The sequence below is a fragment of the Pezoporus flaviventris genome, unplaced genomic scaffold (assembly GCF_033815535.1).
Source record: "Pezoporus flaviventris isolate CSIRO_AGI_PZ_B2104156 unplaced genomic scaffold, CSIRO_AGI_Pfla_v1 ptg000005l, whole genome shotgun sequence".
Classification (NCBI taxonomy): Eukaryota; Metazoa; Chordata; class Aves; order Psittaciformes; family Psittacidae; genus Pezoporus; species Pezoporus flaviventris.
The window spans coordinates 2,412,759-2,549,712 of record NW_026892553.1 but is presented as its reverse complement, the minus strand read 5'-3'; the positions used below and the strand labels follow the sequence as shown (position 1 = coordinate 2,549,712).

At 48.1% G+C, this 136,954-nt stretch overlaps 10 protein-coding genes across 21 annotated transcripts in view; 5 read left to right on the top strand and 5 right to left on the bottom strand.

Moving 5' to 3' along the window:
* Positions 1-35,815, top strand: part of LOC133265296 (fibronectin type-III domain-containing protein 3a-like) — a 46,216-nt gene extending 10,401 nt beyond the window's left edge. The window contains exons 3-27 of the mRNA XM_061445663.1: positions 7,109-7,239; positions 11,569-11,644; positions 12,849-12,925; positions 16,647-16,881; positions 18,084-18,353; positions 19,720-19,775; positions 20,989-21,143; positions 21,417-21,476; positions 22,722-22,860; positions 23,922-23,975; positions 24,609-24,730; positions 24,820-24,994; positions 25,207-25,293; positions 25,632-25,770; positions 26,330-26,398; positions 26,648-26,766; positions 26,869-26,974; positions 27,567-27,742; positions 28,537-28,650; positions 28,850-28,999; positions 29,340-29,620; positions 30,284-30,496; positions 31,137-31,303; positions 32,387-32,508; positions 33,242-35,815. Coding sequence (XP_061301647.1) covers positions 7,144-7,239; positions 11,569-11,644; positions 12,849-12,925; positions 16,647-16,881; positions 18,084-18,353; positions 19,720-19,775; positions 20,989-21,143; positions 21,417-21,476; positions 22,722-22,860; positions 23,922-23,975; positions 24,609-24,730; positions 24,820-24,994; positions 25,207-25,293; positions 25,632-25,770; positions 26,330-26,398; positions 26,648-26,766; positions 26,869-26,974; positions 27,567-27,742; positions 28,537-28,650; positions 28,850-28,999; positions 29,340-29,620; positions 30,284-30,496; positions 31,137-31,303; positions 32,387-32,508; positions 33,242-33,559 — 3,576 coding nt within the window. The 5' untranslated portion in view covers positions 7,109-7,143 and the 3' untranslated portion in view covers positions 33,560-35,815. The remainder of the gene's footprint in view (positions 1-7,108; positions 7,240-11,568; positions 11,645-12,848; positions 12,926-16,646; positions 16,882-18,083; positions 18,354-19,719; positions 19,776-20,988; positions 21,144-21,416; positions 21,477-22,721; positions 22,861-23,921; positions 23,976-24,608; positions 24,731-24,819; positions 24,995-25,206; positions 25,294-25,631; positions 25,771-26,329; positions 26,399-26,647; positions 26,767-26,868; positions 26,975-27,566; positions 27,743-28,536; positions 28,651-28,849; positions 29,000-29,339; positions 29,621-30,283; positions 30,497-31,136; positions 31,304-32,386; positions 32,509-33,241) is intronic.
* Positions 35,816-40,786: 4,971 nt separating this feature from the next.
* TAF9B (TATA-box binding protein associated factor 9b) lies at positions 40,787-44,113 on the top strand. The gene is made up of 7 exons (XM_061445662.1): positions 40,787-40,893; positions 40,976-41,057; positions 41,463-41,599; positions 41,674-41,808; positions 42,588-42,669; positions 43,243-43,356; positions 43,583-44,113. Exons 1-7 carry the CDS (start codon positions 40,843-40,845, stop codon positions 43,750-43,752), a joined length of 771 nt encoding a protein of 256 aa, XP_061301646.1. The 5' UTR covers positions 40,787-40,842; the 3' UTR covers positions 43,753-44,113.
* A 4,427-nt stretch (positions 44,114-48,540) lies between these two features.
* Positions 48,541-68,141, bottom strand: KIF4A (kinesin family member 4A). Of its 3 annotated transcripts, none has more exons than XM_061445658.1 (31): positions 68,117-68,141; positions 67,755-67,897; positions 67,535-67,649; positions 66,701-66,891; positions 66,341-66,433; positions 65,043-65,209; positions 64,704-64,798; positions 64,379-64,498; positions 63,152-63,327; positions 62,065-62,126; positions 61,247-61,382; positions 60,683-60,741; positions 60,369-60,474; positions 59,594-59,659; positions 59,105-59,290; positions 58,408-58,511; positions 57,835-57,979; positions 57,243-57,353; positions 56,445-56,528; positions 55,741-55,854; positions 55,339-55,494; positions 54,657-54,751; positions 54,176-54,305; positions 53,251-53,421; positions 52,756-52,863; positions 51,922-51,999; positions 51,725-51,826; positions 50,928-51,089; positions 50,422-50,541; positions 49,593-49,715; positions 48,541-49,202 (listed from the first exon to the last, which is right to left on the bottom strand). In XM_061445658.1, the coding sequence occupies exons 2-31, from the start codon at positions 67,875-67,877 to the stop codon at positions 49,017-49,019; spliced, it is 3,684 nt and encodes a 1,227-aa protein (XP_061301642.1). In that variant the 5' UTR covers positions 67,878-67,897; positions 68,117-68,141; the 3' UTR covers positions 48,541-49,016. The 3 variants fall into 3 exon arrangements, with proteins under 3 accessions (XP_061301642.1, XP_061301643.1, XP_061301645.1); XM_061445659.1 differs by having other exon boundaries at positions 61,247-61,379; XM_061445661.1 differs by lacking the exon at positions 49,593-49,715.
* A 123-nt stretch (positions 68,142-68,264) lies between these two features.
* PDZD11 (PDZ domain containing 11) lies at positions 68,265-70,980 on the top strand. Its single transcript, XM_061445657.1, has 6 exons — positions 68,265-68,383; positions 68,505-68,588; positions 68,962-69,018; positions 69,325-69,423; positions 69,601-69,661; positions 70,072-70,980. Exons 1-6 carry the CDS (start codon positions 68,297-68,299, stop codon positions 70,104-70,106), a joined length of 423 nt encoding a protein of 140 aa, XP_061301641.1. The 5' UTR covers positions 68,265-68,296; the 3' UTR covers positions 70,107-70,980.
* Positions 70,981-73,402: 2,422 nt separating this feature from the next.
* On the bottom strand, positions 73,403-89,845 carry LOC133265292 (ras-related protein Rab-6A-like). Of its 7 annotated transcripts, none has more exons than XM_061445654.1 (9): positions 89,639-89,792; positions 87,982-88,040; positions 86,231-86,284; positions 83,993-84,098; positions 80,284-80,392; positions 79,898-80,009; positions 76,646-76,739; positions 75,193-75,259; positions 73,403-74,659 (listed from the first exon to the last, which is right to left on the bottom strand). In XM_061445654.1, exons 2-9 carry the CDS (start codon positions 88,005-88,007, stop codon positions 74,595-74,597), a joined length of 633 nt encoding a protein of 210 aa, XP_061301638.1. In that variant the 5' UTR covers positions 88,008-88,040; positions 89,639-89,792; the 3' UTR covers positions 73,403-74,594. The 7 variants fall into 7 exon arrangements, 5 of the variants coding, with proteins under 5 accessions (XP_061301638.1, XP_061301639.1, XP_061301640.1 ...); XM_061445655.1 differs by having other exon boundaries at positions 80,284-80,389; XM_061445656.1 differs by lacking the exons at positions 76,646-76,739; positions 83,993-84,098 and adding an exon at positions 77,236-77,329 and having other exon boundaries at positions 80,284-80,389; positions 89,639-89,839.
* Positions 89,846-90,256: 411 nt separating this feature from the next.
* Positions 90,257-98,752, bottom strand: ARR3 (arrestin 3). The gene is made up of 16 exons (XM_061445650.1): positions 98,640-98,752; positions 97,222-97,267; positions 96,671-96,701; positions 96,242-96,302; positions 96,036-96,080; positions 95,401-95,600; positions 95,226-95,285; positions 94,928-94,995; positions 94,478-94,613; positions 94,293-94,377; positions 94,114-94,186; positions 93,482-93,619; positions 92,892-92,975; positions 92,580-92,603; positions 92,443-92,500; positions 90,257-90,495 (listed from the first exon to the last, which is right to left on the bottom strand). Exons 2-16 carry the CDS (start codon positions 97,236-97,238, stop codon positions 90,388-90,390), a joined length of 1,188 nt encoding a protein of 395 aa, XP_061301634.1. The 5' UTR covers positions 97,239-97,267; positions 98,640-98,752; the 3' UTR covers positions 90,257-90,387.
* Positions 98,753-102,891: 4,139 nt separating this feature from the next.
* On the top strand, positions 102,892-113,352 carry LOC133265290 (phosphatidylinositol 3,4,5-trisphosphate 5-phosphatase 2-like). Its single transcript, XM_061445649.1, is given in 28 exon segments — positions 102,892-103,339; positions 104,415-104,478; positions 105,229-105,367; positions 105,449-105,599; positions 106,208-106,352; positions 106,458-106,595; positions 106,927-107,013; positions 107,258-107,365; positions 107,456-107,570; positions 107,748-107,854; positions 108,061-108,163; positions 108,590-108,786; positions 109,112-109,229; positions 109,333-109,429; positions 109,603-109,741; positions 109,852-109,951; positions 110,263-110,351; positions 110,539-110,620; positions 110,723-110,812; positions 110,895-111,011; positions 111,106-111,194; positions 111,369-111,456; positions 111,568-111,723; positions 111,883-111,964; positions 112,043-112,580; positions 112,864-112,959; positions 112,961-112,983; positions 113,202-113,352. Coding segments are annotated over 28 exon segments (3,528 nt in total). The 5' UTR covers positions 102,892-103,202; the 3' UTR covers positions 113,335-113,352.
* A 1,518-nt stretch (positions 113,353-114,870) lies between these two features.
* On the top strand, positions 114,871-120,552 carry P2RY4 (pyrimidinergic receptor P2Y4). 3 transcript variants are annotated; one of them, XM_061445645.1, is made up of 3 exons: positions 116,676-117,168; positions 117,202-117,556; positions 118,852-120,552. In XM_061445645.1, exon 3 carries the CDS (start codon positions 118,868-118,870, stop codon positions 119,990-119,992), a length of 1,125 nt encoding a protein of 374 aa, XP_061301629.1. In that variant the 5' UTR covers positions 116,676-117,168; positions 117,202-117,556; positions 118,852-118,867; the 3' UTR covers positions 119,993-120,552. The 3 variants fall into 3 exon arrangements, with proteins under 3 accessions (XP_061301628.1, XP_061301630.1, XP_061301629.1); XM_061445644.1 differs by lacking the exons at positions 116,676-117,168; positions 117,202-117,556 and adding an exon at positions 114,871-115,007; XM_061445646.1 differs by lacking the exons at positions 116,676-117,168; positions 117,202-117,556 and adding an exon at positions 116,440-116,590.
* A 520-nt stretch (positions 120,553-121,072) lies between these two features.
* On the bottom strand, positions 121,073-126,374 carry LOC133265289 (diacylglycerol O-acyltransferase 2-like). Of its 2 annotated transcripts, XM_061445648.1 has the most exons (9): positions 125,638-126,373; positions 125,205-125,405; positions 123,904-124,032; positions 123,723-123,830; positions 123,399-123,469; positions 123,082-123,286; positions 122,520-122,694; positions 122,240-122,442; positions 121,073-122,082 (listed from the first exon to the last, which is right to left on the bottom strand). In XM_061445648.1, the coding sequence occupies exons 4-9, from the start codon at positions 123,814-123,816 to the stop codon at positions 121,928-121,930; spliced, it is 903 nt and encodes a 300-aa protein (XP_061301632.1). In that variant the 5' UTR covers positions 123,817-123,830; positions 123,904-124,032; positions 125,205-125,405; positions 125,638-126,373; the 3' UTR covers positions 121,073-121,927. The 2 variants fall into 2 exon arrangements, with proteins under 2 accessions (XP_061301632.1, XP_061301631.1); XM_061445647.1 differs by lacking the exon at positions 125,205-125,405 and having other exon boundaries at positions 125,638-126,374.
* A 3,491-nt stretch (positions 126,375-129,865) lies between these two features.
* IGBP1 (immunoglobulin binding protein 1) lies at positions 129,866-135,658 on the bottom strand. The gene is given in 7 exon segments (XM_061445642.1): positions 129,866-130,311; positions 130,573-130,676; positions 131,667-131,752; positions 132,646-132,841; positions 134,900-135,208; positions 135,339-135,592; positions 135,595-135,658. Coding segments are annotated over 7 exon segments (1,128 nt in total). The 5' UTR covers positions 135,631-135,658; the 3' UTR covers positions 129,866-130,168.
* Between the last annotated feature and the right edge of the window lie 1,296 nt (positions 135,659-136,954).

The following is a 136,954-nucleotide window of genomic DNA, read 5'->3' as shown; positions in this document are numbered from 1 at the left end:
TTGTCCCCATGGAATAGAACACTCCAATCTGGAGGGATGTAGTTTCAAGCTAGAAAAGAATTCTTCAGTGCTATGGGCGGTTGCTGCTGTAGTTTCTATTTGAGGGTGGAGAGGAGCAATTCTCTTTTTTATTGCTTTTCTGGCACAATCACATCAGGAACCTCATCCACGTTGCTAAGGGAGGATAAAAGTTGATGTTATCACTTGGGTCAGAGTTCCCAAGTACCTTAGTATGTTGTATCTGCTGTTTCTCTGCATTTTTAGCAGTGTTTTGGTGATACGAGGGCTTTCCATCTCACTCTTTTTTCTCCTTCAGGGAGAATTTCTATGAGCAGTCAAGTCTCACAGTACCCTGAGAGATGAGCTTTAATACTTAATTAAATGGTCTTTAGAAAAAATATATCCTTCTGTAATTTGCTAGTTGCTTCTACATCCTGTCCCTGCTCTCCTGTAGAGCATTTACACTTCACCCCTGCCCCAGGTCATTCCTCTGTGTTCCAACTTTCTGCAGCCTTCAGGAAGGTACTAGAGGTCCTTCTGGTGCCTGGCCTGATGTATTTGATCCACAGGTGGTCTTTGTGAGGGCAGAAGGTCTGTCTGGGCAGTGATAAAAGGCTTGTGGTCACTTATATTTTACCTTGGAAACTATTAGCACTGCTTTAGAATAAGTATTTAAGTAACAGAAAACACAGAGAAATGTTTTTGGAATTGTTGCTTTTTAGATGTCAGAAGAATATTTTAAAAGAATTTCCAAAAGAAAACACTTGGTGCAGAGTGTGGAAACCTTGAACTGTGTTTCTGGGAGTTGAGTGGGTGGTTTGTTGAGTTTCTTTGTGCTGGGGCTGCAGACCTCACCTAGGTGAAAATTGCAAGGTCCTTGCAAGATCTAGATCAAAATGACATCAGGCTTTACAGCTGTAAGTGTAAAAAATGTTAGAGCACATTTGTTGGATAAGTCATGAAGAATGTTTTCAGTATCAAAGTTTTGGTGCCCTTCTGGCTGGAAGCCTAACTTCCTGCAAGATGGTGCAGACAGATTCACTTGGGTGTCATAAATTAATCCCAACATTTTAATCAAAACATGTATTTAGTTTTGAACAGATGGCTGTTACGGAGCAGTGGTGGTCTCTCTGCAGAGCTGAACTTGTAACTGAGGTTCTGTTATATCTGATAAAGTCTCTTGTTCCTTAATCTTGCTAAAGGTAAACTAGTCCACCTAGAATGTCTCATGTGTGGTCTTGTGGAACTATTTTAGGATCGGGATGATATCTTAAACACCTTGTTAATACTGTTTATTTGAAAAACTTGGGTGGTAGAGGGTAACTTGTATCATTTTTCCAAAATCTTTCCTACCTCAAAATTGTGTGGGGCATAAATGCCAGATCAGAGGGGTGAGGGGTTTTCAGAATTCCTTAAAAAGGTTTCATCTTCATGATGAGGCTATTCCTTAGTCTGAGGTTGGGGATGACTTTTGTTTGGGTTTGCTGATGTTCTTTTTAACAACCTCCAGAGAATACCGATGCCAGTGTAACTTGTTAGCTTAGAGTGTGTGTAAAGTAATTCTGTAATATAAAAATTTATTATTAAAGCTTTAGGGTTTTCTACAACACCGCTTTTAATAAATAGCAGTATAGTACTAGTTTACTTCCTCCAGTAAATGTAAACTTCTGATCAGGCTGGAAGGTTGCATAAGGCACTGAACCTAGAAATCAGGAAGTCTGAGCTATATTTCTAACTCTCCATCAGACTTCCTCTCAGGTCCTGGACACATTGTTCTTTCCAACTCAGGCATGCTCTATTTAAAAATAAAGTCTCCACTTAAGCTCCTTGGAATAGGAGCTTTCCCATATTAAATCCAGCACTTACTATAATGAAGATAGTCTTTGTGGTAGCTTCTGTGTGGGTTTATGAACTTTTTTTTTTCCTACCATTTGTGAAACCAGTTTAGCTTCTAGTCTGGCCAGTGAAATGAAGCTAATCCATTTCTGTTCCCCCCATTAGATTCTGTGTCATGTATTTCTGGAGAGAGATTTTTAATGTACTTGGAAAACATTTTAATATGAGATAACAGGATTTTCAGACCTTGCTAAACAGATGAAATTAGTACACATTTGCACAATAGATTATCTCATATTCTATTAATATGATTAAAGGTTATAGTTCCAATGACATCCTGGAGATGTCCAGGAAGACCTTAGAGCAGCTAACAGTGTCTAAATAGGCTGACAAGAAATCTGGAAAGGGGATTTTGGCAAGGGCATGTAGGGACAGGCAAGGGGGGGAATGGCTTTACTCTGACAGAGCGGAGATTGAGATCAGGTATTAGGAAGAAATCCTTCACCGTGAAGGTGGTGAGACAATGGAACCAGTTGCCCAGAGAAGCTGTGGAACCCTGGCAGTGTTCAGTGCCAGGTTGGATGGGACTTGGAGCAAGCTGTTCTAGTGGAAGGTGGTCCTGCCTCTGGCAGGGGTTGGAACTGAATGAGCTTTAAGGTCCCTTCTAACCCAAACCGTTCTGTGAATCTATGGAATGGTTAAAGGAGGCTTTCTAATGGGGTAAGCTTTGTTTACTGAAGCCACTAGAAACATTTGTTAGTAACTCCCCCTGTGTACTAGAATTGTTTATGTCACTTTGGATTGAAACTATTTCACTATTTTAGATTTTAATTTTAAAATCATGAAAATCCATGATATTTTCCAGCCTTAAAGTACGATGATCTTAGTGTCAGAGACTCTTCAGTTACCTGCCTTTGCTTCTCTAGTTCTGTCTAGGAGCATAATAGCCCAGCTTTCTCTTCAGCAGGGAATAGGCATGAATCAATGAACACTGAGCTCAGTGCGGATCCTCTGGAGCTGGCCGGGGTCCAGGATGACTGCAGCACTGGTTGAGAAGAATTTGGGCTGAAGAAAAGGGAAGGCCAATGTTTCAGTCTTCCAGAGTCTCGGCATTTTTTACTATGTCAGGAAGTGAGGTCAGGCACAGCCGCTGTGTGCTGTAATTGTTTTCTGGAAGGCTAGTCATTAAAATTTTCTGTTTTCCTTAGAAGCCTTTGTAGTGCGAGACTGTCAGTGGAAAATATTGCCTTTCTTTTAATATGGTTAACATGATTAACCATATTACACTGGCACAGTGTTGAATTACTCAGAAACACTTCTCGGGCTATATTTTTCAAATACAGACTGGTTTTATTTAGTTTAAATTTTTGTTTTGTGTTGTGAAATACGTGACAGACTGTTTCAGCTGTTTAGATGTGTGTGTCTTGAACAAATAATCTTAGAAGGCCAAAGCTCAAGCTGTTTCCCTTGTTGATTTCTGTTAAATTGGAAATGTGATACCTGCCATTACTTCTTCCGGCTTTGCTAAAAGAGTGCTTCAGAATGTTTGTTTCCAAGATGGGTAGTCCCAGTTCTTTTTTTCTTTTTTTTTAATGTCTACATGGGCTGAGTTCATCTTTCAGCTCAAACAAGGTTTGGGAATGACCTTTAGCTGCTGTCTAATAGAAACCATTGCAAAGGAATGAATCAGGCCAGAAGTTTCCTTGCAAAATGTAACCTTTCTAAAGCTTAATCTATTTAATTCCGTACTCAAAACCCTCCAGTGCATGGTAACAAAGCTCTAGAAGCTATGTCTGCAAATTCTGCTATTAATTCATGTACAGTGATTCACTAATTCTCATTATATTCCTTTGCAACTCTGAAAACGGACCACTTGGATAGTTGGTAGTGATGATAAGCTTACAACACCTACCTGCTGAGAATGGACTGTGGAATATAGTAGTCTTAGCCTCTGTTACAAAGCATGTGATAGAGCAAAGTAGCTTTAGGGGACCTGAGAAGCCTTTTGAGGCAGTTCTGCCTGTAGGTAGGCTGTTCCTTTTCGGTCCACGTACAACTCACCAGCTGGATTTGTCTGTCCAAGCTAATGTTGTTTATGGTGAACCGAAGGGTTGAGGTCAGTGACAGCATTTGAGGGGAGCTGTGAGAACTGGTAGGACTTGTATGGTGGGAGCTGTGGGTGGAGGTGGGTTTAAGACCCTTAAGTCTCCTCTCTGACCATGCAGCTGTTGCCCTCTACCTTTGCTTTGGAATCAGCTGGCTGACTTCTAGACTAGCAGTAAGAGGGTGTGGGTAATGGCTTTTCAAGATAGATCTCTCTTTGTTTTGTTTTTCAGGAAATTGTGTTGAGTATGTAATAACTTTTCAGGAATTCTCTTTTTATTTACCCAAATACCATCTCCTTCCTTGAATGAATGGAGACTTTTGCAGCGCGAACCTGTTGATAACATGCTCAGCAGGAGTGCTTTTTTTCCTCTTGAAAAGTTTTATGTATTAAACTTGGGAGGAGTTGAGACCAATGCTTCTTTACCAGCAGAGGTGCTACATTTGAGAGCAGAAGTGTCTTTTGCTGCTCTTTTATCTGTGTTTTCAAGGAATGAAGCTGTGCTCTAAAGCCAGAAGAACCTGGTTTTTGCAAATCTATTGGTGTGCAGTGGGATTTTCCTCTTCATTGTTGGTGTTCTGCCACTTGCAGCCATCTGAGCCCAGCTGTGCAGTAAAATGTGAGCAGTCTAAGTGAGGTGAAACTGCCCAAGAGTTATTAAAATGGTTTCATTTACATGAGTACTTCTATTTTCTCTGACCAGATGAAGATTCCTGCTAAGACATGAAACTGTATTTGCTATTTTTGGAGGTTGTCGTCAACTGAATAAAAACACTTGTTTCCTGATGCTTCAAGTATAAAGTTCTTCCTCTGAAAAATAGGGAGTTACAACACCAAGCAAGTAGAACATATGTGTGTAGGTGTAAATGTGAATACTACCTGTGTCATTAGGCAGTAGGTGAAGGAGTCTAAAAACCACATGGATGTTGGTGCTGTGCTCTGCAGTTTGTCCTGGCTGCACTGCTGCTCAGCAGCATAGATGAAGCCTCAGAGAATTATATTCAGCCAATGTGGGATATGAGGACAGAAACTTTGACTGTTTATTTAAAATTGCAGGTGGTATTTGGCTTGTTTCAGAACACGTCTTTCTACAGCTGGTTATTTTGGTGAGTTGAGCATTTGAATGCAGATATATTTGCTTTTTGGTAAAGGGTTTTCCCCTTTTTATTAAGTGCTAATTTCTGTTGTCTTTGAGGTTCTTAGATGAAAGAAATTGAGACTGTGCACATATATAAAGTATTTTCAGTCTGCCTGTGTATACTGGGTTGCTGTTACAGCTCTTAAAACTTAGATCTAACCTCTAAACCTCTAGAAATAGGAGAGGTGTAGTGAAAGAAACTTCTGCCCTAATGTTAACATCCTGACTGGCAGGTTTACCATGCAGTTATTTTTAAATGGAATCGTTATATACAATCAGATGAATTTGTTTCTTTGGCACAGGTAATTCAAAATCTGACAAATAGGATGGAAGATTACTCAGGAAACAAATTAACATGCTAAGGTAGTTAAGTATATTTAGGATAAACCTGGTATAAATTTAAACTTTGGAGGTCGTTTCTAGCCCTTGATCTGTTGCAGTCATATTTGGCCTCTTAAAATTGCAACTGGAGCAGACCCAGAGAACAATTGGTATGCAAAATGAGCTGGTTTCTTTGGCAGTCTTGGGTATTTTGTTGTGCTGCATTTTGTGGCTGTGTGATTTGTATCAGTTATTTTGAGATGCTTTTGCAAACAAGAAGGAATGTGGTTTTTACCGGTGGATGCTGCTAGCCTCTCCCTTGTAATGGAAGCACAGGAGAAATCATTGTGAAGGCAGTTTTCATTACAGACCCTTCAAGAACAACATGAGTTAAACCAGAAGAAACTATAACAGTTGGGCTGTGATATTTATACCACTGTTGCTAATCTGCTGAAGATTCAGCCCTATAAGCACAAAATTAATCAGGAGTTTTCCTGTCTCCCCTGCTCCCCCAGACATTGTCATTTCCATCCTGGCTGTAGAGAACTGAAATGGGATTTGGCAGTTGTGTGCAGACTGACTTGATTCATGCACAGATTTGAGTGGAGGGAATGATTTTTATTTTTATGAAATGAACTATACTAACTGCATTTTGTCTTCTGTATGGGTTTTTAGGAGGTAATGGGAAGGGAGAAGGAAGTGTCAGCATTTCCTGTATCCTGTTATCTTGTGCTTTTTATGGATGCTGAATTAACTATACCCTGAAAATTCACTAACATTTGGGTTGTATTTTGACATTTGGATTGTATTTTGACTTGTATAGTTACACATTATTCACTAGAAGCCCAAAGCTGTGCAGCACTTTTCCATGTGCAGTTCTGCATTTAGTCAAAGACGCTTGTACAAAGTACTCTACTCTTGTGTTGCCTTGAGCTTCGTTTCCACTGTGTCAGACTTTTGTATTGACATGTTGCAACATTAAGGAAATTGCATGGTTTGGGGGCTTTTTTGATCATCACAGACACTGAAATGTGTGTGCAGTGTGTGTATTATTTGGCCTGAACCTTGGGTTCTGGAGTACAGGCAATTTTGAAATTGTAACTACAAAATTAGGAAGAAAGTGCTGTATAAGTGTGAGTTATGCTACTGTGTAATTACTTCACTTACATACCCGTTTCATCACTCGTGGCATGTCAAGTTGTACATGCATGATGCATATTTGAAGAGCATTATTTTTTAAAGGAGGATACGTGTTGCTTTGATTCACTGCTTGAAAAGTAGGATAATGTATCAGACTACATGGGTAGACTCCATTGTGAAGAACTTGGATTGATGACGTGATCCCCTCCATGCTTTTAAGACTGTCAGTTTGCACAAGTTTTTCAGAGTGGGCATTTTATAGTAAGTATTGCCTACAGTTAAAATCAGTTTATTTGAACATTTTGGGGGGAGAGTTGTAGAATGTTGAATTCTGATTATATTTTCCTACTGAGTTTTCAAATGTTCTTCTCTCATTAAAGGATTTGATTAATATCAGTGGGCAAGTGTTTGACTTTGTTTTGTGGAAGAAGGAAGAAAAAACACAAAAATCTGAAGGCACTGCTTTGTTTTTCTTCTGAAATATTGTTGCCAAGTTAGGCAAAATAGAGAATTAATTACTCGGTGGAGGGCAAAGACATAACCGACACTGGCACTCTCTGTTTTGGCAGGTGGTTAAGCAGTTGTCAATGAATGCTTTTCAGACATGATGGCCGACCAGCCGCCTCCATTAGAAGCTACACCTATACTGAATGAAGTGCCACTTCTACCTCATATGGTTAATGGAGACAGCATACAACAGGCAAGTAAATCCAGAGCATTTTCATATAAGTCATGTAATACTGTGATAGCGGTGGTAGTAGAGGGGTTGACATTCAGGTATACAGTAGAAAACAGAACAGATGAAAAACTGTTGCACAGCATGTATGATGGCTAAAAGAGGCTTGAATTAAAGGATCTATGATACTGAAGTTAGAAAAGCAGGTGGTTCTCAGCATTGATATGATCAGTAAAATAGAAGTGCAGATATAGAGAAGAAAATAATTCCTCGTGAATATAGTGGAAATGTTGCAGATTAAAAGGACTGCTTATTACATACATGTAAGTGTTTTAAAATTAAACTACAAAATCAAAGAGTAGAAGGAATATATAATATATGGCTTTAATACAGTGCTACAGTTTCGAAAGCTCTTAAAGCTCTTGTAAAATAATAAAGATTAGCAAGTGGTTGCTGTGCTCTAAACTAATTAGTCTGTTGCAGGGAAATGAAAGACCTTGGCTTCCTGATACTAAGTATCTTCATTAATAATTTAATTAATTAATAATTAAACTGAAATAAGGTAGGTTTAGATTAGCTATTAGGAGGAAGTTTTTCACTGTGAGGATGGTGAGACACTGACACAGGTTGCCCAGAGAAGCTCTGGCTGCCCCATCCCTGGCAGTGTTCAAGGCCAGGTTGGATGGGGCTTGGAGCAACCTACTTTAGTGGAAGGTGTCCCTGCCTGTGGCAGGGATTGGAGCTGGAGGAGCTTTAAGTTCCCTTCCAACCCAAACCATTCTGTGATTCTGACAGTGAAGACCTTGGCATGTTTGAATATAGAGTGGATAAACAGAGTACAACAAAATCATGAATTGTTAAGGGTCAGATAGACCATGAATACTGGGAAGTTTTAAATGAGATACCCTTTACTTTGTAATTATTACAGATGGAGAGGGAGGAGAGGTGTGCATTGTTTCAGTTGTAGTATACTTGGAAAAATGAGCTTTGTTTAAAAAAATTTACTCTGCATTTGTTCCTCAGGTTCTGGAGATGAAAGCACAATAACTGCATTTTGAAATAAGTAAAGCTATAGAGTCTTGAAGCTATTTCTGAAGTTCTAGCATTAGCAACGTGAAATACTAGACACTGACCAGCTGTGTGGTTATTCATTAGGGAACGTTTCATGTTACATGAGGAAAAGGGATCAAATAGATCTAATTGGGCACTATCTCTGTGGCTGTATTTGTATAGCATGTCGTGTTATAGATCAGTGTGTAGAGAACGAGTGTGTATTGAGTGATCCAGGAGAAGGTGACAGCATTGGAATTTTCAGAACCTAGTGGAGACTGTTTGCAGTTGGGTGAGGTAAGTGGGAAAATGGCATTTGGAGAGTAGATCTGAAGACTGATAGACTCCAAGACTTTTAATTATATTGGAAATTATGAATTAGACTGTCTAGTGAAAAGTCTTCATGGGACCAAGAACATGATTTTATGTTAATGTGCCAACATTTCTCATTCTAATGTGTCTGTATATAAACAATGATGTGATGTTGTCATCTATGTCGCTCTGCCATCCTTCAGTTGCCCAGCACACTTGCTGCTGTCATTTGTGGCACTTTCCTCTAGACAGGCTTGTGAGCCACAGTCTCACATTTTCAAGCTTGCTTTTAAATAGGGAATTGGTTTAGCAGCTTTATTAATGCAGATGATTTTTAGTTATTTTGCTGCCAGTGCTGTAGAGGATAGGCTGATTACAGAGTATTGTACAGTGAGTTTGTTTTCAGATGTAAAACTGCTTCATCTGTGTTGATCCTCCTGGTTCTGAACTGGATGCACAGGACACTTGAAGGTGTTGGCAGGTCTGACTCCCAGCACTATTGTCGTCTGACTTGGCTTAGACTGACTTGTTAGAAACACTCAAGCTTCCTGGAAATTTTCCTTGGAGGAAGGTAGATGGAACTCCATTTGCTTCATTAATTGGAGTGAGTCATTCCTCCTAAGACATTGCCCCATGCATTCCTGAAATTCCAGTCTTTGAACTGCTCTCTGATTACACCAGTTGCTTACAGTCCTTTTCACTGGTCCTTTTCAATTAATAGTTTCCTGAACTGTTTGTGAGAATTTCAGTTAATTGAAATCCATTCTGAAGATCTGACACATGCAGAGGCTCTGAATTTTTAAAAGGATCCCTCTCCTACCTCTGAATTTTCTTGCCTTGGAAGATGAGACTTGCTGTGGGTTTAATACCTGCCTGTGGAGCCCTATCCCCAGCAGCTGCTGTTCACAGCAGACCTCATCTGTCCTGGTTCTTTGTGCTCTGGCAAAGCCCCACCCCGTTATTGTCAGTGTTCTGTAAATGATTATCATTGCTTCTCTCTTTACTTACACAAGTTCAGTAGCATTGAAGTAATACATTTACTTACATACTGAAACGACAGATCTGCTTAAGTTTCAGTCTCTTAATTGTGTCATTTAAAAAAGCATTACCTGTCATCTGGCCTTCTGATGTGATAAGGCCAGTGATAAGTATTGCTTACTGGCTAGGTGTTTTTTTGGTGTTCTAGTTATGTCCAGAACTCATCTACCTAAGTAAAATTCTCCTGTACTGTGAACTCACTGGCACAGGGTCTGTGTTCGTACGTGCTTCTGCATCCCCTGTTAAAAAATAAAAGCTAAGATATTAAAATAAAAGCAACATGCAGGAGCTGCAAAATCGGTGTTAAATGGTGTTTATCAGTCTGCCTCTTTCAGTCCCGCTTTACATACAAGAGTTTAACAGATCTGTGCAAACCTCAGTCTCTTTCTGTGTGGAAGTTGCACCCTCAAGAGTAGAGGGAGAGAAAAGTGGGAGGTGTCAGCCGTAACTTCAGGAAACTGGTGTGTGTGCACTTACTCCATTACTTCTCCATTAGCTGGAGAAGAGTGCTTTGGTTAATGCCAGCATTAAGTGACTTGGCAAACTCTCTGGAAAAGAGTAGTCAGTGGAGTTTGTCAGAAAGCAGAGGTTGAGTGAGGGACCACAAGATCTTTTTGTCTCATTCTTTTCAGTGGTCTTTTTAGTAATGACCACTGTAATAGAATTGAGGCGTACTTAACAAATTCGCAGCTGATAGGAAATAGGGGGAATGGCAAGTATCTTGTAAGACTAAAATTATTTTGGTTACTGAAAGATAATCTAGAAAATTGGCAGCAAGTGCAAAATACTGTGTTTAGGTAGCCAGCTTAACATGAGGAACAGTGGGTTTCGCAGTGGTCCTTTAGGAAAAGGTCTGCAGGGGGATGGATAAAGACTGCAAGTGGAAGTCATCAGTGTTGCATGGTTTCCAAAAAAAGGCAGGTAAAAATCCCCAAAGGATTCATATACAGGGTATGGCATCTAAATCACAGAAAGCAATCTTTTATTGGTGTTTTATTCTTTATTTTGTTGATGGTTAAGACATAGAGTAAGGTTTCAGGTTGAATCAGGGAATGTTGAAGTTAGATAATAAAAACTGTGATGATGGTGACGGTGAAACCATGGTGCAGATGCCTGGGGAATTTACAGAGCTCCATCACTGGAGATGTAGAAGCACTTGTGGCAGATGTGTGCATGGATTAGGGTGAAAGTGAATGCAGGTGTGTCCACACTGACCTGCAGAATCTCACTGTTAGTTGTGTTTCTTCAGTGACAGGGTTACACAAACGTGAGAAAATTCTCCTGATTTTTCAGGAGCAGTTGAGCAGAGATGATAGGCATGACGCGCTTCATCACCTCTTCTGCCCTCCTTCCACCCTCAAGTTACTTCATAGCATCAGAGAATATGTTGTCAAAATACATACCTGAATGATTTCGGTGAAAAAACATGGCTGAGTTTTGAGCAAAGCATCTTTTTTCTTTGTGGCTTGTTTTGTTTCTGTTTGTTTGATTCTGTATTTATTTGTTTTTCTTTGGGTTCTGTTTTTTTTTTAATATGCATAGAGTCATGACTGCCAGTTTAGCCCTGAAACTGAAATAATCTCACAGGCAAAGCTTGGGAAGTGAGGTGAGTCTTAGGTAATTTATTGCTTCAGTAGAAGAAGAAAAAGCAGTGTGAAAATACTGAAAACAGAACCTAAGTCAATGATTTCAAGTGTATCAAGAGAAGCACTTCTGGTTGTAATCAGAGAAAAATCCTGATTCAGCAAAGCCAATGATTTTATGTCAAAGTATTACGAAATTTCAATTCTACCCATCAGTGTTTCTCATCTTGCTTTTTTACCCTCTAAGGTAGCCAAAGCTGTATTGTTTTAATCTAACATGTGGGCATAACGAAGAGTTGTTTTTTTTTCCCATGTAGGTAATTTCTAGAATAAAAAAGAAAAACCAAAACACCTCTTTTGTTTCCTACAGGTTATTCTTGTGCAGGTGAACCCAGGTGAAACATTTACAATTACAACTGAAGATGGACACATTCAATGTATTCAAGGTAAACGAAAAACTGAAGTTCTGACTCCAAATATTTTGATTCACAGAATCACTGCAGGTGTTTGTTACTGTAACGTCAGGTGTGGTTTTATATGTTCTGCAGTGTAATAAATCAGATTTTTCAGTTTGTACTTAAAGCACAAAGGAGACATTGCTGAGATTCCCTGCATCTCTGCACACTTTGCTACTGGTTTACAAAAGGCTGGCATTTCAACTGGTTTTGTGATGATCCTTGAATAAGTGTCTTCCCAGAATATTAACACCTGAATTTACATGGGATTTAGTCCACACTAATCTAAACAACTTGAACAGCTGCTCTGTGACCTCCCTTTACTGTAAGGTAGCGGCATTAGCAGTCTGCTGCTGTTGTGGGAAGCACTGCTACCCCTCTGTGTGTGGCTGCAACCTACTTCTTACCTTCTGGGTAAGTGACAGAACTCCAGATCTCAGTTGGGTCAAAATACTTCTTGTAAGTCAAATTGAATTTATCAATACTTCAATTTTTTTAATACTTGTTTATCATTTCAAATAATATTATATAAAGTGTGTCTGTTCTGCTTACATCAAATCCCAGACAGGAATGCTTTCTTTCAGCTTGATGTGAAAAATAAGCTATTCTTACTTAAAAGAAAAAAGTTGGTAGACCAGCTGTCAGCATCCCTGTGGTGCCAGTGTTGTTTATGCAGACTTTTAACTCTTGTCACAAAACAAGAACTAAAATTTATCTAAGCTGATTTCTGTACAGTTAAATAGATGCTGTTGGCTGTATAAGTGCCATGGTTGGGATAAGTATAACCTGTGCTTTTTGTAGAATAAAGGTACATCCATACTTGCAGTCAGCAATATTATCTAAAATTCTGAAAGTTATTAAGTGGTAGTTCATCTATATCTTGAATGTGAAAATGAAGTATCCTCAGTGACATAAATTGCATTATTTTTCTTGATGGAAACTTGGTACAGTCACTTTTTAATTTTTTTTGAACTCTCAATCCCAATTATTTAAGTTTCTCTCCAAACTGACCTTTTAATAGGATAGTTTAAACCTGGCTTCTAAACCTGCCTGTCTAAAATTAGCTCCGTAAATACAGTTGGATGCAGTTGCCGGCTTTTCAGGCACCAAAGTGAGACAGCACCTTGGGGAAAAAAGGTGCCTTGAGTTGGTAAAAGCCTCATTTGTTAAAAAGTGGCACCTTGTTACTTCTCAGGTCCAGCACACGTTCCTATGATGTCACCAAATGGTTCTATGCCGCCTATATTTGTGCCTCCCGGTTACGTATCTCAGGTAAACTTTAATTTCTTCTCCTGTTTCAGTATGTTTGTGGGTGTAGCTTTTTAACAATAAGGCTGTTGATTATTTTATTTGGAACGGCTGTTAAAAGCATTTCTCATATTTTTTTCCGTTGAATTTACCAGCTTTTTCACTTCAGTGTAGGCTCTCTCGCCTTCTGTTCACATAGTAAAATTTGGTCTAGCTTTCAGGATTTGTTTATAATAGTGCCACTAGGCAGTACAAGATGACTTTCAGTAAGATAGCAGATGGCTCTGAGTTGGCTGTCTGTTCGCTCCATTAACAGGATCCACATCTTGATTTTTTTCTTCAGTCCTGTTTTCAAGGTGAAAGTAGGTGCCTGGGTCATATGAACAGTCCCAGCTGACAGCAACCTGCCAGTGTCAGAGGAGTGATGAGTGTAGCTAAGCACATCCTGTGCTTAGCTCTGCTAGAAACAGTGTGGTGGGAGCATAGCTGGTGGCAGCATCGCAGTTGAACATGTCTCGTGCATACTGTGGGTTGGAGATTCATGCTTCTTACATGGAGTTTATAAGGGTCGTACACCAGTATCATTCTCTCTTTCATCCTTAGGTCATTTTTTTTTTCCTGGACTGCAAAAGATGTTTCTCTAACATCTTCTCATAATTCAGTTTTTTTCTATTCAGAGTTTTCAATGTGCCTTTCTTTACTAGCTCTGATCTGCTTAACATTGAGCAAAACACCCTGCTATTAGAGCAGAAGTGTGAAGAGGAGTGGTAATGCCACTGACATGTGCCTGTGAAATGAGCAGGACTCTGGGCTTCTCTCCCAGCTTTACTTTTCCATCCTCGCTGGTTTTCCACTCCTCTGTGAAGTCATAGCAGGTCAGACCTGCCTGTGGTATTTGAACTGTTATTAGAGACACTTGAAGTTACCAGTTCAGTTTACATTTTAATTGATGCCTTTTTAAAGGAAAGTAATTAAAAACAAAGGTTTAAACAGAACAAGTTGGGGTCTTATTTTTTAGTGATGTTCAAAATGTGGGGTTTTCTGAGGAAGCTTGAAAACCTCGTAACTGTATATTCTTGAGCTCCCAGGCAGTTGTCTTTTTGCATACAACTGTCTGCATTTTGTGCTTCTATTATAAGAAGGTACTTCCATGAAGACCCTGAAGAAAGGTCTGCCAGATAATTTATACATCAGTATGAAATTGAGTTTTCCATGTAAATAGTATTCAAAGCCCTGGCAAATGCTGAGGTGTACAAACTGAAAAATATATTTGTTATGTGTTTGCTGTCACATGAAACTAGGGGGGTTGTTTTATTGTCCCTTGGTCATTATGACAGGGACAGACAAGTTTGAAACAAACTGTACATCAGAGCTTGAGGTACTTACGCTGTTCTTGTCAGTAGATGAGACTTCAACTTTCTGCTCCCAGATCTGTCTGGAGGAGCCTGAAGATAAATACCTTGGCTTCTGCCAAAGCAGAACGAAGCAGTTTGGTAGTGGATGATGGGGGCATAGCAGCTTTGGACTGAAAAAACCACTATGTTAATGTATCCCTTCTACCTGAATTTGTGCCATGTGTCCTGTTTAATATCTATACATAAAATTGAGTTAACATAGCCATCAGAATTTGCTATGACTTTGGTTTGTGTGTATTATAGCATGTGGTATATTACAGAATGTGATGTACTTCAAGTGGTGCATTTAGTTCTGTTGATGAAGCAAAAAGCCCCCCATGTTGTTTCTAAAACAGTGTATTCAGTGTAAGCTTAGTTTTAAATGACCTCTTGTAATTTTTTTCTTCCATTTAAAGTCTGTTGAGAATTGCTAACAAATCAGCCGACTCTGAGGTCATCTCACAGCTGAACTTTGTCATAGCAGTTTGTGAGTGGACACATTCCATTTCCCTTCAGAAGAATAATTTCTCATTAGTTTGCTCTATCTTTTGCTGAGGAGCTTTTCAACATGCACTGTTGGCATAAGCAGTGTTTCAACATCCGTAATGCCTTCTTGGCCAACTCGGAAACACTACAGTGATCTCTTATAGCCAAACTAAATATGCTGTAAGAGGGGATCTCAAAGGAGCTAACAGGACAAACATTTTGCCTGCTTCCTTTAAACGGATTTACTTCATGGATTACATTTTAATAAAATCACTTTTTTGCATCTCAATTGTGTACACCCACCTGCAGCTGGGAAGCATCCCCCCACTTGCATCCACAGATAGTATTTTCTGCTGGCTGCATGATCCATCTCTGTTAATCCTAAAGCACTGTAAGGCCCTGATTAATAGCATTTTGGATTTGCATTTTGAAATGCAACTAGGAGGAGATGGCTGGTGTAGAAGGGAGGAGGTATAAAGCTGCAGACTGATTTTAAGCCAATCTAAGAAAAATGCCTGATTTTCCTACTGGGCCTTGATTAATTTTTAAGTGTCAGTTTGCCTTTAATGATGAACATTTTTCTGTTATTGATTTATTTTTATTTTTCAAATTGCATTGCTCATACCTCTTTAATCTCTTGTGTAAGGGAGAAAACAATTTGTTGTCTGTCTTTAAATAGGATTTAATAGAGTCTAGTTTGCTTCCGAGTCAGACTTCTCATTAGGTACAGTCTGAATCTTCTGCCAGTGGGCTTCTGTGTTGTGGCAGAAGAAACAAACTGGAATACGACCTGGTGATTTTTCTTTCTGGTCAGCTCAGAAGCCTTTGGCCCTGTCAGAACTGTAGGTGCTGAAAACTTAATCCCTCAGTTACACAAAACGAGCTGTAACTGCAGAGTGACAACAAGGCATTGCAGATGTCCTCTCTCTGTACTATGAACCTACCTGGAGAAAGGACCCTGTAAACCTCAGTCTGCTCGTCTGCACCACGAGTACTAAAGATAAGACTAAAATTGTTGTACTTCAGTGTCATCGTTGTTCAGTGTGTTGGCTTGTGAATCCTGCTCTGGTGTTACTCTTTGACCTTGTCTTCTAAAACTTGTGTTCTGTGCAAAGTCTCTTCTCAGTTTTAAGATTTAGAGAAGCGTTATTGTGTTAAACCTTAACCTACTTTTAATGTACTGTAGGGGAAGCAATACATTGAGATAATGTATTTCATGCTGGCAGTTAGGTTACAGAAGGAGCCTATAAATTTAGGACACATCTTTAGAAGCGTGCATGTGCATACATACACATGTGCTGTCTTAGCGTCTCTATCCTAGAGTTCAGACGCACAGACAGGTTCCTCATCTGAATTCTCTTAGCCTGGGGCAAACATGAAATACTTTGACATTTGAGTTGGGTTGGATCATAGTACAAGACAGCAGAGCTGACTTGTAGCACTTTGTACTTGCCACAGGCGAAGAATGTGTATGCAGACGTGTACCTCAAATCTGACGACATGCAGCGACTTGTACACATGATAGCGCTGTCGGTCTGAAGCACTTCATCTGACTGCAATTACAAGTGGACTGGGAATTACAGCCTGATCAATTCACATTACTTGTTTAAAAAATATATACGTACATTATTCATACGTTACAGATTGCTTAGCACTTTGGTGTGTGAGGCTCAGTTTCCTAAAACCGATTGCCTCAAACTCCAGTTTTTTGCAGTAACATGTGCTGGGTTCCCACTGGAATTCATTTCATTGTGTGTATCCCTGACAGACAGGTTGTGGGTATAAACTGTAGAGATTCTTCATCAGATGTGCAATATTTAAAAGATCGTTACTGTACTAACTTAATTTCATGTGTTGCATGACAGGTGGTGGAAGAAAATGGAGTTCGTAAAGTGGTGGTGTTGCCGCACTCGGCCGAATTCCATCCTTCCATGCATCCTCCTCCTCCTCCTCCTCCCCATGTGCCACATTACATGCATCACCACCATGCTCTGCTCCCTCACCCCCCTCACCCAGTGTACCCTGCGGTTCCAGGGACAGGAGAGCTGCCACCACAGTTCATTCACCAGCATCCACCACCACACGTGTTTCAAGAACAAGGTGAGAGCGCAGGTCACGTTTAAATACACGAGAAGGCCTTTCACTTGGTGCATCTCGATTGAGACAGTCGAGTTCTGTCAGCAGCTGTCTTACACGTTTCTGTGATTTTGGGGCTAGTTGTCAGACTCGCTGACACTTACCTGTGTTGTTAAAATCCTCCGTTCTGTTCTAAGACTTTAACTTAGAAGTGTTCTAATACTGTGTATGTTCTTCATGGATCTTTACTTTTGTTACTATAAATGCCCCAATGATTTCTTCTGCCTTTCTCTAAAGTTGTGCTGTTCAAAGCTGCTGTGTTTGGTCACAGCCTTGACATGAAGTTCTTTTGAAAATGCATTTAATTTGGTGCTTGAATGCATTCTTTTGACTGAACAGAGATCAGATATGACTGGAAAGAAAAAACATACATAAGCAAAAAAAATACAGTAAGCCATGTTGGAGGATGAAGTGTAAGTCCACTCTATATTCAGATACTGAATGAAGCAATACTTAAGTGGAGGAATGGGGGCACCACTGAATTAAGTCAAGCTGTAAGCCTTATTATATGTAAACAAGCATTTAACACAAATTGGACTACATAAGACCATTCATTATCTCCCTCTCAAGCTTAAGTTGATAATTAAGCTATTTTGGCTCATGTCTAGGGTAAAAATATTCAGTAGCTCCCAAGCTATGTTTTAAAAAGTTAGTTTGGGTCCTAAATTTGCTTACACTTTTTGAAAAGGTGACTGAATATGAATATGGGTTAAATAGGAAAAATGGAAATTTGCCTGCAGATATTTTGTATATTTTGCTGTAGAATGAAACCTCCAGGTATGGTGTTCTCCTACTACCTGATCTTTATGCTCTTACACTGATTTGAGCCCAGTCCAAAACCTCTTTATCTGGTGAGGTTCCTGAAGTCTGGTGGACTGTGGCCAGGGAGCAGGGCAATATGTGCAGGTTTCCTGTCTGTTGCTCTGCTGCCCAGAGACTCCCAAGCATCAGCTGTGAAACTCCTCAGGACATCCCATGTGCACCAAGCCCAGGTTGCATGAGCCATGGAGCTCCACACATCTACAGACTGACAGCAAGCACAGTGAAGTCCCAGAGGTGTTCAAGTTCTCGTTCTCCTTAGCTACTTCTCTGATAACTTACAGAGAGTTTCTCAGCTGTTTAACAAATTGTACTGAATGATTAAGTAAGTTCTCCTTTCTTTGTAGAACCTCGTTCTCATGGAAGGACCAACTTCATTCAGCGTGATGAAAGGAGTCTCAAAATGCAAGAACACTTGAAGAAGAGACTAAAAGACAGACAAGCCAGTGGTCATACTAACAATAAACTTAACAGTCCTCCATCTTCACCACATAAAGTTAATTCTTCCAATGCAACACTTCAGAATGGAAATGGAAAGGGACAGCAAGGGGCAGGAGGACCACCAAAGCAGAAGCAGATAGGAAAAACAAAGGGCAGTCCAGACACAGATATGGGAGGTAGGTTGCATTGAAAGGGTAAAAAGAAAAAAATTAAAATCTAGATTCTTCTGTAACAGAAAATAATATAAATTCATTGTAAAATAGTTTCTGAAAAAGGAATTTGTCAATTTCTTTGATTATTCAGGATTAGGGAAAGCCTGAAATACTTTCCATTATGTTTAGATTTCTTTTATTACCTCTAGAAATCATAGTAATGTCAGGTTTCTTCATTTGAGATTTATCAGATAAGGTCTTCAGGAAGATCAAGAATTTTAAGCCTTTTGGTTACTTCTGTGCCTTTTCTGACGCAGGACTGATCAGTGTTCCGAGCGAGGGTGAACCTGTGGGTACTTTTATAAAAGACTTCTGGTGTCCTCCTGTGTGGTATTTTTCAGATAACTAGGAGTTATTTAACATTCTGAGAAGTGGAAGGTTTGAGCAACTTGTCAAGTTGCAGGTTACTGTTCGATCAGTTGTAATTTCCGGTCAGTGCATTGTTTTGCTTGAATGAACTTTTTAATAGCTTGCGGCTGTTTGTGTATACTGGAATACTTGGTGTACGGTATCTTTCCTATTGGTTTGAAACAGTGTCACTGAAGTGCAGTTTCTTATCATGATGCCATAAATGATCTGAGCATCTTTTAGAGTTTCATGTATGTCTTAAACTAAGTGGTCTTGTTAGGCTGCAAGGTCTAGTCTTCATTTGTGTCGCTGTTGTATTTATCTCTTCAGTGAGAGAAATAAAAGATAAACCTGACTTTGTAACTTGGGAAGGAAGTAGAGGTGGAAGTTTTCATCCAACTTGTTTCAAGGGTGAAGAATATACTTGATTATAAAGACTTGTCTTAATACACATTTGTGGGGGAAGAGTTTTTTGTTTGCAGAATAATATCCTGAATTGTTCGACATAGGCAATTGTCAAGATAGGATTCAGTTTACAGATGTAGCCCTTTTGGTATCTGTAGCTATCTTTAGTGTGCAGTTTTGATCAGGCTTCTTTCACATTATGCCTAGACCAAGTGTTTTGCAAGAGAAATTCAAGGAAAGCATGTTCAATAGATAAGATCTTATTGTCATTTTTTTAGCACCTTTCGTTTTTGGAAGAATGTTTCTGCGTTGTCAAAGAAAACCTATTTATGCTCGGATTAGGAAAATACACCCTTTGTGCAGGATGTACTAAAAGGGTTTTTGTAACACTGTTAGTTTTGGATAGTTCATGTTTCTACCCTTCACACAGCCAAAACAAACAGGGGAAATGAACTTTGCACAATAATACTATTGTTAAACTTTTATTAAGGCAAACTCCATCTTGTGGTGGCTTTTTTGTAACAGACTGGTTTACTCTTGGGGTTTTGGGTAATCTGTTTTGTATTTGAAATTGCAGAATCTGACACAGAGTCCAAGAAATGTGATACTCACTTGAGCATTGGCAAGCCAGTTGTAAGTATTATCCTTAAAATACCATTATCTTCTGTGCATATACTTCCTGTAAAATGTCTTTTTGATCTTTCTTTTTTCTTAATGGTTTATTTTTTTGATAGAGAAAATGTATTTTAGTTATCAGAATTTATAGCTGGGAAAGGGCAACCATGCTACGGAAACTCACTATTTCTCAACTTTCTGAAACAGTTTGTCTGCCTCAGTTTCCCAGTCTGTAAGCCAAGTTGTCAAGTGTATGTGAGGGCTTTAGTACCAAGCATACCCAGGGCCTACTAACCTAATGGAAGTCTGTCCACTCTTGGAACCATTCTTCATTCAGCATAGAGGATTTAAGAATATTGGGAATAGAGTTTACAAAAATAGATCATCTTTTTACGCGATGCTTAGAGATTGGAGCAAATACTTAAGTATTTACATACTTATTGAGGAAGCTGGAGTCTGGTGATGTGAATTTAAATGCCTAAAGGCTAAAACTGCACTGATATTTTTGATCTTGAGCATGCTTAATGAAATTCTTCTTTGCGTTATCTATACAGTAAGCACAGGTTGTTCTTTTCCTTCAGCTTTCTAGCTTTGTTTACAGTTTTATTGTAATAAATAAATAGAAAAATAAATAAAATTAAAAAATAGAAAAAAAAAAAAGCTGTTTACAGCTTTATGGCTATTTCTGACATCTGTACTTAATGCTAACAGAAGGCTGTGCTGACCTTGTCAGAGAAAATTTGAAGTGAGCAGTAAGAAATTTAGATCAAAAGCTTTAGTTGTGAACATTGAAATCAGAGCCTCTTGCAATCCTCTAGCTTAGTGGTTAAATACGTGATGGAGTTGTCACAGAGTAGGGAAGTTAGGCCATCTGACTGCCTAGGTATGTAGATCTGGTGTCAGTGTTCAAGACTCCTAAATCTGACAGTTTTGCTCCAAATGAGTGATGAAAACAGTGCAGTTGAAACAAAGTTTCTCTTCTTGCACTGAGATAATGTCATGTGTTTGTGCATTTGTTGAGTGTTTGAAGGGAAATCCTTTAATATGATTATTTTAGAAATTAAAAGAGGAAATAATTTACATTCGAATAATGACTCAGTATTTCTGCTACAAAGGTAAAGAATTCCTCCAGCGAGGAACTTCATAGGCGAACTAGCGACACCATGTTATTGACTAATATACCTTTTATTGCAGAAAGCAAACTTACTTGCATTATTTATGCTTTTAATAGGTTTCTGATATACAAGCAAGATCAGCCGTTCTGTCCTGGAATCTCCCAGTTAGTTCACAGAATGGAGAGAGCCATAGTCATAGTCCAGCAGCATTTACATTTGAAGTAGCAATATCCAACAGTGGTAAAAATGGAAAATTTAAATCTGTCTATGTGTAAGTTTAGTTTCTTCATTTAAGCACAATACCGATGTTTAAAACCATTAACCCATCAGCAATCTCTCTATCAGGAGCTGTTTGTTGACTTGCAGACCTACCTACTTCACGTGAAATAAATTTTAAGTAATATCACTAAGAGTTACATGGACAATGGGAAACGTGCAAATTAAATGTGCGCTACATGGTTTTGCTTTTCAATAAGCTTTTATCCTTTGAAGTATAAGAAAGAGCTGTAACTCTTCTCTTTTTTCTTTTCTCCCCTTTTCACAGTGGGGAAGAATTAACAATTACACTTCCCGATCTCAGACCAGCAACTGATTATCATGCCAGGTACGTTATGTGGAGTTAACTACTTCATGCTTTGGTTTAGTATGTTAAATACCAAATTACTGTGGCTTCACGAAGAAAGGGTGATCACAAAGAACTTGAGGAACATTCGGCAAAAATGCCATAGCTATGGACACTACTGTTGCTATCGAAATTCCCACTTACCTTCTACTTTCATGGAAGTGTCACCTCATTTTCTTCCCTACTCTCTCTTTGACAGTAGGGAAGACTTTTCTGTCTCTTTGTGTTTCTCAAATACAAACTTTAAGTTATCCTCTGTTGGTATTTTTTTTAGAACAAGATTGAACTCGGTGAAAGAGATTTGTTGTAGGCTGAAGGGAGCAGTAAATAAAATAAGCTAGCCTTGAATATGGATTTGTAAGTCTGACTTACCAGCTTGATTTATAAAACTGCTTCTCTAAACTGCAGGCTTCTGTAGCAGTGCGAGAAAGGAAGTGGAAGCTGGTTGAAACAGGCTGTGTTACAAGGGAACAAGACGTGACATTCAAGAAATGCCACACAGAGCAAATAAGTGTTACTGGAGAGGTGTTCAACTGGTTGAGAGAAAGACAAGCTTGTTAAACAAGCGGAACACTGTGATCCAGCAGCAGAAATGAGCCTCAGTGTTTGGGCACAGGAAGAAAACAGTTTTAAGACTTACTGAAGCCAACTCCTGTTAAACTGCAGAAATTTTCTGAGTGTGTTAAATACTCAGCACAGCTCCACTTGCACAGCGTAGCGTAGTGTGGGTTTAGTTCATGGTGTTGCTTTCCATAGTGGCCAACTTTCTTCTACCTTTAGTTCATTTGATCAGACAGACAGTATTTCTGAAGTTAGTCAAGTCATTGCTTTTCAAAACCAACCATAAATGAGCACAACTGTTCTAGAAATTCTGTACCATTTAAACAGTCAAACACTGGTAAACATGAGTTCATTGCCTGAATAGCTGATTGAATCTGTTTTAGTATCCATACTCTTGCACAAGTGTTAATTTGAATCTCTAGGTCTTTTTTAGCGAAAGATTCATTTCAACTCAGGTATTCTGTTACTGTCTGGTTACACTTGCTTATAGTTTTCATCATGCCTCCACATGTATTTCTTCACTCACATATCTCCAATGAAAGAGCAGGCTGGTCTTTGTGGCTGTAACCACTGCTGGAATTAAACGTGTTTCTAAAGCTGACAATTCTTTCCTTAAGCTGTCAGGTGCTGATGCAACAGCAACATAATTAATTGTCCTTTGTTCAGAGTTTCAGCAACCAGCAGTTCCATAAAAGAATCCATTTCAGAATTAGTGAGTTTCACTACAGAAAGTTGTGAGCCAGACTGTCCAGCTGCACCGAAGCTCATCAACAGAACCAAAAACAGCCTGAGCTTGCAGTGGAAGGTAAGAAGTCAGATGTAGTCACCCATGGTATGTTTAAATTAGCTTGGTCAATGATTTAGTGTGTACTTTAGGTGTTGGCTTTTAAGTTGTGCAGTGAAGACTGATAACAAACCATGTTTCTTCCTCTTTCTTTCAATGTTTAGTTTCTTGCATGCCTCTAATGTGATGCAGTTGGTAGTAGGTCTTTCCCAGTATGCACTGTTCAGTAGGAAAGTTCTCTTCTGAACCAGCAGCAGAGGAAAGAACAGAGCATTTATTTCTTTCCTTGGGGTTCCTGGACAATAAATAGGTACAAATTAATGTTTGTACATTAGTTAGGGTCAGAGTAACATTCTTTGGCTCGCTTGTGGATTGAAGTTTAATAATCTGACTTTTGGATCTGTACAGTTCCTTTGAAGACTTGTTGACAACTGTTTTCTTGTCTTTTTGTGTTTTTCTTATAACTGTATTGGAAAATGGCTTATACGTAAACGACTTTAACTAGTTAAATCATTTGTATAACCTGTACTTACAAAGTGAAGGAAGTTCCCAATTCATATGTCATATCAAGCACAAATGTCGCTTGCCTGAATGCTTACGTTGCTCAGGCAGCTGGTGAGCATGCAGTGCAAGGACACAAGGAAAAATTTATAAGAATCTCATTCATGTTGTTCATAAAACTATTCATGAGTTTAATATTAAATATCAAATTAATTAATAAACTATCAGAATTAACAGAAGTAGTATAGCAGCCTGGAAAGCCATCAGGAGCAAGGAATTAAACTACTTAAAATAGCAGCTAGTTTTTGTCCATTCTAGCTTACTTTATGGAATAGATGTGCCTGTGCCCCCAGTAGAGTTTCAGATTATCACAAGTGGGTGTGAAGAGGAGGGCTGTTCTCTGGGCCTGCTGCAGATTCCTTTCAGCTCTATGTTAAATGTTTTGTTTTAAAAGGCAATTGGAGTATGTTATGTTACATTGTTGAAATGTTTTGGTTTGAGTTTTTTTAACGTGAAATAATATTTGTAAAAGTACAACCATTTGATTTTAACTTTTGTCATTGTTTCTTTTTTTTTTATAGTCTTCAAATGACAATGGTTCCAAAATAACTAATTTTCTTTTAGAATGGGATGAGGTAAGATCTTTTCTAGTACCAAAAAAAAAATCATAATGACATCTGTCGACCAATTATACTTAAAAATACTTTTTGCTTAGGTGCATCAGCTATTTTCAGTGCAACTGTCCAGACAGTTTTAAAGGGACAAACCAATTAAAAAACTTGAATCAAATTACTAGTGTGGCAGCATTCCATTCAGATCCTCTAGGAAGACAGTGTAAAGATCCCTCATTTGATTCCTGTCAGTCAGAGCATCATTAATTCCTGTGCTCTGTTGAAATGGATGAGCATCTGGCTTGTTGCTGTCACAAATATTACTCAGCTTTCAAAGTTCTTATTGAAATGCATTACAAGATAACTGAAAGCAAAACACATTTCTGATTTTATTTATTACCATTTTGTCAAATTACAATGCCAAAAAATCAACAGAGATCTCAATCAAAATGTGGGTTTATTATGGAGAATGCTTAGGATTATGAGGAGCATAATCTGTACGACCATGACGTGATCTTTGGATGTTCTTAGGCTTACTCATTTTTAACTATTAGTGAAAGGAAGTTCAGGACAGTTTAGAGTGAAGAAGTTGACCTCAGCAGGCAGCATGCAGTCCTCATGCAGAAACTGACTTGGGTTGTTCTCACTTCTTTAAAGGGGAAGAATGGACCCTTCAAAGAATGCTACTATGGCCACCTGAAGCAGTATAAACTTACCAAACTCTCTCCTTCCACAAAATACTCGCTCAGATTAGCTGCTAAAAATGATATCGGAATGAGGTAATGAACACAACGTAGCAAATAAATTATTTTCTCCTCAATTTGGTGTGCTGTTATTAACATTTTCATTTTATTTTGCATTTTTGCAGTGGGTTCAGCGAGACAGTGACATACTATACAGCGGGGATTGTCCCACCAGCCCCAGCAGCCCCGGTGCTTGTTGAGGCAGGAGTGACCTGGCTGTCAGTGAGGTGGAGCCCGCCTGGCGGGGTGTCTTCAGATGACTCCCTCACTTACAGTTTAGACATGGAAGAGGAAGGTTCTGTAAGTGCTGGGGTTTGTTGTATGTGTAAAAGGTTCACATGCAGTAGTGCTTAAATAAGCTTTTTTACTTTCTAATAACATGCTGCAAAATAACTGCAGCCATTTGCATGTACTTACAAAACAAAGATAGAAATGTGATTGACCTGATCTAGTTCTTGTTTTATTGTGGAAGATTTGTGACTCTGTGTGGTGTTATTTTCCCTCCTTTTCAGGGTTATGGTTTCCAGCCACAGTACAATGGAGATGAGCTCTCATGCACTTTAAGAAATCTTAGGAGGAGTACATCTTATAAATTTAGGGTTTGTACTAAATTTTATTTCTCATTTAATTATGGCTGTGTGCTTTTCTGGAGTTTAGCAGCTGGAGTATACAGCTAAGACACTTTTGTAGAGACAGCAGAAAACTACCTGCAGTTCCTTTATAATAGGTATTATTATCATAGGCTGTTATAATAGGTTTTGCTGCAATTCTAGTACAAATCAAATTTTTTGCACTAGCTAATTTTTTCTTTTAAATTGTTGTCTTTTCCTTGGATGGTGGCTTTGTTATTTCTCATAGAATACTTTTGTAAATCAGCAGGCTATTACTTGTCATGTAATAAAGCATTTACCATATTTTCTGATCATTCCTGAAACAGCTGTTCGCCTACAACAGCGAAGGAAAAAGTAATCCCAGTGAGGTGGTAGAACACAGCACCAACCCTGACAAGCCAGGACCACCGAGTAAACCCACTGTAAAGGGCAAGATCCATTCGCACAGCGTGAAGGTTACATGGGGTAGGTTACCTTTTGTACATGTTGTCTTTTGAGTGCTGCTTACCTATGTACAGTCAGCAGATTTAAAGTGAGAGGCAAACTCAGGGTAATCATTTGTCTCTGCAGATAGCATTGCTGCAGGAGAACACTTTGCATTACCAAAAACATTGCAGCTTGGTTTGGTTTGGGGCTATAGGACAAAAGCAGCGCTTTTCTTTATTCGGTTTAAAGGAGCAGTCAATGCTGTCATAACATCCTCAGGTGTAATGGCATCTGGATTTACAGCGATGCATAAATAATACCTCTGTGCTCTTAAAAAAAATGAAACAATACCTGAAACTGGCAGTATTTTCCTAGTTACTCTTCTTCCTGGCATAATCATAATTAATAATAGAAAAACCTTATTGTTCTGGAAAATGCATTGTGAATATATAAGGATGCTGTTCTCTGCTTCTGTTTGAATTGAGTTCTCAATGTGAATATATTCTGCAGTGAATGAATGTTCTCTGAAAAAGCTGATGAGATAATGCATTGGTTTTAAATCTTCTATAATTTATTGTAAGGTGGTGATTTCTTTCAGAACCACCCAAAGATAATGGAGGATCAGACATTTCTAAATACTTCTTGGAAATCTCGGAACCATCAGTTGGTAAGCAATCATCTTTAGGTGCTAATTCAGCTTGCGTGCCAATTCAGTGTGCTGATTCATTGCTCTGGCTGTCACTGTTGCATTTTCACATGTGTATTGGCCTGTACATGTTCTCTGCATAACTGATCATTCAAATCTGACTATCTTAGTAGCTGAGTGAGAGAATTTCCACATGTTTGTTGTTTTGGGGTTTGTTTTTTTTTTTTTGCACAAGTTTTGTAGTGGAAAGCATTTTCTATCTTTCCTCAGGGACCAAATGGGACACCATATACAGCGGTTCCCAGCGAGAACACGTGTGTGATCATCTCAGGCCTGGCACCTCGTACAGAATGAGAGTGTACTGTGCCAGTAAAGGTGGTGAAAGCCAGGTGAGAAGAAAGAGAATTAATTTGCTTCTGCAAACCATTTCTCTTCATGTTGTAGTGAAATGTTTTGTGTTTCCACTCTAAAACACTGTGCATTACTGCCAGGCTTCTGATGTTACGACTGTCACAACGTCAGCTATTCCTCCTGGACCTTGTCACGCTCCATGCCTGGCAGGCAAAGCTAAGCCCAAGGAAATCACTTTACAGTGGGGTAAGCTCCAGTGTTCTGAGCAAAATACTGTTCTGATTTTAAAAGTCATGGCACAATGAAAAATCGAGGGGGTGGGGGAGCTGTTTAAAATAAAACCGTATGAATGTAATCCATGTACTTACTTGTGTGGAGGTTTTAGGGGCTTTTGGGCTTTTTTAAGACCACCAGAGCACGCTAACCACCTCTGATTTGGGGGGGATGCATCTGTGTGCAACAATACGGTGAGACTTAAGCAGACGTAAAGGTCTTCCAGTGAGAACACTTTGACTTTCTCATTACTGAGACCTGCTCAGCAATTTAAAAACCAACCCTCTTTGTCTTACTTCTGTCTCGGTAAAGGAGATAATCAAAAATTAATGAAGATATACTGGGGTTTGAAGGAAACATGATCAGTCTTAAACTGATCTGTCAGTATCCGGGGGGAAGAAGGCAAGCTTCATGAAGTGTTTGTGCTCAGATACACAATACAAGCCTCTACTCTAAGGTCTAGAATTCACCTGGCTCAGCTTTTAGCTTGAGAGGGCTGATCAGAAACAATTTAAAAGTGCTTTGTGTTATTAATAGGGAAAAAAAAAATCTTTTTATTTTGTAGGCCCACCATCTGTAGATGGAGGTTCCGACATTACAGAATATATTGTGGAGATGGCAAACTCTGAACGAGATGAACACAGACAAGTGTATCAGGGTCCAGCATCTGAATGTGTAGTAAACAATCTGCTTCCAGGGAGAACCTACTGCTTCTGGATCCGAGCAGCAAACAAAGTTGGGGTAACCACTGTGCTAACAAACTCAAATGGGTATTTTACACAAGAGATAGTAATGATACTATTGTCTTACAGGCCTGATGATATTTTGTAGCTTCTGTTGAAGGTGCAAAATTTCTTGCAGCATAAAAAGTAAGATTGAAAGAAGATTCAATAAATGAGGGCTGAAGGAAGGACTGAATGTCCCTGGCTATGGGGACATTCACTGTGTTGTGTTTCTGTTGTTGTTCACTGGATTACTGTTGGAACCAAAGGTAACTAGTCCAAAGTTAGAGCTAGATGTTCTCTTACTACTTTTAGTCATTCCTTTGACTGCAGTGTACGCCCTACACTTCTGGCTGCAAATAACCACTTCATGTTTGTGCCTTAAGAAATTGCCCTGTTTTACAATTAGCGTTGGCTCTGCAGGTTGGTGGTGTGGGAAGAGCATTGTGTGGAGAGGGGTGTGTTCAAATAATACCAGGTTTGAAAAGAGGTTGGGACAAATGTTGGGTGCATAAAAGTCTTTCTGAAACAGTACCCAGCTGCTTCTGGAAATCAGATCCTGACTACAGGGGAAGGAGGAGTTACAAAACCGTAGCAGTGAGAGGATTACAGATATCCTGTAGGCACAGGGCCAGTTTATAGAGTAAACTAATTGAAAGGAGTTTTAAACAGTGCTGTGAAACCGAACACTGAGCACTTCTATTTATTTCCCTATTAAGTTAAAAATAATTTGTTTTCTCCAGCTCCTACACTTGCACATCGGTTTTTGCTCTACTGCTGTTGCTGTATTCATGCAGTTGTATTTCCCTGCAGTTTGGCCCTCACTCTGACAAAGCAGAGATCTGTACTGCTCCAGGACCTCCTGATCAGTGTTGCAAACCCCTGATAACTTGTAAAAGTGCGACCTGTGCTGTAGTTTCATGGGAGGTAGGTGTTAAAGAGTTTTAGTAATACACAAATTAAGATTTGGCTTTTAGAATTGTACTGGCAATTCTAGTTGAAGCTCAGGTGTCAACCCCAGAGCTTCTCTTCCAGTGTCTCTGTTCAGCATACCAGAGATCACACTTACCAGGTGAACATGTGTACATGCAGTAGGTGAAAGGAAATTTATTGCTTGAACTCACAGAGCCCTGTGTGCAATGGTGCAGAAATCAGTGAATACCGACTGGAGTGGGGACAAGTGGAAGGGTCCATGCACATCCTCTACATTGGCCCTGGCCAGAGCTATGAAGTAAAAGGTCTCACACCTGCAACCACGTATTACTGCAGAGTACAGGTATGAAAAGCCTTCTGTTACGTGTTGCTAAGCAAACAAACAAGTACAGTCAGTTTGAAGAAAAACTTAACGTGAATAAAATCATGTCACCTACTAATGCAGCATATAAGGTAATTGGTAAAAACACTTCCCCTTCTCTCTCAGTCCCTCCTGACTACGCATGCCTAGAGAAGAGGTTTAGATCTAGTGTTGCATCAATGACCAGCCATTTTGCAGTGTTTACATTTTATCTGGGAGATTTTCCATTCTCTTCCAAATTACTGTTAACACATACAAAGGGAAACACCGTATCTGTTAGAAAAATGTAGGCTCACTAACCAACAGGCGCTCTCCCTTCCAGGCTGTGAATGCTGCTGGAGTAGGGTTGTTTGGCGAGACCGGTGTGGTGACAACCCCTGCATCGGTGCCTGCAGTAGTGTCAGTGCTGCACTTACTTGAAGAAGATCAAATGGAAATTTCTCTTCCTTTATCAACGTGCCTTGCAATTCATTGGGAAGAACCGTGTTGTCACGGGTCGGAGATCACTGGATATAATATAGAATATGGGGAGAAGCAGCTTGTAACTGTGGGAAGAAACACAAGCCATGTTCTTGAGAACCTGCTGCCTGACACTCTGTACAGGTAATGATTGTTTTATTCAGAAACTGCGCTTGTAGGGTTTTCAGTCAACGGCTTCGAGGACAGTGTTTTAATTTTTTAGAGCAAGTTTTCATTTGCTTTTTAGACCATTTGCTTAACTCACTCTGCAACTTGGGGAGGGGAGTTCTCATATCCAGACTCAGAGCGTGGTGGTTTAGTGGCAAGAGTTAAGATTGCTGCATTAAAATGAACATTCTATCTCAAAGCCAAGGCTTTCTTCTAAATCTTCTGGGTTTAGAATTCATAATTCTGAAGCAATGTGTACAGCGGGAGCTCACCAGAAGAAGATGAGCATGTGGGTAAGAGCCAATTAGCTGTTTCTATGTTACATGCTCAGGTCAGGTTGTGGCTCTTCAGTGTCAGTAGGAGGCAAAGAGCTCAAGTTAACAGGGAGGACTTGGGTGCTTGCTTGATGAGCAGAGTAAATCTGAACAATGCTGAGAAACACTGAAGCTTCATTATGCTGAAAACAATGTTGACTTGTTTGGAAGTAGATTATTTGTACAGCTATTTTCTACTTGCATTTTACTTGTGTTATTGTTTGAAGTTACATTCTTCACAAATTCTAACTCTGGCTTTATTACCTGGCATTTTTTTCAGGACCTCAGTAAATTAACCATATAGCTGCTTTTCTCACGTTTCTAGAATCAGAATACAGGCCATAAACAGCTTTGGAGTTGGCCCTTTCAGTCATTCCATTAAAGCCAAAACAAAACCACTACCTCCTGACCCTCCTCACCTGGAATGTGTGGTCTTCAGCTACCAGAGCCTTAAACTGAAATGGGGTGAAGGTCCTAGCAGAGCTTTAATTACCAACCCTACCCAATTCAACTTGCAGATGGAGGACAGGTTTGGCAGGTAAGATAAATGGAGCTTCACGCCTGTTGCTTTACAGCTTCAGATCAAGTTTATAAGACGTTTTAAGTATTCTCCTTTCTCTTTGTGCTAGGAAGTCATTTGGGCTCAGTTTTCCCCTCAGTTTGCCTTTCTGCATCCCACCTTTCCACCAGAAATGCTGTTAATAGCTGTTGCACTGTTATTTACTTGTGAACAGCAAATACAGTTCCTGTTTAAATAGTAATATCTTACCATCTTCCTGTGTTGCCAGGGTTTTTTATTCTTTGGAGATTCTACAATGAAGTCCAGTTTGTGCATGAGGAACCTGGGCTTGACGGCTGTTCTTTAACTTGAGATTCTAATTTATCTAGTATACCAAGGGTTATTCTCTTGATTCAAATGCACAGTTTGGTCACGTAGCTCCAGTGGTAGCCTGTGTAGCTCAGTGTCTTGAAAGGCTGTGACTGCTTCGTGACTGAAAATTAAGACTTCCACCAGTACAAATGGTGAGCAGTGCTGATGTAATGCACAGTGTGAGCTGTTGATGACAGCAGCAGAGGTCAGTGCCTGATGTTCATCGTGAGCATGGGCACCCAGAATGTGTTGTCACAAATCTGATTACAGAATAATGCTGATTTTTTTAATTGTGTTTTTCTTGCAGGTTTGTCACTGTTTATAATGGCCCTTGTCATACATACAAGGTACAGCGACTCAGTGAATCCACTACGTACTATTTTAAAATCCAGGCATATAATGATGCTGGAGAGGGAGGGTTTTCTGAAGTTTACGCTTTCACTACAACTAAGTCTCCACCTGCATCTCTTAAAGGTGAGCTTACACTGCACTAGGAACTTCCACAAGCTGTTTGAGTGCAAATTGAGCTGCAACAGTTTGCAGCTGCAGACTCTCTTCCCAGCTCAGTGTCTTTCCAGGGCCTTTGTGGGGCAGGGAACAGAAGTTAGTTGTCATAGGCTTTGTCTTTGCTGTCTCCCAGTGTGGGCTGTGGCTCTTGCACCCCAGCAGTGAGGATTTCTTCTACCCTTTCGCAATTGGAAAGTCATTTTTCGGGGATGGCTATCATTTGATATAAGTTACAACAGCATGTTGGCAAATGAGAACTCCCGATCTTCACTTTCTAATGTGAGCATTAAAGATTATCATTAGAGAAAATCACTCTGAAGATCAGAATGACAGTTACCTGCAGGAAAGTTAGTTGACTCAGCCGTACTTATAACATGGAGCTTCAGCTCTGGACATACCCAGGCCATATACATGCTGATTTCTCTGGTGACCTGAAAGTGCTTGTTTATCTGTTCAAGTGGTAGATATCAGCAGCTCAAAAAGACAGACAGGTTTAACCTGCAGATGTTACAATGATCTTTTTTTAAGCTTGTCATGAAATACAGCAAAGAAAAAGAATGAAATCTTAAGTGCTTACAATTATTTGAATGACAGTTCCCTCTGCATTGTTAACAAGTATATTGGAAAAACCTCAAGCTTTTACATTTCACAGAATCACAGAATGGTTTGGGTTGGAAAGGACCTTAAAGATCATCCAGTTCCAACCTCTCTGCTACAGGCAAGGACACCTTCCATTAGACCAGGTTGCTCAAAGCCCATCCAGCCTGGCCTTGAATACTGCCAGGCATGGGCATTTTACCGGGCACTTGCCTTAGAACTGACACAGTTTCAATGGAAAATATACACAAGCAAAGTGTTCTTTAAGCTGGAGCAAGAAAACTTCCTTGTCAGTACTGAAACCAGTGCTCATTGCTACATCAACTGTGAAAATGAGTCACGGTGATAATTGGTGATTTTAGACCTTTTCTTCTGCTGGAAAAAACTCGAACATCTGCAGAGACCATTGTTTTCTCTTTCTGAAATACCAACAAATCACTGTTTTTTTTCTAGCACCCAAAGCAAATCAGCTGGAAGAAAACACATATGAAATCACATGGGAACCTTTACAGCCGATGAAAGGAGATTCCATTGTTTACATCCTTCAGCTCGCTGCTGGGAGAGAGTTTGATCAGGTACCTTTCGTTTCACAGAATGAACTTCCTTTACTTTGAAAAAGTATTGGAAAAGAAGATGTCTGTATTCCAAGGTTGAATTTCTGTTTGTTAATGGTGGCGGCAGGGATACTTCTCATTTCAGCAGGGGACTCATCTCACAGTCCTGCTGTCAGGGTGCTTGTTTCATGTGTTGGTCAGTTCCTCTTGGTGAGACACTTAAGTTCAGGATGGGTCCGAACAGCTTTCAGCATCAGGTCCTGCTGTTCCACTTCTTTGTGGCATTGAAGGTTGCCCCCCATTAAAGATCACAGAGTTCTGTTTCTGTGTTGACCCTTTCTTTGCAGTGTAAAAGCAAGTGGCTGCAAAGGCAGGTAAGGGAGGTCCTGGGAGGGCTGGTGGTCTAGAAGTGGGCTAACTCCAGGTTATCCTCTTCTCCCAGCAGTTCTCCTGGTGTTTTTGATTCTTAGATCTGTGGCATTGCTGCCTCTGCCGGTCATAGATAGCACTCAGGAGAGCTGAGAACAATCCTGTGCAGAACACCTTTTTTCTGAGCACCGCTATCCAGGTGTGTCAGTGTTGGGCACAAGGAAGCTTTGGATTGTTCACAAGGAAACAACTCTCACATTCAAGCTGTCTCGAAGAGAACAACTTCCAGCAGTGTCCAGCACCGCATGTGCCTGTGAAGTGGAATAGAAGGTATTGTTTGTAAGATGGACCCGTGTAATGCAGTTCTCCCTCTTCTTCTGACCAGGTGTACAAGGGACCAGAGACCTCCTTCCGTCTCACAAACTTGCAGACAAACTGTGAATATCGGATCAGAGTCTGCGCCGGCCGCCAGTCCCAAGACTCTACCGGCTCTCAAGAACTGTATGGACCTTACAGCCCCAGTACGGTGTTCTCATCTCAGAAACAGGAGCTGGTTCCACAGGGTGCTGACCTGATGACGGAGTTGGCAGAGACTAAGAAGACATTACGTGAAGAGCGCTTCATCGCCATCGTTCTTCTCTGCGGATTCGCAGTGGTTGCTATTTTATTCGCTGTTGTTATTCAGTACTTTGTAATCAAGTAGACGAGAGCCTATGCAGTACTCAGCTTTTGTACAGAAGCTATTTCGGGTATTTATGGTTAGTTCTAATTAAAATCCTAGCTGGAAATGTATCGTTATATGCGTTTCCACTTTTGCTGCTGGCTAACAGTGAGGCTGGGTTGGCAGATCCTTTCCGAATACTGAACGCAGATTTCTTGTAGAAAGGGTAATCCTGGGTCCTCTGTAATCAGGGTGAGCTGTTGATAAAACAGCAAAACAAACTGCCTTACTGCACACACCAGTGTGCGCACACTCTCTTCCTCTCCCCCAGTTCAAAGTGGGGCCCTCTGGCCAGTGGGAGAGCAGGTGGCGTTGGTAGAACCAGTCCTTTTCCAGTACAACCAGAGCAGCGGCAGTCGATCCGCAGTGTTTAATCGGGTATTGTCGTAGTTTGGTATACATGAAATACAGCAGCACAAATGCTTAAGCTTAGAGCAGTTCTGTATTGCAGATCATTACTAGAGCATACCACATTTAATATACCGTAGAAGGAAAGCAGAATATTGACTTAGTGATATTACTACTTTACAGTTATTTTAATATTTTGGATTCTGTAATAATCATTTCAAGTGTTCACGTAGAGGGTGCCAGCATTTTTAAGAGTTTTAATCCAACTGCTAGACAAAAGGTTAGCAGGACGTGATGTACGTTTTCAGGTGCAGCATTGCAGAAGAGGCCCCTTTTGTATCGTACATTTCGGAACGAAATGCTTTCTGCTGTTGGTGAAGCAGCTCTTGGCCCAATCCACATTTCACTCTCAGTGCCTGAGAGAAGAGTAATTTCCTGTGCTTCTGATTAAATCTCTACAGTGGTTTCAGAAAAGCACAGGTGTTGTCTTTAAGGAGAAAGAGTGCATTTATGATAAATGTAACACTATTTGGCTCAAACTGAGCAAATGTTTTTGTACTATTATTAACCTAAAAATAAAAAGTTCAAACTGCTTTTGGATGCCCTTCTAACTTAATCTGGATGATCAAATTGTACCTGAAAGAACTCTTTTTAGATAACATTTCTATGATGTTTTAAAGGACTTGCTATCCCAGGGGTAGCAGCTTCACATTCCATGGTTTTCTAGATGGGAATGTTCAGCCTGCCGTGAGCTTTTCGGAAACTCGTCCTGGTTGTCTGGGGGATATGTATTTTGTGGACACTGTGCACTACAAATGACTGCTGTCAAATCTGCTCACGAATACCTACAGCTGCCGTCTTGATGTTGGGTGTTCGGAAAGCTGGAACTCAACAGATTTCGAGTGGGGTTCAAAATGGGTCTTCCCAGCAGCATTTGGAGTGTGCCATGGAAAGGTAGATGTAGTGTATTTTGCAAAGATGTGGCTACACTTTATATCCATCAGAGCGATGCACTTGTACGTGGAGTGTTGGATGCGATAGTGCTACAGGCGAAGTGTTTCCAGTGATTAATCAGTTTAAGGGTCTTTCTCCTATAGCAGTTGAGGAATAATGTTGCGTTGTAGTTTGAGGCATTGTGTTGTATTTCGGATGTGGAAAACCTAAATTATGACATAGTATCGCTTAATACTCTTCAAAGTAGATTTATGGTGCAATCTGAAATTAATCTTTTCAAAATGTACTCTTCATTTTGTACTCTATTTATTTTGATTAAAAGTCCTGGAAAATGTATGTTTGAATGTATTGTTCTACTTGTAGCAGAACTTTAAGTTAATCATTTATTATATCATAGAAATCTCTCCCTCCAGTGTTGGAAAGAGTTTTATACAGATATTAGTCTAGTTTGCAGAAGAGTTTACAATCTGTCTTTATTTCTCTTCATAATCTACTTTTAGCAAATAAGACGGCCTTCAGCAAATCTCTGTTGCCAAAGGGTTATTTCTTTAACTCTTAGAACGAAGTTTGTAGAGGTTTATTTGGCAATAATAGTTCTGATCGTTTTAAAAGGTAAATTAGGATTGCAGAGTAAATACTAACAAGTCATGACCGTGAAAAGGTGAAACAAAGTCCTTTTGTTATTGCCACAAAACACTCGTGTTTCTTGCGGGAAAGCCAACCGCAACACAGCTTTCCCGTCAGCCGTTCCCATTCCAGAACAACAGACCCTCGTGGCGTTCATGTATTAGGTATCTTCAGTCTTCTTGTATTGTAATTTTGAGGTATCTCAAACTTATGTTAAAGCTGCCATGCATTGTATTACTAAATTGTAACTATCAAATAGATAATATATTTAATACAGCCAATAAATAATACAAATGTATTCAAATTTGACTACAGGGTGGTTGTGTGGTTTTGTGGGTTTTAATCTTGCTCAGGAGCAGTCATTTGTGTAGTACCTCATTTAGGTAAAGAAACACATTCAGCGTTGTTACTAAGGGTCTTAAACCCATAGTCAAAAAGTTACTTGTGGGAGCCTTAGCACAGCACCATCCTCATCCGTTCCAAGAGCCCTGCAGCCACGCAGTGCCGGTTCTTGAATCCCTTCATGTGAGGCTGGGAGGCCATAGGGGCAGCCTGGGAGCTGGTGAGCTGTTCTCACTTGGGTTGTGAGAGTTGAAGTCACTGCTGAACATTGACGTGAAAGAATCGAGTTCTGTACCTTCAAGAGAAACCTTCTCCCTCCCGGTCAGCAGCATCAAGTTCACTTGTGGTGCAGGATTTTGCTCGTCACTTTCCTGTATTCGTATGACATGGTGGAAGCCCCGATGTAGAAGCACGCGATGAGGCTGAAGTACTGTGTGAGGTCACTCGGGGTGACTTCACTCTGGCTGAAGAGGATTTAGCCAATATGGAAACTGAGCCAACCCAGCACAAAGGCAAAGACTGCAAAAGCTGAAGAGGAAAAGAGCACACTCCAGTCATCCCTATGCTGTCCCTATTCAAACTATCTAAGCATTGAGACAGGAGCTTGTAAAGTTTAACCCAGCAAGGATGAGACCTCCTGCCTTGCCCAGTGGCTTTTGTGCTAATGTCAAGCAACAAGGACAAAATTAATTGGTTGCAATTAAAAGAGGGCTCTCTCCACCCGTGTGGTCCAGCAGAGAGAACGGAATCAAATCCAGCCTGCACTTCAGTTAATGCCTGCTGCCCACTTGGCCTGAGACTCTGAGTCAGCCCTGACATCCCACAATGGGTGTTAGAAGGGGAGGACCCCTTTAGGTGATGCAGGGGCAGAAAAGGGGAGCCAGCTGGCCCAGAAGCACTGAGGAAGAGGATGGGAAAGCAGAGCATGCAGGAGCAGACAGCAGATAGAGGTGGTACATTGTACTGATGGCATCTCCAAGTGTGGGTGCTGCCGCCTCCCTGCTGAGATGCACTGAGCAAGCACAAACAGGTCACTAAGCTTGAGGAATTTTACAGGGGCAATTGTTTTAAGCTCTTTCCTTGCCGCAACAGGGAAGTACCTGCTCTGTATGGAAGTTACAGCATTTTCCAGTTTCTTTAAATTGGATATTTAAGGGTCAGAAATGGGGGGGGGAGACGGGACGGGACGGACACAATGAAGAATGTGATCTCCAAACACCCAAAAGCCCCACCATGCAGTAAGATCCCCAGCCTGAATGCTGTGTAGCCAGGGACCCAAATTAGGTGTAAATCCATTAATTTCAAATCCTTGCATTCCTTTGTGTTTTGTATCTCCATCGCACCAGGCCAAGGGAAATCAGTGTCTGACAGCACCATGCTGGGTAGATACATGTTCACTGTTTTCCTCTTCTGGAAGTTCCCAGAGTTCCCAGACTCAAAGGAAAAACTGGATAATGGAAATTATAGTCACAGGCACCAGAATACAGAATAAAAATAATAGATACAAGGAATATTAGATTCACACACGCAGTATTTGCCAGTCAATCTTTTAAAAACTATTGGCCATTATAAACCAGTTTAAATACCATGCTGGTATTTATCCTTAGCTCCACTGTGTTTGAAAAGGGGCCATTTTCAGCATTCCCTTTCAAGTCCTGTGAATCCCACCAAGTGCATAGAGCCAGGTGATACTGATCCAGGGCTCTGGATCAGTAGCGGAGGAGCTGCAAGGAGAGGCAGTGCCCTGGGCTCTGGATCAGTAGCGGAGGAGCTGCAAGGAGAGGCAGTGCCCTGATGTGAGCTAGATGGGAACAGCCCCTTGGACCCACTCATTGCAGCACCTCTGAGTACTGTGAGTGGAAATCTTTAGGCTGAGAAGAGTATCCTCAAGCACTGAGGAGCTGGGCATCGTGCCTGGCAGAAACTGATGCTTTCACCTGCAGGATGGCTTTCCTGTCACCAGTGCCCCGGTGCTGCTGTGCTGGGAGGTCCCTGGCACATCTGAGGGATCCAGCTGGGGCCACTTGACTTTTTGCAGCCGTTTCCATGCTTCTCACGTGGAGTCATCCACCTTCCACCCTCCACCTACACACCACTAATGATGCCGCACTGAACACGCACCCCCACGCTGGTTTTCTCCTTACCCTGCAGAAAGTGCCTGCAGTCACCGAGTAGGGTAGAAGAGTTCTTTGATAGCAGACATTTAATTAGCCCATTTGGGCCAGGTGCATCATTTTCCATCGCTCTGTGTTTACCTGGGGCCTTTCCCACTTGAGTTCCTCCTCGGCATATACTGCCGAGTAAGAAATTTCTCCTGGCAGGGCTTGAACGACGTTATTAAGGTAGGAGGGGAGAGCCTTTATTTGAACATCAGTCTTCAAAACGAGCCAGTCTGACGCTCAGCTCGGATTTACTTCCCACTTCAGAACGGATCAGAGATGATGAGCTGGAAAGCGCCGGATGGGGCAGGAGAGAGAAGGAGGGCCAGTGAGAGGGAAAAGCAAGGGGAGGCGCTGGGAAGCTGGAGGTTAACTGCACACAGTGGGGAGAGCAGGGACACTGGGCTGCGTGCACCGCTCGGCTCAACAGCAGGATGGATCCAGCCACAGTCCTTGGAAATGCCTCCATAACTCAGGAACTGTGGTGCTGGCAGAAGCGAGCGGGGTACCCGGTGCAAAATAAACCTCCTCAGAGCACTGCTCTCTGCAGTTTTTCCTGTCTGAAGAACTATTCAAAAGCCAGCATTTTCTCGAGCCAAACGGAGCAGGATTTGGGCTTGAAAGGTCAGTGCTGAACACAGTCACTGCGTTGTGTCGACAGATCCCTGGTTCAAATGTTTAGGGAGGTTTCTGCTGCCGTTCAAGAGGCAGAAGAGCCGGCTGTGGGGTTTTGTAAGAGATTAAGGCACGTGAACACCTAAACAAGGAGAAGCAGTCTGTGCGCGGAGGCTTCGCTGCTGCACCTTGAATGCCTCAACAAAACCCATCCCAGAAGGAATTCCCACTGCTTGGCTCTGCGCTGGGGATTTAACCGCTGCACCCTGAGCAGAGCTCGCCCGGGTGAGCAGTGTGCGGCTGTTGTCCCTGCTCGGCCGAGCGCACCGCTGCCAGCTGGGAGGCAGTTGTCTTTGATGAACGGCCCCGCTTCAGCGGTGGCGGATGGAGAAGTCAGCGCTTGGCCTGGCCGCACCGTGACCTAGTTTCCTGTTTTCCACCGCTGAAAGGAGCCCCAGTGTCTGAGCAAAGATGAAGGAAGGGTGACGGCTCCTCGCTCAGCCAGCGCATGGTGCCTGCAGCGCGCTGAGCGCAGGCACTCACAGCACAGCCCTGCCCCAGAGGGCTGCCTGGGAGGGGGGGGATGTTTCCATGGCCAGGCAGACGCACCCCAGCTCAGCTGCCTGTGCCAAAGGCAGCGGTGGCCTTAGGGACAAATATCCCCCGGTGGAAGCGGGCTCTCTGCCTCTCCTTGCCGCTGATCTCCAGGCAGAAGCGCTTTTGGTCACGCTCTCAGTGTGGAAGTCAGCTCTGGGCAGCAGGGCTGGAGGGGAGCACGGGCACAGCACAGACAGGAGATGGGGGGGAAGCACAAGGGTCTTTGCCTGCTTTTGGGGTAAACCCAGATCCCTCCAGCAGAACAAAGTGGGTTTTACTGCATCGGGAACACACGGCAGTGACGGCCGGTGCTGATGGTGCCAAGTTCCACCCTGCTCACAGAGCTTCCTTCCCCCCCCCCCCCCCCTTCCCACAAACAAGGGGAAAGAAGTGGGGTTTGTTTGTTGGCTAAGGTCAGCGTCTGGGATTCGTCCTCACAGGATGTTTTTGTGTAACGTGCTCTGACTCATGAAAGTCAAATGACTTGGACTGCGGTGCTGCCAGGGCCCAGCAGCCCCAGCACAAGCATCCTGGCCGCCGGCACCTCCAGCGCTGGCCCGTGCTGAGCACCGGCTTCCCAGCTCCTCCTCCTGCCGCTGCAGCCACAGGGCCCCCGCCCGGCTGCCCCACGGTGCTGGGGTCCCGCTGTCATCTCAGCGCGCACACGTCCAGATGCGGATGTCACATCTGCATCAAGGGGGGGTTAGCGCAGGGCTCCCATGCGTTACACATCCTGCCTGGTACAGCTGGGACGCGCTGGGATGTGTCGCGGTACACCGGAGGCATGAATCGGAGGGGTCAGCAGTGAGCAGCTCTTTGCTCCTTTGTGCTCTCCAAGGAGGCTGGCTCCGCTGCTCCGTTGTATCTTGGACCTTGCTTCGTTTGGACCGCCAGGCTAAGGACAACACCACTGCAGCTTCTGTGCTGCTGACCCCGATTTGACAAAATCACCCCCAAACTTGTTTGTTGTTGCTTTTTTTTTTCACCTCAGAGAGAGAAATTTATTGTGAGACTTGCACGGGATGTGTGTGGGGATCCTTTACCGCCGTAAGAGCAAGCCTAGAGAGAAGCCTGCTTTTCTTTAATCCTGGGCATGGTGACCATTGAAGAAGCGGCCATCAGAGCTGTGAAGTAACACCTCCTTCTGCTCCATCGCCGGACAAACGGGTGGCATTAGGCTGCTCTGCAGCAAGGGGGGCGGAGGCAGCCCCGAGCCCATCAGGCTCGGTCTGTCCGTGCCCGTGTGCCTCGCTTCCACTCAGTACATGGCGTTATCCACCGATCCCTGCGGGCGTGAAACGGCTCCTCCCGGCCTCGGCTGCGGCCAGGCCCCGTCGCCATGGTAACCCCACCCCGTCGCCATGGTAACCCAGCCGCCCGTCGACATGGTAACCCCACCCCGTCGCCATGGTAACCCCGCGCCTGTCACCATGGTAACCCCGCCGCCCGTCGACATGGTAACCCAGCCGCCTGTCGACATGGTAACCCCGCCCCGTCGCCATGGTAACCCCGCCCCGTCGCCATGGTAACCCCGCCCCGCCGCCCTCTCGGCCCCCGTAGTCGCGCTCGCAGCGCTCCGGTCACGTGACCGGAAGCGCCGTCTCCCGCGGGCTAACGGAAGAGATGGAGCCGGCGAAGATGGCGTCCCCCAAGAGCGCGCCCAAAGACGCGCAGGTACCGCGGGCGCGCCGGGACCGGGTCGGGTCGGGTCGGGTCGGGTCAGTGCCGGGCTGAGCGGTGCCTCCCCGCCCCGCAGGTGATGGCGCAGATCCTGAAGGACATGGGCATCACGGAGTACGAGCCGCGCGTCATCAACCAGATGTTGGAGTTCGCCTACAGTAAGGGACGGCGGCGGCCTCGGGGCCTGGTCCTGGGAGGGGAAGCGCTTGGGGTCGGCGGGTGGCGGAGGAGGGGGGTGCTGCCTTCAGCCGTGTTTGCTGGGGGGGTCCTTGCCGGAGGAATCACAGGGGCACGGAAGGTTGGAATGGGCCCCAGGGGCATCCGGTCCGAGCTTTGCGGGCAAAGCCTGAATACCAGAACCTTTGTATGCCCTAACCTGAATGTCCGTGCGCCTTGTCCGGCCAAATCGTAACACTTCCCTGGGGAGTTTATTCCCTCTAGGAGGAGGCTGTGGGAAGCCTTGGAGGATTCCAGGTTCAGTGGTGGTGTCAGGAAGTGGTTTGGGGACGGGGCAGTTTTCTTTCCTTTGAGCCCGCCGTAAGGAGAGGGGCTGTTTTCCGAAGGGTATGTTACAACCATACTGGAAGATGCAAAAATCTATTCGAGCCACGCAAAGAAATCCAGTGTTGACGCGGACGACGTGAGGTTGGCAATCCAGTGCCGAACAGACCAGTCCTTCACATCTCCACCTCCGCGAGACGTAAGTAGAGCTGCATCGATGACAACTGAACCCGGTCAAGGGCTCCAGGTGGGAATGTGACCGTGTCTCTGCAGTTCCTGTTAGATATTGCAAGGCAGAAAAACCAGACGCCGCTGCCACTGATAAAGCCTTATTCTGGACCCAGGCTCCCACCTGACAGATACTGCTTGACTGCTCCCAACTACCGGCTGAAGTCCTTACAGAAGAAGGTGAGGTCTGTGCATGGGGAAGGATGCACACTGTCAGGAACGCTGTTGGAGTTAAAGCTTTCAGCATCGCTGAGGGATAGGGGTGGGCAAGCTCCAGCCTGTGCATGTCATAAGTGTGTTTCACTTGGGGGCAGTGGTCTTTGGCTCTATGAATTTGCAGGTGTTGTGACTGCTGGTTAGTTTCAAAGGCAAAGTGGGTTATCAAATGCACCTGTGAATTTTTTAGCATTAGAGCAAAATTGTCAAGTTGCATATCAGATCGTAAAAGGGAAATGTAAGGCTTTAGTATAGATATTAAAGGGTATTTTGTACTTATACCTCAGCTCTTTCTGTTTTAGAGGGAAAAGATTTACATGGCTGGCTGCAAAACCCTGAAGGTCTTGGTGTGTAGGATTTCAGATTTATTTTCCCCAGTTTAAAGAAGGAGTTTTAAAAGTGGACCTTAAGGCTCCAGGTGTTGACATGGGACATGCCTGGGTGTAGAATGGAGTAATAACTGTTGGTTCAGATGTTCTAACTACTTTTTTCTGGCAGAAACAAACCTGACTGAGCTGTGTGCTGATCCTGTGGTGTCACATTGCACCCAGGAGCTCTCCTGCTCACACCAGTGACGTTTGCACCATGCAGGGCTTGAGAACCTCTTGCACTGACCTACAGCTTGTGTGTTGTTGCTGTGAAATGGGCACTTGGGGGGGTTGTAGGAAGATTCATTTCTTCTTTCCACCTTGAGAGCTGTTGATCTCTAATAGGATGCTGAACTGAATGTTCTCTCTCAACAGGTCTCTTCCTCTGCAGGCAGAATAACAGTCCCTCGCCTGAGTGTTGGTGCTGTGAGCAGCAGGCCCAGCACTCCTACTTTAGGTAAGAAACACTTCAGCTGGGGTTTGCCAGGTTGATTTCATGAAGGCAAAAAGTCGTCAGAAGTAACTTAAATGAAGTCTCAACCCCTGAGGGAATGTTGGGGCCACCTGAGCTTTGTATTGCTCGAGAGCACCAGGAAAGCACAATTAATTGCAAAAAGATTACCGTCCTCTTTGGTGTATGTTTGCATTACTGACATTCGGCACTTTCATTCCTGTACTTGTGGTAACTTTGATATGGGAAGAGATTATTCAAGAAGCTCACTGAAGTTTGAGGGTTTTCTCCTCATTGTAAGCACAACACAAATAGCACTCAATAAGCATTTTTAAAAGGCTCACAGAACTTACGGCTGAGCACATGCACTTACGTATTGGTGTGTGTTTGTAGCCTAAAATTTCCTAAGACTTGAGTAAATGCACAGATCTGCCTGAAAACCTAACTCCTGTTGAGCCAGTATTGGCATGTTCTGCTGCTTTGGAAGTAACAGCTTCTGCTTTGAAGGCAAATTCACATGTGCAAGTATAGGTCTTTTCTCTTTAAAAGGATCTCTTGACCACGTTGTTTGAACTGCAGGTACACCTTCAGCACAAGCAGTGTCCGTCTCAACCAAAGTGGGCACTCCGGTGTCACTGACGGGGCAGAGGTTCACCGTGCAGATCCCCTCTTCCCAGGCTGCAGTCAAGTCAGGTAAGGCACAAGCAGAGACCAGCAGTGCTTTTTGCTCTTCTTTTTGAGCATTCTTCTTTATGAGCATTCTTCTTGCTAGCATTTTCCCATCTTCTCTACTTTTGCAGCCCATAGTGTTGTAGTAAGGCGCTGCTTCGTCAGCTTGCAAGTTCTGTTTCACTGTGGGGAAATCCACTGTCACCTTTTTCAAGCTGCTAATTGAATGGCTTCATTTCTCTTTTCACAGCCACCCCAACTACTCCGACAGTTCAGAATGTTCTCATTAATCCTTCATTAATTGGACCAAAGAACATTCTTATTACTACAAATATGGTGTCATCACAGAATGCTGCATCTAATGAATCGAACCCCTTGAAAAGGAAGCATGAAGATGATGATGACTATGATAACCTATGAGGAGACTGCCCGGTCCCCGTTCCTGTCGTCGATTCACATTGAGTCTAATGAGGTTTTTTGCCAAGAGTTCTTTGTCAGCAGTGTGAGAGTGTGTAAATACTCAGTGTGCACTGGGTGTAGAGTGAGAGAGATCTTTGCCTGTGGAAAGACGGGAAAGCGACTTACTGTTTCCTGTGGGCCATGGGGTCTCATGGAGCTCAGCAGCAATGGTGAGCACCGGTCCCTGTCACACAGAACAGTCTTTGTGCCTCTTCTGTCACCTTATTTCTAAAGGATGTCCATGTCCATGTCCCTGAACCCAGGGAGCCCCGTGCTGTAGTACTGTCCTGTGCCAAGTAAAATTAGTTTTTAGAAAATTCTGGCTGGTGTGACATGGATATTCCTTCTAAATAACATCAAAACCAGCCCGGGGAGAGGTGGGACAGAGCTGGAACAGCGTATCAGTCTATGTTTTTTTTTCCCTGAATACAGTTGCTGCTTCTAGGTTGTTTTAGGCACGTGCAGTGTTCTCCGTGCGCAGTTCAGTGAGTGCAAAGATTATCTCTTAACAGTAGAAATGCAGACAAAAGGAAGAAGAGGGGGTGTTGGGAGACAGTTCCTTAGGCTGAGACCCTGGTCCTTGTTAATCCACGGTTTCTGTTCAGCTCAACATCTCCACAATATCCACAGCTCTAAGAGGGAAAGAAAACACAGCAAAGATCTGTTCTTGGTTTATTTCCAAAGAAAGAGCTTTGTTAAGCTGATGCTTGTGTGCTTGTGCGTGTATGTGTGTGTGTGAACTGTGGCGTGGGGGGACCTGGGGGCCTGAGCTTGGCTCTGAAGGGCTGACACGAAGCTGTGCTGCAAGGCTGAATGATGGGGTTTTATATATTAGACAATGAATAAAACAGTGTTTTTGCTGTCTCTTGGCAAAGGCTTTAGCTGGTGCTGCCTTCCCTGATGCCTCTTTTCTTGTGCTGAGGCCATGCCTTTGGCTGGGAGAGCTCTTGTCCAGGTTCTGGCTCAGCCACTGCTTCCTGCAAGGTAAGCAGTGCTTAAAGGTAGCAAGCGACTGAAGACGCTGGCTTTTGAAGGGATACACACACGAGTGCTCCCTCTTCCTGACAGTTTTTGGGTGGCTGCTGTCACTTGATGTGCCGCAGGCTGGCGCCAGCTGCAAGTGTGCTGCGTCTGTGCTCGCTTTGTTAATTCCAGCAGGTTTTGTCTGAAGAAAGGATGAATGAAAGTCACTTTTCACCAGGGGAGAGGAGGAGAGGAGCACGCAGGCAGTGTCTGAGGGGAAGGGCAGTGGCGGGGCCGAAGCAAAAAGGAGTTTTGGCAGCACAGGAGGAAGGAAATGTGGGTGCTGGGGCAGGGGATGCGGGCACACAGAGACATGCTCAGAGGCGCACTGTCACAGACATGCACACACACACACACACATGGTATAATTAGTACATGCTCTAAGGCTCTTGCTGGCAGCTCTTCATTCATACAGGCAGTGTAGAGAGACTGTTGTGGGTACAGAGAGACACTCGACAGTAGTTTCTGGCACAGACACAAACACAGCCCCACCTTGATGTACACTACAGATTTATGGATACACTCCTATTATATATACTTACATTCATGCACTTACTATTTTCTATATTCTATGTATTTATACAGTCCCAGGCACCCTTTTTATACATCTATATAACATATACAGCAGACGACATGGCATATAATAGGTAATACGTATTTTTTTATAACTATACGCATCCACACTCTCACAGGCACTATTCTTACATAGGTACTAGCAAATGGATATATGTATAAATAAAACTATGTAATAACCTCTCTCACACCCCCCCCCGCTTTTGAAAATAATGTTTAGACATACAGATGTATATTATGTTTATTTTACACACCTATATACACAGGGATTTATACTCTATATGCACATACAGTCTCAGGCACTCTTCCGTTTTTATATGTAAGTATAATCATAGAATGGTTTAGGTTGGAAAGGAGCTTCAGATTATCCAGCTCCAACCCCCTGCCATGGGCAGGGACACCTCACACTAAACCATGGCACCCAAGGCTCTGCCCAGCCTGGTCTTGAACACTGCCAGGGACGAAGCATTCACAGCTTCCCTGGGCAGCCCATTCCAGTGCCTCACCACCCTCACAGTAAATAACATACATAATCTATAACAAACATACAGCATTTTTTTTATATATGCCATTTTTTTATACATTATGTGTCATGGCAATCTATTGTTCATCTTTATATAATACATAATCAGGTTATTACATACTGTTGTATATTACATACACATATATTAGACTATTATTTTAATTATATATTACATATACATACACACACCCTTGCAGAGTCTCTGTCTATGCAGAGGTGTATGTACCCTGTACAGCTGCAGACACCCTTTTTTTTAATACCTACACTATAATATGTAAAGTGCCTGGGTAAAACGTGTATGTAGTGCATCATGCACACACGTGTGTGTCCACATGGTAATACTGTAATATATATGGCTACAATAAATAGTCTATCATCATTACCACCTCTTTAAATGCTTATGATCCACCACACACACATTCACTCTTGCTCTCACATGGCCACCTACTCTTTTTATACTTTTAGACACACACACACACACACACACACATATATATATATGTATATGTAGGGGGCCTATAGGGATGCTGGGGAGGGACTCTTCATTAGGGACTGTAGTGATAGGACAAGGGGTAACGGGTTAAAACTTAAACAGGGGAAGTTTAGATTGGATCTAAGGAGGAAATTCTTTCCTGTGAGGGTGGTGAGGCACTGGAATGGGTTGCCCAGGGAGGTTGTGAATGCTCCATCCCTGGCGGTGTTCAAGGCCAGGTTGGACGGAGTCTTGGGTGATATGGTTTAGTGTGAGGTGTCCTTGCCCACGGCAGGGGCATTGGAACTGGATGATCTTAAGGTCCTTTCCAACCCTAACGATTCTATGATTCTATGATTCTATATATGCCTAATGACTAGACAATCCTTAGGATCATTTTTCAGGCTGAGTCTGTGATTCTGTTTCAACTTTCCCTGTACACACAGGGTGACAGCCTTGTATAGGTCTAAACTATACAACTTCTTATATTATAGATCATGTATATATAGAATATAGACATGTCCTCTGCAACAAATGCTCACAATCACCTATTCTTTTATATATGTAATAGTCTAACATATCTATAAATGTATATTCTCACACTAATACATGCATAAATCAATTTACATCCTCACACACAAACACTCGGTCACACAGTGACGCAGTCTTACACCTGCTCTACAAAGCCCCACATGGGTACATGCACACACACATATATATCGTTATATTTACCATATAACTGGAGAGGGATGTTTTCTGAGCCCTCCAGGGTGCCCCCTTGCTTCCCCCAGGGCAGCTTGTCAGCAGCTGTTGGGCTCCAGGCACAAAACAAGAGTTGCTTGTCTCAATTTAAGCCTTTGAACATGTCCGGTGGCACCAGGAGTTGGCATGACGTGACTTGTGCTCCGCACAGCTCCCTGCTTGCTCTGGCTGGCTGAAGCATGGCATGGCTGAACACAGCTTGGCATGGCCCAGCACAGCTTGGCATGGCTTGGCACAGCTCAGCACAGCTTGGCTTGACACAGCTTGGCTGGTCAGGCCCATTCCAGGCCTTGCTGCTTTGTGTGGGCTGGGAGGAACCATCTGCACCAGCTCCCTGCCCTGCTGAGGAAGGTGCCTTTTTGTGCCACCAGAGCATGGTCAAACCAACACCCGGACAGGAGCACACAGGGGCTGGGACTGAGGTTCAGGTTCACACAACTCATCCAACAGCATTGCCCTCCAGCCAGACAGCAGCGTTTGGGAAAGGTGAGACCTGCCACCGTGGCCACTGCTCATGCACCTCCTCAAGAACACGGATGTTTCACAAAGCCCTTTATGAGAAGGACAAGTTTGCTTAAACCACAGGCATCTGCACCTTGTGTGTCGCCACACAAGGATTTGTTGCCTTTATGCTGTGTCTTTGTTCTTCAAATACCCCACAGTTCCTTACTCACCATTCCTAAGCCCTCTCATAAGGGAGGGGCAGGCGTGTGGGATGGATGGATGGATGGCCTTTCATTAGGTCAAGTTCTCCCAGGCAAGCACAGAGCTCCAAGCATGGATTTATCAGTGAGCACATTGCTGAGTACAGCACAAACCCTGCTCCTGCTCCAGCTGCTCCCACCACTCCTCTTAGAAGGAATGAGCTTGTAAGAAAGGGAAAGTGACATTGCTCTTTCTAAGGTCTTTCTGGTACTAAGAGAAACCATCCAGATAGATACCCTTTGATGTTTATTAAAGGCCTGTCTGAGCAGCTCCTGTGCAGCAAAGCCTGCCTGGCTTGCACAGAGCCAGAAGCCACCTACCAAATAGTATTGCACCTAGCTCACAATAAACAGAGAGGGCTCTTCCAGCTCAGGGATGGCATCTGTGTGCGAGTCAAAAGCACAGGTCTGGGTTATCACCGCTACCACTGGCGGCGAAAAAACCCACAAAACAATTACATTTGTCACTGCCTCATGCTGTGACTCAAAAATCAGGACAGCAGCAAGGAGGGGGAAGGACACCCTGCAGGGACTGCCTGCTTTGAGTAGGAAAAAGACCCGAAGTGAGGCTTCAGGGGCAACAACACAGCAAGTGGAAGGGAGATCCCTGCAATTAACCCTGGCCTGGGTGGGTCACTACATACAGTCATGTAAAATCACTTATCATATGCAGTAATGTAAAATTAGAAGTCAGGGGGTTTTAGTAGTTACTTTATTAGAGCTACCAAGTTAAAATCACTACAATATTCACAGGCAGCTAGAGCAAGGCTCCAACTTCACTGAACAATGACAGGCCAGTGCCCCAGAGGTAGAGAAACACCGACTGTTCCCACCCTGCTCTCTAGGTTAAGACTACAGACAGCACCTCCAGCAGCCTGGGACAGCCCTTCGTACTGGATTAGAGGACAGGACCCAGGTTTCCAGTGCAAAGGCAAAGTTCTTTCAAGATTACGGATTAAACTGTACCCAACACGTTCACAGCTCAGGATGGAATGAGGGACCCGGATTGAATCAACTCCATTCACTGCAGAAATTCCAGAGCCACACATACAAATATTCACAGAGAACTGGACAGGACACAATCTAACAAAACTCCACTTTTTTTAAAGTCATCACTGACATGGCCTGAAGGAACACAGCCCAGGCCAGTCATGCACCTGTGGGCTCATCAGTTGCGCTCTTCCTTGATAGGGGTGCAACCTGAGAAGAAGCTGGTATTGCTACTCAGCATTCTCTTCTTTCTCTTCACAAGCAGGATCTGGTTCTCTTGGGACTCCTCATCACTCATGAGCATGGAAGCAGGGTTGCTGGATTTCTTCAGGAACAGCTCTTGGTCTGTGATGGGTTTCAGGACCTATCAGAAAGGAAAAGAAGGGAATCTGAGTGGATCAGCGCCCTGAAACACTTGCTGTTCACTGTACACAGTGGTTTAAGAACAATAAATTTTGACTTGGGACGCAATCACATCTATGAGCCTTGCCAGCACCAGACTCTCGTTGCTGGAAGGCGCAGCAGGAAAGCATGGTAAGCCTGTGTGGCAAAATTTTAGCATGAAAAGAGTTGATCAGACTCAAAACAAACACAAGCTTTTTTGACAGCTGCAATCTGCTCAGAATTTTCTAGCACCAGTCTATCACCCTGTTTGTTTGGGCCTTTTTTTGCTTACAGATCCATCAGTAACATCATAAACAAGGTGCTCACACATCCAGAGCCCTTCCTCTCCCCATACACCTTTAGGCAGTACCTTTGTGGGTGGTGTGGCACACACAGGATGAAAAAAGGTGCCTTCCATAGTCACTTCAGTGGGGTCTTCAGGTTTCAAGGAACCTTCAGAGTCCCTTCCTTGGTCCTCACACTGCGCAGCATCCTGGGGGCAATACTATTTTGAAGCACTTTTAAAACTTCCCCCCCCTTCCTTCCCCACCAACAGAAGAAGAAATACCAGCGGTCCCTAAGCCCCCTTCTCTCCAGCTGTGAAGTAATTCCTAATCCAGGGTGCCAGATGCCTCTTCCAGGCAACTGCCTTCATAGAAGAATCAATAATTAAAGAATGACTATGGGAGATCTCTGCTTCAAATCTCAGAAAGACTAAGGCACTCAGAAAGAGTAAGGCAGACATTTCTAGCAAGAGTTCCAATGAACATCAGTTGCTCTTGAAGCTCTCCGATGCTACAACTCCCACCCCAAATAATCACTTTCCATTCTTCAACAAAACCAAAAATAACCTGAAAATGAGTTAAGCTTTTGTGCCACCTGAAGCCAAAGATATAACTTTTATCTACCAAGGGCAAAAGAAAGACCCGAACTGTTTGTCCTCACATTCATGGCTGACAATTGGTGGTAGGTAAATCTATGAGACATCTCCCAGATGTCAATCTTCAGTGCAGTGGAAAGCTTTGGGCTCAGTTAGCACAGGGCAAAGCTGAATCAGTGACATTTACAGATGTTTCAGCAAGGTGCGTATGCTTTACCTTGACAAACTGTGCATGTTCACTAACAGCACAAGCACTTATCCCTTCACCCAGCTTTACTTAAACACTGTATAGTGTGGCTGTAAATGCAGCACTACTCACCAGAAAGCCAGAGTCTCTGTTTCTGCATTTGGCAGGGTCACAGCTACAGCCTTCAGTGCAGCCCACTTTCTGCTTCCTGCAGCCACACTGCCTGTTTCCACACCGGCCCTTGCAGGAGCACTGACAGAGAAAAGAGTTCTGTGTAGAAAGAGCTTTGGTGATTTATAGACTGCTTCTAGTTTGCCACTGCAGCACACCACGGTGGGAGCACTACACAGGGATATTATGACAGGCCATCGCTTTTCCACCTCACTAAAGCAGGCTCCATGAAGGAATAAGGCTGCTGTAGGGGTTCACTATTTTGCTGCTGTCTGAAATATACAGGCCAGTTCAGTCACAGGCAGCTGGACAGAACACGTATCTCATGGTGGAAAAAAACTTGTCCAACGAAAAACTGTTTAGGAAGGTGTCACTAACTATAGGCAGCCTTTGCTCTTTATAGATCCTTAGGGATACAGGCTAGTGACTCCCTCATAGGTAACAAGTCAAAGGTGACTGGATCTTACCCCCATTGTGCTTTTCTTTGTTCCTTTGACCGCTTTTACTGGAATCCAGTCTGCGTCGTCCACCTCTGCTTCAGACTCCCCCGACTCAGAGAACAGCTCTTCCACATACATTTCTGAGGCTCGTGCACGGGGTTTTGCTGTCGTCTGGCGGCGAGCCTTTGGCTACACACAGAAGTTAAAAGCATTGAGGCCCCAGAAGAAGTAACAGGGGGTTTACGTTTTATTAAGGCACTTCAGACCCCCATCAACACAGCCCCATTCCTCTCAGACAGCCAGGAAGGCTGTAGGGTTAGGGAGGAGAGAATACCAGATTGTCAGGATTAAAAATTCAAAGCTATAGGTTGACAAACCCTTGGGAATTTAATAATTTGTGTCACAGCCTTGACAAAGTTTTAAAGAATTTATTCCTCCCAGCACTAAGATTTGGCTTTTTTGCAAGGTAATGATTCAGAGACTGGAGATACTACAGAGAGAAAGAGAAAACATGAGGATTACAAAGGAGGATACAGAGTCAGACATATTTAAACTAAGAAAACAAGTTTGGATTTTTGTTTGGGGTTTTTTTCCTGTTTTAAGATTGAAACCATTAATGCAAGCCAGTTTCACAGTATTCTGAAATCACAAGCCTTAAGGACTCTCTGAAGTACAGACAAGGCAAACTCCAATAATTAAAGAACAAGATGCCTCGTAAAAAGCAACCTGGGAGAAAGAAACCAAGACTATTAACAGCCAACATTAACTTTTGAAGAGAACTCAGGTACAATAAAAGTATGAAAACTGGTACGCAGCATCTTTACTTTGGGTGGAATGTAATCAAAAGAAGAATCTGAGGACTCTGATGCCATTTGCCGAACGCGATGGAGCTTCTGTCCACTGGCAACTTGGAGGAGCAGCAGTTTCTGTTAAGACGGACAAAGGTTAGCAAAACATTTGCAAACTACATTAATGCAACTGCTAGGAAGCTCTTCAGACCTCCGCCTGTACAGATCTCTACCTGTTTAAGAGTGTTGTTTTCATGGAGAAGTTCTTGGTTCTTCTCGCAGAACTCCCTCATTTTCTCCAGCTCCTCCTCCTGTTTGCAAGACAAGATGGAATCTGTAGGCTTACATGGAGGAGGGAGCCCAAGTTTGTGACAGATTTTTTTGTTTTGATCTGTCTGGCAGCACCAGAGGGGGTTCTTCGTATTCTCCATCAGGAGATCAGCTCTCACGTCTAGATCAAGACAATCATTAGTCCTATTGCCTTGTTTTAGGTCTAACACCACCAATACAGAGAGAAGTTGATCCTTTCAGAGTGACCATTTAATACCTAAAATCGTCTGTTTCTAAGGCTTACCTCCAAATTAGGCACATCTATGACTGATTTTGCTTTAATACATTGCTGAATATGCCTTTTGACAAGAGCTTGCTACACTACTTAATTCTTTAGGGACAAGAAAAGTTACAGCATACGAAATACTTATACGATCAAGCTAAAGTTGTTCCATCACTAGCACGGTGGAAATATGCTCAAAGGACTAGTAATAGCATGTTGAATATCCTAACTAAAGGTGTTCTGAGCATGGAAGTTTATGTGAGCTGGTCAGATTGTGACGGGCCTCAACACTGCATTTACATTTATTTAATGGAAGAAGATATTTAAGAGTCAAAAAAACCCCAGGCTTATTCAAACCTGTATAGCAACTGGCCCCTGCAGCCAACTGAACTGAGCAACTTTAGCTACAAATGGAAATACTCTCAATCCTTCTTCACCTTCCTCACTCTAAAGCTACTACTCCAAGTAGCATGTAATGAGCACACCCACCCCAAGTCACATCCGGACACTCTACCTGGAACCTAAGTCGCTCTTGCAGCTCTTTCTCCTGCTCATTTAGTGAATCTTCTAATTTCTTCTTTGCTGCTTCTTTTTGCTGGAATTGGCTAAGCAGGTACAGAACCTAAAAGCAAGTTAATGTGTTAGAGACAAACAGGCATGAATGCCTAAGTAGAAATCTGGCAGCCCAGGAAAAGGCCTTAATTTCAGAAAGATTCTTTCTGCCACTTCAAAGCATGATTCCACCCTGATCTACTTTTAAGTTATCTTGTGCTCAGGTGTAACATCCTCATTTAAAACACTGCAAAATGTTATTGAATAAACCAACTTGGATAGGACAGAAGATGAACAGGGAGATTCCTTGTTAGCTATCTGCAAAAGTCTAATAAATCTTCATCAGATATACAGCAACAGGTTTCAGCATATCCCCTTTCCCTTTATCACTGAGCCCATCCAGGAATCACAGTCCCAAGACACAGGAGCTCTGAAGATTTCCATCACTTTATTTTACCTTTTCCTGGTGGTGCTGCTCTTGCAGCAAAAGCTGATTTTGGAACTCAGTCTCCACCTCTGCTAGGTGGTTTTGCTCTTCAGTCAGCTTCTTTTGTATGTCTGAACAGCTGGCTTTGCACTGCTGAAAGCTACTCTCTAATTTGCTTTCTTGCACTTTTGAGGAGACCAGCTGAAAGACAGAAGCAAGATGATTGCTTGGGTCAGTGAGTTCCAGTTCCATGTTTCTTAATGCCAGTTGGGACAGCTATGCAGCAGTCTGATGGCAAAGCATTTCTGTAGCTTAAAGACACCATAAGAACTGGACTGGCCATCAGCAATGAAATTATATGAGAAATTCAGAGCTAGATATTTGACAGCTGGTATGGAGGTGCAAAACAGCAGGAAGTCTTGTTAACAGTTCTAGATTAATCTCTTTTCCTGCAACACTTTCAATCTGAGTACTGGGGGGATCTCAAGAAAGAATGCTCTCTCATACTAGCTCCTTAATTCTTTTCCTTTAATTTCCAAGCACCAGGGACTGTCATTCAGTTGCTCTTTCCTTAATCACACATTAGCCCTATTCCTACTTGTCCCTACTCCCAGTCTTCTTAGGGCCTCTCACATCTCAACATCCATTCCATGGCCCCAGAGCACTCCCCTTCTTTCCCTGCAGACTGCCTACTTATTCAAGAAGATTTTTAGGTACTTCTCTATTCCGTTTCCCTCTTCCCTGTTTTTCGAATTTTCACTCCCTAAACTGATCTACAATACAGGAGAATATTTTAAATCAGAAGTTGTGGGGGAAATAAATCTCATCCAGTAGAAGAGAGCTTCCCTTGAATTCATCCCTGCTGTCAGCTTGTTAGTCACTTCCTTTCATCCCTGGCTAAGCAGACTTACAGCCTTTGTTTTTAGTGATTAAAATAGGATAATTCAGAATTTACCTCTCCAAGGAGATACTTCAAAGCACATTTAGCTTCTAGGATCGTTGCAATGTTGTCCCAACGCTGTTTCGCACGATCTCCGTTGTCAGCATCTAAGAGTTTCTGCTGCAGATCAGCTATTTGGGCACTCCTTTGGAGGAACACATTTGAGGTTTACATGTATTTGAGGTTACAAAACAGGAGAAAAACTGGGCTAGTGACTGGGCTAAAAGTGCAGTGCTTCGCTTATACGGAGATGCTCACAAGCAGAAAAAAAAAGCAATCCTAGTTTCTGAGTAGTGTCCTCACAACCCCACGTTCTGAAAGAATTCAGGAGAAACACATGGTCTTATTTTTACTGCTGGTGTATAAAGTTCTTTTACTTTCTCTTCTGTGAAACAGAAGAGTTGTAGAAAGAGAAGAGCTAAGACAAAAAAACAACAAAAAACCACCCCAAAAATGGGGCAAGGCCATGTAAATCAGCTCTGGTGCACTGCCTCACCTGAGCCCCATCTCAGTTTCCAGGCTTTCTATCTGCTTCGCCATGGAAAGGTCCATCTCTGATGCCTGCAAATCTGCGATGGAATAGGTGCGTCTCTAAAGAAGTGCAGCAATGGACAGAAGTGAGCAATACACACAAGACTGGGATTTCATTTACAGACAACATTACAGCATAGCTATTATAAAATCCTCAAGTATCTTTCCATAGTTTAAATTACATTGCTCCGTCTCAGAGTCTTTGATTAAGGGGTGTGACCCATTTGACTTTATTTCCTTTGCCAAGATTCCCAGTTTAAATAGAATCTGTTTCTAGGCCCAAAGGAAGCAGAAGGCCTCCAAAACGATGGTTTCAAGATGGGTTTCTTCTGTACAATCATCTTGACAGATTTTTGCAATTTAGCATGTCCACCATCCAAGCTCATTTTACACTTTCTAGCTTTGGTTGTGACCCACTCACACCCATCATATTTATTGCATTAAGAAACAAGTTATTTCAGCAACTCTGTTCCGTGATATGCCAGAGGACAGTAACAACACTAAATGCTTTCTTCCAGAAAGGTAACCATCTCCATCCCTACCACCTGAGGGGAAAGGTCAAACAGGAGCAAATCAGAGTAAGCAACAGTATTTGCTGAACAGACAGAGGCGTGAGGCAGGGAAAACGGCATTTCCTTCTCTCTTACCCGTAACTTTAGAGGTGGGTTTTCCCCAGCCTCTTTCTTCATTTTAAGCTGATGGATCTCCTGTGCCAAGATCTTTCTGTCCTCCAGAAGGTCAGCAAGGTGCCGCCGAGCCTCTTCAGTACTAACGAGAACCTCTACTTCATTTGCAAGCCAGCTCTGGAGGAAAAAAAAACCCCACCAAACCCCAAAACCCAGTATAGTGGTTTGCTGTAGTCTCAATTTCAGGACCGAATCCCTCTCTGAAATGCTTTCACAGGTAAACTGAATAATCATATTGCCTCTCTTAATATGCTCCCCCATGTTCCTCCCCTCTGCTCTCCAGCCATCAACCCCAGCAGCACCTATTGTGTTCACAAAGTTAAGTCTACTCATTGTTGCAATGCACAGCATCTTGTCACCCACTTTTACTCGTGCAGCAACTCCTTCCATTCCCCGATTTTGACTTTCCTTCCTTTTATCTGCAGCCTCCTGTTGTTTCTGAAGAGCATTCTTTAGACGCTTGTTAGCGGCTGCTGCCTGTAAAACAATTTGCACAACAGCTGAACAGTAAATACCTCAATCTGAAATGGTTGAAAACATGATGTATTCACAATGCAAGTCAGACACTAAGGCAGTAAAACAGAGCATAAGGTTAGTAAGACCAGAGTAGCTTCAGAATTAAGTGACTTGATTGGTTGACTTTGTTTCCTTTGCCAAGATTCACAGTCTAAAAGGAATCTGTTTCTAGGCCTAAAGGTAGCAGAAAGCCTCCAAAATGATAGTTTCAAGATGCATTTCTTCTGTACAGCCATTCTGAGAGATTTTGCAATCTAGCATGTTCACCACCCAAGCTCATTTTACACTTTCTAGCTTCAGTGTCTGAAATACATTTGCCACAGAAACCTGATGCTCAAAAGGTAATTCAGCCTTTAAGGGATAGATTTAACTTGAGTCCCTCTAAGGCCACAGACAGAAGCACAGTATTTTTCTACAGAGAGAAAAGCACCTATTTCCAGACCTTCAAACTGCTTTGAAGAAGTGTCTGCATATTCTATTATGACCTTCAACCTCACTTTGCAGACCTTTAGGAACTGGTCAGGAGTTTCTAGCAGATATGGGATGCTCACCTCTTCTGTTTTGCGCCGAAGCACATTGGCCTGCTTCTGGAAATCGCGCTCTAGCTTCAGGAGCTCATATTGTCTCTTGCGATCCTGCAGGGAAATAATGTTAAGACAGATGGAAAAATCACCCCTCACATTAGTACCTGTGGCCAGATTCACAATTCTTGGAACAGAATAGTTAAGCTTGCTGTTCCACAATGCATGTGCTTCATAACGATGTCACTGATCATTACAAGCTTAAGACATGTAGTGCCTCTAAGAACAAATGGCTGTTAGGCTTAAAGTGACTAGAAGGGCTTCAGACCTTCCATTAAAAAGGTTTAGGAGCCTTAAAGCTGTAAGAGACTACGAACCACTTCGCATCCCAAAGCAAACTTGTTACAGTAAGAATTCCTGTGAGGCCAGAACTCAACAGCTACATGTTTGTAGCTGGATTTCATTAACAATTCTGTTTACCTGAATTGTTAGGTGGATGCAATATTCCTTTGAAAGTTTAAATACCTCCCATTCTGTGGCCAAGCCCTAGAACTTTCAATGCTTAAAAATATTAAATATTTTTGCCTTCTGCTTTAGAGCTGAATCATGACAACTGTGTTGACAGCTTTAAGATCTCCAGACACAAGTGGGCCCATTTATGACAACTGGTGAAAGGTGGCAACCATATGAACTAATGTTATCTTCAAAGAATTCCCCAGATGTTTTTCAGGTGCTCAATAGTTAAACAAAGCCTTTCAGCAAACACTGTAATGATTTGTTTCACTCTTCGAAGGGAACTACAGTCTGGGGGGCTTACTGCTTGCTCACCAGTTCTTTCAGCTGGATCACTTCCTTGTCCTTCTGTTGTTTCCACTGCCTGAATTTCTCAGCTTCCTCTTTCATTTGGCGCATCAGCTGTACCCGTTGGTTTTTCATTTCCTGAAAAATAGAAGGGGCTGGAATCGTCCAGCACTTGCATCCTGAGTAGTTCCAAACTACATTCCCTTGGTGTGTTTGCCAGGGGTGGGGAGCGGCAGATGGGCTACAGTGTGCTGCCCACCCTGTATACTTGCCTAGGGACGCTCTCAAAGTGCTAAACTGAGAATTCATTTTTTAAGGAATAAAGGGAAGGCTAACATATGCAAAGTATATAAAAGGAAATCCAAGTGAAGTGATGTGACTGAGGCAATAAATTATCAGAATAGCCAGAAGACACTTTGGACTTCTTTTATTCTTCCAAGTCTCCGTAGCCATCGGCCTATTGTATTACATCAGCAATTGTGGTCACACAACCAAAGAAATCTTGCAAAATAACCCCAGTATTCTCAGTCTAACAAAACAGAAAGCGAGGGCCTTCTCTCCCAAACCTGCTTTGTCTACACTAGAGCAAGCCTGAGAACTGCATGCTACGGTTAGTTACCCTGATCTCTTGGTTCAGCTTGGAGACAGTGTGTTCTGTAGATTCCTTCAGCTTTAAGAGCTTTGACTGCTCATTCAGCTTTTTCTTCAGCTCACTAATTTGTCCTTCCAACTCCTGAAGTCGCTTCCGACGCCGTTCACTAAGTCTGTGGAGAAGTCACACTTTACAAACAGGCCCCCCACCCAAACTGTTACTCTCAAACAGGTACTCTCCAACTTTAGGGACACCTTATGAAAAATGAAGGAATTCTCTTTCCCACTGATGAAAACCCTCTATCAGGCTTTTCTGCAGTTCATATCATTCACATGCCATGTTAAAGAGATGCATCTGCATTAAAATAAGAGCTTTACAAGAATTATAGAATAGTTAGGGTTGGAAAGGACCTGAAGATCATCCAGTTCCAACCGCCCTGCCATGGGCAGGGACACCTCACACTAAACCATGTCACCCAAGGCTCCGTCCAGCCTGGCCTTGAACACTGCCAGGGATGAAGTGCAAGACAATGAATTTTCACAGGCACATTAACACAGTTTTCAGCACTGTAAGCTACACAGCTCTCATAGTCACTCTTACTTGGCTTGGTTGACATCCTTCTTTGCCATATGCAGAGCAAGGATCAACTCCTCCTTTTCTTTTTGCAAACTGCTGACCTCAAGTTCCAGATCCTTGATATTACTCTAGAAAGAACAAGAATAGTAAGCCTCCAAATAAAAGCCCTGAAACCATACTTCAAAACAAAGCTTTATGTCTGGAAGCCTTAAGAAACCACATTCTTTTCCAACAGGCTGTAAACCATTTTGTCTAAAAGCAGTACAAGTGTGAAAATGGCCAGTCTGTCATACACCGAGATCTTAGGCCACAGAACCACCGTGGCAAACTAAAAGTTATGACTGAAGTTATGACTGAACAATTTCAGAGACAGGAGATCCCAGCACAGCTAGTGAACAGATCACCTGGCTGTACTGCAAGAGTTAACAGTGAAGTACTAGCATTTTGCTTGGTGTGGCCAAGCAAACCTCCAAGTAAAAGCAGAGAAGGCCATTCTACCTAGAACATACAGTGGCTGATAGCTTACTTCAGGGAAAAGACTGTCTTCTGGTGGTAGAGCTATTTGTAGGTAGCTGGGCATGATGATCCCCCCCTTTTCTGCTGACCCCTGTAGTTAATTCCCCACTATGCCCAAGAGAGCAGTGACCCAGCTTAAGGAAACAGACCCAATAAGAACACACTCATGAAAGGACAGATCATCTCCTATTTCAGAAGAGCTTACCTGGTATTGGGACTGAATGGGCTCCAGCTGACTATCGTTCTGTGTCATTTTTTTGGCAAGTGCCTCTTTCAGAGCCAGGACTTTATCCAATTCAAGCAGCTCTTTGGACATCTGTGCTTGACGGAGGGCATGTTGAGTGGTGAAGTCATCTGAGGATCTCTTGGTATTGTGGCCCATTCCTGCTTCCTGAAGGAGACACAGCGATAAACAGGAGAGGCCAATCCAATCCACCTATGTGATCACAGGTTCTGCAGAACACTTCAAATTCAATTTTTACATAAAAAATTAAGATACTTTAAAATAAGAACAGCTTATTGATCTTTAACAGATTGAGCAAATAAGAGTTTAGAAAGGCAGCACACACAAAAGTGACACGTTCTTTCCCAAACATCTGGATTAGAAAACTAGGGTACGGATGCAGATAGGAGAGATCAGGGGATAAAAACATGCCCCTGGTAAGGTCTGCACTGCTGGACTCCCCTCACTTACGGCTGTAGCATCCTGTCCAGAGTTTGCCACCTCTGCAGCAGCTTCTGCTCTGGCAGCACTTTCACTCTATATAGGACAATGAGAAAATAATTTTGGTTAAGAGTGAAAGATGAAGTAAAAGGACACCAACAACAGTCTGTTAGCCTGTTATGACAAAGCATAACGTTATTCCCCTCTGTCCAGAAAGCTGTCCCTGGAAAGAGGATGACATTTTCTTCCTCCTCTAGCAAAGTGAGGATACTCCTCCTAGACTAACTGGACAAGCCATTCTTTCTAGTCTTCTCTCAACTCCAGCATTGGCATCCAGCTCCTCACAGGAGTAAGGAGTCAGGGAACAGGGGGAACATCTAGCAAGGGAGAACAGCGAAGATCCTCAATTAGATGAGGATTGGGCAGCTTCTCTTTGACAATTTCAGGTCCCTACGATTTCTGTTGCTCATTAAAACTAGCAAGTTCATAACTCTCTTTCCAACTTTTGAATTGCAAATCCGTGCTAATCTCCCACTGTCAAATTCTTTTATGGAGTCTCTTCCTTCCCCCCTCACCACCACGTGCAGCCACTCAAGCACAACTGGCCTTTCTGCAGCATTAAAAGTACAGCAGGACAATTTGTCTTGAAGTAGATATCAAGAGTCATTTAATACTTTCATTCTTGGGCTCCTTAAACAAGGCTTCTGCACAGCAGAATAAACTGCTCACCAGATGAACAGAGGAACCCTTGGTTTTGCTAGTAAACTCACTTGGCACACTCTTCTCTCCCAGGATTCAGTCTTACCTGCAACTGAGCCAAAACTTGCTGCACATTGCGAATCACTTCAATATTTTCTTTTAGCTCCTCATCTTCTACATTCTCTACCAGCTTCTGTAGATCAAGCTTGCATCTGCAATGCAGACGTGGGAATAAGTCCGTGAGTATTACATGGCATGTTTGTGTCACACACACTAATAAGGAACAACTTTCCTCATTGAACACACAAATGAGCCCTAGGTGAACAAACACAAATTGAGTGTACCCACTTCATCCCAACAAAAATGTTTAATGCTGAAAGATATTTCCTCAGCATAAGTAGGGTGTGGAAACAGACTTACACATCATGTTGCTGAAGTTGCTCTAGTTTGGCATTCATCTTCTCATTTTCTTGTTCTGCCTAAGAGAAGTCAGAATTATACTGAACTGTAGGAATAGCAAGTTAAGAAGTCAGCAAATAGCTAATTTATTTGTAGCAAAAGGCATGTTTGTCAGTTGGTGGCAAATCAATGCACTGAAAGATCTTGCATGATCATTGCCACGAGTTTGCTTAGACTAAACACCCTTTTTCACAGGAAAAATATGCTGCAGTGAATCAAAAAGCACAATGAGGTGGGGGAGAGAGAGCACATGTGTAAGTGCTGGTACTTAAAACATTAAAGGAACAGAAAAGCTGAAATATTCAGGTCTTTCCCTCACTGAAGTCAACAGATCTCTAGGCTCTGACTGGCTCTGGAAGACTTTTGGATCTGACTGATAGCTACAGATTTTAAACGAATGTGAAAGGAACATTAAAGACAGAGATTCCTAATATGCCATTAATACAGGAGCTGCTATTGATTAGTCTTTGGCTAAAAAGGGAAGTCATGCAACTAAAAAGTTTTTCCTGGGTAACTGAACCTTACCAGAATGAGCTTTTCCAACATTTGTGCTGTCTGGCCAGCAGCCTCACTCAGCCCTTGGCTCAGCTTTTGATTCTCCTCCATTAGTGATTGGTTCCTCTCCATCAGGGACTGGAGATTATCAGAAGGTGCCATGCTACTGAAATATTAAGGACTGGTTTGCTTGTGAACATGACTTTGCTAGAGGTTTGCAATAGCACTGAAATTGCCTCCAAGTTTCCTAAATAACTTACAATAAATATAGGTTGTAGCAGAGAAACAGAAATCACTGGAGGAAGTCTAATTAAAAAAAATATGTAAGTAATACAGCATTACAAAAGTAGACATTTGAAAGAGAAGAAAACAGCTTTTTGAAACAGGAATGCTGTTTGACCAGTCTGTAAACTGAATGTACTTGGGTTTTGGAACATGCTCAGGAGACAACAAACACCTAAACGATCCCACTCTTTCCTGCATTTTGTGCTTTTAGGAACAATGGAGACGGAGGTGCCCTACAATTAGAGGTAGAGGGGAGAGGAAGAAAAGAGGGATGGATGGTTCTGAAAAGCAGACAGTTAGGAGACATTGCCATGCTCCTCATATTTCCTACAACTGGTTTTTGCAGTCTTAAGGGGATTCCTACAAAACTACGTGACCCACGCATGCATGGAATTTCAGTAAATGTGACAAAGAGAAGGAAAAAAGGGTGTTCAGAACCTGCTAAAACACAGCTCTTTGCTCTGCCCTCAACTCTACAGCACTGCCTAGAGCAAAGGAGATCTAGAGCCTTTGTTGGTGTGTGATGGCCATCAGAACACTCAGCATTAATATACAAATCTTACTTGATAGACACTGGGAGGATCCCTCCATGGGCCTGCAGTAGTAACACCTGCAGTTGTTGAACCTAGAAAGGCAAACAATTATTACTTGTAAAGCTCTCCCATACAGGAACTAAATGGTTGAAGGAACACTGTTAAGATCCTTTATCTTAATAAAAGTCATATGCTTCACAACTGTTCTTTTACAGGCAACGGCCTGTGGGAAGGAATCATGTTGCTAAGTATTTTAAGTAATTTACTCATAAAAAGAAAAGCTACTTTGTCTTCATCAGGAATGCTCAGATCAGAACATGGTAAGTCACCCACAGAGAGGTGATATGCTGTTCTGTGTGCAGGGTCAGGGACCTAGCTGATGTAAGGCACAGGTCTCCCGCTTTGCTGAACCAATGTTCTGTTGCTACTGTTTGCATGAGATAGTCAGAGCATTTGCAGTCCTAAGCTGCCTGAATATGTAATTTGAATTTACAGGATGCTAATAACCGTTCACTCAGCTTTGGTGAACAGTGCTATGAAGTAAGCAAAACAACTCCCTTGATCCATTGTGGAACCAGAATACTGAGTTTTTCTCTGGAGAGATAGCATGAAAGACTGTCATAGGCATAGTGTTAAGTAAGCATAGCAAGCCTAGTTAACTCTCATTGGTAGACAAGCCCTTGGGCACTTCTGGCTTCGAGTTTAGCCAATTCCAGTTTATGCAGCTTATTTACGTCTCTAGCTGACCACATAGGAACACTCCTCACTTTCTGCTCTGTGCTGGACATAGACAGGTGATGTCAGCAAGGCAACCATCACTGCATTTCTCATTTCACCTGTAGCCTAATGGGCAGGCAATGACTTGTTCAATGGAAGGGAAATACAAATCAAACTAATGTTATCATTTTTTTGTTGCATTGAATACTTGTTGTAGAATTACAAGTAATATTCATGTATATGGCACTTATATACCCATCTCAAGAGACAGAGAAACACATACTAAATAGTTTTTGCTTATTTTGTGTAGCTAGGCATCCTGCATCTTTGCTTAACTCTTTAATGACCTTAGTACCAAAAGGACAGACCTACGCTTCTCACAAGAAGGAGCACACAGTACCTGCTGCTTTAGTTGATGTAACTCAGCTGCTTGAGGATCCCGGTTGACAATTGGCTTATTTTTTATTTTTCTTGCTCTGTCAGCATAACGCAGAGTATTCAGGGTTTCTTCTAGATTGGAATCCGCTGGGCTTACACAGGCAATCATGAGAGTGTGGCTGTTTCCCCCCAGAGAATCTGAGAAGGAAAATACAGCACAATCAGCTTATTTTGTAAGCCAAAGTCCCAAAGTTATGTCTCATCCCTAAGCCCCAGCTATTTCACATCAGAAGTCCCAGTAACGTTGTTGTCCTGTTAAGTAATTTCTGTAATTACTGCAATTTCTGTGTGCTATTTCTGGCATAGTTCTTTCAGGTTACTTCCTCCCTTCTCCCACACAATAATACCCAAGATCCCCATGGATATCCGGACATCAGAATTCACACTACCTTCAGATTTAAAGAATTATTGGCCAACAATATATTTATTCAACTTGTCCAGCTGTATGGCATCTTATCCTTTTGTTTTAGACTAACACATATCAGCTACTTAAAACTTATGATCAGGAAAAAAAAAAAAAAAAAAAGGGTCCCATAATAACCTCTGCCCAACCCAGCTTCTTTTTATTAGGTACTTCCAGACAGGGAAAATACTGAAAAGCCTAACTTGTTGTACCAAATTATTTAACTACAAGAAAAAAACTCCAGTAAATTGCATGACTAAACTTACGACTATACTAAAGGTTAATTTAGGTAAAATGCATTAAAAGCCCATCACAACTACAGAAAAATAAGCACCATAAGGACCAGATACTCAGACTAAGAAAACAAAACAAACACAATGCATACAGTGAAGGCACAGACAGCCTGAGCTTCATTTTGGTTGCAATATTCTCCAGTAAGTAGCTATAATTAGGGTATAATAATAGATCTCTGCTTCCAGACATAGCTTCTCATCTTTTTTCTCCTCACCAAAAAACTAAATGCGCTTTGTCTAGTTTCCTTCTATCACATAGGAACTGCAAAACAGGTGGACTCAACTGTGTCCATCTCAACATATTTGCAACCTCAAAAATCAGAGTACAGAACAGGCCCAGCTTCAGCAAGAAGTGGAACTAAACCATTAAATGCAAGCCCTCCTGTCAACAGCAGCCACTGCTTTGAGCTGTGGGGTTTTATGGCTGTTGAGGTTTTTTTGCTACTTTGTTATTTAAAGTGCATATGTAGATTTATCGTCATCTGTCTCTTACCTTGCAGCAATCTTGTTAACTTTGAGTCTCTGTATGGGACAAAACCCCCCTTTTTATTTTCATCACCAAGGGCACTAATTACATTCCCCAGGCAGAGAAGACCTCTGTTTATGTTGATACCTGCAGACAAATAGATGACAGTGAGCAGAGATGTCTCAGTAACTGGGAACTGTTCATTTCCTGTCCTTATTAAAAAGGAAAAAAAAATAATCAAAAAGGTTTAAAAAAAGCACATTAAAAGTGTTAATTAAAAGAATTGCTTTGCTTTTTTATGAACTCAGAAGCGTTAAGAAACCCAAGCTATACCAGTCATTTTCCTACACACCTTCTTTTAGTCTGTCTCCCTCAGCCTTGGTCTTCTTTTGTCTCTCGGAGCCAGCAAGATCAACCAGGTGCAGCTTGGAGCGAAAACTGCTGTTCCTACGGCAGAAAAAAACTATTTTACTCTCTCAAGTAAACATGCAGTTAGGAAAGCAGTCCAGTGGTTACTGTAGTTGAGCTACCAGGCTGAAAACCATTCTTCATATCAGAGACAGCCAAGTAAAGGAACTGCCTCAAGCTCAGCTGAGTTCATCCAAGACCAGGAAAGAATGACAGGACTGTGAAATGCTAAGTAAGTCTGACCCCCAACAACTGCTAGGACTGGCTGTGCGATCACACTTACTTGTCACTTTTCTTCTTCTGGTCAATGCAAATGGTGAAGATGGCATGGGACCGTGAGGACTGGGAATTCATTGCTGTGGAAGCCACTGTCCTGGAATTATTCCCTTGCTCTAGGCAGAATACCATCTCTTGGGCACAAGTGACATTTCTTTCTGTTAACCCTACAATCTGTATCCAGAAAGAAAGCATTATTTATCCTCTTTATCCTGACTTCCATCAGAAAATTTATCCTGTCTTAGACTGTAGCAAAGTTAATTCCCTTTGTAAATATGCATTCACAATAATCAGCCTTATTTCAAGCCAGAAGCTTGGTATGGATTTCCCCCAGCAAAAATTTGCTCTGAATTTCCTATCAGTAATGTTAATCCTATCATCTCTCCTTCATACACACGCCAAGTTCCTCCGTGCCTGCTTGAGAGCTAGCTGGGCTCCTCAGTATTCTGTGGAGAAATCTAGAGTTGCCTTCACATATGCCTGGCCAAGCTGAGAGCTGACAGCTGTGCCCATCACGGGCACAGAAAGTGGAAAACTGGCTGGTGGGGGCGGCGACTTGTGTGAATAGAGCAGAGGGGAGGCAGGTTTTTAGGGACAGAAAGGACTGCATAGCGGGCACTGATCATGCTCCTTGGCAAGCTTGCATTTTCCCTAAAGGGCCTGTCTCCCTGAATCACAATGCTGCTACTAACACATGGACGAGTTGCACCATAGTATTTTAGAGATGACAACAAACAGCACAGGACTACATGTAACAAAGACATTAATGGATCAAAGTGACATGACACCTAAGCTGTGTGCATGACAACTGACAACCTACCCACCACTGCAGACTGAATTGGTGTGAATAAAGCACAGCAGAAGCTCAGCTACAAAATGAGTACACGGAACAACCAGTAGCATAAGGCTTATCTGCACGTATGCACAAAACAAGTAACCTGGGCACTAAAATAATTTCCTCTCAGGATCCTTTTGTTGTACACTACTTCTGCCAAAAGGAAGAGTGCAATTGCAAGGGTTTGGAATTTGGTGAAGGACTCAAAGCACGTTCTCAGATATTCACCTAAAATAGCCTTCAAAAGAAGTCAGAACAGAACTTGTCTTCGTGATGAATGTTTTCCCCTATTGGTGTTACCCAAGTAAACTTAAGAATCAACAACAGCTCGGATTTTGAAAGAAATGAGTAGTTGTGATGATTTCACGCACACTAACACAAAGCAGTGCTTAAGGAGTCAGACAGTTCACCAAAACATTCATCCCATGCCATATCACGCTGTATGTGACCCATCTAACAGGGCAACAGACCTTTATGCCTTCTTTTGGGTCTTCCCGTATGCTGATTGGAGAAGGCCGTTCTCTTGATGGACACAGAAGGTCTAGAATATCCTCATTGTAGATCTGAAAACGTCAGAGCAGCAGTTCAGTTATCAGCCTTGCATGGAGACAGACACACAGTTATGCTGAAATCATGGCTACCTCTGTACTGCATTCTGTTCGTTTTACCGCTACTGAAAGACACCGAGGACTCGTAATCAACTTCCTGACAAGACATTATGTGGTCTTTGGGCTTAATTTAACAAATACCTACAATTTGAAGGAGGTGGCCTCATTAAAGCTCACTTTATTTGCAGTTCATAATAGCTTGAAAATCAAAACAACTTTTACCTCTAGATAAGAAACTTTGAGGACGAATTCCCAATCCTGCCTTTGTTCCTTCTCCTTAAACAGCAGCTTGATTACCCGCGGGATGACTCCCACACTGGGCTCATCCTCTTGACTGGCAGTGTAGGTACCTCCCATAGAGTACGTTTTCCCAGATCCTGTCTGTCCATAGGCTAACACAGTGGCATTGTACCCTGGGGAACAAAGGGTGCCCAGATCAGATAATCACATGGGAACCAGAAGAAGCTTTAATGAACAAAACTGCATTCTGGGAAAAGCACTGATCCTTGACATCTATTTAACAGAAGCTTTATGCACAGATCACAGCAACATAAACACAGACAAAATTGTTATTCCAACTGTTTGTTAAAGCTTTATTAGAGCTATATTAGAGCTAGTCACAGAAACACAGTGTAAGTTCTGTCATCCCAGCTCTGCAGTACCATCACTAACAGCTCCTGGTATGAGATGCTTAGCAACTCATCCTATTATTCTTGATAAAATACTCTTGCCTTACAGAAACAGCATCAGGAAATAAAATGACCTAAAGAAAACACAGAGATCATTTTGTGGAGTGTAACAGGCTGCAAAGAGGCAAGATCTAGCACAAGAGGTTGAAGTCACAATCTGGCTAGTGCGGGATTTAATTTTCTGAGAAAAACAAAAGAAAAAGTGAGTCAGAAGGAAGAATTAAACAGCACTTCCTTCCACAGCTGAGCCCACCAAAACTCCCAGTAATTTAAATCAGAGTTTAAAGGTTGGACCAGATGATCCTTGAGGTCCCTTCCAAGCTGGTATTCCACAATTCTATGATGTATAAGCTCAGTTAACACGCACCTTTGAAGATGCCTCGTATGAGAGAGGACACAGCTGTGTTGAAGACCTCCTCTTGCTCGACAGAAGGGTCAAACACGTAGTCATATGTGAACGACTTATCATTACCGACGACCACCTGCGGAGCAGACAGACATACAGACCACGCTCTCTACGAGGCCCCAGCAGCACCCCGAAGGAGGGAGGCACCGCCAGCCCCGGTGCGGAACGCGGGCTCCCTTACCTGCTGCTCCCCCGGCACGAAGGACAGGCACATCTGGCACCCTTCGCTGATCTCCTTCGGCACTAAGGGCCGGCAGCGCAACGCCACTCGCACCGGGATCACCTTCGCATCTTCCTTCATCATTTTCAGGCACCGAGGCCGCCCTGCGGAGGAGTGGAGCCGGGTTAAGGCCTCACGGGAGCAGCACCCATCTCTGCCAGCAGGTACCGTGCAGGGGCCTGGGCCGCAGCTGCAAGGCCTACACCCCGCTACCGGCTCTACCAGCGCCCAGCCCCGACAGGCAGCGGCCGTGCCTGAGGGGAAGGGGGAAGCTGGGGGAGCAACTGCCCTCGCAACCGCCACCGGCCCGGCCCGAGACCCACCAGGCTCCTCCGCTGCGAGCTGCGGAGGCGGCGCCGCAACCGCCAACATTCAAACGGGACCCGCGTTCAGCGAACCGCCAATGGCGGCGCCCTGCGTCAGGGCGCACGGCGGGGCGGGGAGGGGAGGAGCGGGCCGGGCTCTGCCCCGTCCCGTCCAGTCCCGTGAGGCGGCGCGGCAGCATGGAGGGCCGGCTGCCCTACGACGACTTCCCAGTGGTGTTCCTGCCGCCCTACGAGAGCCCGCCCGCCTGGGTGCCGCCGCATGAGGTGCGGGGATGGGGCGGGATGGTGGTGGTGGTGGAGCGGCGGCAACCCGGGGCGGGCAAGCGGCGGGGGTCCGCGGCCCGGCCCGGGGTGCGCGGCAGAGCTGACGGGCGTTGCCTTGCAGAGGGTGTACCACCCCGACTACAACAACGAGCTCACCCAGTTCCTGCCCCGCACCATCGTCTTGAAGAAGCCGCCCGGGGCGCAGGTGAGGCCCCGCCTAACACTGACCCTTCTCCCCCTGCCTGCGGGGGGCGCGGGTCCCTCCCGGTCGTTTCCCCCCTTGCTCGGTTCACGGTTCCCAGTGCCCTTCCTGGCAAAAATTGCTTGAAGCCGAGTTGCGGGGTTGCGATAATCCCCGACGGGCAACGTTCTGGCAGCGGGGTGATGCCGGCGCTGGTGCTGCTCCCAACCGGGAGTGAACGGAGCGAACGTGAGTGAGGCAAGAGGTGTTCACGTGTGGGGATGTGGAGCTGATGGAGGACAGGGAGCGGGGAGGAACGCTGAATCTGAAACACTGGCAGCGGAAAGGATCCTGGGTCAAAGCCCGGGTTGTATTTCACTGCTGTTTTCTCTCGCAGCTGGGCTTCAACATCCGAGGAGGAAAAGCCTCGCAGCTGGGGATCTTCATCTCTAAGGTGTGTCTGTCCTTTACCATTTCCTTACGTCTATCCTGTCTGTTCCCTTGGGTGTTGCTGAGCCAGCTGGGTGTGCAGGGAAACTGTCATATGAGTGTCTGAACTCACAGCTGTAATTTGCCACGCACCAAGCAGCCATTCCTGCAGCATTGCCTGATCTCTCACCAGCACACAGAGCATTGGTGCTGCACTGCAGTACCCACTGCTCCCCATCCTCCCCTGTCCTATAGATGGGCACCATGGGGAGGCTCTGGAGCCGGGCTGTGCCATGGGTCACTGCTGTTGTCCCTGCTGTTCCCTTCACAGGTGATCCCCGACTCAGATGCACACAGGGCTGGGCTGCAGGAAGGTGACCAGGTGCTCTCAGTAAACGATGTGGATTTCCAGGACATTGAGCACAGCAAGGTGAGCACTCTTGCAGCTCCACTGCTGAAGCAGGGACAGGATGGGGAGGAATTGTGCACCCATCATCTCCTTCCGGTCCCTCAGCCTGCACCAGCTGAGCTGGTGACACCACGAAACTGATGCATTCCTCTTTCCTCCAGCCCAGTCTGGTCACTGAGCAACTCTTTCTGGTTTCAGGCTGTGGAGATCCTGAAGACAGCCCGTGAGATCACCATGCGTGTGCGTTACTTCCCCTACAGTAAGTGCCCTCCCTAAGAACATTCAGATTCTGAGTGAAGGATAAGACTGTATTAGTGCTTGGTTTCTGTAACCCCCGAGTTCATAGATACAATGGAGGGGGAGGAAGGTCAGGTCAAGCCAAACAAGGATTCTTTATAAAATGGAAACTGACTCTCAAGTGAAGAAAGAAGAAAAACAGAGAGCAGAGGAAGAGACTTCAAACTTTCAATGCCCTAAAATAACATGAAATGAGTGGCTGGGGTGCAAATACTACTTTAAAGCCAGCTGCTACCCAAGAGGGTAGCAAACACTGTCTCTACTTAGTGAGGTATAAATGGAATGTATTTTCTCCTGTAACATTTTTGCTAATTCCATCTTGCCATCAGCAGCCAGCTCTCCTGCTCTTTCAGCCTTGCCTTTCCCTTCCAGATTACCAGAGACAGAAGGAGAGAACTGTTCACTAGCAGGCAACTGTCTGCTGGGTTTCCAGAGGGGCCATCCTGCTAAGAACTCTCCTTTTCCTCAACATCTAAGATGACATACCGTGTTTCAGCTGTCACTGGAGGTACAACTGTTCTGTTGGCTGCACAGGCATCGGCTGTTTCCTGCATGGAGGGATACCAATGGAATCTTATTTAGTTGGAAGATGGACAGGGCTTTAGTCTGTACTCCTTGAACTGGATGTTGAAACAAGCTGTTGAAGCTGATGTGCACGTGGGTACCAGAGGGCAGCTTCTCTGGCAAGATCTGTGCTTCTCTCCTAGCACAACTTGAATTAAATGTGAGGGCACTGCTGGTTCTGGATCCAACCCTCGTTACTAGATACAAGGCAAGAGGGTATGAGCATGCTGGAGCACAGCACAGCCTTCGTCCTCCAAGAGATCAACCTGTTCACTTTTCTGGTACCATGAAGTTCTTTCCTTCTCTATTGTCCTACCTCTGCTACTCCCTGCTGGGTTTACTTTGGACTCAAGAACAGGAGTAAAATCCACTCAAACTCAGTTCACATATCTCACTGCACTAGTCTGCCAAGGCAGGTTTGTACCTCTGTGCTGCTTAGCCACCCCCCACACTACAGGACCGAGATGCTCTCAGCATGTTTGTGAACTGCTGTAGGTGCTTGACTGGGTTCCTCCCAGGGCAGCATCGGCACGGTTGAGGGTTTCACACACGGAACCAGCTTTCTTCACTTGGCATAGTCCTGTCGTGTGCTACTCCGCACAGTAGTACCACATACTAAGTGGTATCAGGACAGCCCTTGTGCCGTGGCTATCTGTGTGGTGTTTTCTGCTTATCTGTAATAACTGAAATAATAAAAAGTACAGCAACCAGAGTTCATTCTGTTCCCACTCAGGCTGTCTGTGTGGAGGGGGTTGTTTGTTAACACATTCAGCACTACTCTGAGGAAGTGCTGGGTGGACAGCCGAGACAAGGCTTGGCTCCAGTTGCTCTTGCAGCCTGTGGGAGGAAAGCATGGGACCCATACAGCATGCAGCTCTGGTTTAAGGCTGTTCTTCCACCCACACAGCTGAAAGCCAGTCCTTGATTTTTAACCTGGAGCACTGCTTCAGCACTACCTGGAGCAAGAGCTGCAGTGGAGGGTTGTGTCTGTGGTGCCACAAACAACTTGCTTGGGATGGTGAAGGGTAGTAGCCCTGACCCAAGTTCAGCACTGCCAGCAAGCTTGCTCTTAGCTCAGTTGCTGGGTAGAAAGCTGAGCCAGGCTGAAGCAGAATAAAATACACTAGAAAAGAAACTCCGAACAGCAAACTCAGCTTTTCTAGCAGGGAAAGCATTCTGGAAGCCCCACTGTAAGATGTAGGAGCTCTTCTCTGGGGCCAGGCCTCTGTGTCCCATGGAATGTTCACATCTGCAGTCTCACACCAGTTTCCAGCATTTATATGTTCCTTTGGGAAGGATGCTCAGGTTGCAGCAAGGCAGCCTCCTACTGGTCCACCTTCCCTTCTCCCCCTGTTGTGCCCAGACATGCCAGGGAGGTGGTCAGTTCCCAGCCCCGAAGCCAGCTCTGGTCTCTGCCTGCTGGAAAACAGTGATTGAATGCACAACTCAAGCTTTCAGCACACAATCCAACGGCTGAGGAGCCAAGAGGCACCTTGAACTCTCCACAGGAGACTGCAAATACAACCTCAACGTTCAGTTTGTTCATCCTGCTTCTGAGCAGTCCCTCACAGGAGCTCCAGGGAGATGCCCAGGGCCGCTTCCTCCCTTCTATTACTCAGAGGTAATTAGTTGGGTGCTTTCACAGCCGTCTTGCTGACCCCGTGACTGGCTGTAGGCAAACAGGAAAGAGCAGATTCTTTGTCCAACATACCTGAGGCATGAGTGTAAGTTAACTGACAAAGCATTAATGGGGTTTGCACTGGCCACCACAGTCAATTTTATCCTCCGGAACCAGAAGGACAAACAGCAGTTACTGATTCCTGATGGTAAAACAACAGGTCCAGGAACATTGGATAATTTTTAGCAACTTGCAAAACAGGCCAAAAGTCATGAGGACTGGAGCAGATCTATGTCAGTGAATTAAGTCCCTGGCCAGGGAGGCAGATTGGCAAGATACTGTAGGTAGCTTGACCTTCTGGAGCAAAAGCCCTTCTCCTCCCACTGTACTCCCAAAGCCACACTCAAACTCTGTAAGCTCACCCTTCATCCACCCTACACCACACCAGACAGCATTGTCAAACCTACAAGTGAAGTATGCAGAGGCATCACAAGGCTCCTCTTCAGCAGCAGGACAGCAAAAGTGTTGGTGAAATAACTTTATTTAGTGTGATACACGGCTGTGGTCAGACAGTCCATACTCATAGTAATAGTCACACTTACTCAGCTAACAGCTAGGAGACAGCAGGGCCAGACACACACTCAATATTATACACATCCATAGAGAAGACAGTGGGAAGTGACCTATTTCATTTCACTAATTACCCCCCCCCCCCCCCATTACTTAGGGTCTCCTCCCTCCCTCCCCCCAGGTCCGTGACTGAACAACACAACAGCAGGGCAGCGCACACCTGCCTGTGAGAAGGGGACAGCAAAACCTGTTCTACAGCAGACACGGACACACCAACAAACATCAGCAATTCCCACACAACAGGGGTATGTACAGAGGAGGGGATTGAGCTTCCCGGACCAGGGGAAAGGAAGGGACACTCCAGAGTGAAGGGGAAACCACAACCCAGCTTCCTCTTGCAGGCCAGCTCACCCAGAGTGGAAGGGACAGGGGAACAACAGGTCCGTCACCAGCAGTGAGGGGACACTAAGCCAGGTCCCAGCTAAGGCTGCCCCTTCCCCTCCCTTGAGGGCCTGCAGGCTTCAAAGTGCGCACGCTGTGTCAGTGACTGAGGGACATCTGCTGGGGGACTGTCACCACCACCAAATACTGTTGTCCCCACCCGTCACACCATGGTCTGTTGCTCTCCTGCCCACTAGCATCCTCCCTGTCAACATGACATAGGCTGGGTGATGAAAAGAACAGTGGATGGCTTTCCACCATCCAACTGTTTTATTCTCCTCTCTTTCAACAGACCTACTGGCTTGTGGTTAGGATAGATGGTTAAAAAAAACAAACCCAGGGCTCTATTAACAGAATTAGGAACCAGGGGCAGGGGTTAGAGGATGTATTTCCCAACCTCCAAGGTCAAAAAGTGAGACCAAAATTCACTTCAGCAGCATACAATCTTTCACTCCTCTACCTGGGTCTGACAGCAGATTGCCAAAGCTGAGATGAGCAGTGGCAGGAATGTTGCAGCTTAGAACTACCCCAAAAGTGAAATGGCTACTAGCCCTATTCCCAGAAGCCTGCTACAAAGGGTGAAGCAGCTATGTGTATGACTTCATCAAGCACCAACCCAGGCATGAGAGTACAACAGCCCTCACCAGCCTTCGGTCTGCTGCAGCTCTCCTGGCTCCACGTGAAGAATCTGCCGTCCTATGTTACAAGTAACAGGAGAACAGAAACCAGAAAAGGAGCCTGAGCAGCATCCATGGCTCCTACAGTACGTATTGCTCCTGTAGTGATGGATTTCAGGTTAACTGCTCACTTTTGCTGTAGACAGACAGGACCCAGGTCTCTACAAACCACCCTGAGGGTTTCTTCTCCACCCAGCCTCATGCTGTGAAGCCTCTATACCCTCTTCCTTCCCCGCATCTGACAGCCAACATTCACCAAGCGCCAACATCCTCTGGATGGGAAGATAATCCAACGGAGCAGAGTGGTCTGTGGGATGTCTCTGCTATACAAATGGAAGCAACAAGGCCAAAGCTATCAGAGTTTGGGGTTCTCAGTGCTGTGTGTGACATGAGGGGCAAAACTCAGAAGTCATGAGCAAGAGTTAGCCAAGATCATCCACAGAAAGGAGAAACTGAGGAGCTAATACTGTGTGTGCCCTGCAGGAAGCAAAAGCCTAGAAACAGATAACCTGTATTGTCCAAAAAAGGCAAGGCCAAGTCAAACTGACCGGTTTAAAAGGAGCAGCCTTTCAACAGAGGAAGTGGGGATGCAGGATAAAGGCAGGGCTGGAGTGGCCAAGGATGCAAGGCAGTGAGGAAGGTGGAAAGCCTACCCCCAAGCTTTATTTTTGTCTTCCCTAACTTGGTGGGTTTTCCAATTGCATTCACAAGATATATCTGAGCAGAGAGGCTCGAGGTGGAAAAGAGAGGGAGGAGGAGAGGAAGAGAGACTGTAAAGGGCACCACAGTGCCAAAGTGCAACAACATAAAAGAAAAGAAAAGGAAAGACAGGACACTCATTCTGCACTCAGGGCTCATACCATGCAGTAAGAGGGGCGGCCGGGGCTGCTCCCCACCAGTAAACAGGGAGTTCGCTCGCTTTAGTAGATTGGTTTTTCAGCCCACAGAGTAGGGTTGCCAATGAGCAGTGATGTTCTTCAGTGAGACTGGCCGGTTGGGGAATGTGCTGCTACAGAACGGGCCTGTTAGCAGGAGCACCCGCTCTCCGTTACTGGCTGCTCAGGAGGTTTCTCTAGTTTGATATCAATCACTGCAGGAGACAAGTGAAGGAAAACCCCCAGTTCAAGGAAAAACAAGAAATAAAGAACACAGAAAAGTATCAGTATCTGAAAAGCCTGTTAGGTGGCCCTTCTTAATAGGGGCAGGGGGTTAGCAGAGCATATCCTGCCTACAGGATTAACTGCAAAACCCAAAGACTGTATACCAAAACTACTCAGAGGTTAGAGCTGAGTCAGGCAGGTCTGCACACAAGACAGCCCTGTGTAAAAAAAGTATGGTGTTTTAAATCCATGCAAATTTCTATCCTAAGCTTAAGTGGAGAAAACAAAACTTGTGCTTGCCATTATAAATAGCTGTGTATGTTTATACACAGACAATCAGGATACTCAAGTTATGACCACAGGTAAGCACCGCGCTACAGTGGCAGTTCTAGCCCCATCTCTGCAAAACTCCAGTAAGGCTCACCCCCACAATGTGCCAAAAAGTCAGTTAGCCCAACCTATCAAATGATAATTGTAAAATTCTACAAGAACAGGGTAAGTTACTGCTGAGAAGCAAGGATACTGTCTTCTTTGCTCTTCTCTGGTGTGCTGTCCATCCCAGGTAAGGCAGCAGCCACACGACGGAAAAGCTGAAAAGTGGCAACAGGAAAGTTGAAGGCTTGTCAGAAATAAAAATTCATGTTAAAACACACTGCTCTGCAGCACGTCTTGGAGCCAGAGTTGTACAAACTTGTTAAGTGGGCACTTTAGCAAGCAAAGCAATGATTGACAAATGCCACAAGAATTTTACCTAAGAAATTTACTCAGTAGCGGCTTTATTAAAGCAGTTATTCAATTCCTACAAAACAGTTTTATTTTACCCGTTTCTGCTTGGACAGAACATGAAATTAATTAGTAGCAGTTCTTGCAGGGATGTGCAGAACAATTCCCTCCTGCTCTAAGCAAGAATATCATTTGCCATTTCCAGCCTCAGCTTCTTTTGCACACAGCAATGTCACAAAGCCAGCTCAGGACTTCTGATGGCCTATCTCAAAAGAGACCAAAGTTTTAGGAAGTCTATGGAATACCTGAGGTTTTACAGCCCATCTTTTCACAGTTCACTCCTGCTGTGAACCAGCCATTTCTGAGGAGGACAGTTGGCTCAAGTGAACTGGTTTGAGCTATGAAGGATGCGCTAAGGGCTGGGAAGGGCTATCACAACCCCCCCATAAAAAAACAAAAACCCCACAAAAAAGAAACACAGAAAAAGGTTTTGCATAATTGCCCAAGTCAATGCTTAGAGCTCCTCCTGCTGACACGAATGCAGCAGCTAACACACTACACACACTACCAGGCAGCTAGGTGAGAAGTGCTGCACATAGCACAAGAGGAATCATCTGCTAATGATTATTTTCTCACAGTAGCTAGGCAGGGATTCCTCATCTACGCCTCCAAATTGTGTTATTTGGAAAATCCAGCTGCTGAGGTACCACCGAGGTGCTGCAGTCAGCATCCTTTTGCTCACTGCAAACACCTGCCAGGCAAATAAAGCAGCTAATTTAGAACCAAAGACTAAAGTGGTTCCTTGGTCTTCAATCCAGAACAGCCATAAGAAACAAACCCAAAGCTTCCTAATACCATTGCGAGGTGCTCTTAACCAGTTGATGTACAACAAACTGGTATGTTTCCCTGTACACCAACAGTACTCATGACCCCTGCAGACCCCTGCACCTTACAGCTGCCTTACTCCCAGTGTTCTGTCACACTTCAGAACGACTGCTGAACTAGTTTCTAGTTCAGGAACTATAAGATCACAAGCTTGTAGCAAGAAGCTATGGATGCAAACTGAAACACAAGAAATCCGGATTAATGGCAAGGAGCAAGACACATTTCAGTTCACTGTTCATTCATATTGTTCAGCTGACACTGAACAATACAAGCAAATATCCAGTGGAGCATGAACCCCAAGCAGAAGCATATGCGTAGAGAGCAGTGAAGTACAGATTTCCTGACTTTAGAATAGAACATTGATCTACCTGTTTCACATTGTATCCAGTCTTTGCACTGGTCTCAATAAACATCACATTCAGCTCTTTGGCTCTCTGTTCACCTTCTTCTGTGGTGATTTGCCTGGAAAAAGATGCAAACAAGCAGAAAGACAGAAAGAACAGACAGGAAGAGTTAGAGATATCTGTGACTGAGCTGCTCTTCAGCAGTGGCCTGCTTCACCACTTTTCCACTCTTACAGGAGTTCACAGTGCACCAAGGGAGGCCTCAGGACCTCCGTGTCTTTAAGAGCCCAGATCCTGCAGCTACAAATTAATCAACCTCAGGTCATTTACCCAGGAAATACCTGGACTTATGACTATTAATGACAGATGACTAGCACAGGATGAAGTTTGTGCAGTACATTTGAGCCTCATTCACAGTATTCTCAAGGGAAGGAAGAAGCCCCACACACTGCACCAGACACAAAAAGCAGTTTCCAAATAGAAAGGAGCTCTGTGAGATTACAGAAAGGTTTCAGAAAGGCTCTAGCAGCGAGTACAGGGCAGCAGCAAGTGCCAGGCTGCTGGTTGTGAGCAAGCACCTGCAATTGCATCTCCAATCAACACCCTGTACATACCTGTTTCACATTATATCCTGCTTTAGCACTGGTTTCAATATACATCATATTCAGTTCTTGGGCTTTTCTCTCACCCTCCTCTATAGAAACCTGTCTACAGTAATGAGAACAAATCACAGAAAAGAAAAACCAGAACAAAGAAAAATAGTCCAAAAATGATAAAAAGAAAACTGCAGGAAAAAAAAAACCAGCCACCAACTGGAGCAACATTAACAGGGAAGTAAAATTTAACAGGCTGTACCAAATAAGAACAGTGCTATTTTTAGCTCAGCTTTTTGGGCTCCGAACTTAACTCACATCATCACTTTACCATAGGATGAATGGCTTCCAACACACTATTCTGTTTCAAAAAATGTGACTAGGCTCAGGCTGACACTGTGGCTTTGTCCAGCCTTAAAAGCCCCAGTATTCCAGCCTCACAGAAATCTAACACCCTTTTAAAAGAAGACCGAGGCAGCTTCTTTCATTGGTACCTGCATACAGACTGTAATTCCAAATTCTAGCCTAGACCAGGACTACTGTTACTTACATGAAACTTTTAAAATCAGAATTTCTAGTGCTACATGAATTCCAACTGCAGCTACGATTCAACATTCTGTTATTTTTAATCCTTATGGCAGTGCTGGACCACACTACTTCATTTATGGACTACCAGGAAATACTCCAAGGCTGAAATGATCCCGTTTGGTTTTCCAGTTACACACGAAACTGGATTTGTATAGAAATTAGAAAACCTCAAATCTAAATGCCAGCTTATTCAGTTAGGGAGCTGCAGTTATTTCATGCTCCCAGGAGGGCATAAGAGATACTAACTGGTTAACATCCAGAACTGGCTCAAGTAGAACATGCTGGATTTTGCTCTTCTGCAAGCTGGTTTCAGAGATTAGACTGAGGTGAGGTCTTGCCACCTGGAATTCAATCCAAATCAGCTGTACACATTTTTACCATAGTTCTGAAGCTCTGAGCACCAGGTTTTACCACTACTTCTAAAGTGAAAGGCACTGAGAACGGCCTCCCACTGGAAGTGGGGAAAAGCCAAATAATTGTCAAGACTAAGGTGGTCTGCATGGAGGACACAGAACACATTTCTGTAAGAACCACTGGTACAAAGCCCATACACAATGGCCAGTCAGAGCCTAAGTTTATCCTTTTCCCCACTGACTCAAACCCCTTGCTGGTATTAGAATTGGCTATACTTTTCCTGCTAGGCATTGCAAACTGAAAACTAACATCATGACTTGGGCAGGGACAAAGGGCAAAACACATCTCCTGACCCCAGTTTGTGCAGCCAGGGATGCTGGGTATTGTCTCCCATGAGCATTTGGACAACACCAAAACCACAAGGCAAAAAAAAACACATCACAATACATTCTAAAGCAATATATGTACACTGCAGGAGTGAACAAAACAAGGGTTAGAATTTAAAACATGGCAGCATCAACAAATTGAAGTCATTCTGATGTGCCTATCAGGCACACCATCCCAAGAAACAGAGGAAACAAACAGGCAGTTCAAATAATAGTGCAAGGTTGGTGTGAGAAAACATTAATGTTCCACCTGTAAGCCTTTTCAAGCTGCTAGCTTTTGATCAGAAATGTCTCATGAAAAGCCAAAGGATAATGGTCTGATTTGTAAGACCTCACTTCACTGTGAGATCCAGATCTTCCCCAGTCCTACCTTCTTGAGATGCTTTCTTTTGCATCAGATAAAGTTTCCCCATCATTTCAATACTTCCCATGTCCTATGATACATGAAGCACACATTTCAGAGTGCCCAGTGTACACAAAGATGTTTCAGTTTAAAGTACTGTGACTGTAAGAAACTGCACAGCTTACTCCATCTTCCCATTGCCAATTACTACTGACACTAATCATTCAAATAAAAACCTTTCCTTATCTACACTCTGATGTCTTCAGAAAGAATGAAAATCTCCAAAACCATTAAAATTTTTACGAGATCATCAAGAGAAGAATTTGAAATAGAAACACAGACTTCTAAGAAGCCATTACATTGATTACATTGCTTGAAGTGGTGTTGTAGGACTGAACTTTAAAAGCCAAATGCTTTACTATGTCCAATGTGTCCCAAAACATTCAGTCCATGTGATTTTAAGAGACCAATTAACTTTTTATGTCTCTTGGGGAAATCTGCTTTTGCTAATTTAGTTTCCTCACACATCCACAACAACAGTTTCTGTTAGGGATGACATGAAATTTATACGTAAAGGGAAACCTTTTATACTGACACTGTAAAGTTCATACTGCCTCTTGTAGCAAGAAGAGGCTGTACTGTGAACTTACAGCTGCACATACAGAGTCATGTAAATAGGATCATTGAAAAAAGGCACATTTACTAGCTTTTGCAAGACACCTTTCTGTCTTTATCTCAGCATGGACATAAAAAAATCAGACAAAATACACTATTGGGAAACATGGTATAAAGATACTTCAAGGATTTTTTTTTTCAGGTTGGTTTGTTTTAACCAGAACTATTTGTAGAACAGCAAAAGGAAGTAACTTTGCATATGCTGAAGCCAGAAATGGGAATTTCATGACAAGCTTTTTATGCTTCACTTAAATCCATGACTGTTTTGAAGACAAGACTAGTTGGGCACTTCGTTGCTTTTACTGGTCAGGGCAGCAAGGCTGCCAGCCTCCATTACCTCTTGTCTGCCAGGTCAGTTTTGTTCCCCACCAACATGATGATGACATCGCTCCCTCTCTCTGTCCGAACGTCATCAATCCACTTGGAGGTTTGCTGGAAAGAATTCAAGTCTGTAGGGAAGAAATAAAAGGAGTGCTGAGGATAAAACTTCTTTTCAGAGAGGGAGAATGCTATGCCTGTACTCGGGTGCTTCTCCGAATCTCCCCACACCACACAGAAATCACCCATAAATTGTTTTCTGCTCAAGACAGAAAAACAGGGCTGGGGAGAAAGGGGGGAACATTCCTAATGTTAATCATCCTTTTTGCAGAACTTCTGGTTGTAACTTATTCATTCTGCTAACATGTAGTATTTCAAATAATGAGACACCAAAGCATCACTCACTTGTAATGTCATAGACTACCACAGCAATAGTAGAGTCGCGGATGTAGCTGGGAATGAGACTGCGGAAACGCTCCTGGCCTGCCGTGTCCCAAAGCTGCAGCCGAACCTGCTGGTACCAGGCCAGAGAGAGCACAAAGAAAGAGAGAGACAGCAAGAGAGAAGAGAAAGGAGGAAACTGTCCTTTAGAGAAAAGGCCATTTCTGGAATTAACTGTATGCAGCTCCATGCGAGAAGCCGAAGGCTGACCTTGTAGTCTTGCCCCAAATATCCACACATCACAGAAGTTGGCTTTTCTGACTCCGTGTGTAGATAATTTGCTTTAATGACCTCCTTTGTCCAGATGTTCTGCTATTCCCAAAGAGGTTAAGTCTACTACCTCATTACTGACAGAAGTAGCTAGTAAGTCATACAGAGCTGGTCTTCCTGGTTCACCCAAGGTTAAGCATGGGGTCTCCACAGGACTCCTAGGCTAGAGCATCAAGACTTTTTGAGGCAACTCCCACGACAGACATGCAATTCCCTCAGCCCATACACCATGTGGTAAACCAGCCCCATTCTACAGTATCAAGAATTCAGAAGATGGCAATGGGATTTTTATGCAAGATTAGGGCAATCAGTAACTTAAGTTCCAGCAGATAAAATGCTATACACCATAGGCTTCATGTGACAGAGGGCATCAGGTTCTCCCTTTTCAGATAAGCACAAGAGTCAGAAACAAGCACAAATGCTGTGAGAGGTACAGCTTGTTCTCAAGAGCTGTGCCTGAACACAAACTGATCTACCACATACAATAGCTCTAAGATCTGGTACCTGCCTATTTGAAAGAGCAATGGTCAAAACATGCCCAACTACCACAGTGAACGCTAAACAAAAGCTTTTCACAACTAGGAGTGATACCATTTCCTTCCAAGTCATCACCCCAGGCAACTAGCTCTACAAACAGTGGTACACTGCCAGAAAACAAGATTGCTGTTGGCATTCTCAACAGGCAGGAGTTTCATGGAAGGGCAGACACTAGTTCCCAGCTCAATGACACAAATTGGTCAGATGTGCTCACAAAGCCACTTGTTCAGCAGTGAGGGAGAGCAGCTGAGCAGCACAGAACAGCAGTTAATAAGGCAGCTTGCAGGAGACTGGCTACACAGGGGAACACAGTCTCAGACTGGTAATTGCTTTGTTCAGAAGAAAAACAGAAGCTGGACAGAGTAACATCTGCAAAGTATCTTGCTACCAGCAAATTCAAAACAACATCCTATGTACATCAGGGTATGTAGATCCAATGCCCTGGGGCTTAAGGAAGATTAGGGCTTATAGTTAAAGCAATTAGCTCATGCTTCATTTTGAAGGTAGCCTCGATTACAGTAGCAAAAGTCAAGGCTCTTTCCTACCCCAAGCAACTCAGGGTGACAAACTCCGATACTGGACAATACTACACTTGTGCTGGAAGATCAGACTGATAATGACAGCTTCTGGCTCTTGTTTCTGGACTTTACAACAAGCTTCCACACAGTCCCCCCAAGACATTGCTGCTACACTAGACTATGCAGCCAGAAAGTTTACCAAGGTGGCGACTTAAATACTCCAACCTTCAGTTGCCTTCAAAAAGGCAACCAGAAGAAGTACCGCAGAGCCAGCTCTGGTAATCTTCTTGTAGTGAAGGGTAACACTATCTGAGGCCTTCAGCTATGCAGGTACCATGCAGGCACCCCTGAGGTGACCTGAGAAAACTGCTTCTCATTTCTAGAAGTCAAAGTTTACATGCACCCATTTTGGAGGGGAAGGAAACCCACTCAAACACGACAGTGTGCCAATGACCCCACCAGCCTGGAAAGGTAAGTCCTCAACCAATGAGAATTAACCCAGCCCATCTTAGAAACTAGGCAGCTTTGTTCAGAAAGGGGCCTGAGATGCAGTATGGGCTTTCCTCATGGATCTCTCCACAGGCTAGCTGCGTATTTACTGTTAAGCTGTTGGGCAACTTGAAATGCTGTTTCTTTTTTAGTTCTCAGCTCCCCACACGCTAGGTAACAGTTTTTCTCCATTAGTTAAGAGTACCTTGGCTGGTACTTAAGTATGTCCCATGGGACTGTCCCTATTTTACGCTTCTATGACCAGCAATGACTTACAGGAGGCTGTTCGAGGTTCCCAAACACAGTTAGCACTAAAGACAATGCAAACATATAGCTCTTTCAGAGTGGTAAAGGAAACTGTGTTTTCCTAATTGCACTATAGTGCTTAGCATCATCATGCAATCAGAAGTACATGAGCATGTTCCTTCAGTAACACAAGAAAACCAAAAGCCTCTCAGTCACTAAGAACAGAACAAAGAGCAGTAATAAGAAAAAAAATGAAATTATCTGAAAAGATCAGACCATTACCAAAGTATGAGATTAGATAGCACTTGATTGTTTTTGACATCTGGAAGCTGTTTAAGACTGGCAGGATTCTTCCATGTGTGTGGATAAACAATACCTGTCACAACAGTGGGGAGAAAAGATGCCAAGCTCTGAAGCCTGCCACAGTGCCTCCCCTTGGTGAGTTCCCAGCATCAGCCATCACATGCACATCTCAGCACTCCCCAAACAGATCACTTTAGTTTTTAGATTAGTTTGCATGAAACCAGGAATCCTGCCAGAGTTAACTACTTAAGCTACAGGACTGAGAGAAAGACAATGTAATTATCTGCCCACAGTATGCAAGATAAATCCTAACAGAAGTCTTATTACTTGTTAAGCACTTTAGTTAATCAAAGGGAAACAAATCCCTGGTCCATAAAGCCTAATGATAACCTAGAATTTGTGACAGAATAAAGGTGGGCCAGAGGATTTCATCTGCACTATGTTCTTTACTTAGACTTTATCCACATGCTGTTGGTTCAAAGGTGTAAATCCTGTCTAAATAATTCTGCTGATACTGTAGCTTAAAGGAAAAAGCCAGATAAAGTGGAGTCAATAACAAGAAGTTATAATGAAATAACTGTATTCATATCTTCATATCTTATATTAAAACATTCATGCCAAGATTTACACAGTATTTCCCTTCTAAGCTCATTTATTCCTTAGAAATTATGGTAGTTACGTCTTTCAAGAGCTCTGTTGTGAGAGAACAAGAACTCACATGAATCACCAGCTCTTTTCTTGAATGAAATGGGAATCTTGAATCGTCCTAAGCTGCTACTTAGCTTTTCTTTAAATGATTGTTGTACTATTTTACCTACTCTGACAGTGTTCCTTTGCTTTGGCATCTGAAGTTGTTACTTGTATTACCCCTCTAGTTACCCAGAAAGGAAAATTCTCATTCTGAGGGCTTTTTTAAAACAAACAACAATAATAAATACACAAACCCCAAACCAAACCCCCAAACCAAACCCCCAAGCCAAAACAAAACCCCCAAGTCCCCCACACAGACCAGAAAAACAAGAAAGCTTTTCAAAGGCTATCAATCACCTGACATTACCATCAGCACAGACATATGAGAAATTACAGTCTCTACTCACCTACCTCCAGTTCCCCAGTTTCTGGATTATGGGACGGAGTTACCATTGGTTGTGGGGGAAGATGCTCAGCTACGTTCCCTCAGCCCATGAAACACTTACAGTCCTAGGGCCAATGGCCTATCTTAGCTCTTTTCAGATAACACCACCACTTCCAAACATAAAAGGTACATGTAAAAAGCAAGGTCCCTGCAGTCACTCCAGCTCAATACCTACTTGTAATGTCAAAGACAATGACAGCCACAGCAGAGTCACGGATGTAGCTGGGAATGAGGCTGCGGAACCTCTCCTGCCCGGCTGTATCCCACAGCTGCAGCCTGATCTGGGAAATGGAAAAGCGTAGGGGAAGAGGAAAGGGGGAAGAGCAGGAAAATGGAAAACAAAAACCAAACCTCAAGTGAAATAAAAATTAAAATTAAAAAAAAAAGCAAGGCAAAACTAATGCAACAAAAGAAAAGTCAAAATGGAACAGAAATGTGAAAAGAGCCAACGACACTCCTATCCACATTCTCACAGCAGCCTCAGCCCAGCACGTCTGAGAAATCTCCCTCCCTCCACAGATCCATTTATAACTCACACATGCAAACACATTCTTCCACTTAATCATAAACCCAAGACATCCCTAAGAAAGTACCTTCTAACACCATCTGTTAACGGGGGAAATAAGCATACATACCTCAGTGCATCCTGCCATGCCAGAGCTCTGGCTATACTGGCCACACAAGCAGACTGCAGCCTACAGCTAGCTAGATGTGGTCACTTCCGACCATAAGGACATCACCCAGATACCGATTAACTCACTGGAGAGCCTGACGTGGTGGTATACAGTAGTGGGGTATAAGCCAGAAGAGCAAACACCTTCTAGACTGGCTTATCTTGTGCTGAAATTCGACAAGCCTGGGAAGATACTGAGTCACAGAAAAGGAAATACCAGGTCTTTTAAGAATGAGGTTGCAGCTGTAACATGGGACCGGCAGCCTGACAGCCAGGACTGAGGACAAGGTGTCTCGTGGCCTCAGTTGACTTAATGCCACAGGTTCCACTGCACTGGCAATGTGCTGGAAACAGCACGCTTAGAGCTGCCCTCTGCGGGAGGCTGCTGGAGGCAGTTTTGAAGAACCAAATTCCAGTGTATTTCCCCTTCTTCTGGCTAGTACATGCTACACAGGCCATTGTTAGAGCTGAATGATCTAGCACAGGTATATCTTCAGGATATATTCTTTGGTGTAAGGACATATCAAGTATGGCAAAGCACACACTGCAGTTAGAGGCTCAGCGTTCTTCATTTCCAGCCGAGCAGTGCAAGCCTATTGCAGAACACAGCATTAGCCATAGCTGAGAAATTATTTCAATGTCTGAATCTTCCCAGCTTGTGTGCTTGTATTTGTCCCTCCTTTTATCTTCATTCAACACCTCTCCTTTGTTTATACAGGCTTTATGAGCTGTGGACCACTTACATAATCAAGAAACTAGCAGTATGCCCAATGAATATGGTATTTTTGGGATAGCAGGCCAGCAGGTGAATGACATCCTGACCTACACAGCCACAAGAAATCAAGACTACACTGCTGGAAACCAAATACAGGCATTCCAAGTTGCTTTCACAGGTGTCAAGCAGCATTTCCAGGATCTTTTTCTTCTGCTACTGCCAGTACCATTGAAGAATGTTATCCAAGCAGTTTCTCCCAAAGATTAAGCCAAGGTCTTTCCTAACAGTGAATCACTGGCAAGATGGCAGAGAAGCACTTGGGAAACTCACCACACACACTGGGCTGAGACTTCCTCAGAAGCAACAGACCCAAAGCAACACAAACGACTTCTACTGCACCACTGGTCCCTTCCTTCCCGCACCAGCATCACACTTCTTAGCCAGTAGTAAAACTAGCAAAAAAGGCAAGTACCAGCAAAACATAAATTAATGAAAAGACAAATACTGAAAGACAGGAAAGGGATGCGAGGGACCTCTTTATGCAAAGAGGAATCTCATGCAAGCTAAATCCAAAACTGTTTTATTAACAGTACATTAGAACTGTATTACAAAAGGAGCCTTCCTACAAGAAGAAACTACACCACTGCTGGTAATCATGAAAGACTTCAGACCTGTAACTGCCTCAGCTCTGCTCAGACCCATTTATACAGACAATCCCAGAGGCAGAGCTGCAAATTCTAGAGGCAAACTATGCTTAAAGTACATATAACAGACAGCCCACTCCTCGGGATTTGGACATTAGCTTGCCCCAGTTTTGCATGAAAGATTTTTACTTCATTCTAGAGGTATCGGATATGAACAAATATTGGAAACAAGGAAAGCTGGTCAGTGACAAAGGCTGTCCCTCTGAAGGCTGCTGTGGGATTTTAGCAGCTGTTGGAGGAACGGCCAGTGGAACAGCGTGCACAGTAACCACTGCTCCCAGGACTGCAGTTGCCATGTTATCACAGAGATGCCTCACTTACCGTGCGGTCTTCCAGATACATCGTTTTTGACAGGAAATCAATTCCAATGGTTGCCTGGAAAGAAGAAAAGCATTAGGAACTGCAAGCTTCCTTCCAGCATCTGCAAATCAGAGCTGTCTTCAAAAACTCTCAGGAATGTTCACCAACTTAGAATTAAGCTGCTGAAGTCATCTGCCTTCAATGCAGCTGATAACAACAAAGCAACCTGAATACCTGCACCACTGTCATTTCATATCATTCTTCCAGCACTTCTCAACTGCAAAGAACCTCCGAGTCTTGATTTTAGCCTCAGACATTCATGCATCTTAACACAGATCGCATTTGAACTGGGATCACCTACTCTTCTGGTCTACCACAATTCAGCCTGGTAAGAATTATCTCACTAGGAATATCTAAGAGGTAAAGCAAATTACAGATGTAAATTGTGGGCAACTGTGCTGAAAGCTTAAAAGCAATGTTTATTCAGGCTTTCCATTTCAGAATGTGCTTCCTTTCCAGTGACATTCAGACGCTTCATTTCACAGCTCCTTCCAGTCACGTTTCTATTGCTGCACAGCAATTCTGGTACAAAGACATTTAAAGTAATTTACCAAGCTAGCTGCGCTCCCAGGCACTTAAATCAAGCAGATGTCCTATCATAACCCCGGGAACCAGGAGTCAGGTTACTGATGTAACAGATTTTTGTATTTTAGACAGACTTGCTCCGGTCCTAACAAACACAGGGAGCATTTAACATGTTCTGGAAGATCTCCATCAGAACGCGAACCATTTAACCTTAGAAGAGACCACAACATTCAATTTCTGTAGCTAGCAGCAGCCAGGACACAGTTTGTAACAACTATAATAAGCAGATAAATCTACAAGGGCACCTTTCCAAAGACAGTTCCAGTGAATGACTTGCCACCAAGAAAACAATCTTCTCTTCCTTTTTCAACTTAAAATAACCCAAATCTAAACCAGTAACTCTTTCTGACCCTAACTACAAGATAACACCCTAGTCTTATCTTCTTTAAAGATATTTGGTATTTCCTTGAAATACTGAGAAGTGCTTTTGACATAACTAATTCTTCCTGAAATCGTCAGGCCTCTTACACATTTTCAGATTTCCATCTGCACCTCTTCATCTCTACCATACTCCTTCCCTGTTGAGACTTCGTCAGCTCCCTCTACAGCCTTTTAGTTAAAAAAAAGTAGTAATAATAAAGAAAAAAAAAGAATATGCCATGCTCGCTTCTTGCAGATCTATCTACACACTTTGGATTCAACCATTCCTATTTAAATGGAAAGCTTCTAAAGATGCCAGAGACCAAGAACAATCATAAGCATATTTGTACCTTATTCATTCTGTTTCCTGAGACTCCCATATGCATTGTAAGGCATCCTGACCCTTGTCTTCCCTGTTCACCACCCCATAAACCAATGTTTATCCCCCTTTTCCTCAAGGCTTCTCACACACATACAGGATCTAAACCTTGCTTCTTTTCTGCACACTGCACTTCCTGGCATCATATTAGATGCTTGGCCTTAATTGTGAAGTCTCATCTGCATTTCAAGGCACATTCCACCCTTACAAATGATACTGAAGTGACAGCTCATGGGGAAATGTGCTTGGCCCTAACAGGTCTCACAGGCACAAATACTAATAGAGGGGGATAGATTTATACACACACACATATACATATATATCAATACCAAAACAAAACTCAAACAAATCAAAACCAAAAAGCCACGCTCAAAACGCTACCACATACCTGGTAAGTATTGTCAAAACTGTCATACATAAACCTGGTGATCAGAGAGGTCTTCCCAACTACAAAAGAAGAGAAAAATTACTTTCAAGCAGCAGTGGGAAAAAAAACCCAAACCACCACTGCTTTGGGAGGAATGAATCAGAACGAAGCTGCCAATCTAAGGCCATTTCCCAGCCACCCCCTCCTGCGAAATAACCACCTAAGAAAGTCATTCACAAAATGACAGAACTATGTTAAACCAAATCAATCTCAGTAGGTCAAAAATAAATCATGACAATCACTTGATCCTCAAATTAGATATGTTGTGATGCATCTGACAAAGAGCTATTGGTTTGCTTTAAGCAAGCAATAATCTGCTTTGTTACTCATATTTTGCTACTTATGTAATCACCAGGTCTAGGACTTACAGGCATAAACATCAAACCAATACACACTGATGTCCTGGACATTGTTTAGCTGCCTCTGGCTGGATGGAAAAGCAACATTCAAAACTTACATCCTTTCCTCACAATGAGATTTTAGATAGAAGGTAAATTTTGGTGGCTTGATTAAAAACTTTACATTTGCGTTGCCAAGTATTATCAAAAGACAAAGTGCAGAACGGACAAGAAACAGGAACTAAAGATAAGAGCTCAGATTCTCTCTCAGGAAGCTGGAGGAAGCCAAGAAAAATTCAAAGGCCATGGATAAAAGAAGAGGGTAAATCACCCAGAAAGGTTGTGAAATTGTAACCACTAGGGAAGGTTAAAAACGGGTCAGTCAAACGTCTATCCGCATACCCCTGATCCCACCTTGGTAAGGCAGGGGAATTAAGACAACTTCTGGAAATTCCTCCAAGACCTACAGTTCTGGGACCGAGAAGGGGGGAAGCAATTAAAGATCTAAAGAGAACAATGCAGCAAATACCACCATTTCAAGAAAATGATACAACTCACCCATATATTATGACGGCAGGGGTACAAAAGAGTCAACTTCAGGTAAAACGAAACAAAACAAAACAAACGAAGCTCTAGGCAGCAGCCACACTGCACAACCACCGTTTTGCCATGTACTCTCCCTCCGGTATTTGCCATGCAGCCGGCGTGGACACGGCCAGAGATACAACACCCGGGGCGGAACAGAAGCAGCCCGAGAGCCCCCCCCCACGACTCCTCCCCGCCCCGCCAAACCCCACTGCGGGCGCACTGCGGGCCGGCCCCGGTAGAAGGCCCAGTCCCGGCCAGCGGGAAGCCAGGCCCGAGGGGAGCCAGCGCGGTAAAGACGGGAGCCCCGGGCGCTCCCCAGGCCTTCGCCTTCCCCCAGCGGAGGCGCAAGGCCGGAGCACGGCGAGGCCGCCTCTCCCTGGGGCGGGCGCCCTCTGGCCGCCGCCTCCCGCGTGGGCCCCGGGCGGCTCGCTGCCGCCTCCCTCCTCAGCAGAGAAATGCGCTTGACGGTTCTGCCGCTGCCAGACCCTCACGGGTCCCCACCCAGCGGCCCTCGACGGATCCTCACCCCCCCCCCTTCCCGGAGCGCCTTTAGGGCTTTCTGCCCCCAACACACGCTCCGAGCCTTTAACGGGCGCTCGCCGCCCCCCGCAGCGGAAGGCCCGTGACGGCTCCTCACCCCCCCCACCCCGGCGCCAGGCCGCAGCCGCCCGCCGCGCCCCCGCGCCGCTCACCGCTCTGCTCGCCCAGGAAGACGAGCTTGAACTTCCTCAGCGGGTTCCCGAACTCGCCGCCGCTGCTGGGCGCGGACATGGCGGCGCGGGGGGGCCGAGCCGGAGCCGTGACTGAGGAGAAGGAGACACCGCCGAGCACACACCGGCACCACCGCCGCCCCGCGCGTCACGTTCACCGGCGTCACCGGGACGTCACCGCGCACCGCCTTCCCGGGGCGGGCGGTTGCCACGGCGACGGGAGCGGTCGCCCCTGAGGCCTGCGTGTGGGGCCCGGCCTAGGGCCGCGTCCTGCAGCTGCCCCCCTGCCCTCCTTCCTCCGCTTCGAGGAACCGCCCGCTCGCTTCAGGCTCGTCCGAGGCCCCGGTACCACCACACGGAGCCTGCACCGGGCCACTGGGGCGGGTTTATTGATAACTGTGTCACAGAGTATTGCAGCACGCAGGCAAACGACAAACACGCTGATGACGGTGGGCTCCGGCCCACCCTCCTCGTCCCTTCGCTGGCGCCTATGGGTGAAGGAGGTGCGGGCATCGTCCTGCACGCAGTCGGGCTTTTCCAGGGTTCCGGGAGGAGATGCAGCGGCTCCTACCGCCCCAGCCAGGGCTTGGTGTCGGGGAAGGAGGTGCAGCTAGGGGAACACATGGCGGGATGTGCACCGCGTGTGGTACAGCGGGGAAAATGCTATGGGCATCTATGCCCCAAACCAGGGCGGGTGAGACAGGTGGCTGTATGTGCGAGCAGGCAGCAGCTTAGCTTTCCTCTTTGTCAGCCTCCTCCTTCTCATCTTCATCGTCTTTCTCCCCCTTGAGTTTGTGGCGAGCGAATTCCTCGATGACGATGTCCTCCTCACTGGAAGGGAGAGCAGAGTGTGGTGAGCATGGAAGGGTGGCCATGGGGAGCCCACTGGCTGGCTGCCTGGACACACCACAGTGAAGAGGGCAAAATCTTAGAAGACTGAGGCTCCCTTTTTACAAGGTGTCACGTGGAAAAGACAAGGAGTAATGGGCACAAGTTAATCCTGGGGAGATTGAGATGGACACAAGGGGAAAAATATTCCCAGCGAGAGCAACCAGCCATTGGAATAATCACCCCTGGAAGTGGTAGATTCCCCAGCACTGGACACTGGTAAGATTTGCCTGGACAGTGTTGGGATATCTAGACTAGGTCATGTTTTGCTTAGAAAGTTGGACCAGATGATCCTTGAGGTCCCTTCCAACCTGGAATTCTATGAAAACCCTGCCGACACCCAAACACCCGCATCCTAACTCTGCTCCTACTAGGGGATAATGCAGTGCTCACCTTGCCTTGTCACCCCACACACTTCGGGGGAGAGCAGGGTCACTGCACCCCACAGCCTGACCTGAGTACACAAACCCAGGGCAGATCACTGGCTTGACTGTGAGCATGTGCGACTGGAGGAGCTGGGCTCCTGCCTGTGACTTTCACCAGTTTTTAAGGACAATATTATGTATTGTCAAGGGAAAAAAGAGAAGGAAAAGAAATTGAAGTGGAGACAAAGAGATTAGTTACCTTCTTGCGAAAGGCAAGCAGCAGATGACATCAAGGGAGAGCCGCATAATGAGAAGTGGGCAAAGAAAACAGAAAAAAAAAACAGTCAGCAAAACTGATTCCAAAAGCTTGAGAATGTGAAACCACTTGACAAAAGTTTACAGGGAGTGATGGTGGGGACAGGCCAAGAGACTTCCTCCTCTGGAAGTTTAAATATCCTCGCTGAGCTGGGAAACCGATCGGCTTTGGTGTGAAAGCCTTGCAGTTGCAGTCTGAGTTTCCAGGCCCCAAATCCCAGTGCTCATGTCCCATTGCAGGGTGTAACCAGACACTAAAGCAGCCTTTGGGGGCTTTGCAGGCCAGGGCCGGCTATGGGGCTGGTTGGTGGCTGTGGCTGCCAGGCATGGCTGCCAGGAATGGGTTTGGCATGCTGTAGCTTCCCAGAGGGAAGCAATCCCAGCTGTGGCTTCAGCTGGAATAAGCTCGTGTAGTGGGAGGAGGACTCTGGCAGTGAGGAGTGCATGAGGCCATAACGAGTCCGGCTTCCAGCAGCCCAGGGACCTCAGCATGGGGAGGATGGGGACCAAGGCCATAGGGGACATAGTGTCCACTGGTGGCACTTGTGACTGGGAGACACAGCACTGCCAGCTGCTTCCGAAGGACAAGGCAAGGCCAGGGCTTGCTGCAGAGGATGCTGCGTGTTTGGAGCAAGGAGAGTTGCAAAATAAGCCCTGCCTGAACATTTGCAGAGCATGTGCCAAGCCCAGCATTTGAGTCCTCTTAGACTGTGACGATGCTCCTGCTGCTGTGGGGGGTGTCATCCTGTCTGCTGTTGCATGGGGGCTCAGGGCTTTGGGGCCTGGATGATTTAATCCAAGGATGTAACCTCAAACTGGAATGAGGCGTCACATCTATTTGTGATGGGTCTCTGTGGTTTATGTGTTAGAGGAAACACTGGCCTGAGGTATAAGTGTTTCTTTACCTTGGCTTATCTGTACTCCAGCACAGGGAGGCAAGGATTGGAAGAGAGACAGATGTTAGTTAGTACAGAAAGGACATTTCAACTGACATCTCTTCTTAATGCTCAGGTGTGTTTCTGGAAAGAGCTGTTGGGATGGGTGGCAGCTGCTCCCACACTGGTCCTGGAGAGAGGCTGCCACACAGCCAGAGGAGCTCTGCCTGTCACACAGCCACAGTCACACAGTCCCATTGCACAGATGCACTGCTTTTACAAATCCGCCTCCGAATGGGGACTGCCTTTTCCTCCCCTGAGTGTCAGCAGCATCCAGGCACTACTTACCATCCGCAGGCTTTGGGTGCATCAGGATGACAGGCATCTCGACACCAACATCACTGGAAGGGAAAACGCTTGTTTCAATAAACCTGTCCGGTGTCACATCGTGCTCAGACCCACGGGCAGCTCTCCCCTTACCTGGAAGTGAGATCCCCCAGGATGCTGTGGCAGCAGGAGAGAAGGAACAGAAATCAGCCAAGGCAGAGGAGGGGAGTATTAGACTTTGCTTTATAATAACGTAGAAGATGATGTATAATAGGGGTGAAGGGCAGAGATGATGGGGCTGGAGGAGTGGGAGTCAGAGGACAGCGCAGTGCCCAGCTGCTCCATGGCCCAGGGAGGAGGGGAGGGGCCAATGGCGTGAGTCCCTTTGCCATCTGCCCAGTGGTAGAAGATTCCACAGCACAGCCCAAGAGGATACTCCCTGACCTCGCACCCGCAGAGTCTCACCCTCCTCGGGACACCACCAGGTTGACCTTCACTTTGTAGGACACCAGGATGCCCAGCACCTCCTTGTCCATGCCAGGTCTCAGGCTAGGAAAAAGGCAGAGTGGGGTGGTGAGGTGGGCAGTGCTGCCCGCGTACCCTGTCTGCTCCCCTCCCCAGCAGCTCCCAGGGCTGTCTCTGTGCCCCGTTTCATGTGGGTGCACTGGGGTATAGCACAAGAGGACAACACAATGTAGTAGGAAAAGAGAGGTGAGGGCAGGTCATTTGGCTGAAGCCACAGAGCAGTTTCTGGAGGTCACTTGAGATGTGTGAGCTAGGATTTACTCCTGAAACAAGACCTGATGCAACTGTGTAGAGGGACAATGGTTGGGACCTGGAGGCTACGCCTCTTCTACAAGATGGAAAGGTGGGTCTGTGGTCATGTCACGAAATCCCTACATTTTCCAGCTGGGTGGGCTGGGTTCAGTCACAGGAGGTGTGGGGGATCCTTGGTGGGAGCCCAGAGCATCCTGAGAAGCGGGAAGCTGCCAGACTCAAGGCAAGGCACAGGTCCAGCTGTGGTGGGGAGCAGAGGGAGCCCACCTGGCTCTTACATGGTAGTGGAGGCCAGGTTGGTGTCCTCATGCTTGAGCTTGCCATCGAGAGCCAGGCCTCTCTTCTCACGGTTGGCCGAGAGCAAGGGGGTGACGGAGTATGTTTTGGAGAAGGTGGAGTTAGCTGCCACGTTCTCACTGGAAGGGGTTGGAAAGGAGAGCTCAGAGCCTGCACCAGCCTGGTGGGTGCTCAGCACTCACTGGGGATACTCATCGTGCCAGGCATGCAGGCAGAGCCAGACATCCCACCCTGTCCTCCCCACGCAGCTGCCTGGGCCTGTTTCCTCCTTTCATTCCCATGTACAACCACTTTTTCCTGTCCCCCACCTCTGCCCTGGCCCTCCTCGCCCTCAGAGGTGCAGAGGCTGTGGCTGGCCTCAGGCATGCAAAGTGAGGAGAGGAAGTAGCCAGGGGACAGCTGTGCACTGTCCCCCAGGGACCTGCCCAGCCCAGCTTATGCTGGGGGCACAGTGTCCACAGCCTTCCCTCTCCTCTGCTTCCTCTGCATCTGCACTGCTAACCCTGATATTTCTGCTGCCTGATGTAAAACCATCACTCTCCCCTCCTCCTCCTCCTTTCTCTTCCTTCCTCTGGCTGTGATACTGCACCATCCCCAGCCCCTTTTTACTTACTTTATCTCCTCAGTGCACACAGTCTTCGTGTACTTATCCAGAGAATAGAGGACCACGTCTGTGATCTGCTCAACTGAGGAAAGACAAGTGGGAGCAATTTTGGTGATGTGGCAGAGGTCCCCATCTCTGACAGGGAGGCCAGGATGTGGTGGGTGCTGTGCCCCTCCTGCCCCTCTCACCTGAGATCTTAATTTTTTTCACAATCTTGTTGGTGGTGTTGTTGATGTTGACGGTCACATTGATGGGGTCTCCATGGTAATAGATCTGCAGTAGGAAGAAGCTTGGTTATGTGATCAGGCACCCTGGTCACCATCCTTGGGGATGCACATGGTGGCACGAGCCAGGGGATAGGCTCTGTACTGACCTCCTTATCCAGGGAAGCTTCGAGGTGCAGGGGCTTGTCAGACATCATGAACTGCCGGGTGGTCTCCGACTTTGGGGCTGGCCCCATCTTCAGGGGTGCAAACTGGATCTTGCGGATGATCAGGCGCACTGAGTTCCTGCAGGACAAAAAGCAGTCACCCCCAGTCTCCTTGGCAGGGGCATGTCAATACAGCCTTCTAGGGGGGCACTTTGGCCATCTTTGGGGACATCACAGTGTATCCAGCCAAAGGATGCAAGCTGCAGCCTGCTCTTAGAACATGTTGGGTGTTGACATGGGGATCACTGCCGCTCCTTCAGGTGAAGTGCCTCGCCCAAGCACGGCACAGGCTGACAGCACGTCCTTGGCTCAACTCCTGAGATGGTTACCCCAGAATGATCCCATGGTTTGGTTTTAGGGTCATGGGGCAGGAAAGGGATCCCCTGCAAATACCTCTTGTGAATTTTCTCCTCCAGATTTTCAGCGCAAAATCCTTTGACCTCGAAGTCCACACCACAGGCCTGTGGGGACATGTATGGTCACTAAGCAGGGGGAGCTCAGAGCTACTCCTCCTTTCTCCACTGCATCCCTGGAGATGCTGGTCCCAAGTCCATTCATCCTTCCTCCCCAACCCTCACCCATGGGCCATATTGCCATGGAAGAGAATCAGCTCTCATTTTTTGCACCCCGCAACTTAACCTTCTGCCAGGGGGAATGGGTCCAGGGACACGGGTCAGGGACAGCAGCTCACCTTTCCCACATCATCCGGTCCTGGCTGGAGGGTGACCGAGCAGGGCAGGTTGGTGGCAACCTGGGCAGAACAGGGAAAGAGAGAAAAAAGTGAATAAAGAATGTGCCCAGCGATGAGCCCTGGTGCACACCATGGGGGGGGTGGGTGTGATCAGGAAGGGTAGAGCATCCCCCACCTCAAAGGTGAAGGGGTAGGCATTCTCCCCAAGCTTCTTCATCAGCTTCTCCTGCAAAGGAGTGAGGGTTTTGGGTGTCTGGTCCGGCACTGGTGGGAAGATCTGGGTGGTGAGGACATAGAGGTCCTTCCTGAACGTCAGTCCGATAACGTCAAGGTCGTCTCGGCCATAGCGAAACGCGCAGGTCAGCGTCACGTACACTGAAGTGGGATGGAAACAGAGAGGAGAAGGGTTAGGAAGAAGGTAGGATAAAGGGGAGGCATGGGGAAAGCGTTAAATAAAGAGGAAAGAAAGAAAAACTAATATCTCTTCAGCAGACACAGGACTGTTTTCAGGACCTGGACCTCAAGCGCTAAGTTTACAGATTCACTTGATTTACAGATTAACTTAATGAAGTTAACACATCTTTCTGCAAGGCACAAGTAGCTTCAGAGCCGGTGCCCCATGCAGAAGAAATGAGAAGAAAGAGGCAGCCTTCCCCTCCAGGTCACCTTCTAGGACCCTGATGTACAAGCAGCTGTATATGAACCCTTTAGACATGGCAGCTTTAACCTGACTCCAATCCCAGGTTGCTGAGGAGCTTTGCACTGGTTTCCATTTCTTCCCCTTAAAACATGGTGTTTCTGTATTAATACCTTTTCTGTCCTTTAGGTACTCTGGGTCAATCAGGCAAACACCATCTGCAAACAGAGAAGGGCCGGTGAGCTCAGCTGCCTGGGCAGATCCTTGCAGAAACACAGCATTTCCTAAGTTCCAGCCATCTGCCATCTGCCCACCAGCTGGGAAGGTGACCAAGCATTGCCTGTGCTTCTCTCTCTGTGAGAGGCATGGCTCCACTCACCTACAGAGTCCACTGAATCCACGTGGTCCACAAAGTCTCTCTTCCCCAGGTAGATGGATAGCTGGAGGCAGCATGTGGTTAAAAGAAAGAGGGAAATAAGTGTTTGCCATTGAATTAGCCAAAATGTTCAATCTTTAAGTTGTATTATGGGGCTCCTTAACCCTGCTGATAACATGTTGGACCAGGCCTTGCATTTAAAGGTTCATATAGTTGGGGTTTTATTCATCTCTGTTTTGAAAAGCAAGCCCTATGATGGCATCAGAGCAGGCACAGCAGGAATCAGTCAGGTTTCAAAGGGAAGGGAAACCCAGCCTATGTCCTGTCCAATGGGCAGAGCCACCTCAAAGGAGACCCAGCACAGCCCACACTTAGGCTGACTCACACCCAGGGATGGGGCACATGGTACCCTCCCTGTGTGCAGGGACTCACCTTGCTGTTGGGGCTGGTCTTCTTGAACACCCTGCAGAGGAGACACAGACAGACATGTTGGGAAGCCTGGATGAGGCTGCATGAGGTGGCACATCCCACTCCCAGGACAGGGAGGGAGAGGGATGGCCATTCTTCTCCCTGGAGCAAGGAGGAGCAGGCTTTCCTGCAAGCCTGCAAGCGTGGTGCATCTCCAAGACCTGTGCCAGAGCACGCACAGGATGTCCTGCCCTTGGGAATTTTGGTATCCTGCAAATTCAGAGCCAAACCCACCCCATTCACCAGGCTACCCAGGGAGATGTCATGCTCCTGAGCTCCATGCATGACCATTGAGGAGGGGGTACGTTAGCTGTCTGTGTCTTAAGAGCAAGAAAGCACCAACGCACAGAAGAAAAGAGAATGTGTTTTGTTGGCACTACAATGGCTCACTCAATCTCTCTACAGTGAGCTCGTGTATCGGCCATGAGGGGAGCCAGGGGGTTCCTTTTCTCCCTCTGCTCCTGTCCCGCAGCACACTCTGCTCCATCCCAATTAAAACAAATCAAACCACTTACTTTGCTCCATCTGCCATTTTAAGTCAGTGGCTGTGCAGGTGGGGATCTGTGGGGAGATGGAGAAGAGGTGCTGGGTGAGGCGGTGGGGAAGGGGCAACTGCAGCAGGACAGAATCATGTGCTAACACACTTGGAGAGCACTGCTGAGCCTTTTGCCTCGGCAGAGCTCAGATGCTCCAGGTTCAGCTTCGAGACAGCACATGAGGCACATGGTAGTTCTGTGACCCAGTGGGGCAGCCAAGCTGAGGAAACCCCTTCCCCCTGCTGAAAAGGCGGTGAAGAGGAGGTGGAAGAGAAAAAGGGAGAGCAATGCTCCAGGCAGGCAGGCTTCAGAAAATAGGAAGCTCACAAGTGACTCTGAAGGGAGCAAGATCAAGTCTGGAACAGGCAGGAAAATGAACAAAAGAGCTTACAGAGTTTCAATTTTATCAATTTCTGTTGTCTGCAAGAAATTGGTGGCATGGCTGAACAGCAGGAGCACGCTTGTTTTGTCCCGTCACTCACCAGTGAGTGAGGAAACCGTAAGCAGAAAGGTCAAGGGCACCTTAACGTTCACCCTGTGGGCAGGGGTGTCTCAGGGTGCAGAGCCCCTCCATCCCCATTCCTGGTTGGCAGTGCCAGTGATGGTTCCAGGAGGGCAGCTCTTGCAGCTCTGCCTTCATGCTGCCCAGCCCTGCCCAGTGGTGCCGCCTGTGTTTTGGTTGCTTGAGCCTGATGTCCAGAATTAAACCGTAACTATCACACGGATCACCAGCTGATCACCCGGATATTAGATGGGATGAGCTCAGCTTCTTAAAGTTAGGTAGCTCTTGACGTTAGCAGAGCCTAAGCCCCAGCAGGGTTCTAAGCCCCAGGGGCACGTGGGCACATTGCTTCTTTATGCAACCACAGGGATGCTGAGGAGAAAGAAGTTGATACAGGGGGGAGGAGATTATCCTCTTCCCCATGGAAAAACAAGGGATTAGTCCCAGACACAGGATCTTTGATGCCATCAAGTTCTTCGGGATGTGAAGCTTGGGCATGCTCAGCTGCACGGTTTCTTGGGCAGCAGCAAGAAAAGTTGTGAAGGGAGTGGGAGCAGCAGAGCAGTGCCACAGGCTCAGCCTTCTCCAGAATCCAGGAATTGGAGATAAAGTGATGAAAGGTGGAGAAGAGCTGAACTCCTCATCTCCCAAGATCCAGAGAGGGGACTTGGCCCCTCCTACTTTGCTAAACTCTCTCTTGCTGCTACTGAACCCCTTCACCCATGCCCTCTGGCTCTGCCAACACTGAAATCCTTTTGGCCACGTTTATCTCCCTTCAGCCCCAAACCACTCTCCTTCCAGCCCCAGTCCAGCACCAACGTCCCTGCTGCCAAGTGTTTGACCAAACAGCAGAATCAGTGCCCCAAAGCACCTGCAGGGCCCAGGCAGCACTCACCCGGCAGGTGGACAGACAGACAGGCAGACAGACGCTCTCCTCTTCCTCTCCCACCACGTCCTGCTGCCACGCAGTCACAACAGGCTGCTCCCAGAGCTGAAGCTTCTTATACCCCTCTGATGGTCCCTCCCCTGGCATCTGATCTTTGGCTGGAGATGCAGGGGTGTGTGTGTGTGTGTGTGTACCTTGGGAGAGGTACTTTCAGGAGGAATCCTATTAGTTTATTAGTTGGAGAGACGCTCCGTAAGTAAGAGTGAGCTATAAATACAGCTTCTGCCAGAGTCCTGGGAAAGCCGCTTATGGAGATTGGCAAAGCAGGCTTAGGAGCAAGGTGATGGTAATTGAGGTGGAAGCTCTGCTCCTGGTGGGCAGGGGCAGATTTCCACGGCGGCTGTCTGCAGCTGCTCCCATGGCAAGGGGAGCAGGGCCAGCCCTGGGCACAAGCATGGATGGAGATGGCAGAGACAGATGTGCCCGGTTTTATCCCTCCCTCATGCACTTTGCTGGATGGCCAACTGACGGACAGGAGGTGCAGGCAGCTTCTTGCATGGCCAATATGCCCATGTGGCTAGTCACCTAACGGTGATCCACTGTGGTCCAGGGCACACGGGACACCCTTGCTACAGGGATGCTGCTGTACAAGATCAAAGACACACATGAGGCTCAGGGCTGCAGTGGCAGCTGCCACACCAGGCTGTTTGACCCTGCAGGCAGCAGGAAGGGCCAGCCATCCCTCAGTGGTGGGACACAGACCTGTCACCATCCCCCAGCCCCGCTGGGCAAGCCCCACATCATTTCATAACACCACAGGCTGTCCTCACCTGACCCTATTAGCACATCATTAATTCAAGGTTTGCTGCTGCAAATAGAAAACTCTTGAAAGCACGGAGTGGATTTGCCTTATGCCAGCCAGGAGAGAAGCATTCCTCACTATTGTTCTTCCTTGGCTGCAGCCAGTGCAGGGGATCCCACTCCCAGAGAGGTGGCTGCAGGATGCTCATTGACGCTGCCCCTGGGCTGGCCCTAGGGACAGAGCACAGACTACAGGGGCAGCCCAGGGCAGCCTGCAAACTGCTCCAGCAAGGCCCCTCTCATCTTCCTCACCTCCAGCATCCCTCAAGCCCTTGCCTGCTCAGCCAGACCCTTTACTTTGAGCGCACACTTGGTCCTGGCTCAGACCCCAGAGCTGAGCGCTGAGGTCAGGATGCCCCTGCTCATGGCTGTGCCTCAGGACGAAGACACAGCCATAATCTCCTCCCTGCGCTCTGCATCAGCCTAACAACCTTCATCACCTGGGTACCAGCTCCTCTCAAACGCAGCCCACCTGTGTCCTTATTCCTATGGGCCACTGGTAGCCACCAGGAGCCACCAGGGCATGCCAGCCCCACTGCCCAGGGCTTTAGCTGTCACACACGTTGCACAAAGGCCGGGACTTGTGATCTCTTTAATTGCACACAGGAGAGCTTCTTAGTTTGCAGCTTAGCGGGTGCTATTTCTGCCAAGGTCAGGGGGACACGTGAACTGTGACCTCCCCCCTGGCGAGTGGAAGAGGAGGAGGCAGCCCCACCTGGACCCCGGGGGGACAGGGAAGTGCCCACCCCCAGCGCCATGCCCCAGGCACCTCATCCTGAGCTCTCTGTTTGCTGCTCTTCATTAGGCTCTTAATAAGGCCCCTGAGACCGGTGCTGTTCACAGGCGTTCTGGCCACGGGGTCTGTGGAGCAGGGTGAGGTTGGAGAGCAGATTTCATCATGGGAGGCTTCAGCTCGGTTTAATCCTGACTTGGTGGATTCAGCCAGGGCGACCTTCCTTGCCAATGTGGGGGGAAGAGATTTCCCCTCCCCAGACCAGTGGTGAGACAGACAGGCCACATCCCTTCCCTTGCACTGTGCTCTGAACCAAGCACCGGGAAAGGAAGCTGGGGGATGCAGCACCTTGTTAAAAATTATAGGGAAATGAGAGAGGGCTTCTTCCTTTTTCCTGTTTAATAAATAGCCAAAGGCTCCTCTCATATGTCTCATCCCACTTGTCCCTCCAGGTCCAGGTGCTGTGTGATGCGCAGCTCAAACATCTGGTTTATCCCTGGCATCCAGTGCCCTGAAGTGTCCTGCCTCCCCAGGGAACAGCCACGGAGCTTCCCACATCTTTCCCACTTCGCCTGCAGGGTCTGTCCTCTGAATCATGGAATCGACCAGGTTGGAAAAGACCTTTAAGATCACCAAGTCCAACCTTTACCCCCACACTGCCAAGGCCACCACCAACCCATGTCACTGAGGGCCTCGTCTACACGGTTTGTGAACACTTCCAGGGACGGTGACTCCAGCACTGCCATGGGCATCATGTTCCAATGCCTGAAGGGAGCCTGGGGGGGAGCCGGAGCCACCCAGTAAGCTGGCACTGGTGAACCCACATTGCCTTCCAATATCCAAGTGTCCCCGGTGCTGGCAGGGCTCCCTGAGCGCTGGTGCATCTGGCAACGTCCCTGCTCAGCACCTGGCACTGCAGACCGCAGCCACCTTACATAAACACAACCAATGCTGCTGATTCCTCAAAGCCCCTCAGAGCTCCAGGGCTTCCTTCCCTGATCCAGATTAGGCGGCACTGACAGCATTAATCCGAAGCCAGGCACCTCCGTGCTGTGGGGAATTACTGCCGCTCTGTTAAGTAACAGAGCAGTGCTGGTGGGAGCAGGTCTCTGGCAGGATGTGCGTCTCCGACAGGAATGGGGGTCTGCTGCTGCCATCTCTGCACAGACCTGCCATCACTGCATGTCCCCATGGCAGGCACTGGTGAGAGGTGCAACCACTGCCGTGTGGCCCAGAGCCTCCATACCAAAATCAAGCAGGCTGCCTGACTTCTCAGTGGGCCCTACCACCGGTTCCTCTCGAGGCTGGGAGCCCAGTAGGAAGCCTTGGCCGGGGCTTTTGCCATATCTGCACCAATGGGCTGGTGGCGAGGAGCAGTCCCTTTGCATGGCTCATGGCTCCTGATGCCAAGAGCAGCAGACAGCCAGGAGCATGGCTTGGCAGGGCACTCCATCCTCAACCTCATCCCCCCTGGCAGGAGCCCATTGTCCTGTCTCCATTCAGAGCAGCCCTCATGCTCCTGAGTGCTCTGGCAGCAGACGGTGCTACTTATCTGTAATTAACTTGTGCTAATCACCCCAGCAGCAGCATGCGCCTGGCTCGCTCGATCCTTGCCACAAGGAGCAAAACCTCTGGGTCTGTACGCAGGAGGTACCAGGAGGGAACCCCGGTGCTGGTTACAGCCCTGTGCTGCCAGGAAAAGCCTCCCTCCTTCCTGACCCCTTCCCAGGAGCCCCCAAACCCCACTTCCCTTCTGCCTGCAGGCATTGCACGCACAGACAGCGTGACATGAATGCCACTGTGGGCGCCTGGCTCGCTTGGCCACCCGATGCCAGCAGCACCTCTGCCTCCAAGCAGCCAGCAGCCAGCAGCAGAGCTCAGCCCCAGCGCAGGCACCAAGGTTTCCAGCAGCGGGCAGCTCGGTCGCTGCATGCGGGCTGCTCGCCTGCCCACCACCCCAAACACACTTCAGGGGCTTGCTGTTGTCCCACACCACTGTCTGTCCCTTCTCTCATGGTCCTGCCCAAAGGACTGGGCTCTGCCCTTCACTGCCCCTTGCCCCAGGGTACGATGAGCAGCGGGGGGCTGAGCCCCTGCTCAGGACTGCTCCTTGCCTGCACCGGGCCGTGCTCAGCCACGGGCTTCCCCCCGTAGCGGGGCTGGAGCTGGAGGAGGAGCGAGGAGGCTGGTCCTGGCAGCGGCGAGAGCAGAGAAGGAGGAAGAGCGCGGCGGCCGCCGCGGTGCCGAGCGAGCAGCACGGGGCACGGAGCCGCGGTCCCGGTGGTGGGGCCCCAGGCTGGGTCCATCAGTGTGGGTGCTGCTGACCGCCTGCTGCCACCCCGCCGTCAGCGTGTGACGGGCAGAGCGGCCCCACGGGAGGAAGCCCCAAGCGGCCGGTGCAGCATCACAGCTCCTCTCCTGCTTGGCTGCACCCCGAAAGCTCGGCTCCCTGCCCGCAGTAGCCCCGCACTGCACCTGCGGGGGACGGTGAGTGTGCTGGGGGAGGTCTGGGTCCCCGCGTGCTGCTGGGACACCAGCATGGCCTGTCCTGGCCGTGCACCGAGGCAGGATGGGGGTGCTGGGTGACAGCAGGGGGTGATTCCCCCCCCCCCCCCCCAAGGGGAAGATCCATTCTCTGATCTCTGCTGCTGTACACCTACAGGCTGGAGTCTCCCTTGATGAGAAGTGTTGGGACCCCCAGCCTCCAACAGCTGCTCCCCTGGCCCTGCTCCTGCAACACAGCCTGGCCGCGGGGTACCCCATCTCCATGAGCATCACCTCGGTGGCTGCCCATCACCCACTGGGACCTGCAGCCAGCAACTCACTTGGGTACCAGGGAGCTGGTGTCCCACATCACCCCCACCTTCGCCTTCTCCAGCCCACTCCATTGGCTAGCTGATGGCCAGTAGCTGCTGTTGAGCCCAGATGCAGGGCTGGGAGAGGGACACAGTGCAGCCACTGTCCCTCTGCTTTAGAGGATGGCGGCAGCAAACTGGTACCACCGGGACATCAGCCGTGTGATGGCAGAGGAGCTGCTGGCCAAGGCCGGGCGGGACGGCTGCTTCCTGGTGCGGGACAGCGAGTCAGTATCAGGAGCATATGCCCTTTGCCTCCTGTAAGTCACCTGCCTGGCTTCTGCTTGGGGCTTCTCTCTCTTGTCCACCACCGGGTCCCTCCATCCCTCTCCCTGCTCCTGCTATGGCCAAAACCTGCTGCAGGGTTGCTGGTGGGTGAGCTGGCTGCCAGGCTCTGGCACAGGGGTTTTGGAGCGATGCCCATGTCAGGCCAGTGGAGAACCCTGCATCCTTGGGAGCAGGCAGGAGCCTGGGCCCACAGCCCTGCCCAGCACCAGCATTGCTGAAGGGAGAACCCGAAATCCAGGGCACGCCAAGCCATTTTGGGCTGCCTGCTGGCTGTGGGAGCTGGAGAGGCTGACTCAGACCTCTCTCCCTCTGCAAAAACAAACATCCCCTCTTCCTCCACCCCCCAATGGCCACATCTGCACCGTGACGTCTGCTGTTAACATCTCAGATGCTGGGACTTCAGGGTTACATCCTGCCACTCACGGGTCCGTTGCCATCCCCACACCCTGAAAGCACTGCTACCCCTGCTTGCTGCCTGCACCCTTCCTGCAGCTGAGCGACATGTCTGCAGCATGTGGGGCGGTGCCTGGTGGGTTTGGAGGGATGCCACCCCCTTCCCTACCGCTGGCCTGGCCCAGTGCACGGGACAAATTGCAAACACATGGTGCTGAGGGGCGCGGGGAATGCCGGGAGCTTAGCCGGCATTCGCCAGCATCCCAGCACTGGTGCCGGACAGGATGGTGGCACAGGCAGGGATGTGCAGTGGCCCCAGAGCAAGTATGACCATGCTATGGCAGCCGTCGGCTGTCATGAATTGGGCTGCCATGAAACCCTCACTGCCACACAGTGCCATGGGGTGCCCCACTGAATGCTGGTGGAGATGTGGCTGAGCTCCCGGCCGTGCCCATGCAGGCAGAGCACTGTTTGGAGATGAGTGGACACTGCGCATCCCCCCCGCAAACCGGTACAAAGAGCTGAGGGTGATGCTTTTATGAGAGTTCCTCTCTCTGCAGAAGGAATGGGGTGTTTGCATCAGGGCTGGGTGCTGCCACACACCCACAGTGTCATGGGGGGTGTGATGGGGAACCCTCCTCTGCTCTCTCCCAGGTTCCAGCGGCACGTCCACACCTACCGCATCCTCCCCAACGATGAGGGGCTGCTGTCTGTCCAGGTGGGTGCAGCGGCGGGTGTCCAGGGGCTGGGTGCCACTGGGGTGCCCTCCCTGCCTTGGCTAATGCCCCTGGGTGCCTGCCTGGGGACACAGGCAGGATGCAGTGCAAAGGGCAGGGATATTCGCCTCCTCACAGCACACAAAGATGTGGCATCCGCCTGCCCTCCCCGACATGCCAGCACTGTGGTTTGCACAAGCTGCCTGCAACACGCAGCACCGCAGGATGTGAGCGCTTTGCAGCCACCCCCGGCCATATGGGGCTATCACCATCCAGCCCAGGGCAGCACAGCAAAACACTTGTCCCTTTCCTGCCACTGTCTCCTGCCCTAGCCTGGCCACACAGGCCCCATCCCCATGTCTGTCCCCATGATGTCTGTCTTGACTGCCTGACAGCTCAGCGTTGCTTCCCCTCTTTGGTGCCACTTCACAGTATCTCCTGGCACCCAGCTCCCTGCAGCTGCCCTTCCTAGCCCCTAAAAAGAGCATCCTGAAGGTCCCTAGGGAGCATTCCCATGTGCTGCACGAGGCAGATGTTTCCATGCTCCTCTCCTTGCTTTGCTGTCTGCTGCCGTGCAAAGGGCTGGGGTGAGCTTTCCATGGGTCTGGCATCCTGCTCGCCGTGGGCTCATTCTGGGGGACAGACCCACTTGAGAGAGCAGGTTGGGCCAGCGCCTGCCCAGGAGCTGCTTCAGCACATGGAGCCAGTGGAGGGAGGGACATGATGGTGCTTCCCTTTCTCTACCTCCTCAGACCATCCAGGGCATCCAAGCCAAGTGTTTCCGCACCCTCCCTGACCTGATCAGTGCCTACCAGCAGCCCAACAACGGGCTGGTGACACCCCTGCTCTACCCCGTGCACCGGGCAGGGCAGGCGGCCGACGAGGACTCGGGTGAGCCAGGGAGGGGACATCGGGGCCATGCAGGTTGTGAGCATGGAGGGTTCCTGCTGAGCCGCTGTGCTCTGCCCGCAGACAGGGAGGACACCCGGGGCGCTGGGCACACGGTGAGCGTGGTCCCGGCCGGTGGGGCCACGGCAGGCTCATGGCTCAGCGCTCCCATCGCCACCCAGACCCACATCTCACAGCAGCTGCACCAGAGGCTGCAGGAGCAGGTCCACGGCAGGTAAGGCAGCGCTGTACAGCCTGGGCTGGTGGAGGTGATGGGGCAGGCATGGCCGGGGAGGGGTGTTCCCACTTCGGAGCACTGCGTGCAGTCCTGGTGTCCTCAGAGTAAAAAGGACATGGAACTGTTGGAACAAGTCCAGAGGAGGCCACGAGGATGATCAGGGACTGGAGCACCTCCTGTATGAAGACAGGCTGAGAAAGTTGGGGCTGTTCAGCCTGGAGAAGAGAAGGCTGCGTGGAGACCTCATAGCAGCCTTCCAGTATCTGAAGGGGGCCTGTAGGGATGCTGGGGAGGGACTCTTCATTAGGGACTGTAGTGATAGGACAAGGGGTAACGGGTTAAAACTTAAACAGGGGAAGTTTAGATTGGATCTAAGGAGGAAATTATTTCCTGTTAGGGTGGTGAGGCACTGGAATGGGTTGCCCAGGGAGGTTGTGAATGCTCCATCCCTGGTGGTGTTCAAGGCCAGGCTGGGCAGAGCCTTGGGTGAGATGGTTTAGTGTGAGGTGTCCCTGCCCATGGCAGGGGGCTGGAACTGGATGATCTTAAGGCCCTTCCCAACCCAAACCATTCTATGGCTCTAAGATGCCCACCTTCCCTTGCAGCCCAGCCAGCGACTTCATGGGCTTCATGGCTGAGTACCTGAACCACCACGTGCAGCTGGACCTGGAGGCGCTGCGCCACGGGCACCCGCAGCTGCGTCACCTCAGCACCGCGCTCGTCACTGCCTGCCGCGCACTGCACAGGCGAGTGCACCCCCATGTCCATGTCCCCATCCCCTTCATGGTGGCCGGACACCACCACCGGGGCTCAGCACCATCTCTCACCCGCTCCTCTCCTCCCCTCTGCAGTGAGATCGACTTCACTCTGGCTGGTCTGGAGACACTGGCCAGGGTGTTCGACCCCCCCATGTCCCCTCGCAGCCCAGCCAGGGAGCAGGTGACCCCCCCCGTGGCCACCACAGCCCCCGGCCACCTGCAGGTGCGTCCTCACGTATGGCTGGGTGCCCCTGATGATTGAGAAGGTGGTTGGGGTGGTTTCAGAGCCTGTCGGCACCCAAAGGTGCTGCACACCCCACAGGACTGCCAGCAGTGCTGGGTGCTGCGTGCTGTGGTCCCTGCAGCCAGTGGAAGGCACCTGGTGCTCTGTGGCCTGAGGGCAAGCAGGGATTCATTCCCGCACCCAGTCTAGGATGCAGCAATAGAGGAAGCCGCTTCCCCTGCCAGACCCCAGGGACCCCCATGTCTCAGCCCAAACCCACGAGGAGGAATCCACCAGTCTAGTGCCACTGTGCTGCTCCAGGAATGTCCATCCTTCTCCCCAGGGTCTCCTGACCAGCGACCCAGACCTTGAGCTGCTCCTCAACAAGATATCCACTGTCAACCATCTCCTCTCTTCGCTGGAGAAGAAGGTGTCTGCCCCATCCTGCCGTGCTGGGCTTGGGAAGCGCAACTGGGTGCAGGCAGAGGCATGGCTGATGTTAACGGCAGCCACTGCCCAGCTCAGAGGGTGCCCCAGGCTGGGGAGCCTCACTGTGCTCCAGTGAACCCCTCACCTAAACCAAACCCTCTGCCAAAGCGAGCTGTCAGAAGCTGCACAGCCCCAGGGCTCCCAGTTAGCCCAGTGCCCCCTGACCAGGATCCATCTCCCGGCAGGTGCTGAAGTCGCTGCAGGAGACGGTGTCAAGGCACAACCTGGCACTACCCAGCGTGGCAGCGTCCCCCCCGCCAGGCGCCAAGCCCCTGGCTGTGCAGAGCTTTGAGGTGAGGGTGGAGGATGCGGTAGGGCCCCAGCGTTGCTGCCCACGCTGGGCAGGCCTGGGGCCAACCCAGGATCCACGTCCCTGCCTGCAGGTGAAGGTGGGCAAGTCGCAGCGGGCAGCCCTGAAGGTGGACGTGCAGTCGGGCACAGTGGCCATCACCAAGCAGGGCAGCGGGTCCCTGGAGGAGACCATCCCACAGGACAAAAGTAAGGGGTTGCTGACCCGCCACTGGTTGATGACTGTGGGGTTCCCTGGCGCAGGCCTGATGCCAGGGTGATGGGCTGCAGACCTGGTCTCATCCCAAGCCCCCATCCCACGCTACCTGCTGCTCCCATGGTGGGAGGCTGGCAGCCACCGTTGACCCCCTCACACCCAGCATTCAGTCCTGCAGCTGATCAAATACCAGAGCGTGCAGAGCAAGGTGAGGCTGCTGTATGACCGGGAGCCACAGAAGAGCCTCAGCAGAGACTTCATCTTCTCCAGCGCACGGGTAAGTGGCACCGGCTGCACTCCTTGGGTGTCCTGGGGGAATACAGAGGTGTTATACACCAGTGCAGCAAATCGATGGTCTCAGGGCTGAGAGCAAACTGGCTCCTGTGTCTGGGGGTGATGTCCTCCTGATCCCACCACCAGCAGCTTCTGGGTGTGCTGTGGCTCCCGGCTCCCCTTTGGGACCCTAAGACACTTGTCCCACAGAAGCGAGAGGCCTTTTGCCAGCTGCTGCAGCTGATGAAGATCCAGCACTCCAACCTGGATGAGCCTGACCTTATCTCAGTGTATGTTGGGACGTGGAACATGGGTAAGGGGTAGGGTAAGGTCACATTGTCCTGGGAGGCTGCCATGGCTCATTGTGAGCCTGGGTGGGTTGTGGGGGGGTGAGAGCTTCAGGGACCTGCCCCAGGAAACCTGAGGTCTGAGCTGGTCCCTGGTGGGAGGAGGAGGCTGGAGAAGACTGATTGCTTTTGTGTTTGTCTGTCCTGTCATGATCTGCTCACCCAGTGGCTGTCAGGGAAATGGAGGAGCTGGGATACCTGGGAGGGTTTTGGGTGGTAGCAGTAAATCCCACCATCAGTCTCGGATGAGCATGGCAGAACTGTAGGGCTGCCATGAAGCTTCTTGTCCTGGCAGCTCCTGGAGGTGTACAGGGTCTGTGGCTGGGGACAAGCTGGATGAGCCTGGCACGCTGCCCATCCCTCCCTGGTGACCCGCTGTCCCCTGCCCGCAGGCAGCACGCCGCCACCCCGCTCCATCGCCTCCTGGCTGACCTCGAGGGGCTTGGGGCGCGCGCAGGATGAGACCACTGCCTGCATCCCCCATGACATCTACGTTATCGGCACCCAGGAGAATTCCCTGGGTGACCGCGAGTGGGTCGAGTTCCTCCGCGCATCTCTCAAGACCCTGATGGCCGTCGACTACCGAGTGGTAACGGCGGGTGCAGCCTGGACCCCTCTGGCTGTGCCTGGAGAGGCACCCGGTGCTGAGCACGCTAAAGATGTCCCGCAGCAGTCTCGGGCACTGGTTACCAGCAGCCATCACCCCAGGGCTCCTATCCCCAAAGCCAGGGTCCTTTCCCACCCCAGATGCAGCCCAGGGAACCCCTTACACCCCGCAGACTCTGTGTGCCCTCCCCAGGAGCCACCTTTCAGGGATGGGTTGGCTGACCTTGCTGCTTCTCCATCCCCACTGCGCTTGGCCGTGGGGTGGTATGGGGGGAGCAGGCAGACTCACCCCCTGTCCCTCCATGCAGGTTGCCCTGCAATGCCTCTGGAGCATCAAGATTGTGGTGCTGGTGAAGCCCGAGCACGAGCGGCGCATCAGCCACGTCCACACCTCCAGTGTGAAAACAGGGATTGCCAACACGCTGGGTAGGGATGGGGTGTGGGGTGCCCCAGAGTGAGGGGACATCCTGAGGGCCACCCCAGGATGCCTGAGATGCTCCAGAGCTCAGTGCCCCGTGCATCCCTGCAGGGAACAAGGGAGCTGTTGGTGTCTCCTTCCTCTTCAATGGCACCTCCTTTGGCTTCGTCAACTGCCACCTGGCCTCTGGCAGCGAGAAGACCCACAGGTGATTGACGGAGGGGCTTGGGATGGGGCTGCCCCACGGCAGACAGGTGTCTCAGGGGGCTAGGGGAGCCCTGAGGGGCTGTGAGGGTGTTCATGTCCCCACCACGCAGAGGCAGGGTGAGGATGAGGTGTCAGTGGCGTGGCTCACATGGTGCTGCTGTACCCACCCCACAGGCGTAACCAGAACTACAGTGACATCCTGCACTCCCTGGTCCTGGGGGACAAGCGGCTGGGGGGCTTTGACCTCACCCTGCGTTTCACCCACCTCTTCTGGTTCGGGGACCTCAACTATCGCCTGGACATGGACGTGCAGGTGGGACCCCATGGGCACCGCAGCGGGATGGTGGCACGCCGGTGGCAGTGCTGGTGCAGCTGCAGGGATGGGAGGAGCTGGGGCTCATCGTGCCTTCTTCCCCGGCACAGGACATCCTTGCCCACATAACCAAGAAGGAGTTTGAAGCTCTCCTGGCTGTCGACCAGCTCAACCTGGAGCGGGAGAAGAACAAGGTGTTCCTGCAATTCAGTGAGTGTGGGGACACAGGCACCAAGATGGTGGCACCCAGGGTCTCTGCAGACCTCTCCTCTGGTCCACCTCCAACACATGGTGGACCCCTGGCCTGGCATAGCCCTGTGCTGAAAGGCTGGGGATGTGCAAGCCCCAACAGGGCAGGTCCCTGGGCTCTGCATCCCAAGAGGGTGCAAGCCCAGGGACAGGCAGAGGTGGCCATGGCCATCAGCCATTGGTGTGAGCACAGGATGATGCTCCATGGGGCATGTCCCGGGCTGATTGCAGTGGTGCTGCCCCCTGTGCCACCTCTGTGTCTTGGTTCCCAGGTGAGGGTGACATCTCCTTCCCCCCCACCTACCGGTATGAGCGGGGCTCCAGGGACAGCTACATGTGGCAGAAGTTCAAGCCCACAGGGGTGAGTTCATGGAGCCTCTGCCAAGCTGCAGGACATCACTGTGGGATGGGGAGGAATTGCATGGTGATGTTCAACCCCACACCTCCACCAGCCTGTTCCATCTGCAGAGCGGGCCTGGATGGGAGGGAGCTCACTTTTTGGGGTGCACCCAAGGGGACACTGATGCTGGCTGCTTTCCTGTTTTCAGATGAGGATCAATGTCCCCTCGTGGTGTGACCGCATCCTGTGGAAGTCACACCCGGAGACCCACGTGGTCTGTAACTCCTATGGTTAGTGAGAGCCTGGGGCTGGGGGCAGCTCTGGGTGGCCAGCGCTGCCCGGGACCCCGGGGCTGGGGGACCATCACCCAGTTGCTCCCTGCCACCATCCAGGCTGCACCGATGACATTGTGACCAGTGACCACTCGCCCGTCTTCGCCACCTTTGAGGTGGGAGTGACCTCGCAGTTCGTGCCCAAGAAGGGTAAGGGCCTGGGGCCTGTCACCCCCGTGCCCTGTTTGGGGTGAGCCCTGGCCATGGGCTGACCTCCGGTGCCTGCCTGCAGCTCCCGGCTCCAGCCCCGAGCCCCTGGCCTGCATCGAGTGGGAGAGCATCGAGGTGATCGTGAAAACCACCAGCCGCAGCAAGTGCTACATCGAGTTCCACTCCTACTGCCTGGAGGGTGAGGTGGCCCTGCGGGGTGCTGGGGTGGCAGCGGTGGGCCACGGGGCTGAGCCAGCCCTGGCTGGACCTATGCCCCCCGCTCTCCCCCGCAGAGGCCCAGCGGAGCGGGGACAACACTTTCCAGAGCTGTGACATTCCCGGCTTCCTCAAGCTGGGCTGGTCCGCAAAGCATCTGCCTGTGGTACAGCCCCTGAGCATCCTCCTCCCTCCTCTTCCGCATCCCTCCTGCTGGCTCCATACCCTGACCCCCAAGGGGTGCTGGGGGCTGTCACCGTCTCCCCCAGGACAGTGCCAGCCTTGTACCACCCTACCTTGCAGCAGCCCCCACCCCGAGCACTCCTCTCTCTGCATGCAGCTGAAGCCCATTCTGCCAGACTTGGAGTACCTGGTGGACCAGCACCTGCTCCTCAGCATCAAGGGTGTGGAGAGCTGCGAGTCCTATGGTACGTGCGGGACGGTGGCAGGGGGAAACAGCCTTCTGGGTGTGTGGTTTTGCAGCTGGAGCTTGGCAGAAGGGACCGTGGAACTCACCCTGCTGTGTGCTGTGCCTGCAGGTGAGTGCTGCATCGCAATGAGGTCAATGATCGGCAGCATGGCCCAGCGGTTCGAGACCTTCCTCTTCCACCGTGGCGAGGAGACGGGCTCCATACGTGGCTGGATGAAGGTCCGGGTCCCCAAGGACACGTGCGGCACCCGTGAGAGGCTCTATGGTAGGGGTGGCCTCACACCAGTCCCCTCCTGTCACCCTGGGGTGGGAGCACAGTGCACCCCAGAGCTGCCCATGCCCAGGCTGCCCTCCCGGACCCCAGCAGTGGTCAGGGGCTGTGCAGTGCCTGGTGGGGAGATGCCAGACTTCAGTGCTCTTGCAGAGTGGATCAGCTTTGAGGAGGAGGATGCTAAGCCAGCGGCACACACCCCGATGTGCCCCAAGCCACCCCGGCAGACCCTCAGGTACCGCAGCCAGGCTCAGCCCCACCACAAGCCCCGGTTGTGGGGTGATGCTGAGTCCTCTCCCACTGTGCCTTGCAGGAGCCGGCCCCGCAGCCTCCTGGAGCCGGCTGCTGGCTACACCAACCCAGCCTACTTCATCTTCGAGGGGGTCCCCAACACGTGGGTGCTGGCCCCTGGCACTGGTGAAGCCCACACCAAACAGGCAGAGAGCCCAGCCAGGGGCCAGCAGCACCGGAGCCCCCTTGGAGCACGGGCCCCTTTGCCCTCGGAGGAGCAGCGGTGGGGCAGCCAGCACCACCATGTGCCAGGGGGTCCACCCCGTGGGTGCCCACTCAGCCCCCTTCGTGTGGGCCAGCAGAAGAGACCCAAATCAGCCATGCTGGTGAGGGACACACCAGGGCTGGGTGACTGCTCACTGACAGCGCTGCACATGGCCTCCTGCCTGAGCCAGATGGACTGGGCAGCCCCCGAGCACGGAGGAGACAGCCAGGAGACCCTGCTGCACCCCAGGACCCTGCTGCACCAGACCCACAGCACTCTGGAGCCACCCCCACGGCCCTACCAGGAGGTGTCGAGGTGCCCGCCGGGTGCTCGCCAGCACAGCCACTCCAGAGAGGTACCACTGTGGTCCCTATGGGGCTCTGGAGCTCAGCTGAAGGGCTTGGGGAGCTCAGGGAGGGAGGGGACCTGCTTTGGGCCATGGGGTCACCATCAAATGCAAGGTCCCATCCCCATGGCAGTGTTCTGCCTGATGGAGCCACCATGGCACAGGCAGTGGGATAGTGGAAGGTGAGGGAACAGCAATGTGCCCCATTGACCTGGGGTGAGGACATGAAGGTGGGGACTTCATGGTCCTGGTATAACCCTGCTGGCATGTATCCCTGTGCTTGTTTTTCCAGTGGCCTTGCAACAGGGGTGAGTGGTTCTGCAGCATCAGTGGGTGCCTGGGCCACCTCAGCTTGCAGCAGGACAAGGAAAGGCTGCAAGAGCATGGCCTGGGACCACCAGGAGATCTTCAGGTACCCCAGGCCCTGGAGCTCAGGAAGGGGGCACCGTGCAGACCAGCTCCTGTGGCCCCACAGGCCCTGGCAGAGCCCTGTGCCCTGGTGGGGAGGAGAGGTGGGAATGCGGCAGGACAGGGGCAGGAGGATGTCAAGTCCACAATGGATGCCCCGGGGCTGCGTGGGCTTCCTGCTCCCTCCCCGTGGCTCCCCCAGCACTTGCTCCCCCCTCACAGAGATGTCACGAAGCGGGACCTGCCGGAGGCTGGGGTGCTCAGTCTGACCCATCCCCAGCTCATCCATGGCAAGCTCGGTGATGGCACCGTGGTGAGCCTGCCGCAGAGACACAACCTCGGACCCAGCGCCTAGAGCATCCATCCCCACCCCAGCACCTCTGGAGCTCCCAAGGCAGGCAGAGCTGCTGAGGAGGACGGGGCAGGAAACACCCAGGCCATGCCCCCAACATGATTGGCCTCACCAGCAAAGTGACTCAGCTGGGAACATCAGGAAACTCCTACAGACGCTTTCCGTGTCTCACTGCCTGTTTCCATCCTTCCACCCCAAAGCGATGGAAGGACCATGCTGAGCCCCACCAGCAAGGAGGGATGGGGACATGGCAGATGTTGAGGCCATTTGGGAAGTAGGGACCACTTTGGACCTTAAGGCTCAGCCTTTTCAGGCAGCCTGCAAGGGCTGACCAGCCCAGCTCCGTACACCATTGTGCCTTTGGCCTCATCCCTCCTCCCCAGGCTCAGCGATGGTTGGGCAGCATTCCCAGATGACTTCTTCTGCAGCAGCTGCTCGTAAGGCTGCTGCACCGTTTCCTTATGAGATGCCCCTTGCTATTCTCATCCAGAATAAAGTCTCAGGGATGCTGGGGTGCGTGTGTGCAACGCCTCATTCTGCACAGGCAAAGGGAGAGCACCAGAACATTGCCCCCTGCCTTCCACTGTTTACTCAGGGACCCTGCAGACCCCAGCCCTCTGGGCTGCCCTCAGTGGCACCGTTCCCTTTGGAACGCACCGATCTACCTGCTCATCCCAGCACGCCCAGGGTCCCCCGGGCTCTCCCTCTGTGTCCAGGCATCCCCGGTCTGCCCCTGCACCACCCCTCACACCTCTGCTCCTCCCCAAACCACCCCGCTCTTGGCCATGGTCCCCAGCATGTCGGGGTGCACCCGTTCACGGCCGGCGTGCCCGTTCATCCCAATACCAACACTTCTGAACAGCACACACCTTTAACCCGCCTGCATGCTGGCAGAGGAGTTAAATCCCCCGACCAGGCAGTGCTCTGCAGGCAGTGGGGGCACACGGCCCCCCCAAAACACAGGGACACCCCAGCCCAACAGGGCTCCGGCTGCTGCGGCGCCCAAGGTGGCCCTGGTTTTGGGGACACTATGCCCAGACTGGCCTCAAGGTGGCAGTGGCCACCTTTGTCCCTACTGTTGCCCCTCAGGGCTGGGATGCCACCAGGGCAGCACCTTGGGATGCGGGCACTGCGGGACATGCGTGGACCCGGTGGGGCAGGGGGGGCTGCCGTGGGGTGGGCAAGGGGCCATGGTCCCCCACTGGCAGGGGGATGCGGTCCCTACGGATGAGGGGCTATGGCCCTCATGGCTGAGCGACTTTGGTCCTCATGTGCGAGGGGCGCTGGTCCCCATGGCCAAGGGTCCTTGCCTCCCACAGGGCTGCGGCCCCATGGGTGAGACCCACACGCCCCACGGTTTGGGGGCTGCTGCAGGGGCTGCAGATGGCCCAAGGCCTGCGAGGGCAATGGGCGGGATGGGAGCGGAGCGGGGCTGAGCCCTGCGGGCAGCCCCTGGGGCGGGCAGGGACACGGGCAGGGATCGCTGCGGGCTCCTGCCCCTCCTCTGCCCGCCTCCAGCCCTGCCTCTCCCGGGCACTTTGCTCCCAGCGGTGGGAGCGCAGGAGCGGGCACAGGCGCGGCAGGGCACGGCGGGGGCCGCCCGCAGCCCCTCCAGCATGGACCCCGGCCCCGCGGCGGGGCCCCGCTGCTGAGAGCCGCCCCAGGCAGGTCCGCAGGTGAGCCGGGGCACCCAGGCTGGGCAGGGAGCAGCAGCGGGACGGCCGCACCACAGCCATGTAAATGCAGTTGGGCACTGGGGGGACGCTGGGAGGGGCGGCTTTGGCCCTGCAAGGGATGGAGGTGGGAACCCAGGGTGGGTGGGTGTGGGTCAGCCAGATCTCCCCATCCCTCCAACATCCCCAGATCCCTCCGTGCATCTTCCTCCTTCACGCGCCACTGCCTTCCTCCATCACCGAGGGCCGCTATGTGGCCACCTCCGCTCCTTCATCTCTCTCCTCTTCCTCAAATTGCTGTTTCCCTGCAGGGCAAAGCCGCCCTTGGGCTGCTGTGGCTTAGCCAGATGCTCTGTGCTCCTGCCCTTCCTTGGGGAGGCAGAGGGTCAAGGAACGGCCCACCCAAGGGTGAAAGGAAACCCTCACCTGCCACCCAGCTGAGAAAGGGGTCACCTCAGAGCAGGGGATGTGGTGGGCAGAGACAAGCACCCGACCCCACTGGTGTCCTTGGGGAGGAGGCACCGGCACCTAGGCAGCGCAGGCGGGTCGTGCTTTGGCTGCTCTTGCAGTCAAAGGGAAGGATTGAAAAGAAATGAGGTCACGCTCCCCTTGTGCCGGGGCTTTGGCTGCACCAACCCCGTGGCGATTAGGGACAAGGGTCCTGCTGCAGGATGTTTTGCACAATTTCCCCTTGTTTTGCAATTTCCGAGCGCTTGGGTGAGAAGCAAAGCCCTGTTCTTCCCGTGCTCCAGCGGCAGCCGGTCCCAGGCTCACCCAGCCACGAGTCCCCCAGCGGCTGCTCCCTCCCCTCCAAAATCTACTCTCTCGTCCCTCTCCAAAGCTCCTGCTCGCTACACCACGATCCCCGACCCCTATCCGGTCCTGCCGCGGGCAGGACTTTGGCTCCAGGGCAGAGTCTGCCACCAGCGCTGCCCCACTCATTCATTTCATTGGTGCCTTTCTAACATCCCAGAAATCCACAGCGCAGGAATTGTTGGCCAGCTGCAGGGGCACCGGGGCTGGGGGCAGCCGCTGGCTCCCACTGGGGCCAAAGGACGGGTTCAGGCTGGGCATGGCCGTGGGGCCAGGAACCAGGGCACAGCTCCTGTTCGTGCGGCAAAGGGCCAAGGGCAGCATGTGCCCCCCAACCTACGGCCCCATGCCAGCTCCTGCTCTTTTCCAACAGTGGGTGGCCACGCAGGGGGTTTGCAGGACTGTTCATTGCTTCCCAGGGCACTGCAGTGGCCAGCCTCACATCTGTCTTCCCAGGAGGTTGTGCTTGCCATGGGGAAGGGATTTCCCAGCCTCACAGCCCTCCGACATGCATGGAACGGGCAGGGTGGGAGCTGGCATCACATCCCCAGCTCCATGTCCTTTCCCTGCAGCACCTCCCATCTCCCACTCTGGCAGTGACTGCTTGGCTCCTCCAAGATGTCACCTCCTTGAAAAGCCCACTCTGGAGAGGCCGTGGCCAGGGAGGGCCTTGCTGGGGACATCAGCAAGGAACAGGAATGGGCCTGGTGGTGACGTGTCCTTGGGTGCACTGATGCAAGAAAGAAAACCCCTGCAGGTACATTTTTATGCTGGTAAGATTCCACCCCAGGTTGTTCTTACACAGCTGGAGTTTGTTTTCGGGGGGGGTTGGAACTAGGTGATCTTAAGGTCCTTTCCAACCCTAACCATTCTATGATGCGAATCAGCAAGTTAAACCATGGATTGTGATCACGACTAAGATGAGGAAGCAGCAAATCTGTTGTGATAAAGCTTGTCAAATGTCATCTTCTTTTGCATTTTTATTTTTCGGTGGTTATCCTCAAAGGAAGCTTACTTGGGAATGGTGAAACCATGCTGCTGAGCACTGATGATGCTTGGGCTTTATCTGCTGCCAGAAGCTGTGTAGATGCACTCTCCTCGAAGCAGCCTGACACCACAGAGCTGCCCAGGCTTTCTCCTTATGCATTTCTCACACCAGATCTATTTGTTGCCTTCTTCATACCTTAGCTGTTTGTTGACCTATGTCATGGGCATTGACTTTGGACACTGAACCCTGCAGCGCCTTCGGTCTGGTCCTGCTCAAGGCTTCGTGCTCACTTGCACTTAGAAAAGGCAAATAAATCCCCTGGCGCATCATTTCTTCAGCAGCACCACAGCTTGCAGAGGCGCAGTCGCTGGGCTGGGACCAGCACAGCACCCCAAGGGCCACTGCTGGCACTAGTGGTCAGAGGCGTGGGGTTTGCTACCAGCTCTTTTTCCCTCCTGGCTCTGGGAAAACAGAGGGAGTTCTTCCCACTGTTAATGTTTGATCAGGACCTGCCTGTTGCTCTCTGAACTCATCCCTGTAATAAAGGAGGCGGCTGCCTGCACCAGCCGCAGCAGGAAGGAAGCTGCAGGGTGTTTGATGTGAGCCTGAAGCTGTGGCTCAGCCCACTCCTCAAACAGAGTACACAGAGGTGCGTGTGGCACAGAGGGGCTGGCCCTGCAGCCTCCTGCTTGCCCATCTGCCTCCTGACTGATTTATGATCATCTCTGTAAACCCAGGGATGTCTCTGCAGGTGAGGCTGTGCAGGGACATGGATCACACCTCAGCTGACCCCATGGGTACGCCCTATGGGATGTTCTTGCCAACGGCGCTTGCCATGAGAAGCCATCCATCTGCACATCTCCATGGGAAAGGCAAAGGGCAAACAGGAGGGGGGTTATGAGGGAGCCAAAGGATCAAGGAGGCTGAGAGGATGCATCCTGATGCCCATCACCTCCTGGGTGAGCTCTGGACCAACAGCAACTGGAGACACCCCAGCGCTCCCTCTGTCAGATATGGTTTGGGTACACCCTCGCCTCTGCCGGCAGCGTGGCAGATGCTCCTGCTCCCAGGTTACTCATCTAGGTATCCACCCTTGGCCAGCAGAAGTGGCTGATCCAGAGCTGCTTTGCCAGGGATAGTGAGAGGTGTGGAGCAGCCAATGCGCAGGCAGCCTTCACCGGTCCTTTGCTGGACACCATGATGGTGGCATAAGCTCCTTCTTCCTTCAGGCAGAGGGGGCTCTGAACTCCAGACATCCTGAGACGCGAACGCGACCCTTTGCCAGCTCACCCTCCTGCCTCAGCGCTGGGGCCCAATTTGCCAGGAGGATGAAGATCCTAACACTGAGCAAAAGGAAACCTCCTGCCTGCCCTATGAACTTGCACTGTCTTGAGCTGGGACTTGGCTCCGGCGCAGCTCCTCTCTGCAGGGTTTACATCATCCCTCTCCTACGGAGAATACCCGGCAGCTGGAGGCCCCTCACCGTCCAGGGACACTCACTCCCAAAGGCTCCTTTAACAGCCCCCTGAGGATTTCTCCGGGCCATAATATTCCCCCAGACAAGCCTTTCTTCTCCTCCTGCCTTTCTTCTGTCGAGGAGCCCTCTGGGACGAGCAGCATTGTCAGGATGGTGCCAATTAGGCTGAGCCGGCTTCCAAGAGGCTGTGCTGGCACCGGCCAGGGGCTGCTGTTGCTTATAAAGGTCTCATTGTTCGCCGCGCCGTGGGGCTGCTGCCCTGCGGGGCCGGCGTGGTCCTCTGTCTCAGGCACGCTTCCCGGCTCCACGCGGCGCTGGTGTCACTGCGCGCCGCTCAAAGGGATGATTAATGGGTGTCATTGCAGGGGCTGCGAAGGGGAGGATTTGTCAAGTCCCCCTCAGCTCCCCGCGAGGCCCAAACGCACAAGCTGAGAAAAACCAGAGAGCCATCAAAGTGGCCGAAGCTCTGGAGGGGGGGAAAATCTGGCATCTTTGGCTCCCTTCCGCGCTTTGTGCCTGACAATGGTCGGGATCGACGACTAATGCGCTTTTATTAACTGCTCCCCTAGATCTGGCTCGGAGAACATGGCCACTTCAGTGCGGACGTTCCCGGTTGCCCTGTGGACACCGACGCCAGCTCCCTGGCTAGGAGGAAACACCACCGCAGCGGCAGAGGCGAAGTGCGTCTTCAATGAGGAGTTCAAGTTCATCCTGCTGCCCATCTCCTACGGCATCGTCTTTGTGGTGGGGCTGCCCCTCAACTCCTGGGCCCTGTGGATCTTCATGTCCAGGATGAGGCCCTGGAATGCCACCACCACCTACATGTTCAACCTGGCTGTCTCTGACACACTCTATGTCCTATCCCTCCCCACCCTGGTCTACTATTATGCTGACCGCAACAACTGGCCCTTTGGGCAGTGGCTCTGCAAGATGGTGCGCTTCCTGTTCTATGCTAACCTCTACAGCAGCATCCTCCTCCTGACGTGCATCAGTGTTCACCGCTACGTGGGCATCTGCCACCCCATCCGCTCCCTGAACTGGGCGAAGACCAAGTGTGCCCGCATCATTTGTGTGGGTGCCTGGCTTGTCGTCACCATCTGCCTCATCCCCAACCTCATCTTTGTCACCACCAGCTCCAAGGGCAACACCACTCTGTGCCATGACACCACCAAGCCCGAGGAGTTTGACCATTATGTGCACTACAGCTCCTCCGTCATGGCCCTCCTCTTCGGGGTCCCCTTCCTAGTGATCGTCCTGTGCTACTGCCTGATGGCCAAGAGTCTCGGCAAGTCCAGCTTCTCCAGCCCCAGCCCCCGAATGCCCTCCTACAAGAAGCGCTCCATCAAGATGATCATCATCGTGCTCACTGTCTTTGCCATCTGCTTTGTGCCCTTCCACATCACCCGGACCATTTACTACACCTCCCGCTACTTCCAAGCCAGCTGTCAGACCCTCAACATCATCAACTTCACCTACAAGATCACTCGGCCCCTGGCCAGCATCAACAGCTGCCTTGACCCCATCTTGTACTTCATGGCTGGGGACAAGTACAGGGGGCAGCTGCGCCGGGGGCCAGCCCATCGCCTCCGGACCGTGCCCACCTGTGACCTGGCCCTCGTGTCCCCCTCCATGGAGAGCATCCTGGGTGGCAGCCACACTCCCAGTGACACCTACGGGACTGGGACAGCACGGAGCAGAGGCGGGTGCTGAGGGGCCAAAGGGAATTGTAGTAACCTCATCCCTGGTCTCCACAGGTTGCAGCCCCCCGGGGCTCCATGCGGGCATCCTGGCAACCCCAGGTCCCCAAACCTGCCCTGCCCGGCCTCTGTGGGGGCAGACACTGCAGGGCTGAGGGCCGGTGGCCATGGGCCTTGTCCCAGCCCTGCCCTAGAACGCCATAGGAAGAGGGTGCTTGTGCCAGGCGGGGCATGACCACCTTTGGGGGACCAATGAGAATGGGAAAAATGCTGAGAAATCCATTTTGGTGAGGCAGCCGGTATCTCATCCAGGGGTGCTCCTGGGATGTGGGGCACCAAAGAGAAGGGACACTGGTCCCTTCCTGGGCATGCACAGCCCTTCCAACCTGCTCAATAGGAATGTGGGGGGACCAGACCGAACCTGGGGATGAAGCGAACACTGGGCCCCCTGAGTACCTGGTGGAGGTTGTCAGAGATGCCCCTGTCACACTGCTGGCTTTGGGAGAGGTAGGGAGGGATGCAGCATGGGGTACTTGCTGCCCATCACCCCTCAATAAAGCCCCTTCCCTTTTCTCTATGCTGTTTCTTCCTATAAGAGGAGGGAGAGGGACTTAACCCTTACCCCCCTTACCCTATAAAGTGTCTGAAAGCGAAGGAAAGCCACCACCAGTCATCCAGAGAGAGGAGTCAGAGCAGTGACACCTGTGGTGACGAGAGTCCTCGGGAATCTGCCTTCATGGATGTTTGCTTTCCAAATGTTTACTCAGCCCTTTTGTTTGACCAAGTGCCTACGCAGACAGCAGACCAGAGATGGCTATCAGTACTGTTGACTCACACACCATCCGGGATGGGATGGGGTGTCCCTGTCACAGGGAGCCCAGGAGGGACTGTCTCCCATTGCCCCCCATGAGTCCTGCCTGCACTTGCCTAAGGAAGGGATGCTAATAGCACTATTGGGGCATCCCCCCCGCCCCCATGGCACTGGCCACACACAGCTACATCCCACCAAGAGCTGCCCAGGTCACCTGGGGGGGGGAAAGGATGCCATGTCCCAACCCCATTCCCATCCCACCAGACAGTGACACACAGAGAACCCCTCACTCACTGCTGAAGTGGAAGCAGAGAAGGCAGCTTCCCTCCTAAGCCCAGTTAGCACCATACAAGCAGCTGTGGCAACTCACCTCCCATTATACCTGATGCCGCCCAGGTGGACCCTGGGAACTGCTTGGTTACACCTGAGCCATGCAAGTGTCCCCATTAAGCACGGCCCCAGCCCTGGAGATGGAACTGCCAGCGAGGGGACACGGGTGGCAGATTCACCCGCATGGGAAGTGCAGGGTACAGCTGCAGCACTGCTGATCCTGACCCCACCACACACATAGGAACAGCTGCAGGGTTGGAATTCTGTATTGGGTACAGAGGTGGTGGAAAAGGCTCATCCGGGGCCAGAGCAGCACCCACTGCTCGCCCAGGGCCACATGGTACCAGCTGAGGCCACTTGTCCCCAGGTCCTGGAGTGCCCCTCCTCTTCCCCAGGGGGGATATCTCCCCAGCCTGGTCCCACTCACCATTGGGATGCTATCCCAAAGAGCCCATCCTGTCCCCTCCTCACATGACACCTCTTCCCTCAGCTCACGGTGTCCTGGTTATCTTGAGGGAACCATGCCCAGCACTGGCCCCCAGCCTTTCTCCATCGCCCCCCCCATCAGCCCCACATCCTCAGGGAACACCCACAGCCCCTCCAAACCCCTTTCAAAGAGGACTATTCCCCAAGTTCCCCTTCCCTTTGCTTCTTCCTCTCCTGCTTCCTGCTCAGTTTTTTTGGCCAGAGTGGGGACCGTCCCCTGTGCATCCCCCATGTGTCCCCCATGCCGGGATGGCTGAAATCCCCACCCACAAGAGCACTGCCCTTGTGAGCCAGGATCTGGCCGCCGGCGCCAAGCCGTGCTCAGAGGATGTGCAGCTCATCCGTCTCCAACAGGCCATACTTGGTCTTGTTCTCGTTGAAGAGCTTGAGCAGGGAGCGGATATACATCTCGTGGTACATGTCCACCACCTCACTGCTCGGGTCCTCGATCTTGGGCACTGTCACTGGCTCCCCCACTGCGGGGAGAGGAGGAAGGTCAGGTTGGCCTGGCTTATTGTGGATACAAGCCTTTGTGCAAGACATTGCCTTCCAACACCACCCATTGCCGGGTGTCCTCCTCCACTGCCCCTCCACTTTTCGGATATCCCCTCCTCCCAGGCAAAAGATGCTCACCTACGGTGGTGATGGGTTTGGCATAGGGAAGGAAACCCCGGGACTGGATGGAGGTGAGGCCCCGACCGTAAAAGACACAGGGAGCGAAGCCCATCATCTTTTGGAAGCGCTGCTGGATGCTCCTCATCCAGCTTCCCTCCTCAAAGACCACCTGGCGAAAGAGGTCATTCTCCCCGAAGGAGAAGGAAGGGACGAGGTGGGCCCTGTGGAGGGAACATGGTGGGTGGTAATGGGATGCCAGGACCCCCAGACTCCCACAGCGGCGGTGCCCGTGACCCACCCGTGCTGCAGGGCCAAGCGGACGAAGCCCTTACGGTTCTTCAGGGTGAGCGTGGTGATGCCGGGACGGCAGGAGAGTGACTCGGCCGCGCCGCCGATGACGATGGCCACTGCGTTGCCGGTGCCGTTCTTGGACAGCAGGTACCCGATGGCGCGGCGTGTCACTGGACACAGCCCTGCAGCAGAATGGACCACTGGTGCTGTGGGACTGCCAGCCCCTGCAGCGCTCGGGGACCCTCTGAGGGACCCCGCAAGGGACCCTGCCTTGTGGGACCATGCAAGGGACAGAGCAAGAGCTCCCCCTGCTGCGGCAGGGTTCCTGGAGCGGTTGGGTCTGCAGGAGCAGGCAGGGAGCAGGCAGAGCACAGAGGCCATCAGAGCCGGGCTTCCCACAGATGGAACTCCCCAGAGCTCCCTGCCCATGGATGCTGCACCACCTGGGTTCTGCCTGGCAGCAGCAGAGTTGAGCAGGAGCGGGGCAGGCAGTGGCTGCATCCCTCAAGCCAGCACAACCAGCCATGCCTGCAGGGCAGCCCATGAGGTAAGCAACCACGGAGCCTCACCCCCACTCATCAGGTACTCCCTGAAGATGGGCAATCGAAAGTTGCCCGCCAGGGTGGTGAGGAAGGGCCGGATGCCCGGGAACATCTCCTCAAAGCCCGTGGAGCCCGTGATGAAGTTGCAGAAGGCACCAACACAGAGGATGCCGTGAGGGTGGGAGCCAATGATGTAGTTGTGGCTGGGGGACAGGTCGTGTGTCTTCACCAGCTGTGGGGATAAAAGCGATTGCAGGGACATAACAGCGGCATGTTCTTATAGCTGGTACCACCACCACCTGCATGAACACCCCATCCTGGCACCCTGGCTCCCTGCACTGTACCTTCACAGGGAAATAATCCCGAAAGTGCCTCCACACGGTCCATCGACGCAGGCATGGCAGCCTCCTGCCACCTGCAAACCAGGGAGGGACCACAGGAGACGATGCCCACCCCAGTAGGCAGCAGGATCCATGGGAAACACTACCCACAGACCCACTGCATCCCTCTTCCCACCATGGGGATGATGATGGGGCAGAGGAAGGAAGGAGCAGGTGGAATGTGGTGCTCTACAATTGCCATGCTGGGATGGACCCAGGGAAAGAGGAGACCCCATGCCCCATCCTGCTGCAAAGCAGGAGGAAAAGGGGACCTGTGCCCATCCCCACCTTTCTCCGGTGTGTCCCAGTCAAAGATGATCCAGGCCAGGTAGAGAGCAGAGATGGGCCAGAAGCTGGTGAACACAAGGTAAATGAGGAGCATCAGGCTGACGATCCCTGTAGGAGCAGGAGGGGGTGAGTGCGTGCATTCCTGCCTCATGGGACCCCCTGCAGTCCCCTACTCACTGACCCAGCAGCAGGAAGCTGAGCACCCACTGAAGGACAGAGAGAAGCTGGAGCCAGGAGTGGATATCCCGCTGTGAGGGCCAGGGTGCTGCAAGTAGGGTGCGCAGGGTGGCCTGGATACTGGCGCGGCTGCCTGTGAAGGGACACGGCACCCAGCCCAGAGCAGCACAGGCTGGACCAAAGATGCTCCACTGGGCTGGCAGGGCGTGAATCCAGGGGCACCTGTGGGTGCTGGGGCTTTGGGGTGCAGCAGTGAGGTGGGAGGTAGGATGGAAAGGATGAAGCAGTTGGGTGAGGAGGGATGGGATGGAGGATGCTCATCCTGAGAACTCTGGACCATGCCGGCTGCTCTCGGAACAGCCTTGAGCCGAGCAGGGGCCAGGCTGGGCACCCCTGGGCCCAGACATGTCCGTGAGCTTGGGTGCAGCACTGGAGCAGAGTGCAGTGGCACATCCCACACCGTGCCCAGCTCTCCAAAGGCCAGGACCTTTCCCGTGTTCAGGCTCCCAGATGATTCGTGTCTTTCCCAGCTGGTGCAGCTGGGAGGCACGGGGCAGTGTCCAACCCCAGCAAGTGCCAAGGACTGCGGCCGGGCACCGAGCAGGGTGGCCGAGGCTGGCTGTCCCCAAGCCGTCCCCATGGAGCCTTGCCTGCAGCAAGGGACAGTCCGGCAGCCGCAGCAGCTCCACTCCCCCCACCGCCCCCTTCCCTCCAACCGACCTTGGTGAACCATTAACTGCCCCAGGCCAGGAGCCAGGATCCAAACTCCATGCACGGCCCCATCCCTCCTCCCCAAAACCTGCCCGAGGCGCCTGTTCTGCCCACACACCGCTCCTGGCCAAAGGTCCACTGTGCCTGAGACCACCCGGCACAGCCGCTGCTGCGAGTGCGAGCGAGCTACCTCTTGTGCCACAAGAGCCTTGTTTTCTTGGGAAAACAACCCAAAACCAGCATGTTGGCTGAGACAGGAGCAGACCTGTCCCCATGGCTCCACAAGCTGGAGACCCTTAGGTATCCTGTGGGACCCCCATCTCAGAGGAGAACCACCAAATCCTGGGGTTCAGTGGCTGGTTCCACTCATTCTGGCTCAATCCAAGTCATGAATGGGACAACCAAAATAAACCCCAGAGGCATCACCAGTATTAAAGAGTTGTTTCCTCTCTCCCCCGAGTGGTCCCTCCTGCCCATCCCTGCTCACCCTCCAGAAGCCCTGCTGCCCTCACAGCCCTGCCTATGTCAAGTTTCCAAAGCCCTATTTGTTTTCCAGGGAAGATGCAAAGCTCTGCCGAGAAAACTCATGCCTACCAAAGCGTTGCTTTTCTTAGTTCCTTTTTCCAGCTCCCCTCCAAGCTCTCCATGAATGACCAGACCACAGAGAGAAAACGGAGAAGTCCCATGGGCTCTGCTGCCGGCCCCATCTGCAGTGAGAGGAGCCTCTTCAAACCCAGAAAGTTGGACTCTACAGTCCAGGCCAGCAAGGAAAGACGAAGAGGAATTTGCAGCACTCTGGAGCACGTTGCAGAGTAACATTACTGAATGCATTGTCAGAAATTAATTCCTATTGAGCAACTGTATGTTTTCCTCTGGTGCTGCAAACCCCAAATCGCTCCAAACATCTCCCTTTCCCCTAAGCCTAAAGCAGACAGACAATACTGACAACAAACGGCAATTGCCTGACCAGCTCCTCGCATCTCCAGAGCATCAGAAACCATTCAAACACATTTTGGAAATATCTTACCACTAAGATTTTGAGAACAGGCTGCAATAATTGTTTTCATGGTGGCAGGGAGTTCTGCGCCAGCCCCTGGATCTGCAGGTTAAAAGGTGAGTTTGGAAATGCTGGAGGGCGACTGTGTATCCAGTGGCTTTAACCAGCTGATCCAAGGTAAACCGTCCACTGTGGAGGGGAGCAGACCCGCTCTGGCCCTGGCTTGCAGAGCAAGAAGAAGAGCTGGTGGTCCTTGGGAGGACGAGGAGTCACGCTGAGCGGTGAGGTGCTGCCGTGGCGAAGGTCACCCACTGCTCTTCAGAAAGGCACTGCTGCCGGCACCAGCGGCAGCTCCGTGGGAGCTGCCTTCCCCTGGTAATGGTACCGTCCGTGTGTTGGGTATTTCACAAACCCTGTTATGCTCTAAACGTCATCCCAAAGCTCCCCCTCTGTGGTATGGGAAGGCAGCCTGCCTGACAGGCCTTGACCATCAGCCCCAGCATTGTCCCCTCCTCTTCCACCCCTAAGAGGGGCACTGGAGTCAGCCAGCCCAGCCTGCTAGCCCAGCCAAAGTGGAGAGGAGTGGGGGACAAAAAAAAGAGAAGAAAATGAAACAAGAACAGCACAAAAGCAGCACCGAGATGGGGCTTCAGGCCAACGGCCAAAGGAAAGGCGAAAATCAGCAGGAACTAGTTCACTGGAGCTACTTCTCAGGATCTACCTCTCCAGAAGTACTCACGAGGAAAAGCCAGCCACCATCAAAAGTAGGAAAGGAATAAGTGCACGCCTAGGACTGAGTGTGTTGTTAAAGTCTAAACCATGTTTCACGGGAGAGGTTTGGAACCCACAAAAACTCATCATCTGCTCTTGTAAGGGCTGAGTGTCTGGAAAATAGGGTGCAACGGCATTCACTGCAAGCTACAGCTTCACAGGGGCAGGTTAGTTAAGAGCTGAGATTGCCATGTATAAAACATCCAAGCTCTCCTGAAGCCTAGCTGGTCCCTCAGGTGTGCCTGAGTCATGCTAATAGGAAGGAAAACCCCTAATTCCCTCGGAATCTCACTCCCTGGACACAAGAGAGTGCTCTGCTGATGAACCTGACTGCACCAAATCACAGTAAATGCCCTGTGTCCTGCTCCAGGTAACACTGCCACACATGCAAGTAGCAGTGATGATTTCTCTGGGGTTTTATCCCAACATCTGTAAGACATTTAGAATAACTGCAGCCTCGGCTGCTAGTCCCATGCTGGGCAACTCCAGGTCTTCCAGCCACGATTCCTCACTTTCTTACCCAGTGACGTGCCTGCCGCACACCAGGTCAGTGCCATGTAGGGCAGAACGCTCATGTTCTCCCTTCTCACTCAGTTCAGGATTAGTGCCAGCAGCTATTTAAACCAGTTTCAGAGGAATCCAGAAAAGGTTTGCACCCCTTCAGGGTTATTTTCCAAGCACGCTCACCACCAGTGCAGTACTTCATTTTTGAATATGGCACTGTTGGCCCCAGTAGGGCTCCCTGTATATCGCACTGTATGCATTATAGCCATGCAGCCCCCATGTTACTTTTGTTATGAGCAAAAGGACAAGCATTTCTATTAAGGCATTTCTACAACATGTAGTATCAGCATTTCAAGACATTGCCCTTAAAATACCTGATTTACTTCACATAAAAATATCCCCAACGCTTCAGTCTGCATGCTCAGGAACAGCAGAATTTGCCTGTGCAAAGCTCATGGAGGACCCAGCTGTGCACGCAGACCTGCCTGCCAAGGTGAACACATCCAACATTGACCATCTTGTATTCCCAACACCCCTGGTTGCTAGCAACCAGCTTTTCAATTTTGCTCTGGAAGAGCCTGGGATAAAGAGTGAGGGATTTTAACAACAGAACTAGGCAGCACAAGAGATTTTATTTTTCTTATTAAATATTTATATATAAATATTATTTTGATGAGGTGAGCAGCTCCAGAGAGGACCCTTCAACACCAGAGTGACAGGAAACACCACGTGCAGGAGCCTCAGTTCTGAGCAGCAAGAGCCACCCAGGGAGCCTCAAGCCCTTGCCTGGCCTTGTCCAGATGCCAGCAGCTCCACTGAGGCGAGCAGCCCGAGTGGGAAAAAACCCAGGCCAGGAGCTCAGTGAGCGGGGCGTGACATGGCAGTGTTGCCTACCAGGGGCTCAGATCAGGGATGTTACTGAGAGGCTGCCTGGTCTAGTAAGTCCTGTTGACTCTTACCCACTACTCCAGATCCATGTGGGTGCCAGTGATATTGACAGCAGTAGCCTGGGAATCATTAAGAAGGACTACAGAGCCCTGGGAAAGGTGGTTAGGGGCTCTGGAGCTCAGACAGTTTTTCCACTGATCCTCCAGGTCAAAGGGGAGGACCTTGAAAAGGCCAGGCAGATTTGGTGGTTAATAAATGGTTAGAAGAATGGTACCATAGTCAGGGGTTTGGTTACTTGAACATGAGACTTGAGTTGGGAGGCCAGGTCTACTGAAGGCTGGTGGCGCTCAGAAAAACTGCTTTGGTAATAGAGACTTGCCAGGCTGGTCAAGGCAGCTTTAAACTAGATGTGTTGGTCAGGGGGGGCATCATTCCATCCCAACACTCCCAAATCAATTGCCAGCACCTTTAATAAATGCTTGAATCGATGCAGAGCTATTTCAGCCACTCCAGCTAACGAGTCAGCTTCATTTGGAGCTCAGCTCAGATGCCTCTATACAAACACCTGTAGTATGGGCAACAAGGGGAATAAAGAGATGTGTGTACGGCTACAGGGATATGATATCATTGGCATCACAGAAACATAGTGGGATGGCTCCTATGATTGGAATGTTGGAGTGGAAGGTTATAGGCTCTGTAGGAAAGACAGATCCAGCCGACAGGGAGTGGGAGTAGCTATTTATGTCAGCCATAGGCTGGAGAGTATGGAACTCTCTCTGGGGACAGGTGATAAGTCAACGCAGTTGGTGGGTCAGGGCCAAAGGGAGAACAGCAATGGGGGACATTACTGTGGGGATCTGTTACAGACCACCTGATCAAGAGGATGAAGCACTCTATAGACAGATAGGAGCAGCCTCACAGGCCCTTGTCCTCCTGGGAGACTTCAACCATCCTGACATCTGTTGGAGGCATGGTACGGCCTGGCACAAGCAATCCAGGAAATTCCCTGATTGTGTGGAAGACAACTTCCTCTTGCAAGTGACAGAGGAGCCAACAAGGAGACATGCTATGCCTGACCTCATGCTCACCAACAGGGAGGGGCTGGTTGTAAATGTGATGCTCCAGGACAGCCTTGGCTGTAGTGATCATGAGACGGTTGAGTTCGAGATTGTCAGGACAATGAGAAGGGCATGCAGCAAGCTCACTGCCCTGGACTTCAAGAGAGCAGACTCTGGCCTCTTCGGGTACCTGCTTAGTAAAGTTCCATGGGATATAGCCCTAGAAGGCAGGGGGGCCCAAGACTGCAGGCTGATATCCAAGGATCACCTCCTCCAAGCTCAGGAGCTCTGCATCCCGACTAGAAAGAAATGCAGCAGGAGGGCCAGGAGGCCTCCATGGATGAATACGGAGCTGCTGAGGAAACTTAGAGGGGAAAAAAGAATCTCATAAAAGGTGTACGCAAGGACAGGTGGCTTGGGAAGAATAGAGATGCTGTCCAGGAAGCTAGGGACCAGGTCAGGAAAGCCAAGAACCAGTTAGAATTATACCTGGCAAGGGATGTGAAAGTTAACAGGGAGGGCTTCTGTAGGCATGTAGCAAACAAAAGACTGACCAGGGATAATGTGAGCCCTCTCTGGAAGCTATCAGAGCTGGCTGCCCTGGATTTGGAGAAGGCTGAGGTTCTCAATGACTTCTTTGCTTCAGTCTCCACTGGCAAATGCTCTGACCACACTGCCCAAGTCTTGGAAGGCAGATGGAGGGACTGTGAGAATGAAGACCTTAGGCCCGCTTTAGGAAAGGATCAGGTTCGAGATCATTTTAAGAACCTGAACGTGCACAACTGGAAAAAGGGAAATATAACTCCCATTTTCAAGAAGGGCAAAATGGAAGACCCAGGGAACTACACCCCAGTCAGTGTCACCTCTGCCTGGCAAAATCTTGGTTTAGTGTGACATGGTTTAGTGTGTGGTGTCCCTGCTCATGGCAGGGGGGTTGAAACTAGATGATCTTAAGGTCCTTTCCAACCCTAACCCCTATGATTCTATGATATAGAGGGAAAAGAAAATGAATACATCCACCCACAATACAAAGAACCGTTTCCAAATTCATGTACTTTTCTTGCAAGGACTTCCTCTGACTGGGAGAACAGAGGCAGTCTGACCCCTCGGAAAGAGCTCCACCTGACAGGAGCTCTGTGGCGTCACTGTACATAATCAGTGCACTCAGTCCAACATTTAATGTAAACCAAAACAAGCGGTCATGTTTACTCATCCAATTCCCTGCCTCCCAGGGAAGCCATGGATACCTCTGCATATGTACAGTGTCTTTACTCCTGTACTGCCAGGACACTGGCTATTCTTACAGATTTCCAGGACATGCTCCCTCTGCAGCAAGGGCATCAGCCCATGTTATGCCGGTTGCCATAGCCTCTTGGGTGTGTATCTTTCCAGTCATCCATGTTCCGAGCTTTCTGAAGAGCTTCCTCATCATCCTCCTCCTCTTTTTTCTCCTGCTGCTTCTGCAACTCTTCATCAGTTAGATCTGCTGAAGACAAGAACATGAGTGAGGGGCAGTAGGACAGTGGAAGATCCACAGTCAGGCTCTCAAAAGCTGGTCTGGACAAAAAGCAGGAATTGCCAAATGAGCAGTCCAGTAATCCAGTTATTCTCACAGCCTTATGAAGCCAGCTCTTACTCTTCCTCAGTCAGTGGGTGCTTTACACTCTGAACACATCCCCATTCACCCTCCCCCCAAGAGACATCCCAAGCTCTCCATTCCAATCTTTGCTTTGCCACTCCATACCTGGAGGTGTGCTCTGACCAGACACCACTCCTTGCCTTCTGCGCTGGTCGTACCAGTCATCCACAGTCATTACAGGCAGGCTGGGATAACCAGCACCAAACACTCTACAGGAAGAGATGGACAGTCAAAGGTGGCACTTGATATTGCTATGAACAAGCAGAAACATAGACAACCCTGCACAGAACTACTCTGTAATCCAATCTGTACTAACAATATAAGGCATATTATCAAAGAGGGCTTGAGAATATTTTTCTACAGCCTGGCTCTTCAGCAAGGCTTACCAGTAACCCAGCCATAACAGCATTTACAGAGTTCACCCTGCTAATTTAGAGAGGCAAGGATTGTTCTATTCACAAATCACCAGCCCAAAGGAGTCTGTACAGCATGCTAAGGAGGCCCCAAGAACTGAGTTAGGCACAGCTTGGCTAAACAGATTAATGGAAGGCTCAGGGCAAATGATGTCAAAAGCATGACAAGAAATCTGGTTTCTATCCCAACTTGTGCTTTAGCTGCCATATTCCTCACAAGAATCTCATGGTGTCACAAAATATTAAGATCTGGATAACCTGTAAGGCTAGGGAAAGACAGTTCAAAAACCATACTACCATGACTGATTATTCTCTGGTAGGCATCACATCTTCCCAGCCCCCCAGATCACTTATTTGAATTCACTGAAATATTCCAGAGTTTACATTAGATTAAGAGATCACATGTATTCTTCACTACTGGGCTCTTTATTTTAAGAGTGAAGAGTAATCCTCTTCTATCCCATAGAGGTTAGAGGGGCAGATAAACATTGCCTCTCCACAGCTTACCAACCAGCAAACACATGGCCTATAAATTAAGAGTAATTATCTGCTAAATACAACCTCCTCTGCCATCCCAATAGGAGGAAACAGTATCAGCCAAGACACTGCAGCATGCTGGTAACTTAAGAAATCAGAAAAAATTCAAGAAATCCATTAGATCTTCCCCTCACCCACTACCCAGATGCAAAGCCTGAAGGTAACAACTGGTTTTATGCATTTCAAAGAGTATCTGAGTCTTAACATGAGGACAGAGCACTGCCTCTAAATAATGAGAAACCAACATACTTATTCTGCACAGCATCCCGGGTGAGAATGAAGGGCTTCATTGGAGGCCTGACTTGCCGAGAAGTACCGTGTGGTGGTGCTGAAGACTGAAGATGTAAACAATAGTCACAAAATAATCCTGAAAATGAAAATCCCTTTCTCTGCTTCCCATCCCAAACAAGTCATTTGAGGTCTTGTAGAAGAGAAACGCCTCTGATGTCAGAGCAACATCCCAATATGGACAATTCACACCTTAATCCAGTTTAAATCTTGAGCTCCATCTGTGAGTTGCTACAAATCACTTCCTTTTGTGCCTTTGTTACACCAGCTCTGATCAAAACAGAAAGCTGACAGAGCTAAGCCAGATCAGTTCAGATCAAAGCATGAAATACAGCTTATTTTTCCCAGGGATCAAACACAATACATTCTGAAGCAAGCAGAGCTCATCATTCCCAACGATATCACCCAGGGCACTACAGAGTAGCAGAGGTCTGCAACACCAGTAATAAACTGCAAAAAACAGCTGTGCCAACAAGGCTGGACTATGGTCTATGTCAATACATTATGATTTTTCATTTCTAAACAGACATTTTAGATGAGTAACAAAGCCCAGGAACACTATCCTACACAGGAATTGCAGGTCTATGAGAAGCTTTCATCATTCAGAACAGGCATTTCTTTCTGTAACACCTGGACACCTTGTACATCAGAAGTATAGGTCTGAAAGAAATCACAAGGGTCCCTTAATTTACAAATGTAGTTACTTCTTTAGAGTTAAGGGTCTGGCAGAAGACAGCAAAGGGGAGAAAAGCCTTTGCACGCAGACTGATTCAGAGCTGATATTCAATGCTCTATCATTCCGCAAAATATGACTGTCTAGAACACGGGGCAGGAGTAGTCAGTGACCAATTAAAAAAATCAGACACTGCTCATTCAGAGTGAAACCAAATCCCTTCTGCTTGTGCTGTGAATGACCTGCAGCTCAAGAGAGATCTCATACCTGTTTTGCTGTACCTCTGCTCCTCAATATGACTATTTCTTGGTCAACACTTTCAATTTCCTCCAGGCTGGTGTTGATCCACTTCTGGGTTTGTAGGATATAAAACGCCCGTATCTGCTCCTCATCTGCTTGCCCACTGTCCACAGAACTTTTCATAGAGGCCAACCTGTTCTCCAGGTCCTTCTTCTGCTTATATCTGTCTCAAAGAGAAGAGAACTAAATCATTAAATTACCTTTCTAGAATCCAGCCCAGATACTGTGAGTTCTAAAAGAAACAATTTCCTATTTCTTGAAATTCAGTCAAATGTAGGCAGAGAACCAACTCCTGCCTCAATTCAACTCAAACTTGCCTACCCTGATTAAATGCTCTTCACAGAAGTGCCAGCTGCTGCTCAGCTCTCCTCAGGGTATGCAAGTCCCAGACATTCATAGATCTCCTCATGTCTTTGACTAATTTCTTGGTGTAAGGAGAACTCATTTAACAATTGAGTAAGACTCCTGTAGAAATAAAGCAGACTTACAGGAATGTACCCATTAAGAGGAAGAGGAGCACTGGCAGCACCAGATGATGCCAGCTGTCATTTACTGATGACCTCTAATGATGCATAAGCAGGAGGCACTGTGGGGATCCATCTCCCCACCTCATCTGATTGACAACAGAAAGGTTTTGACAAATGGAATCTACAGGAATCAGAAGAGTTTCAATCTGCTTAAGAAAGGCTTTGAAAACACACAGTTATATATCTACATGCATCACCAAAATACTTTGTTCCCATCTACGCCATCACTTCCAGCTGTCAACTCAAATTCAGACATTACATAGGGTATTTACTACTCTGTGTAAGAGGTTTAATATGATTTCATGTATTTAAAAGTAAAATTATATAAAAAAGGGGAGGTTGGGATGAATTACTGTTGTAATTTAAGTATCTCCTGTCTATAAAAAGCAGCTTTAACATACTTTTAATGTATGGGTGCTTCTGTCAATTTATTTTTTTTTTCCTCCTAAAAGTTGAACAAACCTGGAAAATTAAACCTCCCAGGTACAATTCTGCAAGCCTGGCAACATTTGTCTCCTAGAGAAAACAGTGAAGGAGCCAGCCAACAATGAGTTAATGACCTTATAAAAGCAATGTGATCGTTATATTGAGTTGCTTCTACATGACAGAAAGACTGAGCTTGTAAGGCAGATCAGAACACTCTTCTGTTTGTGTCTTGGGCGTTTTTGTGTGCGCAGGTACATAATACACTTCCAGGGTAAACCCTTCAGCTACACTGCTACCTGAAGAACGAAGAGTAACAAACAAGGGTTGGAAACCTACAGGAGCTGAAAGAAAAAGGAGCATACCAACGGCCTTCTAAAAATCAAACCCATTCACAACTGCTCCAGAAGGATGCTGAAAAATACATCTTAACTGGCCAGGCCCATCCTGCCACACAACAAACCGAAGGGATGATACAGGCCTATGTTTTTCATGCAGGCCATGTGTTTTACTGGAAACAAATAGAGCTGCAAGGTGTCTCACCCTGATCAAGTACCAACCTGCTTGTGACAGAACTCACAACGCAGGCACCTCCCATTTGCCTTCCAGTGGACGGAGTCATGGTACAGGCAACCACCAGCCCACAGCAAGAGGGGACTTCACAGGTAACCAAAGCCCAACCTGCAGCACTAACAAAGCTTGCCTGGAAGGAGATATTCAGCTCTGAAAAGGCTTTGCTGCGCTGATCCCAAAGGTCCTGACATGGTCTAGTACCCCAAACCCACCTCAGTTAGGTTAATATCTAGAATATAAATCATATCTTTGTATCCATGCAATTCAAACAGCTCTCCAGCCCAGCCTGGGCCTTTCAGTGCTACCACAATAAGCAACAACTTGTCAAAATCCCCAGCTAAAGCATAACAAAGAGACATCAACCACCTCTTTTTTAAGGACATAATAAGCCCTTTGGTAGGTAACTTCCAGCATGGGTGGCGTTATGCTCTTAGCAGCAATTAAAGCACCAGCCAGAAGAGCTTTCATGCAGTTCTTCAAAGACCAAAACCAAAGGTATAAATGCAGCTCCGCAGTCACTAAATAATATGTGGTGCATATCTTAAAAGGAGTGCTTCACAATCAAGTGTATTCCGGCATCAAGGAAGGCCCTTCTTTCCCGGCAGTCCTCGTCTGTACAACCACGCACTGCCCCAGGCTCTCCCCTTCTCTGAAATCGATTCCCAGAAGCCTTTAAACGCCACAAACCAAGAACCTACCTTTCAATTTTGGCTTGCCTGCTCGACGCCATGGCCACCAGCTTGTCCTGGACGGCAGCAGGGCTCCTGCGGGGCGGGCTCCTGTCAGCCTCCTCTGCCGGGGGGCTGGTGGCGGGGGGCAGGTGGAAGCTGCCCAGCCCGTAGCTCTTGCAGAGCTTGAGGAAGCTCCAGAAGTGGGCCCGGGCGCTCTCCAGGTGCTCCAGCCTCTTGCTCAGGTCCACCTGCTTCAGCGTCATGGCCCCCAGCAAGGCGGGCAGCAGCAGGTACTTCAGGTCGGCCGAGGCGATCTCCTCCAGATCCTCGTTCTCACTGCAAGGGCAGAGACCAACCTCACGATCCCCGCGCCCTCTCCACCTGGCCCTGGCCAAGCCCCGAACCGTGGCAGACCCTCGCCCCGCCTCACCGGGTGCCCCCAGGCTCATCCCTCCCCTCCGCTCACCTGAACAGCTCCAGCTGCGCCACCATGGCGTTCGCCCGCCGCAGGACGTCCAGCCCCTGCCGCACCTTATCTTGCACAGCCGGGCTCCCCGAGGACGGCGCGGTGTCGGTCTCCAGCTCTTCCCAGAGCTGCCAGCCCACCGCCAGCAGCTCCGCCAGCTTCTGCTCCTCCTCAGCACCCTCCGCCATGTTGGGCTGGGAACCGGCTGCCAACAAATCCCTTCCGGCTGTTACGAGCGACCCCGCCCCGCCCCGCCCGCCATCTTGTGAGGGCACAGCGGGGGTGTCGCCATCTTGGTGAGGGCACCGCGAGGGTGTCGCCATCTTGGTGAGGGTGTCGCCATCTTGGTGAGGGCACCGCGAGGGGGTCGCCATCTTGGCACCTGCGGCTCAGCTGCGCCGGGGGCTCCTCGAGTTTGAGCTGCTTGCTTAGCTCCTTCTTACACTACCTCCGACGTTTAAAAGCGAATAAGGCAGGCAAAGGTTAAAGCTGGGGATTTAGGATGAGATAAGCAAATAAAAAGAAACTGAGGGGAGGATTAGCTTAGACACTTGGAAGTTGTTCTTCCCTGTGAGGGTGCTGAGGCGCTGGCACAGGGTGCCCAGAGAAGCTGTGGCTGCCCCATCCCTGGCAGTGTTCAAGGCCAGGTTGGACACAGGGGCTTAGAGCAAGCTGCTCTAGTGGAAGGGGTCCCTGCCTTTGGCAGGGGTTGGAGCTGGAGGAGCTTTAAGGTCCCTTTCAACCCAGACAGTTCTGTGATTGTTTCTGTGATGTTGGTCCCTTAGAAACACAGGAATTTGACCTACATGTGAGAAATGTAATAGTGAGAAATGTAATTCAGGGCCTGCTGGAAGCACTCGGACTCCAAGAGTGAATCAGTTTACTCTCTTTTCTTCATCCCTACTGAGATAGGTCAATAAGAAGTCACTCATAAGAACTGGAAGAGCTGTGGGTTTAGACGCTCGCTCAGTGTGCCCTGAGTATGCCCCAGTGCTGTGAGTCTCCTGGAGGTACAGCAAGAGCTGACCCTCATCTATACTGCTCCTGCACACCAGGCAGGAGGTGAACAGCAACGCTGTGTCCAGCAGTGTGATAAGTAATGGGTATTATGATTGGAAGTGGACTGGGGCCAGGAATCTGCAGCCTTTTGATCTCCACTAGCATGCTTTGGCATACCCAGCAATTGCAACCAGCTCACTTCCATCAGAGTAATACCCCTCTCAACACAGCACACTTTACCTTCGTATGTGTTAGTTAAAAGCTACAGTACACCAATCACATCATCACCCTCTGTAACCACAAAGATTCAACACTTCAGCAGCACTTGTAAGGATCAGAGCAAAAGAGACTGCTGGAGTGAACTCCTCCGGAGTGTTATCCTTACTGTTACACAGAGACTGTCAGAGCACTTCACAGATCACCCTCCCATAGGATATCTATGTTTAATCTTTAGCAAACATCTCCTTAGGGTGTTCTCCTCAGGGACCTCCACCTCCCCGAGGGGCTCACAGGCTTGCTTTCCAAGTAATTGTGAATAGGTTGATGATGGAGCAGTGTATCTCAGCTGCCCTCTCCTGCCCTCAAAAGTAGGGGTGGTGGGAGCAGGGGTAGTTTTG

Excerpts from the sequence above, each read along its gene's own strand:
- TAF9B (XM_061445662.1), top strand. The coding sequence starts at position 40,843 with ATGGAGCCGGCGAAGATGGCGTCCCCCAAGAGCGCGCCCAAAGACGCG. Across the intron at positions 41,809-42,587 it reads TGAAGTCCTTACAGAAGAAG|GTCTCTTCCTCTGCAGGCAG; the intron begins GTGAGGTCTGTG and ends CTCTCTCAACAG. Across the intron at positions 42,670-43,242 it reads GCCCAGCACTCCTACTTTAG|GTACACCTTCAGCACAAGCA; the intron begins GTAAGAAACACT and ends TTTGAACTGCAG.
- KIF4A (XM_061445658.1), bottom strand. The coding sequence starts at position 67,877 with ATGATGAAGGAAGATGCGAAGGTGATCCCGGTGCGAGTGGCGTTGCGC. Across the intron at positions 64,499-64,703 it reads GGGAGACAGACTAAAAGAAG|GTATCAACATAAACAGAGGT; the intron begins GTGTGTAGGAAA and ends ATTTGTCTGCAG. Across the intron at positions 63,328-64,378 it reads GTTAACAAGATTGCTGCAAG|ATTCTCTGGGGGGAAACAGC; the intron begins GTAAGAGACAGA and ends TTTCCTTCTCAG.
- PDZD11 (XM_061445657.1), top strand. The coding sequence starts at position 68,297 with ATGGAGGGCCGGCTGCCCTACGACGACTTCCCAGTGGTGTTCCTGCCG. Across the intron at positions 68,589-68,961 it reads AGAAGCCGCCCGGGGCGCAG|CTGGGCTTCAACATCCGAGG; the intron begins GTGAGGCCCCGC and ends TTTCTCTCGCAG. Across the intron at positions 69,662-70,071 it reads TGTGCGTTACTTCCCCTACA|ATTACCAGAGACAGAAGGAG; the intron begins GTAAGTGCCCTC and ends TTTCCCTTCCAG.
- LOC133265292 (XM_061445652.1), bottom strand. The coding sequence starts at position 89,717 with ATGTCCGCGCCCAGCAGCGGCGGCGAGTTCGGGAACCCGCTGAGGAAG. Across the intron at positions 80,393-86,230 it reads TGTATCTGGAAGACCGCACG|CAGGTTCGGCTGCAGCTTTG; the intron begins GTAAGTGAGGCA and ends GCCTGGTACCAG. Across the intron at positions 75,260-76,645 it reads CTGGATACAATGTGAAACAG|CTTTTCCGTCGTGTGGCTGC; the intron begins GTAGATCAATGT and ends GCCACTTTTCAG.
- ARR3 (XM_061445650.1), bottom strand. Across the intron at positions 95,286-95,400 it reads CCTACCCCTTCACCTTTGAG|GTTGCCACCAACCTGCCCTG; the intron begins GTGGGGGATGCT and ends TGTTCTGCCCAG. Across the intron at positions 94,614-94,927 it reads GAGGAGAAAATTCACAAGAG|GAACTCAGTGCGCCTGATCA; the intron begins GTATTTGCAGGG and ends TTTGTCCTGCAG.
- P2RY4 (XM_061445644.1), top strand. The coding sequence starts at position 118,868 with ATGGCCACTTCAGTGCGGACGTTCCCGGTTGCCCTGTGGACACCGACG.
- LOC133265289 (XM_061445647.1), bottom strand. The coding sequence starts at position 125,677 with ATGAAAACAATTATTGCAGCCTGTTCTCAAAATCTTAGTG. Across the intron at positions 124,033-125,637 it reads CTGTTCTCAAAATCTTAGTG|GCAGCCGCGCCAGTATCCAG; the intron begins GTAAGATATTTC and ends GTCCCTTCACAG. Across the intron at positions 122,443-122,519 it reads CGCTTGGCCCTGCAGCACGG|GGCCCACCTCGTCCCTTCCT; the intron begins GTGGGTCACGGG and ends TTCCCTCCACAG.